Source organism: Balaenoptera acutorostrata, chromosome 7 (genome assembly GCF_949987535.1).
Source record: "Balaenoptera acutorostrata chromosome 7, mBalAcu1.1, whole genome shotgun sequence".
Classification (NCBI taxonomy): Eukaryota; Metazoa; Chordata; class Mammalia; order Artiodactyla; family Balaenopteridae; genus Balaenoptera; species Balaenoptera acutorostrata.
Window position 1 is genome coordinate 15,251,392 of NC_080070.1, and position 144,179 is coordinate 15,395,570.

General features: G+C 38.1%; 2 protein-coding genes, 1 long non-coding RNA gene and 1 pseudogene across 12 annotated transcripts in view; 2 read left to right on the plus strand and 2 right to left on the minus strand.

Moving 5' to 3' along the window:
* Positions 1 to 3,702: 3,702 nt before the first annotated feature.
* On the minus strand, positions 3,703 to 78,519 carry UBN2 (ubinuclein 2). 6 transcript variants are annotated; one of them, XM_057550163.1, is made up of 18 exons: positions 77,759 to 78,519; positions 72,108 to 72,200; positions 69,661 to 69,690; positions 52,127 to 52,228; positions 46,699 to 46,836; positions 45,897 to 46,000; positions 43,010 to 43,499; positions 36,505 to 36,575; positions 32,780 to 32,909; positions 29,695 to 29,813; positions 29,074 to 29,187; positions 28,348 to 28,491; positions 27,562 to 27,612; positions 25,521 to 25,563; positions 19,792 to 21,342; positions 13,526 to 13,757; positions 13,004 to 13,093; positions 3,703 to 10,027 (listed from the first exon to the last, which is right to left on the minus strand). In XM_057550163.1, exons 1-18 carry the CDS (start codon positions 78,236 to 78,238, stop codon positions 9,978 to 9,980), a joined length of 4,032 nt encoding a protein of 1,343 aa, XP_057406146.1. In that variant the 5' UTR covers positions 78,239 to 78,519; the 3' UTR covers positions 3,703 to 9,977. The 6 variants fall into 6 exon arrangements, with proteins under 6 accessions (XP_057406146.1, XP_057406145.1, XP_057406148.1 ...); XM_057550162.1 differs by having other exon boundaries at positions 72,108 to 72,203; XM_057550165.1 differs by lacking the exon at positions 69,661 to 69,690 and having other exon boundaries at positions 77,759 to 78,518.
* Positions 78,520 to 101,816: 23,297 nt separating this feature from the next.
* IFT56 (intraflagellar transport 56) lies at positions 101,817 to 140,327 on the minus strand. Of its 3 annotated transcripts, none has more exons than XM_007177076.2 (18): positions 140,203 to 140,327; positions 139,559 to 139,696; positions 136,837 to 136,929; positions 134,687 to 134,801; positions 133,162 to 133,211; positions 129,515 to 129,660; positions 128,424 to 128,595; positions 121,482 to 121,556; positions 117,606 to 117,708; positions 116,254 to 116,309; positions 115,073 to 115,126; positions 113,566 to 113,629; positions 111,508 to 111,596; positions 111,199 to 111,282; positions 110,178 to 110,247; positions 109,290 to 109,396; positions 105,944 to 106,077; positions 101,817 to 104,133 (listed from the first exon to the last, which is right to left on the minus strand). In XM_007177076.2, the coding sequence occupies exons 1-18, from the start codon at positions 140,203 to 140,205 to the stop codon at positions 104,022 to 104,024; spliced, it is 1,665 nt and encodes a 554-aa protein (XP_007177138.1). In that variant the 5' UTR covers positions 140,206 to 140,327; the 3' UTR covers positions 101,817 to 104,021. The 3 variants fall into 3 exon arrangements, with proteins under 3 accessions (XP_007177138.1, XP_057406461.1, XP_057406460.1); XM_057550478.1 differs by having other exon boundaries at positions 139,630 to 139,696; positions 140,203 to 140,290; XM_057550477.1 differs by lacking the exon at positions 140,203 to 140,327 and having other exon boundaries at positions 139,466 to 139,589.
* LOC102997401 (60S ribosomal protein L36-like) lies at positions 125,174 to 125,551 on the plus strand (annotated as a pseudogene).
* Positions 140,328 to 140,597: 270 nt separating the features above from the next.
* LOC130708645 (uncharacterized) overlaps positions 140,598 to 144,179 on the plus strand; it is a 5,919-nt gene continuing 2,337 nt past the window's right edge. Inside the window, exons 1-3 of one of the 3 annotated variants that reach the window (XR_009008932.1) lie at positions 140,598 to 142,191; positions 143,286 to 143,450; positions 144,100 to 144,179. The exon at positions 144,100 to 144,179 is cut by the window's right edge and continues 1,007 nt beyond it. This is a non-coding gene — a long non-coding RNA (uncharacterized LOC130708645). The remainder of the gene's footprint in view (positions 142,192 to 143,285; positions 143,451 to 144,099) is intronic. The other 2 variants (XR_009008934.1, XR_009008933.1) reach the window with 2 other exon arrangements.

Here is a 144,179-nt window from a genome sequence, read left to right on the forward strand (position 1 = left end):
ATCCACATTTAGGAATGTTCAAGTCCTCTCACATGTCCAAAATTCAACAGGATTTTATGAAATGTGATTTTTTTTTTTTTTTTTTTTGGTTAAAAAAATTTACCTGTCCTTTCTTCTTAGAAAATAGTGACAAGAGCTCTTTAAAAACTAGAGACCAGCAAACCACCCAAAGTTTGGAAAGCTTTACCATTAAAGTTCAAAAAGTGTGTAGAACTGAGAATTCAAAGGCAAGATGGCAGTGGGAAGAAGAATTTAACTTAGTCATTTCCTGGTCAATCACTAGGAAATACAATGGAAACAGCTAGGCTCAGTGCAGGGTTCAGTAGCAGCAGTTTGTCCATATTCCTGCTCTCAGCAGAGCCGGAAATTAAACAAGCACCAGTTCATCTCAAAAGAGCCTTATACAAACACACACACATACATACCCACACCCATCCACATGTCGTCACCACCCCCTTTTATTTAAATTTATTATTATTTTTTTTACTAAAATAATACAAAAAAGGGAGACAGGTATATTTACAAAAATCCATGGCTGGTACAGTACATAATTTTTAAGACACACTAAATGCTACAATCTTTCAGGTCCTGAGATTATTACAAATATCAACTCAAAGCTGTGTTCAGGTCCAGTTTTAAAGGAGGAAAAAAAAATCCCAAAATATTAAGTCACACACTTATTTAAAATACAGTATATCCCTTCAAGTTAGCAAAAACACACCTCCCTATAAACAAATGCAGTACAGTAACCAGGGCCTTTCACCCGAAGGAGCAACAATTACGTAGGCTCCTTCCTTCAAGACTCGTTGTAAAACATGTTGGCATCTATATCAAGTGTGGAGGCGGCTAAAGTGAGAACATGATGTGTAACTGGAGGGAAGCTCCTCTACAGAGTGAACGTTCACTGTATAAATAAGTCCTGTTTTTCCTTCTGTTACCAAACAAAAGTCTTTCCTTTATGAAAATTCATACCGCAAGGGTTGGAAATATGTGCTTAACCCAGACTAAAGATCAGAATCCTTATTCCCAATCATTTATAGCAAATAGGCCTGCAGTCCCACAATAATTTTTACAACTGCAAATAAATTTTCTTGCTTGTAATAAAAGAGAAAACACTCATCACTTGGTTACCGTGGTAGACTTTGATTAACATGTTATTTGGGGCACAAAATTTTCACCAGCCAGAGATTTCCTTTCCTTTTCTTTTAAGCTTTACAATGTTCAGCGAGCAACAAACAAGGGCAAGCTCCAGATTTACATACTCTTCTTAAGAACAATTAGATATTTTTGATACATTCTATAATATAGTTTTTCAATGACAGCCAACAAAAGAACAGTACAAAGCTTGAATCCTTTCTCTGGAGGCTGGCCAGGAAATTATGTATAGGTTGGAAACCTACCTCTACTGGTGAAAGGGCCCCTTGCTTATCTGAAGGTCTCAGAAGGTATATGTAATTAATTATGTAAGCATAGCCAGGATTTTAAAAGTTGGCCAAACTTGGTCAACTTTCCGACTACCTATATAAAACAGTAATACATTTATCAACTGAGAATAACTTCTCTTTTAATGCCTCTGGCCAAAATTGGGGTAATTCTTGGTAATTTCACAGGTACAGGAAAGAAAACCCAATATGCGGGCACAGGGCACACTACCCCTGCAAACAGAAGAGAGAAGCAAAAAAAGGAGGGAAGTTTATGGCCGCAAGGACAGAAAATATAATATAGCTGAGATGTGACAAATAAAGGGCAGGTGGTCACACAGAAAAACATGCCACTTGGCTGGTCTTGGTTACTGCTGACTCCTAAATGTGCTTAGAGGGTAGATGGAGCTGTTAACTTCAAAAACAGAAGTATCTCCAAGTTATCTTAGGTAATAATCGTCTTGTTTGTATTTCAATTAGGTTTCCATTAGTGCTTTATTACAAAATATTTTAAAACTAGATTAAAATAGAATTATATTATTATTGGCAAATGGGAGCAAATAACGTATAGAAAGTTTTCTGAGGAACATGAAATTGGTACTAAGGATTCACATGGCCTATCTGACTCAGACCTTTGCAAAGTAGGTTTATTCCAGGGGAAGTAATGAAAATAAGCAAGGCAGAGTGTTATGTGAAATAAGAGCCCTAACAAAGGTCTGTGTCTCTTCTGAATAATCTTGAAAAGTATTGAGGAAGCCATGCAATGTAGCTACTACTACATTATATAGTAGAGAGATCTATTTTTAACACAAAGAAGAGAAAAATAATTCAGGTCACCAGTGATGACTCTAAGTTCTAGACATATAGACCCCTTTGATTTTACTACTGAGATTTTCAGAAGTATTCTTGACCTGTTTGGGTAACAGTTCGGAAAAGTGTCCAAAATTTAAGTACTAACCCGATCTAAAATGTACATATGTAAGAAAGGCTGGAAAAAAGAAGTATTACAGTATGAGGAAATTAAATAAAGATCACAAATAGTTACTTTCAAGCAAATGGTACTTTGGGAGTATCTGAGAAAAATGTAATTTAATACTAAGTTATTCAAAGGCAGTCTGATTAAAATCTTACCAGTCCCTGTCTGAGTCTGTGCTGGGATGTAAACAGTCTCCTAGAAATGCCTACAGTCTTTACTTTTGAATTCAGTGGGAACACAGCATAGATGGCCAACGTGAGTGAGAAAAGGAGGTGAAAGACAGTTTAACCTTTCCTCCCCTGACTCTCAGCAACTTATATTCTAGTGTAGCAATTGGTTGATGGAATGGTTAACTGAAGAGCTCAGACTAGAGGAAAGAAGAATGAAGACTAAAGAAAATGAAGAAATAATAAGAATTTGACATTAATATTCAAAGCTACTTTTTAATTATAGTCTGACCATCTGTTTAGCTCCACAAACCTGAACACTGTGCCACAGAATCTAAAACTTTCTCAGAATTGAACACTGGGATGGTTTTATCTTAACAACCCAAAGACATGCCATGATTCTAACTACAGTTTGCACCAGTATCTGTACTTAGTTTTTTAATATAAAGTTCACATTTTAGGATAGATGAACACACAAAATATCTCTATTTTTATGTTTCCATTAATTTTCCCTAGAGGAACAAACACACATTCAACAAAACCCTTATGCCTTATTTCTTTGGGTAGAAGTCTTAATTAACATCTGTTATTTAAAGAATGGAAAAAAGAGAAAAAGTGTGGAAAATTTGTGTGTTTATCTGCATAGTTGATATTTAGAGGCTACTAACTAAGGCTTTATCTGGAAAAAGCAACAAAAAAACCAAAAAGTGACTTTTAAGGAAAAACATCCTATGCTAGAGATTAAATGGGCCTCAGCCAGTTCTGGGAATTAACCCAGAGGCTTTGTCTGCTTGGGCCTGGCGCTTTCTGCTGACTCACTTACACTGGATAATTTGTTCCTCATCCCCCTACATTCTCTTTCCTGACCCTAAATATGTGCTACAATTTAAATCTACATATACCCCCTAACAAATGTTGCTAAGCATTTGGCTCAGAGAGGTGGCATCCATTTTTTCCTGTTGTTGTTGTTTCCAATGATAAAAGGAAAATTCTATGTATTACTGCTTAATATACCCAGTGGAGGGTAGGATAAGATGACCTTCCTTTCCTCTTTGGAGTTGAGCAAAACATGTTTCCCTCTACCCCCGCCCTCCCCACCCCCTCCCCAGCTATAGGAAAAGAATCCTGCCTCCCCCCTCTCCCACTTTCCTACCACCTGAGCAGTTGATGGCTCCAACTCTTTCACGGTTGAAGAAGCATAAATTACAAAGGTCGACTGGCTAGAAGTACACCCAGCTGACTGTATGTAGTGCTTGCCCCTTCAGTGCAAAGCTGGATAAACCTATAGTTACAGCAAGAGTACACAATCTCAATTTACAAGAAGGAGGAGACTCCCATTCATTCTTAGAAAGTTAAAAGTTTAGCTATCCCTAACTAAACAAGTAATATAAGGAAATCAGACTGAGAATATGGCAAAGTGAGGCAGGTAAAATGTTTGGGATCATTAATCAACTCCAATAACCAATCGTCCAAGCTTTAGCTAGCTTCAGCTCCACAACCTTGGCAAAAATCACATGTGTAATAATACCATAAATGGCTAAAAAAAAAATCTACTTATAATTGAGAAACTTAGTGTTATTTACCCCCTCCCCACTTATTAACCTGAAACTAAGCATTTTATCCAACCACAAATATAATATGTTTAAATAACAAATATGTATCTAAATTAGAATTCCAGTGATTTTTTTTAAACTTAAAAATCATATGGTACTTTTTTATACCCATCATAGGGAAACATTTTTTAGCCTCTGCAGGAAAATGATAATACTTTTTTAATTATATAGGACATTTTAGAAAAACTCAAAATATTTTTGAAAAAGTCTCTGATATCCCTGGGAGGTAGGTGAATATTATTATACCCAATTTTCTAATGGGTAATCTGAGGCACAAAGGTTAAATGATATTCCCCCTAAACATAGTAATTCAAGAGTAACATGCCTGAACTGAGGCCACCTGATAACAGTCTTGCTATCAGGTAACACTACCAGGAGCCTCTGCTTTCTCCTTTTTGGCCACCAGTCTCCTCAGTTAAAATGTAGTTAAAAGGGGGCATTTATTAGATATATCTGTACTGGGCTTTGAGGATTGGTTCAATTTAGTCTCCCTTAACATGTCACATCTGTTTTCAACAAGAAACAGATGAATATTAGCTATCGAATATTATGTTATTTTGCTCAAGGGAGAAACATAAATAACCATTAAATCGTATTAAGCCAAATGTAATTATTTGGCAAATAAGAAAACTGAAGCTCTCTCAAGAATGCTATGGGTTATATGAGTGTTTTTCCTCAGAATCTGAAGTCTTTTCTACTTCTAAGTTTATTAACCTTTTGACAGATATGCAGCTATATGAATTCTTCAAAAATTATTTCCCAGAAGAATACATGATGCATTTTTAATATTGACAAAGTTGCTAACTTCCTTCAAAACTCAGAAACAATACCATGGTTCTAACTCTAGCTCTCCCATGTCTTTAGTCTTGCCTGCCGTTGTGTACCTTATCAACTTGACCCAGAAAGACTCTAAGATTCTTGTTATTCCAATGCTTTCTCTAGTATTATGCATGCCAAGTTTGAAGGGCACAGAGTAGTGGATTACATCCAGGAATAGTCAATGAGTCCACTAAATTTATTTTACTTGTAATAACTGACTTATTTTATTTATATCTATATCTATATCTATATATCTATATCTATATATATATCTATATATATATAGTTATAGTTGTTGTTGCTGTTGACTTCTACAAACAGATATTCAAAGGGGGAAAATAGTATCTTGTGAAAAGACAATTTCCCAATCTACCCATTTGAATTGACTAAAAGCAATGGAATAAACAAGGCAGTTTTGCAAGCATTAATAGGAGAGTGCTCAGAAAGGATGCAATGGTACAGCAGCTACTAGTTTTGTATATATATTACATATGTATACATATATATACAGATATATATATGTATGCATGTATGTATGTATCTTACACATATATCCATATTCATATAAGGAAAAGGAAGAATATTATAGCATGACATGATCTTGGCAAGTTTTGAGATTCTTCCTCCTGAATCCCCTGACGTATTAGCCTGTACTTTAGGATATCTGAGAACAGTTTCAAAAGAAGGGAAAAAAGAAAGAAAAAAAAGGCACTTAACAAAGACAAAGGCCTGAACTGAGTATGTTTTAGAGGAGTAATATAAGCCATTTTACCAGAGCTAAGAAACGATCTACAGAGTTAAACCTTTCCCCTTAAATTTTATAAAATAAAATTAACATGTTTGTAATCAGTCATTTACCTACTACTGCATTTTTCTTCCACATCACTATTACAAAAACAAAAGCCCCCTAAAAGCAAAAACAAAAACAAACAAACAAAAAAACAATCATACATGCACAATAGAAAGTAAAAGTGCCCTTTTGAGAACATAAGGTCAGCAGAAACTACAGTGCTGAAGCACGGGGCAAGTTCTCAAGTTTGGCCTTACAGATTACAGATTTCTCTCACTCTTCTAATTTAAAACAAGACAAAACAAACATCAACGAACAAAAAAAGCAAACAAAAATTCAAAACCTAAATGATGATAAAAAGAATACAGGGACCAGTGTGCTTTTATGGTACACCCCTAAAATAAAGTATCCTAATTCTATACATGGGCCAAATTATATGACAAAACCTCCTAGAAGTAAAGAACTGTAAATTAGATTAAAGTTGACCATTACAGGCAAAGTTCATTTTACAAATGTAGCAGCAAATCTGATAGATAACTGGAGTTCTAAGAGATGATCCCAAGGGACACAGCGTTCTCATAAGCAATGGCAGTTTGAATAACAGCAGAATTCCATTTCAGAAAATGTCTTGAACCAAGTAGAGGTGGAAAGGGGTGTGGTAGAGGGCAACGAGAGGAGAAAGATTAGAGGTGTCTGCCCTTTCCAAACCTGGGTAGTAAACAATTTAGATCTGCTTTGGGAAAAAAAAAATCCTGGGTTAAAAATCTTTTCAGATAAGTTGTTTTCAAACAGGTGTCAAACCCACAGCATTCAAACATGTGTGTGCCCAGTTCTTCCTCCTACCTGGGTGATATGATAAACCCTATTCAGCTTCTCTGATGTTAAAAATTGTAATTTGGGCTAACAGCATCCATCAAAGGGGTGGTAGGCATGAAAGAATGTACTAACACAATCCTCTGATTCCCTCAATCTCAAGATTTTGTGACTTCAGATTAACCTCACTTCTTTCCCCAAAACTTTATTTCTTCAGGCTGCTTTAAAATCATGATTTCTTTTACCCTCTGATCTCAGAAGCATATGAGAAAGAATTATAATCGACTTATAATTAAATTATTGCTTACATCTATTGTGGAGGCTCTGAATGAGCTTGACACTTTGCTCTCAGTCTCCAACTGCGGCTCAGCTCTGCTATCTCTGGAGACAGCTCTGCTGACCATTCATTATTGCTCGTGAATACTGAGGATTAACTTGTATGTACAGTAACAGCTTATACATCAGTGAAGGCAATTTAAAATACGAGACAGTTGAAAACAGCTTACTTTTCCTGAATCAAGAATCCCGCTGAATGGGACATCATTGTGTGCTGATTACTTTTACACTGGGATGTTGCTAATGCTCTTCAGAAATACACATTGCTCTATATCCTTTCCAAATTACTCACCATTTTAAAAAATAACGTAATTTGACTTTCAAGTGCAAAAATAGAATATGAGTCACAAGCCTCTGTGCTAAAAAATAACCGATTTGTATGTATGATTTTAGTAAGACAAACTGTAAAAATAAGTGACTGTACAGTATGGACACCATTTTCAATGTTATGGCCTAGAAAAGAAAGAGGTATTTACATGTAGTAACTCTTTGATCATACTTTTTAAGAAATATAAGGATGTTGGTTTCACTTGTACAACATAAAAGGGTAGTCTTGATTGGAGTGGATTAAGGTAGTGAAAATGTGGTGCAGTGACGCAGAATCAAGACCGAAGAGAAAAGAACAGAATCTCCACGTATGAGAACTCCTCAGAGCCAAGGGCCTTCAGTTATTTTTACCGGTTAGTTATAAACGATACTGGGGGAAGAACTGATAATCCTGTTCTTCTCTAATGAAGACAGAGTCATCAGGGATCTTCACATGGCGTGATTCAGAGTTGATGGATTAAAGAAATTAAAGTTGTTACTCCTCAACTGAAAGTCCTAATGAACTTATATATAGATAAATATATGTGTACAGATATACACATACAGATGAATACATGCACAACTATCCTCAGGAAGAGAGATTAACATGCATTCTGACTTCTCTCCTGGTATGGGAAGTAAAACAAAGGCAGCTTCCCAAAGGAAAATTCCTAGAGATTAGCAAAGACTTCTTTTTTCTAAATTAAATAAAAGCAAGAGGTATGCTACACTGGAACAACTCAAGAACTGGGTAAGCTTCCCTAGTTAAAAAACCAAACAAACTTTAATCAAACATACTCAATTCAAGTCAAACCTATCTGCACCATCCCAATATCCTTCCAAAATATCCACCAGGGTTGATACAACATTCTTATTTGCTTTACCGGTAAACTAAATTCTTAGAGGCAAGTAATTATATCAATGATTCCTTTGAAATAATCCTTTCCTCTTACTGTAACAAGTTCTTAGAACTAAAGTTTTCAGTTATTAACTTTTTTTTTTTTTTTTTGCTATAACCAAGCCAATGTGACTCTGAAGTCAAAATACAGGCTTACAGATCTAAAGAGATCTGTGCTCATTTATTCACAGTCCTAAAGCTATTTGGAACTTCTGCTCATGAAAGGAAAAAAAGGGCCTGGTTAATACCCTTATCTGAGTAAACGTAACAGGATGATTTGTAATGAAAACATATGCAAGGAATCTTGCTACTACCAATCTGATGCTGGTTTTTTTAGGTTAGTCTGTCATTGTTAATGGATCAAGCTTACACTATTCTTGAGTACAGTTTGAAAACATTCAGAAGCCTAAATAGGAAGAAAAAAGAGAGACTAGAACAATGATGAGGTGAATAAAAACCCAAACAAAATGCATCCAAACATAACCATAAATTTCTCCCTTAACGTCCTTTGTTGACTATGCTATTTGCATGAGGAAGCTATAATAACGGAGTCTTATTATCTGCAGGTTTACTCACATATCGATACTCTGAGTAAATATTAGTAAAGCTTTAAAATCCCAAATGCTCCAAATCAATTTCACTACACTGGATATAGGGAGTAAAAATACACTATGATTGTTATAAAAATAATCCCCTGTACACATAATGATCCTAATTTAATTCTTCCCTTTAAAATACCATCTTCAAAATTCCAAAAAAATTACATATATGCCATTTGAATGACCAATGAAGAAGCACTGTAATGCACACTTATACCTGTTTATATCAATAGTTAATAATCACCTGAAATACCACTAGCTAAAAGAACAGAAGGAGACGTTGTGAACCTGAGGTGATGTTGGGGGAAATTTACAGTTCATACTGGCAGGCCTGCAAAGGCTAAGTGGACCAAAGTCACAGCCCTCTATCAAAGATCCCCATTTCTCAAGAGGAAAATGTGAACACAGTCACGTTTTAACATCAAGAATGGAAATAAGAATCAACCAGTCAATACCAGATGCACAAATCACCTGAAGAAGAGAGTTAAGTACCTGCTTCTGAATGGAAGATGTAATTGACCCTTTTACAAAAAGGGAACATCTAAGTTTTGTCTGTTAAGAGCAACGGGCTCAATTTTTTGACTTAAAAATGTAATATATATCACTGTGCTAAAATGACTTTCCTGAAGCATCTTTAGTCCACTGATTTACATAGGAGTTGCTACACACTGGAGAAGATTCAAGTTTGTTCAGGATTTTTGAGGGTACATGATTTATACTCAGCTACTGTCTGTATCAGACATAGGGTCATTAACTTTTTTTGTGGCAAATTTGCTGCACCGTCCACCCAGACATGATCATTACTCCTGACAAACTGGCCTAATTTCAGATATATTGTCTTTTATTATGCAATTATGTCTACAAGTGTTCAGATCCAACCCCCAGGATGGATGGAGTTTACCCAAATCCTCAATTTCCTTCTTCCTCCCCCGGGAAAAATCCAATTTGTATTTCTGTGGGTTTGACAACTGAGTCTCTTTCAAGTCAGTTAATATGGTAACTTTGTCTTTCTTTAGAAAAGACCAAAAGGTCACTAACTTTGCACGAAAGCATTTCTTCCTCCTGCACCTGGCTTTACTCAAGTAATGTTTTCTTTTCTTTTTCCTCCTCACCACAGTGCTTGGGACGAGAGAATGTAAACATCGACAGAACAGCAGCCCTATGACCACATGAGTACTTTTCCATCAGGTAGATTCCATCAGCCAGCCGAGTGTGTCATCTCCTTTGCTTGCTGGGAAGTCACTGAGATTTCCGTGGTAATTTAGTGTCCCCTTTACTTTGGCCTCCATCTGAGAAAAGAGATGTTTAATTGGTATGGGTCGGCACGTAATAAAAAATAAAAACAAAGCAAAAAGAACAATTAACTTTTAATTTTCACGTGGATGATGAGATTGCTAAAAAGATAACCTTTCGTACCTTACATGTTATAGCATCATAGAGGTTGAGAACATAATGGAGATAAAAACTCAACAAGAATGATCCTCTTACCTCAAATGACTATGGTTTAATTGGTTTTCAGTGTCCTAAAAATACTATTTCAACAAGTATTTATTATCTACCTCACTGTAAATTGTGTCAAATGCTGTGAGGATTATAAAGAAACATAAAAGACATAATCCCCCTCGTTCAAGGGACCTACCACATTTTTTGATTCCTTTAGAAGACAAGGTCAATTTCATTTTCTTGCAAGCGAGATTAAATTTCCTGCCATGACACAGCATTTAATAACTCTCAATTATTTATGTAAATGATTGGACCACACTGGTAGTGAAAACTCCAGCTGAGTCTTTGTTTTAGTCCTAACCTGGCAAAAGTTGTAAAAGGTAGGAAAGCTTGCTACTGGGAACAATGGTTTCTAGTTTTACATATGGCTATGTAACTTTTACTGGGAAAATGTTCATCACTCTACTTAAACTGGATACGAGTAGGGCCCAGTGACCTCGAGAGACAATAGAATATAGAGAAAATCTCTAATAGATCATTGATTGCCTTAGCAAGGAAAATTAAGCCCCCACCAGGCCTGAGAGAAAAAGAGGGAGGCACAAAGGGCAGAAATACACAGGTGTAAAGGAACAAATTATTGCATTCAGTAACAATCTTAAGGCTGGAGGAGACCACAAAAGTCACAATGCTAAGTCCACTCGTGTGAAACCTAAATTACTCGGGTGAAACATAAGCAAAACAAAAAAACTGCCTCCACTGAAGAAAAGATGTATCAATGAAACAAGACAGTTATTTCAAAAGCTGTATAAACAGAATATTATTAAAATGAACTTGGTGACAACATCTAAGGAATTGACTTTTCTATTTTATAATGAGGTATTATACCCTTGCATTTGTAGACAGAAATGATTTGACTTGAGGCATAATTAAATTCATAAAATGGCAGAGTGGGATTTTGCTCAAAGAAGCTTTGGTTAATTACCAAAATAAAATACTTGTATTAACTGGACTGTGCAATTCTTTAGACCAGGGTTTGGCAACTATGGCCCGTGGGCCAAATATGGTCTGCCACCTCTTTTTATGAATAAAGTTTTATTGGAACCCAGCCACACTCATGCTACATATCGTCTATGACTGTTTTCCTACTGCAATGGCAGAGTGGAGTAGTTGTGATAGACTATGTGGCCTGCAAAGCCTAAATTATTTACTATTTGCAGCTTTATAGAAAAAGTTTACTGACCCCAGTCTTTAGACTAGATAAGGTCAGAAAATTAACATTAACTGAGCTCTTACTATGTACCAGGTACCATGCTAGAAGCTTTAAATAAATATTTTTGTTAAATTCTCATAAGAAGCCTATTAAAAACATCTTGTTGTCCCCAGTTTACAAGCAAGGGAAGTGCAGGTCAAACAAGTTAGACTTGCTCGAAGCGGCAGTCCTAGAATTCAAAAATCCCAGCCTGATTCTCAAATTTAGTGTCTCATACTTTAAAATGTTTTTACAATGAAAAATTATAAACTTTTTAATTTCAATTACTTGGAAAATGCCGACAGTCTTATTTCCTTTCTCCCTCTGGAACAGTGGTGCTGGCCAGAAAACAAGATAATGTACCTACACCTGGAATATTGGGGTCATGTTGAACCACAAGAATCCCGGGTGTCTAATTCCTTGCAGGTTTCTACCGGTCTGCCCTCAAACATACAGCTCTAAGCCGGACTCATCCTACCAAGCAGTGGTCAATACCCAGGGCAGAACTACCTTAAAGGGTCACAGGGCAATTTTCCATAAGCATTTAAACCTAATCAAGAAGCCCAGGAAGATCAGGACTGTTGACACTTGTGCCTACTTTGTGGTCCCCCATTTGCATGACTGTGGTTTTGTATTCATTCTCTCAAGGGGAGAGTCTGGGGCAGCTTACCACTTAGGTGTTTTAGAGGATTAATTACAACCTATTGCCTCAAGATTGCTCTAAAGCTCCCATTTCCACATTGTGGTCAACTGTAAACTTGTTCAACAATAATTTTAAATGCAGCGGCCAAAAAGAATAGTGAGGCCCCAGTCAACTTCCAAAGTTAAGAGAGCAGCCGAGCAGCCCAAAGATCCTGAAAATGGCCTTCAGAACAGTATCAGCGTTCTATGGGGGTCAAATGCTGGTGAGAGCAAGAATCTGGAGGCCAGTGTTGTGTCCAGTGTCCACTATCCAATTTCAGATTTCAGAGCGATCTAGTTGGGCTGCAAATATATAACGTGTACAGTTTAAAATCACGTTAATTTGATCACGGCTAAGAGGCAGAGAAGTTTAATAGTTAAGAATACAGGCCATGGAGTCAGACTTCCTGGGTTTGTATCTCAGATTAAACACTTACTACCCTATCATCTTGGGCAAGTTGCTTACCTCTGATTCAGTTTCCTGATCTGTAAAATGGGGATTGTTATCTCATTCACAGGTTTGTTGTAAGGATTAAATTAGCTAATACATGTAAGTAGTCACAAGACTGTCACTTAGTAAGCTTTCAATAAAGGTCAACTATGATTAATTACCGGACATGACTTTTGTACACTGTCGTATGAATCCTATTCTTTGTCATTATTTCCATATAACAAACACCTTCAAAAAGGCTCTCTACACATGTTAATAAAAGATCTCCTTTACCTATTTCCTTTCTGTAAGGTGTTTGTTGCCAATAAGGATTCAGTCACATGAAAATTAGTTTTTCCAATCTTTGTCATTCCCTCACATGGTTTTCAGAAAAGACTTAAAATATATATTTGTAAATTTGTATAAACAATAAAGAGAGGAAGAAACAGGTGGCTTTCTTACCGTTAAATGTTTGCTGTAAATGTGTAGGCAGAGGTGAGTGGGAAAGTGTTGCTGCATGCTGAGCTCCTGGCTGTAAACCCTTTAGTAAATCTGAGAGGAAAACAGACTTGTCAGTAATCTTCTTAAAACTAAGATTTGAGCCCTCTTAGATAAAAAATGAAAATAGTTTATCTAATGCAAGCACAGACCTTGACTTCTTAAACTAGAGCACATACATTAAAAAATATTTACATGTATAAATATAAATGTGTATGCAAATAACCCAGCAAATCGGACTCCCTCTTATAAATTTCATTAAGATAGAAATGTGGAATAGATAGTTCACTTAGAAACTATAAAAAAATTTCAGAGTCCAGTAATTTGACTTATTTTATATATATAGATGAAATAAACTGCATTTCTTTTTAAAACATTCTATAATTTTCACTAACTCCAACTGGACTACTCTCAATTAGTATAAATTTGTGAAGTTTCCTGTTCTATCAAACTAGGTAGCCAAGTAAATAAAAGAGCCCCACTTACTCTGAGTTAGGCTATGGTGGAAAGCGGCTGAGGTAGATCCCGAGGTGGTTGTCACTCCAGCTGTGTCCGTTCCAAAGCCAAGTAGCTCCAAGGGAAACTGGAAGGGCATGGTCACTGGAACAAGGCCACCCAGCATCCCAAAAGGAGTCACATTTTGATTTGTTACAGACAAAGGTGATGTCATGAGAGTCAGAGGTGAGGCATTAGCCAATAATGATGCTCCTGCTGTGGACTGCAGAAACCAGGGGTCAAAATACATAAGAAGTCAAGTCTTTAACCTGAATTGATTTATTTTACTTAATATCCTCATGGACATGAGACTATGTCTTACATCTGCTCTAACAGAAACTTTGGGAGACAGAAATGAAGACTGAAGCATAAATTACATTTCAAAGAGTGACCAATGTTGGCTCTGGAAATACTTCTACTCAGCTCTTCATCGCCAGTTTAGATTTCTTAACTGTTACCGCAATGCCTATATTAGCACCCATTCGCTCTCTTAATCAACTCATTTCTAACCTTAGATTTCCATTTTTGCTCTTAGCCCCTAGATCTGACACTGGTAATTAATTTCATATAATTTCAATTTGGTCTCTGAAAATGCTCTGTAATTTTACTGTTTGTCTTACAATCTTTTCCGACACAACCCCTGCAGCTGCTGTTCTAGACTATTACCCTCTCAGATCCCCCAACTTGATACCCTGTACTTTCATCATAACAGCCATCCTGTGTCCTCCTCATCATTAGCCTTACCTGCCTCTTCCTCAGAAGCTGAACACCTGACCTATGCCATGAATCCCACCCACGCAGAACTTTCTGCGACAAATGTCAAGCACTGCACCTTTTCCGTATTCCCTCTGCCTTCGCAAATACAGAGTCCTCTTACATGGTTTTACAACCACGCTGTTATTCCTGGCTCTCCCCCAACCCCTAGCAAAAACCTGACTTATGTATCTTCCTTTTATTATCAAACTTGCTGAATGACAGCCTCCTTTTTCCACATTATCTAGCCTCTCCTTAACCCCTGAAAGAGGTTTCCAATTCCACTACTTTTTTGAACTTAGACTCCTAAGGCAAAAGGTAAATTAGAGAGTGTTTTGACACTCCCCGACCTGGGCTTTGATGCCATGTTTATGTTTAGAAATATGCTAGCACTGATGAGCTTTCATTGTCAAATTACTTAAATATACTCTATTAAGCTAATTTAATTCTTTGAACACTTTTCTATAAAGCAATTAAATAATTTTTTCCCATTTTAACTTTTTTTATGTGTACTTATCAAAAAAGATAATCAAAATTTCTCGGTATCAGACGTTATCTACTATAGTTTCTGCAATTTTGTAGCCTATTTTATCAACTCAAAATTTCTGCGGTAAAAAACTTTACATTTCTAAATTTGGTCAAGAAAACTGAATTCTCTGAATATTTGTTAATCAATAATAAGCATTAGCTATGGTCAGTTTTACTTTGTATGTTGATTATTTCTACCAGTAAATATTATTAATTAAGGGCTAATCATTTTATTTCTTAATGTATGAGAACAAGGTAGGTGATTTTCCCATGCAAAAATGTCACATTACGTCATATATTTATACACTTAATGGTCCACACCACTGCTGAACAAAAAAAATGAAGAACATCCTCCAAAAGCTTTCTATTCTGGTTTTTCCACTAGTTCTCCAATAGCCTTCCCTTATCTCCTTTATTTATCTCTCAGATTTATACCTATAGTTCTGACCTCTCATCTCAGTTTCAATCCTGTTTGGCTAACGGTTTAGTGAAGAATTCCGCTTGGATATCAAACACTCGCCAACTTGGCATGTCCAGAATTGAACTCATCATCTGCTACAATCACTTCCTTCTCGTATATGTTAAACGCTAGGATCAGTAGTTTCATTCTTTCCCACCACTCTGGCTTGAAACCTTAGTTTTTAAGCATCATGAAATGAAGAACAAGATGAGCTCGCAGTCAACATGATATCTTTTTTTTTTTTTTTAATCGCAACTTCCTCCCACACTTAAGTACAAATCTTTATCACTTTACGCTTGGACTTGACTACTTTTCTTACTTGCCAGTCTTTCCCCTCTACTGTGCCCACCATGATATACAAAATGGGTGATTTAGGAAAGAATTACTAAGTTAGAAACAACAATGCTTCTGAAGCAAAAAAAAGGATCCAGCATCAATTTAAGAATTAACAAGGGTTCTTTCTTCTTTTTAATCGTAATTCTATTTTAGTCTCAGGATAATATGGGGAACACACTCCAAGGCCATGTGCCCCAAGTGGAGCCCCCCTAGTGAGGAACATGAAACACCGCTAATAAGGAGAACTCTTCTACGCTTTTCTGGAGGAGGCTAATGGAAGCATTAAAACTGACAGAAAATGCAAATTAGGGCAACTTCCACAATTAAGTAACATGTATTAGCAATAAAAAACGGCACCATGCCGTAACTATCTAACATTCTGTACTTTTAAAAACCTTCCGTAACCACTTTTGTTTATAAAGCTAAAGTGAAACACCAGATTACCTAAATGTTATATGGGCATTTATAAGTTTTTCTCTCGTAGAAGGTGGAGACCTTTCAAAAGTGGGATATCCCACTGTTGATATCATTTGGAAGCACACAGGAGAAGCTGTCAACGTGAAGTAGGCAAATAGTTCGGGATAATGCCCCATAATAAAAAATATTTTCCATGACCTCCACATTTCATTCCTAGGGGAAAATATGAACGGGCACCTTGCTCTTCCTGTGGTGGGCATTACATTCTTCTTTTAACGACGTTTTTCATTTTGGTGAGTACATCTGCCCCCTGTTCTCTACAACACCCAGAGTGATCTTTTGAAATATAAATCAGACCATACCACTCCCCTCCCACAGCTTCCCGCTGAACAGAAGTAAAAGCCCAAGCCCTGACTGTAGCCCACAAGGTCCTCCATCACATGGTTCGGAGTTGACCTTTGATCTCCTCACCTCCCCATCCTTCCCTACTGTCTAGCCATGCAGGCCTGCACGTCGTCAGGCTCTTTCCTATCTCAGTGTCTTCACATCTACCATCCCCCTCTTGCCTGGGCTGTTCGCTCTTCTCTCCAAATGGCTGGCTCCTGCTCATTCAATTCTCAGCTCTAATGTTGCCTCGTCAAAGAGGCCTTCTCCATCTCCCTTATCCATGTTAGTAGCAATCACACTTTATCATATTACTCTGTTTTATTTTATTTTTATAGCGCTTGAAGTATTTTTAAATACTTGTGTTTTGCTTATCTTCCTACGAATATACGCCCCATGAGAGGAGGAATCTTGATTCACCCCATTTCCCCAGCACCTAGAAGAGTGCCTGGCACACATTAAACACTTAGTAAACATTTGCTTAGTGAATTATTTTGGGAATTATAGAGTGGCAAAGACAGGATTCACAGAAAATCAATAAGCTGAAGGGCAAGAAAGAACAGGAAAGCCTTGAGTGGAAAGTTAATAAAAAGCAGGTAGAGATAATAATGTGAACCCAGAAAGACTTTAACTTTTGTTAACCTCAGGACCTGTCATTTTCACATCTGCAAACAGCTAGAGATGTCTTTCAGAAAGGAGTGGAATAGTTTATAGGCATAGATAGGAAATCTGTTTTTAGTGTTGGCCAGCTAGAAGGATAGGATCTAGAGGCCACAAGGTAGCTGATAAGACTTCAGGGAGATGCTATGTTAAAAAAAAAGAACCTTAGGTTGACCAAAAGTTAGAAATAACCTTATTCAATTACTGATCTTTTCCTCAGTCAAACCAATAAGAAAGACAAAAAGGATCCGACATGAAGGTAGGAACACTAAGGTCTCCAAATCATAAAGCCATTTCGGAGAGGAAGAAAACCAGGGAGGAAGTAGTTATATTTTAGAAACACAAATTTTGCCACGTAGTTTCCTTGCCAACAAACCAATTGGTAAACAACAAACCAAGTTGTTCTTCAGGGAAAAATGATCAAATATAGGAAGGTTTCCAGGAAAAAAAAAAAAAAAAAAAAGAACTGATAGATTCTGGAGATGACAAAAGATAGAGGGAGATTTAACTTTAAATTCAAAGAAAACAAAGCAAGTGGAAAAAAAGCAATTTTTAACTACAGGAAAAAAGTCCAAAATTTATAATTGAAACCACAGTTAATGACACTTAGCTCAATAGAGACAATATTTTACATAGTCACAGATTTAACCAAAAGTTGTAATTTTAGTCTTTGAAGATAATGGGAAAGGTATAAGTGAGCTAAAAGCCTTATTTATCACAATGAGAAGTTGAAAGATAATACTAAAATAAATAGTCTTCCATTCATTCTTATTTTTTAAAAAACACAAGAGAAACAGCTAAGAGAGTTAAAAGTAGTTGACACTAGGAGGAGGATCTGGGGCACGGAACTGCCATCTCAGTTATACTCCTCTCACATACTCCTGTGATCAAATTAAAGACTGATCTCAAAAACAGTCAACATTTTAATAAAGATAATAAAACAGGAATGTGGACTAACTCCTAGACCTTAGTTAAAACCTAAATTTTAACATACAATCCCTAATCGGTTTTTTTTTCTTATTTCTGATAAAAGCAAAATCATATAGATAAAACATCTATTTATCCCAGATTTCAGTTAATGAAGTATTAGTTAATTGAATTTTGTTCTATATTAGAATTCTAGAATTCATTCATTCCTAAGCCTACTTTAGTAAAGGCAGAGTGATGATTTGGGTTTTAAGTGTATATTGAATACCAACACTTAGCTTGTACTGAATAGCAGAGAACCTCTACAAACACCAAGGGGAAATGTATTTCATTAGATGTTCCTATTCCACATAAATAAGAGGCAGTATAAAGTTAGAGCACTTTCTTAGACAACAGAATTTCAGAAATCAATAAAAGTCATATTTTCAAAGAATAACTGAGAATCTAAGAAATAACATCATAAAATGTTATATTTTTTTAAAGCTTCTTATGAAACAGAGTATTATGTAAAATCCACTTTCTTGAAGAGTCTAAAAAAGTTATCAGGAAAATATCAACACTGGTGGGATGATGGGTGGCTTTTATTTTCTTCTTTTCTGAATTTTACCTACTGCGAACATGGATTATGTTTCAGGGGAAGGGAAAAAAAGTTAAAGAAACCTAATCAGTAAAGTGAAGGACAAATTTGAGAAAGCCTCAGAATACAAAGAAGTGGCAGATAGATGAAAACAATAATAGAGAAGATGATATGAAAGGCAGAGAGATGGAATATATGAGTGATAAAGAGTTCTCAAAAAACCTAGGCGAATGGATCAGAAAACATAATCAGACCCATAACAGAATAAAATATTCTTGAGCTGAAAAAATGGGCAGGTCTGAGATTGAAAGATGTTACCATTTTTCTAGGTACACAATTAATGAAAACTAGATAAACATAGCCATTATCTGGGAACACTTGATTTTCAAGAAACAAGAGAAAATGTGATTAGCATTTAAGCAGAGAAAACACATTACTTATAAGGGAACAAAAAGTCAGAATTGCCTCATACTTTTTTATAACCTTAATTAGTAAGTAAGGGTCAGTGGAGCAGTATTTACAAAACTTGGAGTGAGACAAGTTAGTGACCCAAGAAGTCTTTATCAACTCAAGTGTGGCAGCACAGAAATTATCAGGTATGCAAGAGCTAAAGTAAAACAGCTTTCACATTAGCCTTCTTGAAAAGATTCCTTGAATTAGGTACTCCTGCTAAACGAGAGATAAATTTAAATTAAAATCTCACAAATGGGGAAAGTGTGGTATAAACAGATTACTGACACTAACTTGACAGAGAATTATACATGAATAACTGCAAAATTTGTGCAAAATAAAAATTTTATTCGAAAAGACAAATGGTTAGAGGAAAAAAATAATATGAATGCATAAATTTTATTAAATAAAAAATTATGAAAGTTGGCAGGAGAAAGGGGACTAGGATGGGGAAAAGAAGAGACATGTGAAGGTATGTTAAAATCATAAGTGACTATTTTGTTCTGGACTTTGATAAGGTACAGTTTTAAATATGCATTTTAGTTGTGTTTTTTAAAAATTCTGAAAGTAAGCATGTAATAAAAAAAAATCCAGATCCCAACAAAAATTTCATTCCCAGGTGTCTCCATCACTGTGATGTCAACATCCATAAGTTATAAGTCATCATAAACAACTGATGATATTATAATAAAGTCATTAAATTGACTCACAAGAGAAATTACACCATCTTACACTTTATCACGTGAATGTATCTAACATACATACCTGCACACTGGCTGTTACCACTGACGACCCTGAGGCAGAGGATGGTCTATGTGGAGTAGACAACGGTTTAGTAGCACCCTGTGTTCCACTTCCTGTTCCCCCAGATAGACTAGTCCTACTAGCTCCGCTTGAGTTAAGGTTGCTACCTCTGCTGGCCGGTACATTCATTGCAATTCCACTCAAGCTATTCTTGCCGACAGTTCCAGTGGATGATGAGTTTGTTAGCTTTGGAGGGCCCTGAAGATTTTTTGTAGATGGAAGGCCTGAAGTGCGATTAGAGGGCAATAAATTCAAGGTGGGAGACTGTCTGCTGATGTTTATTCCACTGGGCTGTTTATGGACTGGGTTGTTACCGCTAGAGTGGCTACTCTGGGCCACTAGTGCATTTGGACTGGAAGGACTTGGGGATACAGTAGGTTTGGGAGTTGGGTTGGATTTAGAAATAAGTTTAGTTGATACTGAAGGCTTAGCTGACTGAGAGGGCTTGGGTGAGGCAGAAGGCTTAGGTGAGGGCAAGGGTTTAGGAGACGTGGCAGGTTTCGGAGATGCGGCAAGTTTTGGGGATGCAGCCATCGAGAAGGGAGATTTGAAACCCTGCGTGGGGATTTGTGACACCATCGCCTTGGCTAAATAGTTACTGGAGGTAGTGGTGCTAGGTACTGTCCTAGAAACCAGGGAGTGGGACCCTTGAGAACCATTTCCAGGTGGGGGAGCAGATAAGGGAAGGCGGTACATAAGTGGCTTATCTGAAGACTTAATAAGTGGGGATGAACAGGAAAGTTGGGGATTATTACTTAACTTCACCACTGGATTGGTCTGTGATTTACTAATAGTTGCTTGTAACGGAGACACATAGTTCTGTTGGACAGCTGAATGCTGGTGCACCTTTGTTACTTGTGTTAACGAAGAAGCATCTTGGGCCTCTGATGTTCCCAGAGCGTGAGAGGAGGCAGCAACTTGGGCTTGGGAAGAAGAGGAGACATGGGTCTGTGAAGAGGAAGCAGCATGAATCTGGCTTGACCTCTGTAGTCCTTGTTGAAGTAGCCTGGCTGGCAAAGGTTCTAAGGAAACTTTAGGGTTCTGAATTGAAGAACCAGCAATAAGGCCTGAAGAGATGCCAGTATGAGCTAAATCCTGGGGTTTCTTTGGTACTGGCCCTGTGTGGCCAGCAATAAGACTTGATGAATGTGCGGTCTGAGTAGAATCTAGTTTTTTGGGAGTAGCCAGTGGCAGTTTACTCATGATACTTGCTAATTTTTCCTCTCTCAGTCCTGGACGAGGTTTTGCAGTTGGCATACTTATCCTTGAGCCAGCTGGAGGGCCCTTGTTCCCGTTGTTGATAACAGCTAAAGCTTCAGAAACAAGATCCAGTGCAGGTGGATGAAAAGAAAGTTCTTCATCTAGTGAGTCATCAAGGCAGATCGTCTCCTGGGCTGGTGTCGAGCTAGAACTGGTGGAGGCTACAGCAGACGCGCTAGAGCTCGTTGAAGGGCCACCAACTGAAGCCACCAAGGATGCAGGAGTTTTCTGGTCCTTTTTTGGACTACACTCCTAGCATAAACAGCATTATGTTGGAAAAACAAAAACGATTAGTCAAAATTTACAAAGTATTAGAGTTTAAAGGACAAAGGAATTCTCATAACTAAAATTCTACTAGAAATCTTTAGAGACTGTAAAAACCAAAATAATTTTCCAGAGGGTAGAGCTCCTAACTGAACTGTCCTCAAAAGCCAAAGTATCGGGCTTCCCTGGTGGCGCAGTGGTTGGGAGTCTGCCTGCCAATGCAGGGGACGCGGGTTCGAGCCCTGGTCTGGGAAGATCCCGCATGCTGCGGAGCAACTGGGCCCGTGCGCCACGGCTGCTGGGCCTGCGCGTCTGGAGCCTGTGCTCCGCGACGGGAGGGGCCACGACGGTGAGAGGCCTGCGCGCCGCGATGAGGAGTGGCCCCCGCTTGCCGCGACTGGGGAAGGCCCTTGCACAGAAAACGAAGACTCAACGCAACCAAAAAAAAAAAAAAAAAAAAAAAAGCCAAAGTATCTGATGTATTGCACACAGCTGCCACATCTTAGTAAGCCATTCTAAGAAGGCTTAAAACCAAGCCAAAGGAACATTCATATACTAGGTCTATTACTAATGAAACCTCCTCTCCCCTCACCCACCTCTATCAGATCTTCAGATACTATTCCGAATCCATTTGTTCAGAGACTATTCTCTTTTTATCCTCCTTATACCTAGGAGAACTTCTGCCTTTATCTTTTTTATTTGTATTTTTTTAACCTTTTGGCCGCACCGTGCAGCATGCAGGATCTTAGTTCCCCGACCAGGGATTGATCCCGAGCCCCCTGCAGTGGAAGTGCAGAGTCTTAACCGCTGGACCGCCAGGGAAGTCCCTCTGCCTTTATCTTAAGATTCTACCCGGGGACTTCCCTGGTGACGCAGTGGTTAGGAATCCACCTGCCAATGCAGGGGACATGCGTTTGAGCCCTGGTCTGGAAGGATCCCACATGCCAGGGAGCAACTAAGTCCGTGAGCCACAACTCCTGAGCCTGCGCTCTAGAGCCCACGAGCCACAACTACTGAGCCCGTGTGCCACAGCTACTGAAGCCCGCACGCCTAGAGCCCATGCTCCGCAAAAAGAGAAGCCACCGCAGTGAGAAGCCCGCACACCGCAACAAAGAGTAGCCCCCGCTCGCCGCAACTAGAGAAAGCCCGCGCACAGCATAAAAGACCCAACGCAGCCAAAAGTTAAAAAAAAATAATAAAAATAAATTAATTATATAAAAAAAAGATTCTACCCATCTTGTATAGTATGGTTTACTACGATACTGGCCCTCACTCTCTGCTTCCTTGCATTTCGGCCTCTTTGTATGCCTGTCCTACAGCTACCCATAGGCAGTACATAGAGAAACTGGTACATCAAACTGGCAGAAGATTCAATTCAAGCACACTTAAATTACCTTTTCTATTCATTATGGTAGAAGTCATTTGTAATTTATTCCACATATATTCACTATGAGCAAGGCACTATGCTAAGAAAGCAAGAGTATTAGGAATTAAAACTTGGAATACCTAAGAGAGAATATTTTGTTTTATCAAAAAAAATTAACTTTCTTAAAATTCAAGGAAGAGATACGAGAATTAGGGCACAGTTTAAAATACTCAAAGAGCAAAAGAATTTAAAAAGTATCTTTCTCTTAAGAAAAATATAAAGTACATGACTCATTTTATATTTAAGATTAAGAAGAAATAAAACTACATAAAAATCTTTTCAAAGTTTCTTCAATTAGTTTCTTAAAAACAGACAAATCCAAATAAACCCAAACCCTTATATTATACATTAATTTACGCCATGACAGCACTTATTCTAACTACAGTGGAGAAAGCATGGAGAGAAAGGGTCTTTACCATCTACTTTCTAAGGTATTACAGTAAATAAGAATAATAAATTCTTATTTCTGTTAAGAATGCCACTATACTCTTTCTTAGCAATTTCTCTAAACTTCTATTCTAAAAAGCCATGATTGAAAACCTCAATACCTTTTAGAAGTCTGTAGCGTAACTACATTAAGGTCAAAATTGTCTGCTAAGATGAACAGGTAATGCAGATGAGACATGATTGCACTGACATGCCATCCAATTACATAATTAGTGAAAACTGCATTACTATAAAAAGTACAGAAATTGAGAGTGGGGGAGTGTGTCAAAATAATACTGGGAGTGTTACCAGTATAAGACTGCCATTTTAAGTAACTTTCTTTATTAATTTTTCTTTAATTAATATTTTTTTCTTTACAAAAATAACATTAAATCCAGCCAAGAGAGTACTGTGTAGATTTATATTGGTAAATTGTTCAGGATATATATTTGAGCCAAAAAAGGTTATTCCATTTATATAAAATGTTAATTCAATCTAGATAAATGAATGACTGGATGGGCAGATGGATAGATGGATAGATGGATGGATGAATGGATGAATGGGTGGAAGGAAAGAAGGAGGGGAGGCAGGGACAGAGAGCCAGAAGAAGGGAGGGCAGATGTGTACCAGAAAGTTAGTAGCTTTTTCTTCTGTGTGAGCAGAAATTTCTGGATACTTTTACTTTCCTCCTTCTTACTTTTCTGTATTGTTTGCATTTTCTCCTGTAAGCATTTCCTTATATTACCTTTATAACTGAAATAGGTATTTAAGGGTCAGCAGGGCAGGAAAAAACCATATCCGCAATACAGTTTTTCCATTTGGGGAAAAGGAAAGGGTAATTTAATCACAAAGAAAGGAACAAAACAGATAATTCCCCTGTACCATCCCAGCACACCCATTATTAGAATTCTGGTAAATTAATCATATGTTTAAATATATGTATCAAAATTTAACCAACGCTTTATGGTGGGTATTAGGAGTTTAAAAATAAAGTCAAATGTCAAAACAAAGCATGAACTCAATAGATTTAATGAAATACTGGCTCCATATTATTTGGATTAGAAGACAAAGCAGGTTAACTAAGAAAAAGAAGACTATTTAATCTGTATTCAAAGAGCCTCTAATACAATAAATTAAGAAGACCATGGAGTAGCAAATATTGACCTTCTGGCCCTAACCTCACAAGCAAAGAAACTCTATTCAAAGAGATGAAGGCTATGGGAAAAGTCTAAAACCTACAAGTTGTGGGCTTTCATTACAATTTTAATTTCAAATGATTATAGTTTTCACTTCTAGAGGTTATACTTGGTTCAACTCTGCTTTGTCTACTTTGATCGGATATTTTTTGTCCCCCCTTCTACTTTTTTAAATATTAAAAAACTTAAGTTACTTTATGTTCTAAATCTAATAAATCCATTCCTTGCCCTTCTCAGGGATCTAATTCTGTTGGCTGTTTCTGCTGATTCACTCATAGTAACTTATTTCCTCACGTATTCTGTATTTTCAAATTGTAAACTCATGTTTGACACAGTATATATGTGATAAGCCTTTGAGGCCTGGGATGAAGGTACATTATTAAAGAGTGAATGTGATTTGCCATTGCCCTGGGTTAATACTAATCTACCAACCTTAAGTTATTTTCTTAGCCTGAGGTTTTCCCAGATCTTGCAGGTTGTGTAAATTAAACTCCTAATCCAGAGAAAAATTTCAGGGAGGACTTTCTTCCCCTAATCCAGAACCCAGGCCAAGATACACAAATTTCTTAGTCTTTCCACTGGTGAATGGATTTCTTTTCTAGTTCTTTCTTTTACTAAAAATGTTATCCTTTGAGAGTCCCAGGTTTATGGAGAGTTTCATTCCAATTCCCAACCTATTTAAGTCTAAGAAAATCTTATCTGCTGTGCTCTGAGAAGGTGATGGAAATCAGCAAATGCACCTAAGGGCAACTAAAGTTTCAGTGACAGATTAACACTCTGGCAGCTTCTTCTTTGTTTTGAGCCTTAGGAATTTCTCTTATATATTTATATTTGCAATCTCAGCGATGCTTCTGAGACATATTTGTCATATTTTATCCAACATTTCTAAGTAGTAATAAGCCTTACAATTTAACTAATGTATATAAATTTCCCACTGCCACAAAGTCATCTCTTCTCCCAAATACAATGGTTCTAGGATTTTTACAATGTTTGAAAACACCCATCTTAAGAGTATGGTACCTAAAATATATGTGAAATACCATATAACCTTTTCATCATAAGAATGTATTTCAACAGTCACCAATTATCACTAATTAAAGATTTGGTTCAACACTTACCTTCACTTTGGGTTTAGGTGCAGGAATCACCTTTTTCTTCGCCCTAAGAGAAAAGATTAAGAAGGACGCCATTTCAGGAGCAGTTAAGTCATTCATTAGGAAATTGTAACACATAGTCTTGTAATTATATGGGTAAGTAATTTCTTCTATTTGGGAAGTTCTCTGAAGGAACTATATATAAGCTATATAAGTGCTCAGTTTATATGTGAATATACAGCAACATGTTCCCGAATTTCAATTAACTAGAATAAAGGCCAAACCATTAGTAAAATGTGAAATGTAGATGATAAAGTTTTTAAAAAAATTAAATGTAAATACTCAAAAAAAAAAATTAAGATAATTCAAAACAGGCTAACAAAGCTGCCTAAGGAGGCTTATTTCAAAGAATTGGTAAGAATTTGTAATTATTTATAGAATAAGAGCTTCAAGGAACTTTAAGCTCAAATTAAACCATGCTAAGAGGTTGTAAATGAGATACTGTTTAAAAAACAAAACCAAAAATCCTCAAGTTTTTAAAGAAAATTATTTTTAACATAATAATTTAGATAAAAAATTTCAAAATGACAGAAAAAAGGCAATAAAAAATACCATGGATCCTTGGAACCTTTGGGAACCAGTGTGGAAAATGTTTGAAGATTAAAAAAGGGTTGAAAAGCTAAAATACCTCACATGTCTGAATATTTCGATTTCACTAAGTTAAAATGCCATCAATTAAATTAACAAGTATCTTGATTAAAATTTTACTGCCAATCTACAACTTCGTTAAGGCAACAGTAATATTCATGACTTTCAGGCCCATATTATCACACAGATTCCTACTTTCTGATATAAAACGAAACACAAAGTTAGCCATAATAATGAGGCTACTAAAAAATAAAAAAATAAAAACTGAGGTAAAGGATCTATGTAAACACTAGCTTTAGAATTAAAGGAATGAATTATTTATTTATACTTGAATTGTAACGTGATTTTAGAACTATAGGGAAATTAAAGGCCTGAAATATTATTGACACAAATACATATAAAGGCATAAAAAAATATACATACCCCCCACCCTGGGATATCTAAACCACCTGCAATAAAGTAAACCTATAATGTATGAAACCAAACTACTCCAAATTTATACCCCAAACAATAAAACTAGCAAGATCTGAAAACCATACCAACTCAATACATCTCTGATGGTATACTAACAAAGTGTCCTTCCTAAAAGCTGTAAAAAATTCCACCTACTATAACTGTATACAAGGAGAGGGGGAATTTTGTAACATTACCCAGATGTTAACCAGATCTCTTAGTGGAATACTGAACTACAGTGCTCAGTAAATTCTCAGTGACTTGCTAATTTTATATTTTATTAACCCTTAATACTACACTTCTAGGCAATAGAGAAGTAGCCTTAAGTTGTAAGTAAAAATAAAATCCTTGTCAAATTAACCAGTATTCACCCAAAAATGTAACCACAGAAAAAACTTGCCTTTTCACTAGAGACCCTTCTTTAGTAATTATCAATACATCACTAATGAAAGATTCAGTTTTAGACAGAGGGAAGGACATGAAGAGCATGTTAATTTTGTGGAATAAAACACTGCAAGGCAAGGCTAGGTAGGATATACACAGAACTGTCTTGGAAAGCATGAGGCTAACAGATTACCTTTGTAGATGGTCATTAAGAGGGAAAGAAAAAGTATACAAAACAACTGGAGGAGGGCAGATGGTCCAGGAACAAAGGAAACCACCAGAGCCTTCCTGTTTACATGGCTTCTCACTACCAGATCTCAGGCCAATATGTTACATTATGGATTCAAGTTTTTAGAGACTAGCCTGAGAAGTTCTTTAATAGATAAATGTGTCCTGAGGTCTACAGAGTCAACAGTTTAAACGATTTTTAAAAACAAAAAAGCAGTGGTAAGACAGAGATTGTATAAATGTATGTTTAAGTTCTATTTTACCTAGCATTTAATAAATGATATTTCTGTTTACTAAATATCATAATGTGAATAAATATAAATGAAGAAATCTGGAGTCTGCATTTACTCACGGAGCAGAAGTAAGATGATTATGTACACTCCGACTTTCCTTAAAAAGCATTCTGGAAAAATTAAAAGGACACAATTATTTTTCTGCAGCAGATAATAACATGATAATCACTTTGTTATTTTAATCATTTAATATTCAATAGGCTACTACTTGCTTTTTTTTTACCAAGTAAAGACTTATAATGGTACAGTAAATTCAATAACCTATTTTATGGGAAATGTTATATTACCTCTTTATTTAAATCTTTTAACAGATTTCTGTTGATTTAAGATGAATACTTTAGGATGACAGGTTGAGACAGCCAAGTCTATTAATTTTAACATTCTTTACTTAACTCTTTAAACTGGGCTACACTTAGTTTTAGAGATACCACTGCTACATTGACTATTTTCAATAGCACTAAGGCTGTGCCTCTTTTTCTACACTCTAAATCTTGTACTCAGTTACTGATCTTCATGATACCCATACAAAGTTCCCCTTCCAAAGTTCAAAACCTTCTTCCCCCCTCCCCTTTTCTCTTATTAGGAAATTCACGTGCAAAAAAGAAAAAGTGGTCGGTAAAAAAAAAAAAAAAAAAATCATCTTTATGTGTATCTCTATGTCCATGTTACTAATTGTTTTGTTTTTTAAGTGAGTGAAGCTTTCAAAGCAGACATCATCTGAGATGACTGTAAAGAATGTTAAACACACTAGGTTCTTAGGAAAATGAATGTCATACGTGTGTATATATGTCTTTAATAACAGCAATAAAAAAGTAAAATAAAATCTAGGATGTCATATTTCTTACCTTGCCTGCATCCAGCCCTTAGGCCACAATGGTTTCACCTCTGTCTCCATAAAGGATTTAAGATAATCCTCAGCAGACTGGCTTTTATTTGGCTCTAACTCATAGCATCCCAATTTGATCTCAACAAGGTTACATAACAAAGTTCTAAACAGATTAAAAATATATATTTATATATAAATCTGACTGCAAAATTGTAGAAAATTAAGCTTGAAACAGATTTTTTAAAAGCACACAAATCTGACAGCAATAATAAAGAATATTATCTGAAGAATTCAGAAGATGACATGAAGATAAATAATTTCTAACATATATCATTCAGTGTACTATAGCCAAATTCCCAATATGAGATAATTTCCTTTGATACCTTTAATCCAGGCACCAAAGATGAAAAGGGATAGTCCTACAACTAAACCCTCCACTTGGAGTACAGAAATACTGGTAAGAAAGATGACTGGTTATATAAATATATTTAGTACTTCACCTCTGAAACCAGTATGACTTACTCAATAATAAGATTAGCTTATAAAAAGTACTATATGTAAATAGAAGTGATAGAACTCTAAGGATATTAGAACCAAATTAATCTTCTCTTGAATAAATTTTTCCTACACACTAACTTCTGGTTGCTTCTATCTAGTTTTCCATTTACTATCGATTCTTTTTATGAGAAACCTTACTTCTGCATCATCTATTTGGTTAAAAGTGAAGGTTTTGGTTAAATCTTACCTAATGGTGTCATCCCAGTGGAATTTCTTCCTTGGTCCTATGACACGTTTCCCTGGTTTCTCATCATCATCTTCCTCAGATCCATTTTTTTCTCGTTCTTCATCTGTTTGAAACCTAAAAGTGAAAACCATTTTATGAAGCAAAGTTTCAACCCAACACTGCCTATAATATGTTCCTTAGATACTTGTTGAATTGCTTAATTGAATGTTAACTCAAAAGCCAGGGTAAATGAGGAGTCTGCCTTTCCACATAATACTCTGAGTTTGAAGTGCATTATAAAGCGCTCTGGTAAATAAGGTCTTCAGACTCTAATATAAAGGCATGAACACTTATCTTTTGTATCCAACTTCAACCAGTCAAGTAGGTCAACATGTGAAATGTCTGACCAGTGTCAGCTCTAGCTTTGATCACATCCATACACTAAATCAAAAGACCTTTTGCCTTCCACACCAAAGCAGCTGAGTGGTAAGTCACTTGCCATTTAGAAAATATATTCAATTATACCACTTCAGTGGTTTATGTGGATTTCTACTGGGTGATGAAGTCCACTTGAGACCAATCCTTAACAGCTACAAGTATTTCTCAAATGCAAAAGCCAGTCCAAATAGAAGAGGTACGTACTTGGCACACTTAGCTTGATTACGAGCCTGGCAGTCCTCCTGGTATTTAAATAGCTGTTCAGGCATGACATTGCTAACAGCCAGTTTCAGTTTTTGCAGAGGTTCTCTTAAACGATCATCCTGAGGAAAAAAAAACACTGAAAGTTTTTTCAAACATATTTACAAAACTTATTTTGCAAGCAGATCCTCAAAAGATGAAATTTGGGTTTTAGATATTGATCACACATTTGAAATGTTAGCATATTCAAATACGGACATTTCTTCTAAAATGCTGACTTTTCATAACACACACTGTAAATAAAATTAGGATGACCCTACTTCCCAGACAGCCACGCAGAGTCCCAGTTTTTGCCTGTTGCCTCAGCATAATTATTAATAGTGCTCAATTACACTCTTAAAAATACTCCAGTAAATTATATGGACACTTTAACTGTAATAAAATGATTAAATAGAGAACAAAATCTACATTGTGCAGACTACTACCAGTTAATCCCCATTATGATGGGGAACTAGTACCACAAGAAGAGATACTGCTTTGGAGGACTGGAATGTACAATTTGGTTTGGTGACTACCAACAGAGTTTTGGCATCCTGTTTTCCTGTTTATTGTTAGTAATTGTGACTTAAGTTGTAAGCAAAAATGCAATGTCAAGGCCAAAGTGAAAGAGGAAAATGGGAGACTCTTATTCATGTCGGTTCAGGGCAAAAAGAAAAGTAGGTTTGTATCTGACAGCTTTAATCAATCAATTTATTAATTTCATTTTGCAAGTAACAAAATATATATGTAGCTATTTAGAACATACTCTTATTACTGTCATAGGTGCAGAAATATTAGACTTCGCTTTTCTTACTGACACAACTGTGTTTAAAATGTGATTTTTGTAAGGAGAAGATTTTTAGGAATGCAATTATCATTTTATGGCAGGTATGTTTTACAAATTAAAACATTTTATTTTATTAATAACATTAATTTTATTAATAAAAACAAAATACAAATATTACTAACAAGCATTTTACTTATTTCATGCATACCAATTAATAAATATTATTGCACATATGACAGTGTCTGCTATAAAATCCCATTTTAAAAAATGGAAGATCCGGGGCTCCCCTGGTGGCGCAGTGGTTGGGAGTCTGCCTGCCAATGCAGGGGACACGGGTTCGAGCCCTGGTCTGGGAAGATTCCACATGCCACGGAGCAGCTGGGCCCGTGAGCCACAACTACTGAGCCTGCACGTCTGGAGCCTGTGCTCCGCAACAAGAGAGGCCACGATAGTGAGAGGCCCGCGCACCGCGATGAGGAGTGGCCCCCACTTGCTGCAACTAGAGAAAGCCCTTGCACAGAGACGAAGACCCAACACAGCCATAAATAAATAAATAAATAAATTAAAAAAAAAAAAAAAAAAAAAGGAAGATCCAGTATCATGGTTTCTGGGTGATCTCATCTTAAGAATTACATAGCTGAGACTATCTGCCTGGGAACAATCCAAATATACATCAACAGTAAAATGAATAACTGAGATATATTCATACAACGGAACACTGTACACACAGCAGTAAAAATGGAGTTCCCCTACATGTAAAGACAGATAAATCTGAGATGCATAATGGTGACTGTAAAAAAGCAAGCTGCATAAGAAAACAGACACTATTACTCCATTTAAATGAAGCTCAAAAACATGTCAAACCAAACAATATAATGTTTAGGGATACAAAGGTACATGATTATACCATATAAAGAAAAGCAAGGGTTAGATAAATGTCTTTCTTCCATAGCCAACATTCCATAGTCAATGTCCAGGCATAGGCACAAAATCTGAGACCTCAAATAAATTTCATTTGTTCATTAACCTGCTTTGAATTGAGAAAGAACTACAGTTTCTCAATTCAAAAGGACTATTTTATTAACAGAAGTATAGCGCCTATAACAAAGAATTCTATGCCTGTCAGATCACAGCCACTGCGGAGGTCCAGAGCACCGCACTCAGTCCCCTATTTGCACCATGCTGTGCTTTGTGACTCCAACCCCCCGACCAGAAAAGTTCAGACTGACTCAAAATAATACAACCAGAGTTTTCACCCCAAGAATATGGATTGGGATGAAAAATCTGCGGTCAATCTCTGTGTGTAGCTTTTCTGTAATATAAAACCTTGGAAATAAAGAAAACTTATCTGCAGATGCACATAAAAGGATAAAAGTGAGATAAGGTGAGAGAGGTAAAGAGAAACAGAGTTAATTCAGATTATCAGTTCCCATTCCTTCCTGGTTGCATTCTTACCCTTAATTCCAGGAAATACCTTTATTCATAGAAAAGAAGTGTTCTTTTTTTTATCTTAAACTGCATCCAAGTTATTTTTTTCTATAACTTGCAAGTTGTAAATATTTTTAAAATACATAGTCAAACAAATCATTAAACGAAGAGTAATCAGGACAGTGAAGGTACTGAAGCCCATTTTATATGAAGTAAAGAAGGGGACATAATTTGTGAATAAACGCAAAAGGAGAATTAGGACCAATGGGATGGAAAGCACCTGGATTTGGCTCAACATATGCAAGAACTTCCTGATACTGTAATGAAATAAGTTTCTGATCACTGGAAGCATGCAAACTTGCACAATTACTTAGAAGCATTGTAGTCGAGAAGAATCTAGCAAAACATGGATGATTACACTAGATAATCTTTAAGTAATCTTAAGTTTACGTGCAACCCCGTGATTCTTTCCATTGGTCTTCATGTCAGTGTGAGCGTATCTGTATAGGTCCATTTCAGGAATAAGAAAATTGAATTATACGTATGTCAGATTATTTGTTGAGGGCAAAGTTGTGTCAGTTGTGGAACTGAGGTTAATTTACCTAGTCCAAGAAGCATTAGAAAACATTATGTCTCATCTAAACCTCTCAATTGATGAAAAGCAATTTTTTCCTGGGGGATCCAACATGCTATGGTTACTAAAGAACATCCTATGGTTCCTAAATATGTACAGTACAACTATAAAGCAATTAGTATGCAAAAGTAGCAAACAGAAATCAGTCTCCTTTCAGGTTATAAAACCCCAGATGCAGTTATTATTGTTCCTCCTCTTACCTGGACATTGAGATGTAACTTCTTTAGACGTTTTACCAGTGTTTCTTTATTGCATGGCACAAAAGCTTCAAGGTGGGAGTAGACACCGCTACGAATGACAGGGCCTAGTTCCTGCAGCTGTAACTCAATGCTGACCAAAAACAACAACAAATAAGTAGTACAGAATTTCTTTTAGGTAGTAACAAACAAGCAAGGAGGCAGAGGCAGTGATTCTTTTCTCCTTTTACCTTTCCATGATTTCCTAGACAGTATTTTTCAAGGAAAACAAAAAACCCCCATAAATCGTAATGCTATAAAAAATTTCAATGAATCTAGTTTAAGAGTAGAATTTACAAGCCCAAACAAGATGGCAAATAATTTTTTTTGCTTTCTTCTTTTTTTTTTTATTGAGGTATACTTGATTTACAATACTGTGTTAGTTTCACATATACAGGAAAGTGATTCAGTTATATATATATAAATACTTTTTCAGATTCTTTTCCATTATAGGTTATTATGAGATATTTAATATAGTCCCCTGTGCTATACAGTAGGTCCTTGTTGTTTATCTATTTTATATATAGTAGTGTGTATCCTAAACTCCTGGGAATTCCCTGGTGGTCCAGTGGTTAGGACTCCACGCTTCCACTGCAGGCGGCATGGGTTCGATCCTTGGTTGGGGAACTAAGATCCCGCAAGCTGCACGATGCAGCCAAAAAAAACCCCAAAAAACCTAAACTCCTAATTTATTCCCCACCCCGCCCAAATAATTTTTTGATGACAGGGGCAAAGTCTACATTTTTGGGTAAAGCACAGGAACTCCATTATTAACCAAAAGCTCACTTCCTCAAAGAGACATCATACTTCCCCTCACCACCCTGCAACTGCTATACTAGAGTCACAGTTTCAATGAATTCTTAGAGTATTTTTTCCTTAAAAGTGTTGGAAAAAATTACAGATTCAGAAGAGGTAAAGCCCTCCTGGCTACACACACAGACTGTTTTATCCTTCTTTGTTTTCCTTATTGTGCCTCCACTGAACTAGATATTTAATAGTTTGTTCAATTTATTCCAGTTCTCCAGTTCCTGCTAAAAGGGTATTTAACCAAACAGTTACTTCAAAAAAAAAAAAAGGAAGAGTTTGTAATAGCCATCATATTCTCAGCAGGACAAGCCTACTGATAAACAATTGAGGTTTCTTCCAGATGGAAGACAGTATATCTGGCAGTTGTTACTGTAGAAAGATGAGAACAGACGTTAATTTGAAGGTCAAGACCAAACTGCGGCCCTCGGCAACAAACTATGTCCAAATCATCATGTTTTACTATAGAAGAAGGTGCAAACAGACGTAAATATTTTCACAAATATAAGGTGCATCCAAAGATTCAATTAACAGCTTTTGGGGAAGGAAAGAAACCCGCCAGATCAAATGTATCCAACACTTAAGATATACACTGCAATTTCAGGAACAATGAAATGTGGAAAACTATACTCCTTAGAATTGACAGTTGAAAATTCTTGGTATTAGAGAAGCCAAATACAACAAAAGGATAAATAAAAAGAAGTTTAAGCCCTATTAGAGCCAGAGGGTCAAATCAGAGGTTCATATGGAAGGCAATCACTATGGTCATGAGTTCTGTGTACAAATACTTGGTTAAATATTGTGGTTAGATCTTTATTAAAAGTCGAGACTCTGGGTAGGAGGCATTCTAGGCTTGCCCCATTATAAAAGCTTAGTTAAAGCTGAAAATAAAATAGAAACTCCAAGTAGTAAGAGATTCCAAGTAAGAAGAGACTAGCTCAATGACCTACTTATAAAAATTAGTAGTTTCCAAACACGGGTTAACTCAGAAACAGGAAGTGCTGACTCCCTGCTCCTAAGCCCATGATATTAGGTAAAAATTAGAGAAATGTATTAACCATAGAGGTTACTGACTGTATTGGTCTATCCCAAATATATACAAATTCATATCTGAGAGCAGTTTAAGTACACAACCCTCACACATATACTTTAATATTTTTTTTCTCACTAAGAATTCTAATGTTGTAGTATATGGGGACAATAAAATATACCTGAATAAATTCATGGGAATTACTACCCCAAATAATCATGTCTCATATGCCCTTAGACAATCAACTCAGTCCAGAGAAATAAGGGATGTCTATTCAGGAAAGTGGAAAAAGAAGACAAGGGGGCATAAGAAAGTCACTAAAAGGGAAAAAATTCAACTCTGAACACTAGGGCTTGTAGAATTAGAGGCACACTCTCAGTGAAATAAAAAGCAGATGGGCTCCAAGAAAACTAGAAGATTCGTTTTAAGACAGACATGGCAGGAATTAACAGAGATGCTTCTTTGAGATGTTATATCCCAAGGATGATTTTTTGATTCTCTCAGGAGAGAAAGAGTTGTCCCCTTACAGAAGAGTAAAGTAAAAAAGGACTGTCTCAGTCACAGGAAAAAGACCTGATCTAGAAAACTTAGGGCTCTTAGGTAAAAAAAAAAAAAAAAAGGAGCTAGTCAGATCCCAGATTTTGGAATCTGGGGCAGCTCTGATGAGTAATGGTTACACTGTTTAGTGAATCTAAGGTCTAAAAGGGAGCTAGGTAAAAGGAGGTGGAACAGACAGGAAGCACCTGCAGGCAGACAGAATCAATCTGAAAACCCCTGGCTAAAATAAAGAATAGGAACAAGAAATTCCTCTGTCTCCATGCTACTAGCATACTAGGTTATGTGTTTTATGAGTCCATGGAGACCAAAATGATTTTTAAGTACTTCAGGAGAATGAGAGATTGCATTAATTAAAATAGTTATCAAAACCAATAAGCTAATCCATCCTTTATATCTCATGAGAAACTATCTCCATTATATATTTAAAAGACAGGAATCGCAGTATTGGAAACACTGCCTTGTTTCTTTGTATACGATGCTACTGAACCACCAAAAGCAGGCATACATTATTTTCATCACAGAGGAATTTGCTGCTTTTCCCAGGACCACTTCCTTTTTGCCCATTTCTGCGTGTAGCCAATTATATACTCAATTTCTGGAACCATGGTCAAAATTTATAAGCCAACAGGTTTATAAGTACAGCTTATTTGACCACAGTCTTAGAACGTGCAACTTCATTAATGTTAAACTCTAGCTAAGGGTGAAAATTATCACCAATTTAAATACAATTTATATCATAAACCAGCTTTCACCCTTTCCTTTCCAATTTAACATCTGTCTTCTCCACACTGCCTCTGTCCTACCCCACAAAAATGATTCTTCATTAAACCACACTTTCCATTTGGCTATAAATGTCTGTATGAATTATAATAAACCTCACTGGATACTAATGGAATTATTTTCCCCACGTCTGAATCAAAGTAGAAGGAAAGTACACCAAATTTAATACAAACAATCGGAACTGTCCCAGAAAGATATTTTCACATAACGTGACAAAGAATGCATTTAAATCTAGGATAATATTCAACCCATACAGCAGTCACTTGCTCTGGCAGTTATAACATTGGAAGATTTGATTATCATAAGGGGTCCTGGAGAACCAATGTATGTAGAAGCATCGTTTTGCTAAGAAACAAATGTTAATCACACATGCTGTGAGGCCAAAAGCGAAGAGCTAATGCATGAGACTAGCCAACCACTCAGCATCTGTACCTCAAAGGCCTACTATATTTTTTAATGACTTCATAAGGTTTAAATAATTTTCAAGGTTTCTTAATCAAAGAAGAAAATTACTTACTCCAGAAGAATATTATTCATATCCTGTGTAAAGAATTTTTTCCTTCCTTCTTCGTCAAAAAGTTTGGCAGCCTAGAGAAACACAAGATTGTCAATATAACTCTCAATAAACACATTACACATTATATGCTTCCATATCTATTTACTTAGAATAAGCTCCTTGAGGGTGGGGCTATGATTAACTACACTTTGTATCCCAGCTTATTACCTGGCATGAGCAGGCAATTAAACAGTGCTGAAACAAAATTTAGCATACATAACATTCTTTCCTGTTATGTCTGTATTTCATTTTTCTGAATTTTCCTAAATTTAAAAAGTTACACAGGGGCTTCCCTGATGGCGCAGTGGTTGAGAATCCGCCTGCCAATGCAGGGGACATGGGTTTGAGCCCTGGTCCGGGAAGATCCCTGGTCCGTGGAGCAACTAAGCCCGTGTGCCACAACTACCGAGCCTGCGCTCTAGAGCCCGTGAGCCACAACTACTGAGCCCATGTGCCACAACTACTGAAGCCCACGTGCCTAGAGCCCATGCTCCGCAAAAGAGAAGTCACCGCAGCCGGTTTGCAGGGCAGAAGTTGAGACACAGATGTAGAGAACGGACATATGGACACCAAGGGGGGAAAACTGCGGTGGGGTGGGGATGGTGGTGTGCTGAATTGGGCGATTGGGATTGACATGTATACACTGATGTGTATAAAATTGATGCCTAATAAGAACCTGCAGTATAAAAAAACAAACAAAACAACTAATACTAAACTTTCATTGGGTTATTTGTATGGAAATATGTTAATATAAATGTTTCAGACATTACATGAAATTTCTAAAAATCTTATATGTTCTGGTATAATGTTATAAGTAATAATCCTAGTTATTACTTTAAAATGTATATCTCAGAAATAACTAATTTTCTTGTCAACTGCATTATTATGAACTTTCATCAAATCTTTAACCGTAGTCATTTTTAAGTCTTTTGTCATTTACAGACAGTTCTGGGTGTACTCTGATGCTTTTGCAAATATGTTCCTATAAAGGATTTCATCTTCAAGAAATTCATGGAAAAGACTCTGACAAGTACAGGTTTCTGGTAACTGACTGTACTGCTGAACTGAATGAATAAGCATTTTCAGAACTCTAATGAAAAACTGATGAACTCATAAAAGTGCTAACAAAAGATCAAGATGAAAAAAAAAATTAATTACATGGGACTGAGTGAACTGATGAGGACGAGTATAATTTTTGTGACTTTCTGTCTGAATTAAAAAAAAAAAAATCCCACAAGGACTCAGAGGTAAAGAATATACAAATCAATTTTCACTGCAAAGTAAAGGAGCTGTTACAGTGGAGGATTACTGGACTGAATGTCAATATTATGACATAGTATGAGTGTGTTTCATGTTTGGTAATTGCACTCATTGTTGCTTTTGTTGTGGTCATCCATGTACAATGCTTGGTGTCAGTCCATTTATCTCTTGTAAAAATAAAATACTGTGTGTGTGTGTGTGTGTGTGTGTGTGTGTGAAAAAAAAAAAAAAAAAAAAGAAAAGGAAGTTAGTGGGCTGCCAGAGATTGTCATTAAGAAGACAGTCACTTTCCTGTATTAAATGGTATGATTAGAAAGTGAAAAAAAAACAAAAAACCAAGGACAGTCTGAGAAACTGTCTCAGCCAAGAGGGGCCTGAGGAGACAGGATGACTGAATGTAATGTGGTGTGCTGGATGGGATCCTAGAACAAAAGAAGGACATTAGGGAAAAAGTAAGAAAATCTGAATAAGTGTGGACTTTAGTTAATAAGAATCTATCAATACTGGTTCATTAATTGTAACAAATGTACCATATTAACGTGCAATGTTAATAATAAGGCAAACTGAGACTGGGGTTAAAAAAAAAAAAGAGTCTGTTGTTAAATACTGGCTAACAAGAAATAAAGAAAAATTTGCTTTTCAAAAAAAAATAAAAAGAGAAGTCACCGCAATAAGAAACCTGCGCACTGCAACGAAGAGTAGCCCCCGCTTGCAGCAACTAGAGAAAGCCCGCATGCAGCAACGAAGACCCAACGCAGCCAAAAATAAATAAACTAAATAAATTTATTTTTTAAAAAAAGTTACACATATAAGACTTTTTAGTGCTATGGGTGTCTTGTGTATTTTGAGTATCTGTAAGGTTTATCAATTCTTGCTGTGATCTCCAAGATAACAGAAAGCAGATGTTTCATTTTCTACAAGACAATACTGTCCAACAATGTGTCTGATATTCTATATATTATACTCATTACCATGTTTAATCTTCACAACAGCCAGTGACATTGGTATTATAGCTCCCATTTTACAAAGAAGGAACCTAAATCTTACAGAAGTTACATGATATGCCCCCAAATCACACTGCTAGTAAGTGGTGAATCCAGGACTCAGACCAGAAGCTTTCTGACTTCAACTGTACAACACTGTCACCCTGTACAAAGATACTCAGCTTACTGCAGCCAGTCTGGGTTCTACCTAATTACTAACAATGAAAAAATTAGCCACAGTCATTATCAAGGGATAAGCAACAATTAATTCAATGAGGATAAGAATATTTTCATCACTGTGTTTGTCACCTTAACCAGTTTACCAGAAACAAAGAGTATGTAAACCAAGACACTGTACCATAAGCAAAATTTACTGGGGAAATCACAAAAGGTAGTTTATCTTGAGATGCCCAAGATGTAAAACATCGAGAGGCCTGATCCAATAATCTGAGCAAGCCACATGCTGACTCTGTCAGTCGGTAGATTGATAATTTTACACTGTTTGACAACATCACATTCTGTAAATAGAGAGGACAATTTCTGAGATGTGCCTCAGTGCTTCTTCGAAAGGATGAAGACTGGGTATGTGTAGGGAGAAGAAATATAGGAAGAAAGCCAGAATGGAAACTAAACTTCAAGAAAGAGAATCAAAAGAAGTCAAGAGGCTGAACAGTGGAAGATATGTTACAAAGTGAGAAAAGAGCAACAAGAAGAAAGTCCTTATCAGACAGATACCAGCATTTTACGCAACAATGAATTCTCATCTCCTGAAGAAAAAAAATACCATCTCCTATTTCAAAGAAAAAAATACAGAGAATTCACAGATACTAATAAGTGAAATGAATCTTCTTATTGATAATTTCCTACTAAGAGGTTAGGAAGTAGCTGTTCTAATCCTAGCATGGCTACTACAGAAAGAGTTTTTAGTATATGAGATATAACAGCACCTTACAAGATTGAAACACGCTCATTACTAATCAGTTCTGTTTATTAAGTGAAAATGAATGGCATACAACACAGTGGACGGAGGGCAAGTTATAAAGCATGATGGTCCTGCCTTTAAATCCTGACTTTGCATCAAGCCTCACCCATTTAAAAATTATGTGGCCTTGGGAAATTCCTTTAACCTTTCTGAACCTTAGTTTCTACATCTATTAAATGGAAGAATACTACCTACCTCACAGAATTGTTGGAGGATTAGACTACACAGTATATACAGTATTCTAAGCCCAGTCAGGGCACTGTCTCCTGAACAATAAATGATGTCTTGTGAAGCTGTGGGTCCCAGGAGCACTGCACTCAAGACAAGGTACAGGTTTTTGCTAAATAAATAATAGCTGTTATTATTAATTATATATTGAAAAACCTGGATTACATCCCTAGCACTTTTTATTTAAAACATAAAAGAAACTAAAGATTTTAGGGGCAACATGGGACAGCAAAAAGCATGTACTATTGAGTCAGGTGAACCCCTGTGTTTAAATTCGGGCTCCACCAGTTACTAGGTGTGTGGACTGACCAAGCTATTTAACCTACCTCCACTTAAGTTTGTTAACCATAAAAAGGAAATAATACCTACACTTCATACATAAAGTGGTTAAGAATAGTAAATAAAAAACCTATTTGATTAATAAAATGATTGTATACTTTTCAAAAAATAAGCACAGAAAATAACAAAAGAATGAAAAACAAAGGAGGGGGAGGGAACAATAAAACAGAATATAAAAGAAAATGACAGAATAAAGATGAATTATATCATTATCATTATAACAGCAGTACGTAAGATAAAATTTTAAAGAGAAAATCTTAAAAAATACTCAGATGAGGTCGATAAACAAATTTCCATTTACATGCTGTCTGTAAGAGAAAGAGCTAAAATAAGTCAAAAAATAAAAGAATTCAAAAAAAAAGAGCTAAAATGAAGGTAAATGATGGGAAAAGCTATACCATGCAAAAATAAAGAAAAAGGAGTCTACAGTAAAATCAGACAAAACTGAATTCAAGGTGAAAAGCATTAATAGCACAGAAAGGGTCACCTTCAAATGATAAATATCACAACAGTGATCTAGCCATCAAGAATTTTATGGGCCAACAAACAATAAAGCATAGAAATAAACAAAGCAGAGGACTTCCCTGGTGGCGCAGTGGTTAAGAATCCACCTGCCAATGCAGGGGACACGGGTTCAAGCCCTGGTCCGGGAAGATCCCTCATGTCACGGAGCAACTAAGCCCGTGCACCACAACTACTGAAGCCCACGTGCCACAACTACTGAAGCCCGCGTGCCTAGAGCCCATGCTCCGCAACAAAGAGAAGCCATTGCAACGAGAAGCCCACACACTGCAATAAAGAGTAGACCCTGCTCGCTGCAACTAGAGAAAGCCCGCATGCAGCAACGAAGACCCAATGCAGCCAAAAAAAATTAAATAAATAAAATAAAAATAGCTCATGAGTAAAATAAAAGATACTTAGAAGTAAATGACAGTGAAAATCTTACCAAAAAAAGTAAAAAGAAAAGAAACAAAGCAAAAACTATGGTAAATACAAGTTATAACCTAAGAAACACTGGCAATGAGATACTTGAGCACAACTCTCTAAGTCCTGAACTAAGAAATAAAGTACCTTAAAATAAGTAAAAATGTAAGAGAATTTAATAAGCCACAACCTCAGAAGAAATGCTAAAGAACAAAAACAGAAAAAAGAATAGAACTGATAAACAGAATCCATGAGTCAGTTGTTGGAAAAATTAGATAAATCTCTCGCTTCCCTAATCAGATATTTAAAATTCAGAAAGAGTTAAGAGAAATAAATACAACATAGAGAATAAATTTAAAATGTGATTTAAATGGTTACTATAACCTTAGAAGAAAGAAACAAGTTGTAGAATAGTCCATACATTATACTTCGACTAACAATTATTTTTAATAACAACATATTTGCAAATGCATGGATTAAAATCCAGAAAAATAAGTAGTTTAATAGTGGTTATCCCTGCTGGGGGTGGGGAATGTCTGATTATGGGGTATCTTTCCCTAAGTATAAAATACAATTTAGGGACTTCCCTGGTGGTCCAGTGGTTAAGAATCTGCCTTCCAATGCAGGGGATAAGGGTTCGATCCCTGGTCAGGGAACCAAGATCCCACATGCCTCGGGGCCACTAAGCCCACACCGCAACTAGAGAAGCCCGAGAGCCACAATGAAGACCCAGTGCAGCCAAAAAAAAAAAATTTATATTGAGTGTATGGATTCTGTAATCAGGGAAAAAAAAAAAAAAGAGGACTAAAACATGGCATGGGTTCAAACAAACATGCTAAAGTAATAAAAAAGGGCATTTTAAGCAAGGTTTGAAACATTTTAAGTCAAAATTGTATTTCCCTGAGATTAAAGGGAGAAGTGTACTGACATACCTGGATTTGCAGCTAGTTAAATAAAGATTACGTACCCAAGTCAATCGGGAGAGGAATCTTCTGTGAAATGCTAAAATCTCAACTCTTAAAAGTTTGTCTAATGAGAACACAATGTTTGCTTACTAAAGCTGCTGATTAGCTGGTAAGGACTAGCTGGTAAAATCGATTGTAGAATAACTAGTTGTTAACATAGTTGGGACCAAGTTCAAGTACACTTCTGCATTGTTACTATTTGTTCCTACCTTTCTTCTATCTTCTTTACATGACTATGTATTTATGAAACCTATGCAGAAAAATATTTATAAAGTGAGATAATAAAACAACCAACTGTTATCCATGTTATAACTATATTTAAAAGAAAAAGGCGGGCTTCCCTGGTGGCGCAGTGGTTGAGAATCTGCCTGCCAATGTGGGGGACACGGGTTCGAGCCCTGGTCTGGGAAGATCCCACATGCCGCGGAGCAACTAGGCCCGTGAGCCACAATTACTGAGCCTGCGCGTCTGGAGCCTGTGCTCCGCAACAAGAGAGGCCGCGATAGTGAGAGGCCCGCGCACCGCGATGAAGAGTGGCCCCCGCTCGCCGCAACTAGAGAAAGCCCTCGCACAGAAACGAAGACCCAACACAGCCATAAATAAATAAATAAATAAATAAATAAATAAAAAAGAAAAAGGCTATGCATAGAGCCAATGCTTAAAAGGAAGTATAGAAAATAAAGTTACTTATAAGTAGTTAGGATTATAGGTTATTATTTTTGCCTGAAAGTAATTATTGTTATGTTTGTGCAGCAAACACAACACAAGAAAATGATCACACTTACTACACGGAGGTCTTCGATACGTTTTTCAAGAAGGACAGGCAGACCCTCTGGGAGTGTAGGTACCACCTTGGGCATAACTTGAGAGGCATAGGTTGGCTGGGTGGTGTTTCCATTCTCTCCTCCTGACTCAGAGAGGGGGCTACCATTAGAAGCAGCATCCAGTAATCTGTCAAAGTCGAAATCATCTAGCATCTCTAGGGCATTTTCAGCTTCCTGAAATAGTTCATGTTCATTTGTGCTAACAAAAATGGGGAGGTCCGGATCAGCACTATTCAGATTTAAGTCCGAGACATCATTTCCCAATGCCACAGCAGCAGAGGGGGTTTTATTCAGAGAGGAGGTTGAGAAGTTCACTGGGACTTTAGGGTTAGACTCCTTCCTTAATGCATCCTTCTCTTTTTGAAATTTTCTTATCATGGCAGCTAGAGAAAGAGAATCTTTATAACGTTTCTTCTTTTTTTCAGATTTGTGTGAATTTAGAGCCACAACTCTGTGAAGAAAAAAGTGATCAGTTAGGCTATGTATGATTTTAAAGGTTAAAACCCCAAGTAAATAAGCAGGCACAGAATTAAAATAATCATTTGATAGGTGAGGAAGCAAATTTGTTACTAAATTACACTTTTACAATGGCATCTTCATCATCATCTGGATTGTCACTTATGAAAGGCAGATAGGTGAATGGCCATTAGAGTGAAGAAAATGAAAGCAATAACGTCAAGAGAAATAAACAAAACTGAATAGCGCTCTGGTTTATTAAGTATACGAAGTTAGGGAATTCCCTGGCGGTCCATTGGCTAGGACTCCTTACTTTCACTGCCAAGTATGCAGGTTCAATCCCTGGTCGTGCATCTAAGATCCCGCAAGCCCCTCGGCATGGCCAAAATAAAAAAAAAAAAAGAAAATGAAAGTATACGAAGTTAAACTTACTACTCTTTTTGGAATGTTCATTCTTTAGCACATCTATAAAAGAGGCACCTAAAGAATTAACGAAGTAAAGAAATGCACTTTTGCGGAAAACAGAGTTGATTACAACCAGAGAAACCTACATAGTACACCTTCAAACTGGTACCCCAGGTGGTTTGTGCTACAAACTGCCAAAGAAATGCAAAATGTCTGTGTCAATCTGTGAGCCTTCATTCATCACCATGTCTTCTATCCAGAACCTATTTTATCTGCTACTACCTTCTGATCATTTTTCACTTTCCATTCTAGGAACAGCCTTCTGAGGCTTTCGGATAGATCCGTGTAATTTTCAATGACAACTTTCTCCCTATAGGGACTAAGAGGAAAGGGTGGTCTCAGTTTAGCTATCACCTTCTCTAAAAAATCTTTTCTAAATTTTATGGCTTATATGCTTCCACATGCACTACAGAACCTAAAAGATTATTAGTGCCTTACAGGTAGGCCAGTGTTTCATTTACTGTTATATATCCAAAACCCAGACAGTGTCTGGTACACAGTAAGCACTTAGTAAATATTTGCTGAATGAAATCAGTTACAAATTTGAGAAAATGATAAATTCAATAAAAGGCATTACTTACAGTTTTTGTTCATAAGAAGCTTACTTGTAAATAATGAACATTTAAAACAACCAGTAGTAATATTTTTTTTTCTTAATAATTTCTTAATGACTCAGGGATCACTATAATCTCATGTTTAGGAGGGGATAAATACCTCCCTACATCAACTCTGGGGATACTGACAGCCCCAAATTCAGATGTACCTTCTCTGCTAAGGAGGGAAGGAAAATCCAGCCTCTCACAAGTTTTTGTCCCTTGACTCTACAAAAAAAGCCATAGAGAAGTAGAGACAAATGGTAGCTTTATGACTGCAAGGTACAAACATTTATTCTTTTTTTTTTTTTTTTTTTTTTTTTTTAGCTACTTTATTTATTTATTTATTTATTTTTGGCTGTGTTGGGTCTTCGGTTCATGCGAGGGCTTTCTCTGGTTACGGCAAGTGGGGGCCACTCTTCATCGCGGTGCGGGGACCGCTCTTCATCGCGGTGCGCGGGCCTTTCACTATCGCGGCCCCTCCCGTTGCGGGGCACAGGCTCCAGACGCGCAGGCTCAGTAGTTGTGGCTCACGGGCCCAGCTGCTCCGTGGCATGTGGGATCTTCCCAGACCAGGGCTCGAACCCGTGTCCCCTGCATTAGCAGGCAGATTCTCAACCACTGCGCCACCAGGGAAGCCCCCAAACATTTATTCTTAAAAAAAAAGTCTTTTTTTTTCTTTTCTTTTTCTTTCTTTCTTTTTTTTCGTGGTTGTGCCTCGCGGCTTGCGGGATCTTGGTTCCCCACCAGGGATCAGGAATTTCACCCAGACCCCGGCAGTGAACGTGTTGAGTCCTAACCACTGGACCGCCAGGGAATTCCCTCTTATGACTTAATAAGGCGTTTGAGAAATTGTACTTGGTTTTTTTAGAGGCCATATCATTATCTAAAGTCACAAGCGTTAAGAATAGCTAAATAAAATCAATGACTTTTAAAAAATATTAAAACGACCACAAATCGCTTATACAAAGACTACCGCCAATTGTCAATCCCCAGGCATCTAAGCTCAGTTTTAGTACAAAAAAATTAAAATAACATGTTCAATGTTTGTACCATCTTTTCAAACTGGTTCTTGTTGATAAAATGTTGTAATGAGCAAAATATTTAACAAATTTGTAAATGTGATCTAAAACACCTTAATCTCTAAGATGACTTCTACTTATTAATAAATACAATATTATTAAAATATAAGTTAATAGGTCACTGACATTTATAAATACTGTATTAAATTAGACCCAGCTAAGCTGAACTAATTAATGCTAAATATATCTTTCTAAAAGGAGAGTCTGTCATTCTACAACACTAGTTCCCTCATTATGTCTAATTTCACATACCCCAGTTGTTTCGGTACTTTTTTCCTTGGCTTCTTCTCCTTTTCCCCTTCCTCTTTCCGCTTCCGCTTCTTCATCTCAATATCATCTTCTTTCATTTTGGGAATCTACAAAATGATTAAATGCATAACTTACCTAAGTATTACTGCTTTACTCTCTGATGTTATCAATCCAGCACCAGGGCAAGTGGTTTTTCTCAAATTTCACAGAGCATTAGAATTGCTTGTTAAAAATGCAGATTCCCTGGGTCCATGAGAACTTCCACCCCTGGTTTTGGTTCAGTTAAAGGTTTGGTAGAGCCTTTTAATCTGCATTTTTAACAAACATTTTGGTGATTCTGGTACAAATATGTCTTTGGCTCACACTTCAAGGAACGCTTATCTAAGGACATTCTATTCATTTCCCAAATACAATATATATATTCTATAAAATTTGCTTTACATCTTAGGAAGAGTAACAGCTATTAACAGTCATTTCCATACCAAGTCTTAACGTATCCTAGAACCTCAACCTTATCCAGAAACAGATTATCAGACTAGATATGGAGAGAGAAGTTTTAAAAGAAAGTATTAGAATTATATTAGAATTATAATAGAATTATAATAGAATTTTATGATATAAAAATAAATTTCCCCATATCTATATAATTTTACTTTTAAGCATGTAATTAACTATAAATTCATTAAACAATGGTTAGCATTTTACTTTTCCTTATATTCACAGCTGTAAAGTACAAGTAAAAATCAAAAAATATATCCTTTTAATTGAATGCTCTCATTACTGTTGCAACGTTGGATAAACTCACTTTGGGTGGCTTGTGCTTTTGGTTGTCTGTAATATCTTCTTCTTCAGTATCTGAAGCTTGGCGAAACTGGAGAGTGCCAGTGTTGATATAAAAGCCTCCATATTTTGTTGTTAGAGAAGCAGGAACTAATTCGTCATACTAGATTTAAAAAAAAGGCTTCAGATATATCTTATTATCTTTAATTCTATAAATATGTCAAAGAAATTCAATCACCATGTCAGAATCTTCCTTAAACCTTAACTGCAAAACTAACTGCAATGAGGATGTTTGTGAATAAATAAAGAGAAAGTTACTATCTGGAACAGAAATGAGCTCTGATCATTCAGTATTTAAGAAATGAACTTCTGGAATACTGAAGCAGATTCTAAATATATCATCTGCTGAGAAAAATTTAAGGATCACTGCTATTCTTAATGACAAATGATTCTGATGAGAAACTGAAACAAGTTAAAACAAATGACTGAATGTCCAGGCAACAAATGAACTTCATTTCTTACCATATTGGTATATAATTTTATTCATAAAGAGATTATAAAAAATAAAAGGTTATTTCTTCAGCCTTAGCTCTAAGCTTTTAAGTAGGGAATATTTTTTAAACATATAAAAGAAAAATAGCATATATATATGTTTTAAAGGGAAGTAGAAAAAGAACTGCCCTGTTCGGTAAGCATACACCGAGGGCCCATAATGAGCCAGGCACTTTGCTTCGATAAAGAGACTCAAATTGTCTAAATCAGTCTGAATGTCCTCTAAGCCTGGATTTTAAGGTTTATCATTATCTCACCTGATGAAGATGAAGAAAAGCAATCATTAAATGGAAGGCCAGTCTTAACTAAACAAAGATGTTCATGGCAGAAGAGAAAAAAAGGAACTACTTATCTAACAAAAGCAAGATACCTGCTACCTGGGTTCCCCAGAACTCTACTTAAGGGTTTTCTTCATATTACATAATTAGTCTTTAAGAAAGTCATATTTGTAAGGAAAATTCTTTGCCATAGGCAAAAAATATACAGAACATGTTAGTTACTCTAAAAATATTAAGGCTAAGTACAAAAGTTGTGATTTTAACCTGTATCATTTTAAATTACGTAGAAAATGGAAAAAGAAAGAATGTACATTTAATCATATTGAATCAAAAAGGAATGAAGTTAGAAAAAGAAAAAGAAAAAAGGAATGAACTGCTTTCTTGTTGCTCCACTTAAGGGGCTACTACTGTACAAAGACCTACAGGCAAGACCTTCAGAAAGGGCCCCGTACTATCTGCGAGTAAATGAGCAATGTGAGGAGTAAAGGATTAAAAGTGAAAAGGCTCTGTAGTCATTATTTTGAAAATGTGTAATTTTGATAAGATAAATACACCTGTACTTTCTGCTTACATATACTTGTATACTGCTTTATAATTTTCAATGCTTCTTCATATAAATTATTTCACTTGATGGCCTCCTGATACCCTTTTGAGGCAAGGAAAGTAAATATTCCCATTTTATAAGTGAAAACCAAATTCAGAGAGGTTAAGAACCTTGCCAGAGTACTTTTATTAGTTTATGGCAGAGTCACTGACTGCTTCCCAGCCCATCCACTGTACCAAGCAGCATCTCATGTGGAAAACACACTCAACACCAGGTTCCCAGGCAATGTGGATGTGTTCAATGTCTGTCTTCTTCTGCAGTATTCTGCTGAGCTTTCCCTATCAGGACACTTTTCAGGAGAACAAACTCTTTATGCATATTTGATTTAGCCTTTGTTTTTTTTTTGTTTTTTTTCAAATTTAACTGGGTAGACTGTAGTTTTATTTGCTAAATCTGGCAACCACACTAAAGTGACACAACCAGTAAGTGACAGAGCAAGGATTAATACACAGCCTCCACTGCACTGTGAATTATAAATGTGCCAAGCATTTTTTTGGTAAGGTACAGGAAATATTCTGTTTTTTTTTTGTTTGTTTGCTTTTATTGAGGTAATATTGGTTTATAACCTTACATAAGTTTCACATGTACATTATATTTCTACCTCTGTATCATTTAGCCTTTTAAGTACAATGTATTAAGAGGCAATGGATCACTGAACTTGAGAATCAGATTTACTAGATCCTTTGCCAACAACTAGCTATTGTGACCCAGAGTAAATCACTTAACATCAATACTTCAGGGTTGTAAAACAGGAACAATATTACTTACTTCACAAAGTTCTAGTGAAATTTAAAAGAGATAACCTAAATAAAAGCATTACTCATGTCTGGTATTATTATTATTATTATTTTTTTTTTTTAAAGGATTTTCTTATTTATTTATTTATTTATTTATTTTTTTGGCTGTGTTGGGTCTTCGGTTCGTGCGAGGGCTTTCTCCAGTTGCGGCAAGCGGGGGCCACTCTTCATCGCGGTGCGGGGACCGCTCTTCATCGCGGTGCGCGGGCCTTTCTCTATCGCGGCCCCTCCCATCGCGGGGCACAGGCTCCAGACGCGCAGGCTCAGCAATTGTGGCTCACGGGCCCAGCTGCTCCGTGGCATGTGGGATCTTCCCAGACCAGGGCTCGAACCCGTGTCCCCTGCATCAGCAGGCAGATTCTCAACCACTGCGCCACCAGGGAAGCCCTGGTATTATTATTATTTCTCAATAACAAAAACATTTTCTTTTGGTCTTTTAAAAATTTGGCAGCATAAGTGTTAGACTAAAAATAATCTTCAAAAGCATTTATTTTCAGATATTATAGTAGTGAGTAGTATACAATTCTGAAAGTTAATTAGAACCAGATTATTATCACTCTCTATCGAATAATATATGAACAGTGAAAGCCTACTGGTGGGAATTCCCTGGAGGTCCAGTGGTTAGGACTCCGCGCTTTCACTGCTGAGGGCCCAGGTTCAATCCCTGGTCGGGGAACTAAGATCCCACAAGGCACGTGGCACAGCAAAAAAAAAAAAAAAAGGCCAACTGGCAATACAATCATTTAAAAAAACAGAGAATCATTTGGTTGGCTCGTAAGTGTTTTATGTCTGAATTATTGAATTATAATGAGAACCAAATAATCTATTAAGGACAATGATACAAAATTATTTTGCAAGTCAATAAACAACCTGTGCTTTAGTTCAATTTCCTCGTATAAAACAGGGAACTAACTTGTCCTATAAATGTCAGTAATTGTATAACTTATACAACTTATACCTATAAAATTTATCCTTATTTATTAGAGCAGTGGCTTTCAAATTTTCTTCACCACAACCCAAGTGGAAAATATACTACACATCAAAAGCCAGTGCATGGTACAAACACACAAACATAATAAAAATCACATAATGTACCAGTGGTTTACTGTTAACAGCTCCTATTCTATTCTATTTTATTCTCTTTAAAAATGCTGGCCACAGTCTCTAAACTGATACACAGGTCCAATTATGGGTTATAAAAATCTGTTTGAAAAACACTTTATTCAAATATTTGGAATGCTACAAAGGAAAATATTAAAAATGCTATTTATGAAAGGCTACATACTATATGATTCCAACTATATGACATTCTGGAAAAGGCAAAACTATGGAGACAATAAAAAGATTAGTGGCTGCAGGTGTTAGGGAGGGATGAATAGGCAGAGCACATTTTTTTTAGGGCTGTGAAACTATCCTGTGTGACAGTATAATGGTGGGTACATGTCATTACACATTTGTTAAAACCCATAGAATGTACAACACCAAGAGTAAATCCTAAGGTAAACTATGGACTTTGGGTGATGATGCGTCAATGTAGGTTCTTCGACTGTAACTAGTATACCACTCTGGTGGGGGAACGCTGATAATGGAAGCTGTGTTGTGAGGGCAGGGAATATATGGGAAATTTCTGCACCTTCCATTCAATTTCGCTGTGAACCTAAAACTGCTCTAAAAAAATTAAGTTTACTAATTTTTAAAAAATATTTATTTATTTATTTATTTGACTGCGCAGGGTCTTAGTTGCGGCATGTGGGATCTTTTCTTTTTTTAGTTTGGCATGCGGGATCCCTAGTTCCCTGACCAGGGACTGAATACAGGCACCCTGCATTGGGAGCCCAGAGTCTTAACCACTGGATCACCAGGAAGTCCCAAGTTTATTAATTTTTTTAAAATTCTATTTATGTAAGCCTGAGTACATGGAATGGCCATTTATATATGGCTGAGTTCCCTCTTGGGTTACTTAGAATTCAAAAATCTACTTTACATATAATGTTAACAACAGTACCAATGCTTTATACTTGCATTATGCTTTTCAGCATGTCATTATCTTGAGTCTCAGAGTACAAATTCTGCTGGGCAAGCCAGTCATAACAGAGAAAACTGGGTGACGCTAAAATAAAAGACTTGCTCCTGGTCCACAGTGAATTAGAAACCAAGTGAGGTCTAGAATCTAGGACTTTTGACTTGAATGCCAAATCAAGGTCAAGACTGTTGAAAACATTCCATGCCCTAACCTACAAAAAGGCTGACAACATTTTTGGTAACAGGAAATCCTCTCTACTCCAAAGGCACTGTCAACGTTTTATTTCTACAGACTAGGCTTGTAAACCAGTTTATCTCAGGACACCAAAATAACACAGGAGTATGACAGGGTGTCCCATACGCCTCACGCTGGAAGTCCTGCCTGTCACCCTCCTACCCCTGTATGCCTTGTCATCATCTACACAACCAAGCACTGCAGTAACAGGAAAAAGAGGCACTAATTTGTGGGTAGTATAACAGCGACCTTAGTGTCACTTTCTGTATATCCTAAGTAATCACTGAACACTGCAGAGGATATAATCCAGGGATTATACACTGAGAAGAATGTAAGAACATGTACCTTACCGACCCACCTAACAAGACATGCCTTTATTTATTTGCTGTGTGATCAATGGACTGCTGTAGTCCTGAAAAGCTCTCCTGAATTCCTCTTCCTTTTATAAGAGAAAGAGGATTCCAGTGCAAAAGCTGTAGGGTTTGATCAAAACAGACAGTGGTAAGGCCTGGCATTCAATTATCGCCACTGTAGTAAGGTTTGGCAGCAATAAAAATATTAAGTACATTTTAAAGACATCTGCCAGATTAACTTCAACCCAATAGCTCCAGTCTTCAAGATCACGTGGTTCTTATCTGGAAGTCATTTCAAAATATACCTGCTGAAGTTTGGGAATATCAATAAAAATTCAAGATGTAAATAACCTTTGATCAATAAATCCCACTGCTAGAAATTTATCCTACACATATATTTGTACTCTATAATTATCTTCATACATACTCAAGTACAAAAAGAGAAATGTATACAGATGCTCAACTATTTGTAAGCGCATAGAACTGGAAACAATTTAGATGTATATTGAAAGGGGATTAGTTAGTAAAAACACTTGCTGAAACATTTACTTTTTCCTTGAATTCTACTATCCAAGTAAAGAATTGCTGCTATATTAAAGATACATTACTCACAGCCTCTGAATTATCAATAAATGGATCTGTCTCATCATAGCCAAAGCCTATATCGATTAAATCTTGTAGCCGATCCTTCCGGTGTTTACGGGGCTTCCCACCCTGTGAAGAACAGATATGTTAGACTGATTCAGTACTCATGCTGTTTCCATAAAATTAAAAAACACCTGTTAGAAAATAAACAAATCGGACCTAATGAAACTTAAAAGCTTTGGCACAGCAAAGGAAACCATAAACAAGACAAAAAGACAATCTTCAGAATGGGAGAAAATATTTGCAAATGAAGCAACTGACAAAGGATCAATCTCCAAAATATTCAAACAGCTCATGCAGCTCAATATCAAAAAAACAAACAACCCAATCCAAAAATGGGCAGAAGACCTAAACAGACATTTCTCCAAAGAAGATATACAGATTGCCAACAAACACATGAAAGGATGCTCAACATCACTAATCATTAGAGAAATGCAAATCAAAACTACAATGAGGTATCACCTCACACCAGTCAGAATGGCCATCATCAAAAAATCTACAAACAATAAATGCTGGAGAGGGTGTGGAGAAAAGGGAACCCTCTTGCACTGTTGGTGGGAATGTAAACTGATACAGCCACTATGGAGAACAGTATGGAGGTTCCTTAAAAAACTAAAAATAGAACTACCATATGACCCAGCAATCCCACTACTGGGTATATACCCTGAGAAAACCATAATTCAAAAAGAGACATGGTACCACAATGTTCACTGAAGCACTCTTTACAATAGCCAGGACATGGAAGCAACCTAAGTGTCCATCGACAGATGAATGGATAAAGAAGATGTGGCACATATATACAATGGAATATTACTCAGCCATAAAAAGAAATGAAATTGAACTATTTGTAGTGAGGTGGATGGACCTAGAGCCTGTCATACAGAGTGAAGTAAGTCAGAAAGAGAAAAACAAATACAGTATGCTAACACATATATATGGAATCTAAAAAAAAAAAAAAGGTTCTGAAGAACCTAGGGGCGGGACAGGAATAAAGACACAGACCTAGAGAACGGACTTGAGGACACGGGGAGGGGGAAGGGTAAGCTGGGACGAAGTGAGAGAGTGGCATGGGCATATATACACTACCAAATGTAAACTAGATAGCTAGTGGGAAGCAGCTGCATAGCACAGGGAGATCAGCTCGGTGCTTTCCACCTAGAGGGGTGGGATAGGGAGGGTGGGAGGGAGACGCAAGAGGGAGGTGGTGATATGGGGATATATGTATACGTATAGCTGATTCACTTTGTTATACAGCAGAAACTAACACAATGTTGTAAAGCAATTATACTCCAATAAAGATGTTAAAAATAAATAAATAAATAAAACTAAGAACAACAACAAAAAACCTGTTAGAAGAATTTCTAAATGATTTCTGTAGATTAATTCCCCTCAGGAGATTGAATTTAAGTTCCCTCACACCTTGAATGTAAGTTGTACCTAGGGACTTACTCCCAAAGAGTACAGTATGACAAGAAGGAGACAAAGTAACTTTACAGTGAAAAACCTAACATTACTCAGCCAGGCGATCAAGGTCGACATCAACAGTGATACGTCATGTTGATAGCATTACCCTTGACATGATGAGACACAAATGGCACTTTACCTTTGTGGTCTTCCTCTCAAAAGCCTATAACCTCAGTTGTAGGCTAACCACAAGATAAACATCATGACAAACTAAACCACAAGAAAAACACCAAACTAAACTGAGGGACATTCTACAAATAACTGACCAGTATTCCTCAAAGCTGTGAAGATTATCAAAAACAAAAATCTGAAAAACTGGCATAGTCTAGATAAGCCTAAGGAGACATAATAACTAAATGTCATCTGGTATCCTGGTTGGGATCCGGGGACTAAAAAAGGACATTAGGGGAAAAATAGTAAAATTTGAATAAAACACAGCGTTAATTAACAGTAATGTACCAATGTTGGTTTGTTAGTTGTAACAAATCTACTCTACAAATATAAGGTGTTACAGGGGAAAGTGGATGAGAACTATATGGAAACTCTTTGTATTTTCTTTGCAAATTTTCTGTAAATCCAAACTATTCTTAAAATTATTTTTTAATGTCCTAGATTTATTTATACACATAGACATACAAGAAAATAAAAAATGAACGCATGCAAAAACTGGTGAAATCTGCAAGACATGACTTTCCTTTGGTTTCAATTCCCATAGTGCATGTCTCTCAATGCAAAGTGTCACTGGTTCTAACTGGTGAAAGATGGCTGAGTTTTGTGCAACATGGCTCTTAAATGAAAGCAAATTGTTTCAACTTATTTCCACGTAAAGAAATGATCTTTGGGCTTCCCTGGTGGCGCAGTGGTTGAGAGTCTGCCTGCTAATGCAGGGGACATGGGTTTGAGCCCTGGTCTGGGAAGATCCCACATGCCGCGGAGCAACTGGGCCCGTGAGCCACAGCTACTGAGCCTGCGCTTCTGGAGCCTATGCTCCGCAACAAGGGAGGCCGCGATGGTGGGAGGCCCGCGCACCACGATGAAGAGTGGACCCCGCTCGCCGCAACTGGAGAGGGCCCTCGCACAGAAACGAAGACCCAACACAAGCAAAAAATAAAAATAAGTAAATAAAATAAAAATTAATTTAAAAAAACCACAAAAACACAAAAACAAATGATCTTTTCCAGTGTTCACGTGACAAAAACAAATATGATGGACTTACTGAGAAAAGTCTCCAACATGGTACCATTTACTTTCTTTTTTTTTTTTTTTTTTTAAATTATTTATTTATTTATTTATTTTTGACTGTTGGGTCTTCGTTTTTGTGCGAGGGCTTTCTCTAGCTGCGGCAAGCGGGGGCCACTCTTCATCGCGGTGCGCGGGCCTCTCACTATCGCGGCCTCTCTTGTTGTGGAGCACAGGCTCCAGACGCGCAGGCTCAGTTATTGTGGCTCACGGGCCTAGTTGCTCCGCGGCATGTGGGATCTTCCCAGACCAGGGCCCGAACCCGTGTCCCCTGCATTGGCAGGCAGATTCTCAACCACTGCGCCACCAAGGAAGCCCCCATTTACTTTCTAACTAATTTGTCAAGGTAATTCTGACTAAATGCTATGTTTGTATTGCATACTGATGTTAAAAAACCTAATCCCCATAACTATGAGTCCAGTGTTTGTTTTTCAATGAAAAAACTTTTACTATACCATCACCACCAAGAGGGTCATTTCGGTGCGAGATAAGTAACGGCTCTCATGTTTTTAGATTTTACAAGTTCCGAAAACAATTTTGGAGACCAACACAGGGTGGCAACCCTTTTATTTTGCTAAACAAGACCACTGAAGGCATAATCTCAGAATAAGAACAATTCTTCTCAAGAGACACCAACTGGCAACTTAAACATACCTACACACACATACACACATGCGCGCACACACACACAAAACGTATGTATATGCTTAAATGCAACACATAAATAAAGTGTCCTTATTTTTTCCATATGCTAGGTCTGCAAGCTGGAACTCTTACACTAGGTTACAGAATTACAGTGAGAGTAAGAAGTAAGGAAAGGAAAAAGATATTTCTATGTTAGAAGTTATTCTACCAAGAAAAAGTAACACACAAGCAGTTAAACACACGAGGGAATGTTTCGCCCAAAAAGGAGAGAGAGAGTTCTAATAATATAAAAATCCACAGACAAAAACTAATGAGGAGGACTACCCTATCACATATTAAATATATGTAAAGTTATAGGAGTTAAAATAGATATAACAGGAATACAAGAATGAATTTAATATGAAAGAGGCAACATTACAGCTCAATGGAGAGCAATTAATAAATAAATGGAATTAAAGTAAGACACCAATTTCATCTATCAAATTATAAACTTTTAAAATTCTGGCAAGATGGAGAAGAAACGGGACTGCTCAAACACTGCTGATAAGAGTATACCAATAAAACTCTTGGAAAGCGATCTGAAAGCATCTGCCAAGAAATTCTGCCATACACTTACATTTTCTTCTTTTGTCTCTACTATGTTTTCCAAAATTTCTATGAAGTATTAATGCCAAAATGGAAATATACTAAAATTAGTTTTAAAACTCTTCATCATATTTGACTCAATAATCCTACTAAGTTACATATCTTATTTTGAACTACTACTTAGATTCAAAAGTAACTGTTAAAAATGTATGCCATAGGGACTTCCATGGTGGTCCGGTGGTTAAGTCTCCATGCTCCCAATGCAGGGGGCCTGGGTTTGATCCCTGGTCAGGGAACTAGATCCTGCATGCCACAACTAACACCCAGCCAAATAAATTTAAAAAAAAAAAATGTATGCTGTAGAAAGCAATATGTGTAATCTACAGATTCAACACAATCCTTATCAAATTAGAACAAAAAATTTTACAATTTGTATGGAAGCACAAAAGACCCCAAATAGCCAAAGCAATCTTGAGAAAAACGGAGCTGGAGGAATCAGGCTCCTTGACTTCAGACTATACTACAAAGCTGCAGTCATAAAAACAGGATGGTACTGGCACAAAAACATAAATAAAGATCAATGGAACAGGACAGAAAGTCCAGAGATAAACCCATGCACCTATGGTCACCTAATCTATGACAAAGGAGGCAAGAATACACAATGGAGAAAAGACAGTCTTTTCAATAAGTGGTACTGGGAAAACTGGACAGCTACATGCAAAAGAATGAAATTAGAACATTTTCTAATACAACACACAGAAAATAAACTCAAAATGGATTAAAGACCCAAATGTAAGACTGGATACTATAAAACTCTCAGAGGAAAACACAGGCAGAACACTCTCTGACATAAATCTCAGCAAAAACTTTTTGATCCACCTCCTAATGAAAATAAAAACAAAAATAAACAAATGGGACCTAACTAAACTTAAAAGCTTTTGCACAGCAAAGGAAACCATAAACAAGATGAAACGACAACCCTCAGAATGGGAGAAAATATTTGCAAATGAAGCAACTGACAAAGGATGAATTTCCAAAATATACAAACAGCTCATGCAGCTCAATATCAAAAAAAAACAAACAACCCAATCAAAAAATTGGCAGAAGATCTAAATATTTCTCCAAAGAAGACATACAGATGGTCAAGAGGCACATGAAAAGATGCTCAACATCACTAATTATCAGAGAAATGCAAATCAAAACTACAATGAGGCATCACTTCACACCAGTCAGAATGGCCATCATCAAAAAATCTACAAACAATAAATGCTGGAGAGGGTGTGGAGAAAAGGGAACCCTCCTACACTGTTGGTGGGAATGTAAACTGGTAGAGCCACTATGGAGAACAGTATGGAGGTTCCTTAAAAAACTAAAAATAGAGCTACAATATGATCCAGCAATCCCACTCCTGGGCATATATCCGGAGAAAACCATAATCTGAAAAGATACATGCACCCCAATGTTCACTGCAGCACTATTTACAATAGCCAGGACATGGAAGCAACCTAAATGTCCACTGACAGAGGAATGGATAAAGAAGATGTGGTACATATATACAGTGGAATATTACTCAGCCATAAAAAAGAACAAAATAATGCCATTTGCAGTGACATGGGTGTACCTAGAGAGTGTCATGCTGAGTGAAGTAAGTTAGACAGAGAAAGACAAATGTCATATGATGTCACTTATATTTGGAATCTAAAAAAATGGTACAAATGAACCTATTTACAGAACAGAAATAGAGTCACAGATGTAGAAACAAACTTATGGTTATCAAGGGGGAAAAGTAGAGGGGAGGGATAAATTGGGAGACTGGGATTGACATATACAAACTATTATGTATAAAATAGATAACTAATAAGAACCTACTGTGTAATACAGGGAACTCTACTCAATAGTCTGTAATGACCTATATGGGAACAGAATCTAAAAGAGTGACAACAAAGACCCAACGCAGCCAAAAATAAATAAATAAATAAATTTATTAAAAGAGTGAATATATGTATAACTGATTCGCTTTGCTGTACAGCAGAAACTAACACAACACTGTAAATCAACTATACTCCAATAAAAATTAATTTAAAAAAAAAAGCAATATGTTAGATCAGGGGTCTCCAACCTCCAGGCCACGGACCAGTAACAGGCCGCGGCCTGTTAGGAACTGGGCCACACAGAACGAGGTGAGCAGTGGGTGAGCAAGTGAAATTTCATCTGCTGCTCACCATCGCTCATGTTAACACCTGAACCAACCCCACCCCCGTGTGTCCGTGGAAAAACAGCAGTCCCTGGTGCCAGAAAGGTTGGGGAACGCTGTGTTAGATGTCAGAAGGAACTTAGATTTAAATATGAAGTCTTTGCCCTACAGGAAGTTAAAAGAAGATAATCTGCTCAACAAATTAACTGAGCACCTACCAAGTGCCAGCCTTCATGGATTTTATATTGATAGTATTGTGGAGAAGAGAAAGATTAAATAATTATAGTAGTAATAAATGGTAAAAAGGGAATTATAGGTGGTACTGGATTTTTTAACAGAAGACTTAATCAAGCCTTTCCTGAGATATTTATGCCCAGACAAGGATGAGTGGAAGTAATCACTTGTGGAAGCCACAGAAAGTATTGGAACTGGGAAGTAGCCTGGTAAGATTAGTGCTTTAACAAAATCACTCTGGCCATTGTGGTGGGGAATGAACACAGTTGGGGAGATGAGTTAGGAAAGAAAAAAATGCAGATTTGCAAGAAAGTCACAAGTTACTGCGGGCATAAAACATATATTTAAGTACCAATCATGATAATGATGATGATAGCCACCATCCACTGAGCGCTAACTTTGCATTAGCACCTATTCTAAGTACAACCATATATTATCTCCCATTTAACAAACGGGAAAAACTAAACCTTGGAAAAAACAAATAACTTGTCTAAGCTCAGAGAGAAAGTAACAGAGCCAATTTTCAAACTCATGACCATCTGACTCCAAAGTATCATTCTATTAAAAGTTCTGTAGGAGAAGTGATAGAACTTCTGGGGTCATTTTTCCACTCGGAGACACATAAAACTCAATACCAAAACTCAAACCAGTGTTCCTGCTGTCAATCATCTCCAAATTAGCTTCCCCCACTTGACATTTCCATTTTATTAACTCTATTTTTCTGCCTTAAAACTTCATTATTAACTAAAATTACAAAGGTTGATGACAGCAAGTATTAACAAGGATGTGGAACAATTCAAACTCTCCTACATGCTGGTGCAAAATGATACACTCACTTTGGAAAACAATTTGGCAGTTTCTTATAAAGTTAAACGCACACTTATCATATGACCTAACAATCCCTCTCTTAATATTTCCTCAAGAGAAATGAAGACATATGTTCACACACACACTTGTGTTCCAATGTTAGAGCAGCTTTACTCTTACCACCCACAAACTGGAAACCACCCAGTGCCCATCACCCAGTAAGTGGATACACAGACTGTGGTACATCCATACGCTATGCAGCAATAAAAAGGAAGGAACCACTGATAACATGCAAAACATGGATGCACTTCAAAAGCATTATAATCAGTAAAAGAAGCCATGTACAAAAGACTGTAAGATTCCATTTATAGGAAACTCTAGAAAAAGAAAAAACAAAAACCAAAAATCTACAGAAACAGGAAGTAGATCAGAGGTTGCCAGGAGCCCAGGCTGGAGGGGAGAGGATTATCTGTAGAGAGATAAAAGGGAACTTTCTGGGGTGATGAAATTTTTCTATATCATAATTGTGGTAGTGGGTACAGGACTATGTATATTTACCAAAATACACCAAATCGTATACTTGAATGAACTGTATTTATTTATACTTCAATAATGATGATTTTTAAAAACGCTTATTAATTCTACTTCAACTCTCTTTCCCCACAAACCTTTGTTCATATGATTATTCACATCGACAGCTTCCTCTCTATTCTAACTGCTGTTGCTTATAATCCTGGCCATTGTTTTCAACTTAAATGTAATGAATGCCTTAATTAGCTTCTCCTTCCTCATACTGATTCTCAATTCATCCTGCCTAACATCATCTAATATTTCTCTGATTCCCTTGCTCAAAATGCTTCAGAAGCATCCTACCTATTACAAAATATATCCAAAACCCTTAATAAGGCAGTAGTTAAATGCCTTCTACATGTTGGCTCAAACCACCTTTCCAACTTTTTTCTTCGGATTTTCCGACTTGAACACTTCAATCCATTCAGTTTATAGATCCACTCTCCTCCCAAACACACTTGCTTATCTTTCCTCATGCTTCCCCCTTATTGGGAATAATCTCTTATTCCTCTCTGAATTCTCCCACCCTTTACTGCTCAGCCCAAGTTTCGGAGTTTTTTTTTTTGAAATTTATTTATTTATTTATTTATTTATATTTATTTTTGGCTGCGTTGGGTCTTTGTTGCTGCGCACGGGCTTTCTCTAGTTGCGGCGTGCAGGGGCTACTCTTTGATGCGGTGCACGGGCTTCTCACTGCAGTGGCTTCTCTTGTTGGGGAGCACGGGTTCTAGGTGGGTAGGCTTCAGTAGTTGTGGCACACGGGCTCAGTAGTTGTGGCTCATGGGCTCTAGAGCGCAGGCTCAGTAGTTGTGGCGCACGGGCTTAGTTGCTCCATGGCTTGTGGGATCTTCGCAGACCAGGGCTCGAACACGTGTCCCCTGCATTGGCAGGCGGATTCTTAACCACTGTGCCACCAAGAAAGTCCCTCAGCCCAAGTTTTAAACCTTTTCTCCTAGATGTTTTCTACACAAAATCACAATGATCTTTTTCTGCTCTCCTAACGTATTTTTTGTCTAGGCACAACTAGCTGCCTAAAAAAGATTTACCTAGGGAAAACTAGAAAAACAAATAGGTTCTGTTTTAATGGGCCTAACAAGACATATGCAGAAGTCCAAATAACTTACGCGTAAGTAGACAGATTTAGGAACATTTAAGTCTAGTCAAGGCTACCAGTAGTTACCACAGGAAAAGATAGCAGTTATTAATAGTTCTGAGTCCATATCTAATATATGCAATAAAATGGTTAAATAAGTAAATGTGACTCTTGTCAATGACAGTAACCAAAATGGCTAACGCTTTTACAACTATAACAGTATTAATCTGACTAAAATGGCTCTCAAAATAGGATCTTAGAAGTATGAGCTTTCCCAAGCATCATAGCAATTAAAACATCCTAACAATGATAAAGGTATAAATTATATATACTATGACAAATCTATGCAATATTAACAGCCATTTTAAAACAGTGTGGTAGAAGAATATTTTATAATATAGAAGGCAGCAAAAGCAGTTTACCAAATGTTATGTATAGTTCAGGCTATTCACAGAAAAGGTAATACTGATGTTCACTAAGCATCTGAAAGCATTCAACCTAACTGGTAATCATGGAGGCAACATTAAAATAACAAGATACTGCTTTTTCAACTATCATACAAATAGTAGGATCTCATTTAAGAAAAACACAACAATATACATCTATAGCTATATATTATCTATATAATGCTCAAAGAATTGTAATACGTAGATAACCATGACCATTACCAGTGTGGAAGGGATAAAACTGGAGGCCGTGATGAAGGAAGACTTTGGCTTAACATGTATATTTGAATTTGTTTTTAATAACTGGAATGTGTTCATGTAATACTCAAGTGATTAAAAAAGTGCAAGAGAGGACATACATAAGCTCATATGCATTTTTAAAAGCCCTAAAAGGGTACACATCAAACTATTAACAGTGGTTATACCTGGAAGTGGGCTTAGAGATGATTAGGTGATTTTTATTTTCCTCTCTTTGTTTATCTGTATTTATATATTCTTTTATAGTGAAAAAAATCTTTGAAATATGTAAATGCTTACATATACATAGATCTCTTGGGCAAGAAACTCAGTGATTATTTCTGAGAAGGGAGCCGATTAGCTGGGAGTCAGGGGTAGGAGGTAGATTTACTTTTCATTATATTCTTTTGTATCTTTCAAATTTTTATTAAGCGCATGTATTACCCATTCAAGGAATTTTATTTTCTTAGGTCTGGACCATCAAATGTTCAATATCATTTACTGTTTGACTCCTTACACGGTTCTGCTTCCCAGGCCCACTGCAGGGAAAGAGTTTTGGATACACTATACGCGACACACCCATGCCCACGGTGGTTCTTTCTGAAGTCCCTCTCCACTGGCCAGGGTTACGTTGTCTTTGCTCCACCAAATACTGGCTTTCCGCCAAAGCATTACTGTTGGCACACCCCAGTTCCCGCCTGCATCACAGAGGCCAACAGAGTAGTTCTTCTGGCCTCGGTTTACTTTTCTTCACCTTCTGGCCTTACTGGAAAAACTCCAAGTCCCCGGCCTGCCTTCTGCCTTACCTTCCTTTTTCTATTCTCCAGATTACAGTTCTCTAGTCCCCCAATTATGCTGAAATCCAGTGATACGCAAATGATACAAAATGGAGCCAAACTTTTGACAGTTGCCAAAAAGGCACAAACCAGTTAATCCACGAAAAAAAAAAATTTTTTTTTTTTTGGTCGCACCATGCGGCTTGCAGGGTCTCAGGTCCCCAAGCAGGGACTGAACCCGGGACCACAGCAGTGAAAGCCAGGAATCCTAACCACTAGGCAATCAGGGAACTCCTTTTTTTTTTTAAATCCACAAATATTAAAATTCACCTAAAGGAACTCAAGACAGACTGGCAAAGGACTATACTATCGTGTCTTCCCTACTGGGGCTATGTTGAGCTGCTGTCTTTTTCAGCATCTGTGGCAAAAATACACTCTGCAGTAGCATCAAAGTCTGACTTGATAAATTCTCTGGCCTCCTGCAGTTGCTGATGTTACAGTTTACACAATAAATGCATCTTATAAAAATACAAATTTTATTTTCCAAATTTAAAAAACCCTTGAATTTTGCTACATCTAAGATGAAGAAACCCCTTTAAATCTACTCCCCTAGGGCACTAGTTCACACATTATGACTCAGAAAAAAACTAGCTTACTGAGTCGTTAGTACCTGCTTAACCTGATAATCAGTGTTTCAAGCCAATGAAGTCCGATTACACTGTAACACTAAAATGGAAAACAACAAGTGTTCTTAGTACAGGACCCCCTATTGCCTTCAGGTAATAAGAAACCTAACTAATAACCAGCTTTCATTGATCACCTATGGATGACAGAAGAATCACGACACTGCTAAGACTCTCGTCTGATAACTGAGAAGAAAATATCTGCTGGTCACAAAGCTTCCTATTTGTTCCAGCCCTGTCACAACCTTATCTTCTACCTTTACTAATTTTCTTAACCTACCAATAGAAAAGGGTAGAGATTTAAGCCAGTGGAAAGACAGTCAAGAGCTGACTTAACAGCACAGAAATACTATACACAGATTTCTATAATCACCACTTATGGATACAGAACCTTCCTCCCAAATACCCTAAAACTGCTGATTCTCAACTGTTCCTAAGGGACTGAAGGAAGATGAAGAGAATTTATTTAGCTCAAAGAGGCCAAGGACTTAAAAGGGCATGTCATGGCAAGCAATTACAATTGGTAACTGCACTAAAGAAACGATTATTTGAGTGGAGAAGTCTCCCTTGCCCTTTAAAAAAATCACACCCCTCAGACTGCTTTGAAAGGTTACTATTTCACATTTTTATTGTATTTGTTGTACTACACTATTACTGGTCAACAGAACCTAAATACACTGGTATTTGTGCTTTGTAAGTAGAATTTATTTTGTGGTGGTATTAACAAGTTGGCCCAAACTGCTTTACCCAAAGCCCTACCAAGTTGATCCTTAGAGACCAGACCTAACATCATGCTCAAACAAAGAGAGGAAAACCAGCCCAGGAAGTTCCCAAGGAAGCTCTACTGCCTCAGCAAGTGTGGATGATCATCTAATAATATGAATAACAGACAGAATTCTTAAAATTCCCAGATAGGGTACATAAATGCTTTCTAACATCCACTTATATCAGTCTCATATTTGAGGACACTTTTCAAACAATTCATAATTATTTTAAGTATAAAAATATTTTTCCTTTCCACTCAGTTGAGCAGTATATATCGTGAAGAAGCCAATTTCATTGGAAATTATACAGTTATTCCAAGATATTGCCATCCTTTAAAACATAACTGGACAAAATCAGTTTTAAAAGCCATACCAAAAGAAAATCAAGACTTTTTATAAATATACATTGTTTTTGATTAAAAACAGTGTTAACTCTATTTCATCAAATGCCTTATTTGTAAAACTGCTCAAAATGACTTTTTTTTTTTTTTTTTTTTTCTCAATTAACTTTATTTATTTATTTATGGCTGCGCCGGGTCCCAGTCTCTGTGCGAGGGCTTCCTCCAGCTGTGGCAAGCGGGGGCCACTCTTCATCGCGGTGCGCGGGCCCCTCACCGCCGTGGCCTCTCTTGCTGCGGAGCACAGGCTCCAGACGCGCAGGCTCAGCAACTATGGCCCACGGGCCCAGCCGCTCTGCGGCATGTGGGATCCTCCCAGACCAGGGCTCGAACCCGCGTCCCCTGCATCGGCAGGCAGACCCTCAACCACTGCGCCACCAGGGAAGCCCTCAAAATGACTTTTAAACCATCAAATCTACCCTTATCCTCCCTTTTATTTATTTATTACTATTAGTTTTTTGGCTGGGTTGGGTCTTCGATGCTGCGCGCAGGCTTTCTCTAGTTGCGGCGAGCGGGGGCTACTCTTCGTTGTGGTGCGTGGACTTCTCATTGCGGTGGCTTCTCTTGTTGCAGAGCACGGGCTCTAGGCACACGGGCTTCAGTAATTGCGGCACGCGGGCTCAGTAGTTGTGGCTCACAGGCTCTAGAGCACAGGCTCCGTAGTTGTGGCGCACAGGCTTAGCTGCTCCACAGCATGTGGGATCTTCCCGGACCAGGGATGAAACCCGTGTCGCCTGCATTCTTAACCACTGTGCCACCAGGGAAGTTCCTATCCTCCCTTTTAAAATAAATATGAAGCTACTTAGGGCTCTGAGAGTCCAAAATCACAAAGAATTAAGCATCAAAGGTGGTACTATCAAAGGTGGTATTCAAAGTCTATGTGGTATAGTAAGCAGATTTTAAAGTCATAATGTGATTTTTAAAATGCTAATAAATGCCTGGCAGAAATACATGTCTTCCTGTTTAGAGAGTCATTCAGATTCAAACAGTATTAACTGCGATGTATCAGGTATTGTGTTAAGCACTTTCATTTATATTACTGAATTTATATCCAATTCTAGGATAGCATGATCTTTCAAGATGGCTGGGGTAACAGAGTGCGAAAAATCACTAAAAGAAATCTGCCAACCACCATAGGTTATCCTATGCCCTAGAAGGCTTAGAGAACAAGTCTACACCCATCAAACCAAACCTCATTTCCTGATCTACAGTATACATGGCCTCAGAAAAACATACACAACCTAGAAACCATCTAAAAACTGAACTGGAAAGTAGGATATTTAGTCTCCACGTTTGGAGCCTTAAAACTGGGAATGAGGAAAGTCACGGGGGCCTCTTTAAACTGTATCCTGCTTCCTTCCTACAGTAACCAACAAGACAAATGTCAAATGTCAAAACTCGGACTTAGCTATTTATTAAGATTTATGTACAACAACCAATTTAATATACTCTAGGTAAAAGTAAGTGCTGAATACTTATACTGCTCTGTTCCCAAAAGAACATTTAGCAATTGATGCTGAATACACAGTGTCACATTACCTGAAGAGTAACATAACAGGAAATATGACATAGACAATAAAAATAGGACAGAATGGGGGAAAAAGCACAAACCAACCGTTCAATACAGGGTTCTATACTCCCCATACTCTCTGCTATCACCAAAGCTGTCTCAATCCTTCTTCCACAAGCAACTGCTGCAGGATAAGGCACATCCTATACTCCACAAGTAGCCTTCCCTTCTCCCTCAGGTGGCCGCTTGCTCCCCCCCACTCAACTCCTCTCCAGCACAGGCAACAGCCAGATATACTAAAGACCACAAAAAGCCCGTAAACTTGCCTCTCAGGCCTTCCAGCAAAACACAGAATTTATCACTAACATCGCTCTTGGACGCAGCCACATCTCAATGCACCCTATTTTTTTTTTGAAAACCACACATATAAGATTTATTTTATACTTTCCACCTCCTTGGTCATTGGACCTGTTATTACATTTGTCAATTTTCTGAGATCAAGTTGCATCCCATTTTTCTCCATATCTGGAAACCCCCAATTGAGTTTAACTTGCTCCATTCTCTGAAACTTTGTACAAATGCGTGCTCCTCCACAATGGAAATGGTACACGCTCCCACATGTACCACCAACCACTCTGCTCGCAGAAGAGAAAGGGCAGAATGTAAAAGTAGATGAACTGATGAGTTAAATATTTTAGGAAAAAAATAGTGAAGCAAGTACACAAAGGTCTCAAACAAAAGCCTGAGAGCCGAATCTGACCCATAGATGGATATTTTGTTTGGCCCAGTAGGTGTTTTAGTTAGAAGCCCACATTTAAAAGTAAGAGATAATCAGATTTCCCTGGTGGTGCAGTGGTTAAGAATCCACCTGCCAATGCAGGGGACACGGGTTCGAGCCCTGGTCTGGGAAGATCCCACATGCCACAGAGCAACTAAGCCCGTGCACCACAACTACTGAGCCTGTGCTCTAGAGCCCATGTGCCACAACTACTGAAGCCCGTGCGCCTAGAGCCCATGCTCCGCAACTAGAGAAAGCCCGCGCGCAGCAACAAAGACCCAATGCAGCCAAAAATAAATAAATAAATTTATTTTTTAAAAAATGTAAGAGATAACAGAGTAAAATCCAGATTTCAGCCTTCTTTTGAGAAATGGAAAGATCTGGCAACCCTAAGCCCAAATTCCTACAAAGTAACAAAGGCTGGAACTGAGTAGCAATGTCCCCTTTAGATAGAGCACGTGCTGTCCCCTGTTTGGAACAATCCCCCACCTTTATTGTCCATCTGGCTTGCTTCACTGATTAATCAGGGGAAACTGGGGACATCTGAATTTGCTACTCCTGAATTTCAGGCACTAAAGTAACTAAAGGACAGTAAACAGTAGGTCAGTAAATATCTTCATTTGTTGCTTAACAGTGATCTTTTGTGAGAGCCTAGGATTGGACAAGGTATCTTCTCCCAGGTGACTTCTGGCTGATGATTTTTTTTTTTTTTTTTTGGCTGCGTTGGGTCTTCACTGCTGCGCACAGGCTTCCTCTAGTTGCGGCGAGCAGGGGCTACTCTTCATTGTGGTGCACAGGCTTCTCATTGCAGTGGCTTCTCTTGTTGTGGAGCACGGGCTCTAGGCGCGTGGGCTTCAGTAGTTGTGGCATGCGGGCTTAGTTGCTCCACAGCATGCGGGATCTTCCCAGACCAGGGCTCGAACCCGTGTCCCCTGCATTGGCAGGTGGATTCCTAACCACTGCGCCACAAGGGAAGCCCCGGCTGATGATTTTCTTAAAGGGCTCAATAATCTGTTGTAGTCTTTAAGAAGACAACAATAGTTAAGAAGAATACGTAAAAAGTGACTGGAGGACGAAAAATAAAGGCCACTTGGAATAGAATGCCTGAACTAAAAGATCAAAATCAGTGGGGTCATCAATTAAAAGAGGTTAAAACCACATAGATGTTTACGTAAAAAGAATTTATGACAGGTACAGAATAAGAGCAATTCTCTACAAGAATGATATGTTTTAATTTCTGTTTTATGCAATGAAGTAATTCACTGCATTGGTCTAGCCCTCGGGGTAATCAAGAGGCCAGGTTAATATATCTGCCTGGGCTTTGCTGGTGGCGCAGTGGTTAAGAATCCGCCTGCCAATGCAGGGGACACGGGTTCGAGTCCTGGTCCAGGAAGATCCCACGTGCCGCAGAGCAACAAAGCCCGTGAGCCACAACTACTGAGCCTGCGCTCTAGAGCCCATGAGCCACAACTACTGAGCCCGCGTGCCACAACTACTGAAGCCCACACGCCTACAGCCCATGCTCCACAACAAGAGAAACCAGGGCAACGAGAAGCCCCTGCACCACAATGAAGACTAGCCCCCGCTCACCACAACTAGAGAAAGCCCATGCACAGCAACGAAGACCCAACGCAGCTAAAAAATACACACACACACACACACACACACACATCTGGCTGCCTGGAAGGGAGAGAAAAATATTAGGTGTTTTAATGTCTATTCTTTTGCAAAATTAATCAGTTACTTGCTACTTCCTTAAATAAATTATTTTTCAGAAAAGAAAAAAAAGAATGATATGCTTAAGTGACTGAACAGCATTTCACATTTAGATAGCACTTTAAATATTTCAAACACTAATAATCTATTTTTCATCTTATTCTGACAAAACCCTTGTGCTATAAAGTTGACTAAGCAGACCTTATTTTCCCCTCACACATACTAAAGCATAAAAAAGCCAAGAGCCTTCACTAAGGTCACCTAGCTAGTTATGGCAAAGAGAGGATCAGAATCTAGCTGCATTAACTCATAATCCCGGGCTCTTTCCACTACAATATATTGCTGCTGCTGCGTCTCATCTATTGTTAGCCTACAAAGGGTAGAAAGGAGGTTGAAAGTATCCATTCAAGTCTCCAAAATTCCTTCCAATTTCAAGAATGGGACTCCTACTCACTTTCAGGTCCCCAAAGGAGAGTCATTCATTTCCATAGGCCACTGTTTGGCCCTGAATTTGTGTGTCATATGTATGTTTTGTCTTCCCAATGATTTTGAAAGTTTCTCCAGGAGGCAGCAAATACCATGTCTCTTTGTATGTCCAACAAAAATGCTCAAATATTTTATTATTTATATACAAAATTTAACAAATAATTCCATCTCTCATTCCAAGAGACAAAGGGCTAGAAGTAACCTTAAGTGATTTTCAGAAATAATGACAAGGACATCTAAGTTATATTATGAAGGGAAAAAAAGTAAGAAGAAAAGGTAGCTAGGGATACAAGTTTTATCTGTGTTTTATAAACCTCAAAGAACTAAGTCATCTTTTTGTCATCTGCAAAAAAAGGAAATCTAACTTTGGTGGGTTAATATTTTGCAAATATCTAAAAGATTTTCTTTCACTTAAAATATAAATATATATATAGTGTTTGTATAAATAAATATACAACATATATGTATAAATATACATATAGACGTCTGCATATGATATGCCTGAACAGCAATAAAAATCTTTGTTGTTTAAGAGTGATCTTTTTGGGTTTCCCTGGTGGCGCAGTGGTTGGGAATCTGCCTGCCAATGCAGGGGACACGGGTTCGAGCCCTAGTCTGGGAAGATCCCACATGCCGCGGAGCAACTGGGCCCGTGAGCCACAATTACTGAGCCTGCGCGTCTGGAGCCTGTGCTCCGCAACAAGAGAGGCCGCGATAGTGAGAGGCCCGCGCACCGCGATGAAGAGTGGCCCCCACTTGGCACAACTAGAGAAAGCCCTCGCACAGAAACGAAGACCCAACACAGCCAAAAATAAAATAAATAAATAAATAAATAAAATTAAAAAAAAAAAAACAAAAACAAACAAAAAAACCCACCGCATCACTGGTCTTGAAATTCTCATCCTCCTTTAAAAAAAAAAAAAAAAAAAGAGTGATCTTTTGTGAAGCCTAGAGCCTAGAGCTGGCAAGATATCTTCTCCCAGGTCACTTTTAGCCTGATGATTTTCTTAAAACGTTCCAAATAATTTGTTATAATATGCATACTTAACATTCACAGATATAATATTCATGGCATGCTTTTAGGTTTATGCACATAAAGCCTTCATGAGGTAGGACATTTTAAATCTCTACTTAGAATGGAAATAAGAGAGTCAGTAGCCAAAATAAAAATCTAGAGAAGAAATACAGCCCATTAATTTGGATTATAACAAGAGTAACATTTTATCCCTGCACAATGACAGTGCTTGGATATATCCCAGTTATTTTAAACAGTTTTACACATCAACCAACTTCTTCAGAACACTGGTTTTTCTATGCCAAGAACTATCCAAAAGCTTCCCAATAAGATTCAATGCTAACTGTGAGGTACATTACTTACAGGATATGCTAGGAATTTTCCGCTTGCAAAGGGCAATCTAATCCTTGGTGTTATAACCCATGGGGAAAAAAGGCACTCTAATATAGTGTTGGAGGGAGAAGAAACTGGTAATTTGATAATACTGTATATACCAAAATTATAAATGCATAAATCTTTTGACCTAAAAATTCCCCTTCTAGGAATTTGTTCTGAAGATAAACTGGAAAATGTGTGAAATGGCATGCTACTAAGTAATTTACTGCAGCACTATTAGAAGGGTAAATTTTTGGAAACAACTGAAATTATGTGGGGACTAGTTAAATAAACGGTGATATGTCCATACCATGGAATACCATGTAGCCTTAAAAATGAGAGAGAGAAAGCTCTCTTTGTCCTGATATGAAAAAAATCTCCAAGATATAGTAAATGAAAAAAGCAAAGAGCAGAACCATGTAATGCATTCTGTAACATGTGTAAAAAGGGGTGTGGGGTAGGGGGAGGAATAATGTATATAGAGAAATACACATAAAATATCTCTGGAAGGACACCCAAGAATATTACTTGCCTCTAGGAAGTGAAATTAGGTGGGTGGACAGTAGAATAAAAGGAAGATTTTTTACTCTATATTTTTTTTCATTTTTGAATTTGAACCATGTAAATGTACTACCTGGTTAAAACATTAAATTTAACCAATGTATTAATCTGTATAAAAAGTATAGACAGTTATTTCAGGATTTATAATCTGAGAACACTGTATGATAATTAACACTACAAATGTAACAACTTTGGCTATTCCTTCCATGGAAACACCTATTAGTCCACCCCTAAAGATATTATACAGCCACAGAATACAGAGCCAGAAGGGGCTGTGAAAAACCTGAACATCTCAATTTACAGATAAGAAAACTACGGCCCAAAGAGGTTAAATAACCTCACCAATGGACACAACTAGTAGCTGGCAAAGTATGGCCTAGAACCTGACCCACGTTTCAAAATATTCTCATGTATTTTCTCCATCCCCAAACTGTTTCTTCATTCCCGCAAAGAGCCAACAAGTGTCCACCAAGACTGTAGCTGCATTTTGAAGATAACATGAATGACAGAGCTAGTGTGAGCTGATATCCTATCTCTGTGAGATACTTTTCAATGCTCACAAGGGAACCACAAAGGGTAAGGTCTTGCTTCTCCTGGGTCATGTTTTAGCAAAGAGACAAAGGGTAGTTAAAGCCATAAGGTAAAAATGGGGAGGGGATGGGGGGATCTTCCAACAAAGTCAATTATACTAGAAAAACTGAGAATAACATTAAGCAACTTTACAATCAGGTAATTCAAATTTATTTTTATATTAAAACAAACACCAATCTACTGTGGCAAAGAATATAAAATGCACATGAATTTTAAGGTAGACAAGATACTTATAAAGAAATCTCATGCTGCTTCTGATTGATCCTGAACCCAGTGGCCTAGAAGTACACACATGCATTCTCTTAAACTCTTAAGAGGCAGGAAGGCTTGAGAACTAGTACACCAAAGGAATTAAAATAGTGTTCTCAATGGCAGTGGAAAGAGCAAAGGATTAGCGCTAGACAGACCTGGACATGCAGCCTCATTCTTGCCACTGGGTGACCTTGGATCAGTTATTCAACCTCAAGCTCAGAGCCTGTTTCTTCATCTGTAAAATGTGGTCCATATTACTTACCTTGGAGTGTTGTTATAGGATTGGAGATAATGATGATAAACAAACTGCCTGAACTCTAGAAGGAGTACAATAAATGATAGCTACTATTACAGCCATCACAAACCTATCAGAATCTTTATAGGACCATCTAACCATTTATTGCAGTTCAATCTGTTAGAACAAGATAATGTGAGCAATGGATGCTATCAGCCTTCCCAACCTGTCACAGAAAAAAAAAAATAGGCCAACAGGATAAAATTACCTATGTGAAAAGTTTATTGTACTCACATATTTCATTTCAAACTTCTTAGCCAACATTTCCACTTCTTGCCTCTCTTGATGATCATCATTGAACGGGTCTTCCGTGTAAACGGGCTTCTTCTGCTTCAAAGTGAATGGTAAAAGAAATAGAAGTATTAGTATTACTTCAACCAGAGTTGAATATATCTAAATTTAAAAAATGAATCAATTTTTCCAAATATTAACAAATAAGTTAGAAGCATTAAAAAGTAACTAAAAAGGGACTTCCCTGGTGGCAGAGTGGTTAAGAATCCACCTGCCAATGCAGGCGACATGGGTTCGAGCCCTGGTCCAGGAAGATTCCACATGCTGCGGAGCAACTAAGCCCGTGCGCCACAACTACTGAGCCTGTGCTCTAGAGTCCGTGAACCACAACTACTGAGCCTGCGTGCCACAGCTACTGAAGCCCCTGTGCCTAGATCCCATGCTCTGCAACAAGAGAAGCCACTGCAATGAGAAGCCCGCGCACCGCAACAAAGAGCAGTCCCCGCTCGCCGCAAGCAGAGAAAGACCGCGCGCAGCAACAAAGACCCAATACAGCCAAAAATAAATAAATTAATTAAAAAAATTTTTTTAATAAAAAAGTCACTAAAAAGGAAACTAATATAACACTGTAAATCAACTACACGTCATTTAAAAAATTAAAATCTTTTAAAATTAGAAAACAAAAAATTCAAAAGTAACAACAAAGGAACTAGAATGAAATGTTGGTTTATAGCAAAAATATTTGCAGTTTTAATGAACTCTTACACATTCTAAAGTTTTTTGGTGGTTAAGAACTCAACATTTCAAACTGTCTTCACCCACAAAATGATCTATGGTTACCCCATCCAGAATAAAAAGGCCAAAGAAACCCAAGAAAATTAGGTAAACATGAAAATCCCACCTATAACTCTAGTTTGAGATCTTCTCAACAAAGATTAACCACTTTGGTCAGACAATGCTTCTAAAAGGTTATTGGAATCTAGGTTATAACAATCAACACTTAATCATCTGCCCTGAGTTAGCACTGGAGTATCTGTAGCTGCTACAGCTTTTTGTTGAGGCCTAGCATTGACAACCTCTGTATCACCTACATCCTGTCAATGAATATCCATTCAGAAAATACATACAACTTGTAAACAAAGCACAAAAGTTCAATAGCTACAAACAGATTATATTATCACAGCTTCTTTCTAGCAAGGAGAGTGAAAATCTACTATAATGCATGGTTTAAAACACACACACAAGGGCTCCCCTGGTGGCAAAGTGGTTAAGAATCCACCTGCCAATGCAGGGGACACGGGTTCAAGCCCTGGTCTGGGAAGATCCCACATGCCACGGAGCACCTAAGTCCGTGTGCCACAACTCCTGAGCCTGTGCTCTAGAGCCCGCGAGCCACAACTACTGAGCCTGCGTGCCACAACTACTGAAGCCCGTGCACCTAGAGCCCGTGCTCTGCAACAAGAGAAGCCACCGCAATGAGAAGCCCACGCACCACAATGAGGAGTAGCCCATGCTCGCCGCAACTAGCGAAAGACCGCGCACTGCAACGAAGACCCAACGCAGTCAAAAATAAATAAATAAAATAAATACATTTATAAAAAATAAATTAAAAAAAAACATACCCCCCCCCACACACAGAGCTAGGATCCCACATTTACCATCTATTGACCAAAACAAACAAAAAGATACATCACATCCTTTACTATTTTCACAGACACATTTCATAGATATATATATATACACACACACATATATATATTTCAATATACAAAAAACCCAAAACTAGGAGCTACATGTGGATAAAAATGCTATTTTTATCTAATTATGAACAACTAAGAAGTTCATTAAAAAAAAAGGCTAGATGCTATTACTGATGTAGCATATTCAAGCAGTAATTAAAAATGAAAATATATTACAGCTGAAATATTAGATACAGATTTGCCCTGAAGGGCAAGAAAAAATGCAGAAGGGATGAAGATTCGCACAGTTTGAAACTGAGATACATGATCCTGGCTATTAAGGCTGAGACATGATTAATCTAAAAATATGACAGAAAAATATGGACATAATGAATACAAAACAATTCATACCTAGGACATTAGAATTAAAGGATACATCTTAAAGCTTAAAGGAATTTTTGAATCAATTTTTAAAATTATCTATTATAATAAGTAATATATTTATAGAATCCTTTATCCCAATAGGAGTTACCAATGGAAAATATAAATATGACCTGAAAGGAAACAAACTAGCAGAAATAGACTGGTGATGAAATAAGAAGTACTAGGCATATTCAGGGCATAGCCTTAACTTGAGACTAAAGTTAAGGAGAGTAAACAACCACCATGACTTGCTTGCCATTATAAACAGTTTCCTTCATGTCACTATGAAGTCCAAATACTAGGTCTTACTACTGGTCTGACCCATTTTATATGTGCAAATATAAACACATGAATATATATTTTTAATAAGAATCACCTTATACACCATTCTGAACTATCTTATGTAGACTTTATATAGGCAGCAAAAGTAAATCTCTTATTTACCCTTGCTAGTCTATAAAAATAAACTTAAGAAAACTGAGTCACCTTTCTTTCACAGTTAAGAAATAATGCCTACCCACAATCAAGTAAGCTTTACGTTTTTCAGGTGAAAAGATCTGACAATTAGTAAATACCAAAATTACCAACCACCCACAGGCAAAATTGACCCAATGATTCTGTCTCTTGACGTTAACTCATTAACATCATTTTCAGGAGAGCTTTCATATACGTTATCCTAAATATGCAGTATGACAAGCAATGGAATATCATAGAATTCTCTGGTAACAGTATCATCACATTAACACTATAATCATTTATTTTTCTTTTTATACTAAATGTTTATAGGAAGATGTTTTCTGGTTAAGTGATTTTCTGGTTTACTAAGTGTTAAAAAAGAATTTCTTGTGTATCAATTCCCCTTAGCCAGAAATGGTGAACAAATTAATCTTTCAGGATAGAGATGACTGCAATGTCTCAGCCTCAATCAAGGATCAATACTCTACAGATAACAAGGTTAAGGGTTTAGCTAACCTGTGTCCTGACAACCTAGATGAGGTTTTGTTTTCCATATTTTGCCAACACATGCTCATTTAATCGTGTTTTTCCGTATTAATAAGAAGTAAGTTTAGAAAAATTTCTGACTGCATTCGGTTAATTGGGGTTTTACTGTTCATTTCGTATTTACGAAGGGGGATGATTTAAACTCACCCTAGTACAGATGGTAGTCACATGTAACCGATTTTTTTATACTTACACCTATCAAGTAAAATCTTATTGGGTGATAGATGGCTATTTCAAAATTTTAGAAACTTTTCTTCTTTTAAATTTTATTTATTTATTTTTGGCTGTGTTGGGTCTTCGTCTCTGTGCGAGGGCCTTCTCTAGTCGTGGCAAGCGGGGGTCACTCTTCATCGCGGTGCGCGGGCCTCTCACCATCGCGGCCTCTCCTGTTGCAGAGCACAGGCTCCAGACGCGCAGGCTCAGTAGTTGTGGCCCACGGGCCCAGCCGCTGTGCAGCATGTGGGATCTTCCCAGACCAGGGCTCGAACCCGCGTCCCCTGCATTGGCAGGCAGACTCTCAACCACTGCGCCACCAGGGAAGCCCCTCTTCTTTTAATTTTACAAGATCTCTTTTCCTCCCCTTTCTACTCTTATCCTCCTACGTAGTATGTCGTTCAATTACAATAACTTAAAATTAAAACTATTTTGAAAATATTACAACATCACTAAAAATAAACTGGACTCCTCCTGAGGGGAAGAAAAACCAAATTTGGGAATCACCACTTTGCAGATCAATTCTATTGCTTACATTTTGCTTTTTGATGGTTTCTCTTCCTAGGATTTCCTTTCATGGAAATGTGACAACTTCATTTAGAAAGGTGTTTTCTACACTTTCTTATGTAATAAATATGTTCACTGGGAGTAATCATAGGAAAATCTGGCAAATCTTTGTTGCAAAGGTACACTGTATAAGCAATGGATTTTTTGGTTCAGTGGAATATGACAAATGATATATGGCTGAATGTACAAGAAATCTGGACTAAAATACCCCAAACTGATAGTGTAAACAGAAAAATTAAACTGAATTATTCAACTATCTCCTATTACATGAAACTATTAATTCTGATATTATCAAGTTAATACGATAGGGTATCAAAATTAACTTTATACTTATAATTAAAAGATACATATCTATTATTAGTTTATCATAGCATCAATATTACGGCATAGAGGGTCATTAACAGAGGTCTATTTTTTTGAAAAATGCTCCAATCCAGTATTCGCAAAAATCTTTGGGGGAAAAAAATGGCATCATTTTATAAACGACAGGGGCACTAAAGTGATTCTAAAGCACAAAATGTTATGTGGAAATGACCAAAATGATCTCTATCCTTAACAATTCATTTTGGTTTGACCACACAGCAGTATTTGTAAATAATGATCAAAAGATTAGTTGGCCTTACAATAAACAAAATCTAGTGACGTTGTTTAGTATGATATTTTTAAACTAAGTTATTCATTTCAACTATAAAGATAACTGAGGATGAAAATAAAACAAGTGACTTCTGGAGTCCATTAGACCTGCGCTAAAGCAAAACCTAATAAAGAGCACAGTCTCTAAACAACAGAGGAAACTGTTCTCTTATTATCGTTACTCTACCATTTCCCTTTCTAGTTTACTTCTGAACATCACCAACCAACAACAATAAAAATTAGTTACCAACGAACCTCTCTCCTATCTCCATTGTTCACCAGTTCCACCAAAGGCATACCTATATATTTTAAATAAAGTTTTTAGAAATTCAAATCTAAGTTTTTTTTTCATCACTCTCCAAAAATTACAATGGCCAAGTGCAATATCCTCCAAGTAGGACCAATAAACTAATGATATGTACTCAAATAAGGATATGATGGTAGGCACCAAATACAACAAGAGACACCCTCCCATTCAATTATTGTATGAACACTAGAGAAAACAAAGCTAAAAAGGTTTACCAATATCAACGAGAGAGAGAAAAATAAGGAACCACGTAACTAACCCACGTAACCTCCATTCCTAAAGTGGAATCCTTACTCTGAAAATGTTTAGATTACTTTTAAATCCCCTTTCAATTAAGACAAATACCCCACGCTCAGAAGCACATCTCAGCGCCCAGCACAACAGCGATGAAGGTAAGGATGATACTGGAGGGGTTACACAATCTCTCTGCTTCAGACTGGGGGGCGTGTCCCCCAACTGGAGCTCCGCAAGCAAAACCCAACAACGCAACGTGCAGGGCCCCCAGATTTTTTTGTGGGAAGCCGAGAGGAAACCTGAGGTTTCGAAAGGTGCAGAGGGAAGCCGGCTTGGAACCGCGTTTGGAGCGGGCGTACGATGGGGGGGGGGGGGGGCGGGTTGGTGGAGCCGGGTGGGAGCCTCGGCCAACCCTGGGGACCAGAGGAAAGCAGCACCAACCGCCCGTCCACCCGCTCGGCCCCTGCCCCCTCCAGCCACCCTCAGGGGCGACCCGAGACACGCAAGGTGGGCTTCGGAAGGTGCAAACCACTGGGGGAGGCGGACGGGTCCTGAGACTCCTGGGGTCTGGGGGATGAGGGAGGGATCTTCTGTACCCGTTGTTCTCCGCACAGCAACAGCTCCGGGTAGCTGAACTCCACGCAGCTCTCGTCGGTGGGATCCTTGAGCACCAGCTCCAGGCGCACTGTCTCCTTCGGCGGCCTCTGCTGCGGCTCGGCCCGGGAAGCCGACTCCCGCGGCGGAGGCGGCTGCAAGTGCAACTGCGGGAGCGGCGGCGGCGGCGGCGGCGGCGGCTCGGGCCTAGGGGGCTCGCGCTGCAGCGACATGGGCGGCTCGGCGCGGCTGACCTCGCGCTGGGGGAGCGGCTTCTCCCGCGGCGGGGGCTGCGCGTCCGACCGGGGGGCAACCTCCCGCGGGGCCGACTGCTCCGCCCGGACCGGCTCGCGGTACGGCTGCGGCTCCAGTCGGGGGGGCTCGCGAGGGTAGTCGGGCTCGCGTTCGGCCCCCGGGAACTCGGCCTCGCGCCGCCTCACCGGTGACAGGCTAATAAACGCTACTCTGCGTGGCTCCGCCATCCCCACTGTTCTGGCCCTCTGCCTTCGCTCGAGCCGGCGCTCGGTTCTACGCCGAGTTGTTTGCCTGCCTGCCCTTCCTTTTGCTCTCCGTCGCTTTTCTTCCCTCCACCACCCTCAGCCGTCGCCGCCGACGCCACCGTGAGTGCGGACTGTGCCCCCTTCCCCGCCACTATGTTCTGATGGGCTCCACCGCCATCGCCAGGGTCGCCGCGGCCGCCATGTTGGATCCCCCACATAAATAGAAGCAGGCCGCTGAGCGGGCGCATGCGCAGACAGGAGACGCTCACATCCACCGTCGTGGCTGTGGCTCAGTTTTCCTCTTTTCCTCCCAACAGCCTGGAGTCCAGACAGGTCAGCGGAAGTGACGTCATGGCAAGACCGGTTTCCTTGGAAACAGAGACGCCGTCTGCGCCCTTCCTAAAGGGGAGGGGTCTGGGGTTTCCGGAGAAGCTTCCTATTCGCACCTGGAAACCAGAGGCGCGTTTGGGGCTCGTCCAAAGGCGAGCGTCGAGATGTGCCTGGGACGGATCTGGCTATGGCGCCGGTCGCCTCCCGCTCTCGCTTTCAGAGAGTTGGGGTTGTCAGCTGCTCAGTCAAGGCGGATGCGGGGAAAGGGTAGAGGGACGCAGGGACCAGCCTCGGTGTATGCCGGGCCAGCACCCCCGCAGCCCGAAGTATCGGGGGAAGAAAGGAAATGGCTAACTCCAGCCGAACTCGCCCTGTGGCTTCCTTGCGCAAAGCGCGGCGTTGAATCCCACAGGCCTCCCTAGGATTCCTAAACCGACTCCTGTTTTTCTCGCCCGGCTTCAGGGGGGATTGTGTGACACGGTCTAAAATGCTCAGTGATGTTTTGCAGTTGGGAAATTGAACACGCAAATGAACATGGGCTCGTTCATAAAGTCTAAACTGTTTAAATTAATTTTTTTAAAAAGACCCTTCTCAACAGAGTTTGTTGGTATTTTATGGGACGTACTCTCTTGAAAGTAGAATGCGAAATGACCCATTTCGGGTAGGAGAGGAGCCTTAATTGGAAACGCCTCATAGTCACACCTGTAATTAATTGAAATTCACCTTTAAAAGAATGAGGATTACCATCCGTTTTAATCCATTTAATGGAAAACAAATCTAAGGGCTCGCCTTCCACACCTTCTGTTAATTCCATTAACCGGATTAACAATGTTAACACCTACTGATGACTCTTTGAGTCAGTGTGATGTCATAGATGAATTCTGAATAGGTTCCGGTTTTTTGCCCTCCTATTACTTTCCCTATTTGTATAAAGATGGTGTTGGAATCGACGGTATGATGTTCCCTCCCAGTTCTGAATTGCTCATACGAAAATCCTAAATACTTTTTTGGAGTAGTGAGGGCATTCGAAGAGGCTGGGAAGAAGTCAAAGTCAATTCTTGTTCAATGCAAAGTCAGAATATCTTTGTCTAAAATATTAGATTACCTAAAATGTGTAAGATATTCGTGCTATCTAACTGTAATGCTGTAAGATCAGTCATTCTGTTTCTGTTATATATAAAATATCCTGTGAGATCAAGCTACTCATACCTTTTTATGAAAAGTTAGTATCTAACACATCTTCATAGCAATTTTGATAATTTTACAAACTCTCAAATCTCATGTTGAAGATTAATGTTCAATCCAGGGTGTGGTAATCTTGCACCTATGGAGAAGTGTACTTATAGAAAAAGGGCAAATCAATCTGATCCTTTAATGCCTTTCCATTAATGTTCTATCCTAGAGGCAAAGCCTCAGGATTGTCCCCAAATCCCTGTCTCCCATCTTCCCCAAAATGAATTTAGCAATAAGCTTAAAATGGCTGCCTTGTGGAGTTAAACAATAGGAAAAACTTAACTGACAATAGCAGGGACAAAAAGAATTAACATAAATAGGTAGATTTCAAGACAGTTCAATGTCATGGTAGTACTTTTTATGTTATTCCTCTCTGAGGAAGACACGTTTAAGACTAGAATGTCTGGGGAAGATCCAAAGGCAGAATATCACAAAGAAAGAAAAGCAACTGCAAAAAGACTGTGTAGGGAGTGAACTTGGTGAATTGGCCAAAAGGTCAGAGTGGCTGGAGCACAGTGAGCAAGATGGGGAAAGATGTAGGAGACAAATCTGAGACAAGAATAAAATTGTATTTCACACCTTACAGAAGGATAAATATCTAATGAATCAAAGTTTTAAATGTAAAAAGTGAAATCAGGCATGGCGCCAACGTGTCCGCCGTCTTGGGGCAGCCTTTCCTGCCTTCTTCCAGCAGCAGAGGGGGAAGCTGGATTCCACGACGGCAGCAGCAGGGTTCGTGGCAAGAATCATGGGTTGCAGGCTGCCCCGGGTGGTCTCGTCTTCCTGCAGCTTGTAGACCCTCAGGCTTAGGAGCTGTTTCAAGCACACAGCCTTGCGAGAGTAAGGTGTTCTTGAGATGATCTGTACCGAATCCATGACTGAACCCAGTGAAGACTGCTATACAAACGTTTAACATTCTGGCAGCACATGCGGAGACCTACTCTTTTAGCCACCGGCTGCTGGAGACAACCTCGTAGACAAATTGCTACCAAGTCAGCCTGTTCTCGCTGAATGGCTATTGTAGACCCTCATAATCTGACTTCATAATGGAGATTGCCACATTCACTGCTGTGTGGCTAACAGGGTCTTGGTGCTCTGGCCGGGGGTCAGGCCTGAGCCTTTGAGGTGGCAGAGCCAAGTTCAGGACTTTGGATCACCAGAGACCTCCCGGCCCCACGTAATGTCCATCGGCGAGAGCTCTCCCAGAGACCTCCATCTCAATGCTAAGACCCAGCTCCACCCAATGGCTAGCAATCTCCAGTGCTGGTTGCCCCATGCCAATCAACTAGCAAGACAGGAACACAACCCCACCCATTAGCAGAGAGAATGCCTAAAATCATACTAAGTTCACAGACACCCCAAAACACACCACCGGACGCAGCCCTGCCCACCAGAAAGACAAGATCCAGCCCCACCCACCAGAACACAGGCACCACTCCCGTCCACCAGGAAGCCTACACAAGCCAGTGAACCAGCCTCACACACTGGGGGCAGACACCAAAAACAATGGGAACTGTGAACCTGCAGCCTGCGAAAAAGAGACCCCAAATACAGTAAGTTAAACAAAATGAGAGGACAGAGAAATGTGCAGCAGATGAAGGAGCAAAGTAAAAACCCACCAGACCAAATAAATGAAGAGGAAATGGGCAGTCTGCCTGAAAAAGAATTCAGAGTAATGATAGAAAAGATGATCCAAAATCTTGGAAATAGAATGGAGGAAATACAAGAAACATTTAACGAGGACATAGAAGAATTAAAGTGCAAACGAACAGTGATGAAAAACACAATAACTGAAATTAAAAATTCTCTAGAAGGGATCAATAGCAGAATAACTGAGGCAGAAGCATGGATAAGTGACCTGGAAGATAAAATAGTGGAAGTAACTACTGCAGAGCAGAATAAAGAAAAAAGCATGAAAAGAATTGAGGACAGTCTCAGAGACCTCTGAGACAACATTAAACACACCAACATTCGAATTTAGGTGTCCCAGAAGAAGAAGAGAAAAAGAAAGGGACTGAGAAAATATTTCAAGAGATTATAGTTGAAAACTTCCCTTCCCTAACTTGGGAAAGGAAATGGTCAATCAAGTCCAGGAAGCACAGAGAGCCCCATACAGGATAAATCCAAGGAGAAACATGCCAAGACACATATTAATCAAACTATCAAAAATTAAATACAAAGAAAAAATATTAAAAGCAGCAAGGGAAAAGCAACAAATAACATACAAGGGGATCCCCATAAGGTTAAGAGCTGATCTTTCAGCAGAAACTCTACAAGCCAGAAGGGAGTGGCAGGACATATTTAAAGTGATGAAAGGGAAAAACCTACTCTACCCAGCAAGGATCTCACTCAGATTCAATGGAGAAATTAAAACCTTTACAGACAAGCACAAGTTAAGACAATTCAGCACCACCAAACCAGCTTTACAACAAATGCTAAAGGAACTTCTCTAGACAACAAACACAATAGAAGAAAAAGGAACATACATGTCGATAATTACCTTAAAAGTAAATGAATTAAATGCTCCAATCAAAAGACATAGACTGGCTGAATGGATACAGAAACAAGACCCATATATATGCTGTCTACAAGAGACCCACTTCAGACCTAGGGACACATACAGACTGAAAGTGAGGGGATGGAAAAAGATATTCCATGCAAATGGAAATCAAAAGAAAGCAGGAATAGCAATTCTCATATCAGACAAAATAGACTTTAAAATAAAGACTATTACAAGAGACAAAGAAGGACACTACATAATGATCAAGGGATCAGTCCAAGATGAAGATATAACAATTGTAAATATTTATGCATCCAACCTAGGAGCACGTCAATACATAAGGCAAATGCTAACAGCCATAAAAGGGGAAATCGACAGTAACACAATCATAGTAGGGGACTTTAACACCCCACTTTCACCAATGATCATCCAAAATGAAAATATATAAGGAAACACAAGCTTTAAATGACACATTAAACAAGATGGACTTAATTGATATTTATAAGACATTTAATCCAAAAACAACAGAATACATTTTCTTCTCAAGTGCTCGTGGAACATTCTCCAGGATAGATCATATCTTGGGTCACAAATCAAGCCTTGGTAAATTTAAGAAAATTGAAATTGTATCAAGTATCTTTTCTGACCACAGCACTATGAGACTAGATATCAATTACAGGAAAAAAAAACTGTAAAAAATACAAACACATGGAGGGTAAACAATATGCTACTAAATAACCAAGAGATTACTGAAGAAATCAAAGAGGAAGTCAAAAATACCTAGGAACAAATGACAATGAAAACACAATGACCCCAAACCTATGGGATGCAGCAAAAGCAGTTCTAAGAGGGAAGTTTATAGCAATACAATCCTACCTCAAGAAACAAGAAAAATCTCAAATAACCCAACCTTACACCTAAAGCAATCAGAGATAGAAGAACAGAAAAAAACCAAAGTTAGCAGAGAGAAAGATATCGTAAAGATCAAATCAGAAATAAATGAAAAAGAAATGAAGGAAATAATAGCAAAGATCAAGAAAACTAAAAGCTGGTTCTTTGAGATCATAAACAAAATTGATAAACCATTAACCAGACTCATCAAGAAAAAAGGGAGAAGCCTCAAATCAATAGAATTAGAAATGAAAAAGGAGAAGTAACAACTGACACTGCAGAAATACAAAGGATCATGAGAGATTACTACAAGCAACTATATGCCAATAAAATGGATAACCTGAAAGAAATGGACAAATTCTTAGAAAAGCACAACGTTCTGAGAATGAACCAGTAAGAAATAGAAAATATAAGCAGATCAATCACAAACACTGTGATTAAAAATCTTCCAACAAACAAAAGCCCAGGACCAGATGGCTTCACAGGAGAATTCTATCAAACATTTAGAGAAGAGCTAACGCCTATCCTTCTCAAACTCTTCCAAAATATAGCAGAGGGAGGAACACTCCCAAACTCATTCTATGAGGCCACCATCACCCTGATACCAAAACCAGACAAAGATGTCACAAAGAAAGAAAACTACAGGCCAACATCACTGAAGAACATAGATGCAAAAATCCTGAACAAAATACTAGCAAACAGAATCCAACAGCACATTAAAAGGGTCATACACCATGATCAAGTGGGGTTTATCCTGGGAATGCAAGGATTTTCCAATTTATGCAAGTCAATCAATGTGATACACCATATTAACAAATTGAAGGAGAAAAACCATATGATAATCTCAATAGATGCAGAAAAAGCTTTTGACAAAATTCAACACCTATTTATGATTAAAAAACTCTCCAGAAAGGAGGCATATAGGGAACCTACCTCAAAATAATACAGGCCATATATGACAAACTCACAGCCAACATCGTTCTCAATGGTGAAAAACTGAAACCATTTCCTCTAAGATCAGGTACAAGATAGGTTGCCCACTCTCACTGCTATTATTCAACATAGTTTTGGAAGTTTTAGCCACAGCAATCAGAGAAGAAAAAGAAATAAAAGGAATCCAAATTGGAAAAGAAGAAGTAAAACTGTCACTGTTTGCCGATGACATGATACTATACACAGAGAATCCTAAAGATGCTACCAGAAAACTACTAGAGCTAATCAATGAATTTGGTAAAGTAACAGGATACAAAATTAATGCACAGAAATCTCTTGCTTTCCTATACAGTAATGATGAAAAATCTGAAAGAGAAATTAAGGAAACCCTCCCATTTACCATTGCAACAAAAAGAATAAAATACCTAGGAATAAACTTACCTAAGGAGACAAAAGTCCTGTATGCAGAAAACTATAAGACACTGATGAAAGAAATTAAAGATGACACAAACAGATCGAGAGATATACCATGTTCTTGGATTGAAGAATAAACATTGTGGGACTTCCCTGGTGGTGCAGTGGTTAAGAATCCGCCTGCCAGTGCACAGGACACCGGTTCAAGCCCTGGCCCGGGGAGATCCCATATGCCGCGGAGCAACTAAGCCCATGTGCCACAACTACTGAGCCTGCGCTCTACAGCCTGCGTGCTGCAACTACTGAGCCCATGTGCCTAGAACCTGTGCTCCGCAACAAGAGAAGCCACCGCAATGAGAAGCCTGCGCACTGCAACGAACAGTAGCCCCCCCTCGCCACAACCAGAGAAAGCCTGCATGCAGCAACAGAGACCCAACGCAGCCAAAAATAATAAATAAATAAATTAAAAAAAAAAAAAGAATAAACATTGTGAAAATTACTATACTACCCAAAACAATCTACAGATTCAATGCAATCCCTATGAAATTACCAATGGCATTTTTCATAGAACTAGAACAAAAAATGTCACAATTTGTATGGAAACACAAAAGACCCCAAATAGCCAAAGGAATCTTGAGAAAGAAAAACGGAGCTGGAGGAATCAGGCTCCCTAACTTCAGACTATACTACAAAGCTACATTAATCAAGACAGTATGGTACTGGCACAAAAACAGAAATAAAAATCAGTGGAACAGGATAGAAAGCCCAGAGATAAACCCACACACATATGGTCATCTTATCTTTGATAAAAGAGGCAAGAATATATAATGGAGAAAAGACAGCCTCTTCAATAAGTGGTGCTGGGAAAACTGGACAGCTACATGTAAAAGAATGAAATTAGAACACTCCCTAACACTGTATACAACAAAAAACTCAAAATGGATTAAAGACCTAAGTGTAAGGCCAGACACTATCAAACTCTTAGAGGAAAACATAGGCAGAACACTCTATGATGTAAATCACAGCAAGATCCTTTTTGACCCACCTCCTAGAGGAATGGAAATAAAACAAAAATAAACAAATGGGACCTAATGAAAGTTAAAAGCTTTTGCACAACAAAGGAAACCATAAACAAGATGAAAAGACAACCCTCAGAATGGAAGAAAATATTTGCAAGTGAAGCAACTGACAAAGGATTAATCTCCAAAATTTACAAGCAGCTCATGAAGCTCAATATCAAAAAAACAAACAACCCAATCCAAAAATGGGCAGAAGACCTAAATAGACATTTGTCTAAAGAAGATATACAGATTGCCAACAAACACATGAAAGGATGCTCAACGTCACTAATCACTAGAGAAATGCAAATCAAAACTACAATGAGGTATCACCTCACACCAGTCAGAATGGCCACCAACAAGAAATCTACAAACAATAAATGCTGCAGAGGGTGTGGAGAAAAGGGAACCCTCTTGCACTGTTGGTGGGAATGTAAACTGATACAGCCACTATGGAGAAGAGTATGGAGGTTCCTTAAAAAACTAAAAATAGAACTACCATATGACCCAGCAATCCTACTACTGGGCATATACCCTGAGAAAACCATAATTGAAGAAGAGACATGAACCACAATGTTCATTGCAGCTCTATTTACAATAGCCAGGACATGGACGCAACCTCAGTGTTCATTGACAGATGAATGGATAAAGAAGATGTGGCACATATATACAAGGGAATATTACTCAGCCATAAAAAGAAACGAAATTGAGTTATTTGTAGTGAGGTGGATGGACCTAGAGTCTGTCATACAGAGTGAAGTAAGTCAGAAAGAGAAAAACAAATACCGTATGCTAACACATATATATGGAATCTAAAAAAAAAAAAAAGGTCCTGATGAACCTAGGGGCAGGACAGGAATAAAGATACAGACATAGAGAATGGACTTGAGGACACGGGGAAGGGGAAGGGTCAGCTGGGACGAAGTGAGAGAGTAGCACTGACATATATACACTACCAAATGTAAAATAGATAGCTAGTGGGAAGAAGCTGCATAGCACAGGGAGATCAGTACGGTGCTTTGTGTCCCCCTAGAGGGGTGGGATAGGGAGGTTGGGAGGCAGAAGCAAGAGGGAAGGGATATGGTGATATATGTTTACATATAGCTGATTCACTTTGTTATACAGCAGAAACTAACACACCATTGTAAAGCAATTATACTCCATAAAGATGTTTAAAAAATAATGAAATAAATATAATATTTCACTTCCAGATTTTTCAATAAAAATAATTGTAGTTTCTTCCCTTAAAAAAAATGAAATCATAAAAACTTTAGAAGAAATCAGCTGAGATTTTTTAAAAAACTCACACTACGAAAGGCCTTTCCAAGTATGATTGATAATTGCATCTATTTAAAATAAATTTCATGGGGCTTCCCTGGTGGTGCAGTGGTTAAGAATCCACCTGCAAATGCAGGGGACACAGGTTCGAGCCCTGGTCTGGGAAGATCCCACATGCCACGGAGCAACTAAGCCCCTGCACCACAACTACTGAGCCTGTGCTCTAGAGCCAGTGAGCCACAACTACTGAGCCTAAGTGCCACAACTACTGAAGCCCGAGAGCCTAGAGCCCGTGCTCTGCAACAAGAAAAGCCACTGCAAAGAGAAGTCTGCACACCGCAACGAAAAATAGGCCCCACTTGCCGCAGCTAGAGAAAGCCCGCGCACAGCAACAAAGACCCAACACAGCCAATAAATAAATAAATACAATTTTTAAAAATAATAAAATAAAATAAGATAAATTTCATGAAAGAAAAACAGCAACGGTCAAAAGGCAAATGACAAACTGGAATAAAATTGCAACACCTTTCACAAAGGGTGAATTTCCCTAATCTATAAAGATCAAGGGAAACAACAATAATAACCTAATAGAAAAATGGGGAAAGACATGAACAGATAGTTCACAGGGAAGGAAATACAAAGGGCTCTCAAGTGAATGAAATATGCTTAACCTGACTCAATTGCTGAATGAAGAAATATGTGCATTTCTAATTTGATAAATTACCCTCCATAGAATGTATCAATTTATATTCTACCACCAGTGCATGAGGGTTTCTATTTCCTAATATACTTGAAAATATATTACGTTATCAGCCTTTTTTTTTTTTTATTTTTTTTTTTACGTTATCAGCCTTTTTAAAATATTTATTTATTTGGCTGCGCCAGGTCTTAGTTGCAGCATGTGGGAATCTTCGTTGCCACGTGCGGGATCTAGTTCCCTGACCAGGGAGCAAACCCAGGCCCCTTGCATTGGGAGCGGGGAGTCTTAACCACTGGACCACCAGGGAAGTCCCTATTAGCTTCTTTGATCTTTGCCAAACTGATATATTTATTTAAATGATTTTAGTGTACATGTATTCATTGGAATTCTATGCAATCTTCAAAAAAATTTTCATCACTAAGATCTATACTTAAGTGAAAAAGACAACACGCAGAACAATATTTAGTATACTACTATTTATGCAAAAAGAGAAAACATTGTGCTAAAGGGGGGAAATAATGTATTATTTTTTTCCCTTTAGAAAACTTTATTCAGAAGTGATAAAAAAGCACAGCATATGTTTCTTTTATGAAAATCCATAGGTGGATATATTTTTAAAATATAGCATAGTTGTACAAGGGGAAATACGTTTTGTTAGTATAATCTTACCAAGAACGTAAGAAAGGAAAGGCTGATACATTGAAATACGTTTGGCTTCTGGCAAAAAGGTACCGTCTGAAGAAATGAGAAAAATAGCGCCAGGGCCGATTAACAATCCCTCCCCCCTATTATTTATATATACATAAAATATCTGGATGTAGATACATGCAACTGAAAAGTGATCTGTGGAGGGACACGGTGTGGCTTGAAACAGAAGAGGTTTAACTATCAGCTGGAGACAGTCGAGGTGTGCTTGTTTTGAGCTGAAGCCAACTCTGGTAGCTGAACATTGGCATCTTTTTAAATTTTTTTTAAAATAATTAATTTATTTATTTTTGGCTGTGTTGGGTCTTCGTTTCTGTGCGAGGGCTTTCTCCAGTTGTGGCAAGTAGGGGCCACTCTTCATCGCGGTGCGCGGGCCTCTCACTATCGCGGCCTCTCTTGTTGCGGAGCACAGGCTCCAGACGCGCAGGCTCAGTAGTTGTGTCTCACGGGCCCAGTTGCCCCGCGGCATGTGGGATCTTCCCAGACCAGGGCTCGAACCCGTGTCCCCTGCATTGGCAGGCGGATTCTCAACCACTGCACCACCAGGGAAGCCCTCTTTTTTAATTTTTAAATTAAGGAATTCTTTTTTTTTTTCATGGTTATGATTTTTTTCTTTTGAATTTTTGAATTTTATTTTATTTTTTATACAAATTAAGGAATTCTTAACATATAGGAAAATGCATATGACAATGAATTTTTCTTCTTGTATGCTACCCTTTAACCACTACCTACTTCAAGATACATAAGATTTCTTTAACCCCAGAAAGTTCTTTCATGTCCCTTTCCACTCAGAACTCTCACAGAAGTTACCCCCATTCTGACTGCTTTCACCATAGATTAGTTTTGCCTGTTCTTGAAACTTACATACACAGACTGTTATGGTATGTACTCATTATGTACTATTACATCTGGCTTCTTTCAATCAACATAATGGGGTTTTCTTGTTTGTTTTGTGTGTGTGTGTGTGTGTTTCCTTTTTTGGCTGCATTGCACAGCACATGGGATCTTAGTCCCCCATGGGGGATTGAACCTACGCCCCTTGCATTTGAAGTGCAGAGTCTTAACCACTGGACTGCCAGGGAAGTCCCATGTGTGTGTTTATTTATTTATTTATTTATTTATTTATTTATCTTTTTTAATGGGTTTATTTTTTAAAACATTATTTTTAGTGGGAATTCTCTGGCGGTCCACTGGTTAGAACTCTGGGCTTCCACTGCCAAGGACCAGGGTTCAATCCCTGGTCAGGGAACTAAGATCCTGTAAGCCGTGTGGCACAGCCAAAAAAAAAAAAAAAAGTTAAACATTTTTATTCATGGTGAAATACACATAGCATGAAATTTACCATCTTAACCATTTTAATGTGTACAGATTAGCAGCATTAAGTATATTCACATTGTTTTGCAATCAGCATCACCAACGTCTATCTCTAGAAGTCTTATTTTTTTCTTCCAGTTTTATTGAGATGTAATTGACATACAGCACTGTATAAGTTTAAGGCGTTCAGCATAATGATTTGATGTACATCGTGAAATGATTATCACAATAAGTTTAGTGAACATCCATCATCTCACATAGATTCAAAATTAAAGAAAGAAAAAAATTTTTCCTTGTGATGAGAATTCTTAGGATTTACACTCTTAACTTTCATATATAACAAACAGCAGTGTTAATTATTTATCATGTTGTACACTACATTCCTAGTACTTATTTATCTTATAACTGGAAATTCGTACATTTTGACTGCCTTCAACCAATTCCCCCTGCCCACCCCCCCACCTCTGGTACAAAAATCTGATCTTTTTTTGAGTTTGTTTGTTTTTGAAGTATAATTGACCTACAACATTATGTTAGTTCCTGATACTCAACATAGTGATTCAATATTTCTATACATTTAATCAACATGATGGTTTTGAAATTCATCCATGTGGTTGCATATTATCAGTAGTTTATTCTTTTTCCTTGCTGTGTAGTATTCCACTTACAAATATACCACAATTTGTTCATACAGTGATGTTATTAATGGACATTCTACATACTATTCAGCTTTTATTCTTATAAGTATAATTTTCTGTTTTCCAATTTCAAGGGAAATGTCATGGAATTCATGTTGAATAGTTCCCTTGAGCAGAAACTGTTTTGTTGCAAATTGTGCTGTAAGTAATGAAATACTAATTGTTTAGTCTTGAACAGTTCCATGAGATTGTAACCATGGGGCAAGGCTATGGGAATTTCACACAGCAGAAGCTAGAAGACTAAAAGATTCTGTGTGAAAGTCAGATGCTTGAGATGGAAAAAGCTTTGAGTGTTATTTGGCATAGCTGGGCAAACATTTTTCAACTCTTCTCCTAATATACAAATATTACATGGACATTTGGGACAGAGGAGGGCGAAATCAAAGAGGTTTGGAATAGTTAAGAAAACTTTATGGAGGAAAGAGGGACTTGCTTCTTAAGGATGCTGAGGATACAGATAAAGAGAACAAGTGAAGGCATGACCATAGAGTTAGAGATGGAGTATGGTGGCCTGGCAGGATGGAATGAACTGCCATGCCCCAGCAGGGCTGAGAGAAGGGCAGTGGGATTAGAATTGAATAATACTAGAACTTTGGGTTTCAAGTATCTTAAAAGAAATCAACATAAGCTAGTTGGATACTCAGAGAAGTTTGTAAAGCAGATGCAGGAGTATTTCCTGCATTCCTATCCCAGGGAAAGGAATGCAATCGGGCCCCAAGAAGATGGAACCAGAATTAGGGACTAGAAAAGCTACACAGACCCCCGGCAATATTCTCTCTGTCTCATTTCTGCTTCTCCCTCAAATCTGTTTCATTCTGCTCCCCTCTCTCTGTGGACTAGCTTTCTTTGCTCCCCAAGTTACATGATTAAAAATATGGCCTTGTTATACTTTCCCAAAAATTTTTAAACATTTTTGTTGGAGAGACCAGCTCAGACTAAGACAAGAAACTTTTACACCCAATTCCAAAATCATAGAAAAGTTTCTCTGATTGACCTATTTGGGTCAGGTGCTCACCCCCAGATCAAACAATTGTGATGAATGTATGGCTACCAGGAACTTGTGATGAGGTGGATGGGGCTGGGAGCGGAGGGCAGGATGCTGCTCCAAGAAAGGGTAAGGGGTCCACCAGGCAATCCACCAGATAGATGTCCACTAGCTGAGATGGCAGAGCGGAAGTATGGATGTTGGGACTTCCCTGGTGGCGCAGTGGTTAAGAATCCGCCTGCCAACGCAGGGGACGCGGGTTCGAGCCCTGGTCCAGGAAGATCCCACAAGCCATGGAGCAACTAAGCCCGTGCGCCACAACTACTGAGCCTGCACTCTAGAGCCCGCGAGCCACAAATACTGAAGCCCACGTGCCACAACTACTGAAGCCTGCGCACCTAGAGACCATGCTCCACAACAAGAGAAGCCACCGCAATGAGAAGCCCGCGCACCACAATGAAGAGTAGCCCCTGCTCGCAGCAACTAGAGAAAGCCCTCGTGCAGCAACGAAGACCCAATGCGGCCATAAATAAATAAATAAATATATAATTTTAAAAAATAAATAAAATAAATTAATTAATTAAAAAAAAAGAAATATGGATGTTGCTTTGTGGTGAAATCACTGATTTACTGCTATCCTGTGACTTTGTTGTTTGATTATTGATGCCATTTTCTTTGTTGTCTCTTCATCACTGTTACATCTTCATTGAGAAATGGACCCTTTATCGTTCAAAGTGTGTTTCTTTCACTTGCTTAATGATTTTGACCAGAATTCAACCCTATTTGATTGTGACACCTGCTCTCTTTATTTATTTGTTTGTTTGTTTGTTTATTTTTGGCTGCATTGGGTCTTCTTTGCTGTCTGCCAGCTTTCTCTAGTTGCAGCTGGCGGGGGCTACTCTCCCTTGTGGTGCGTGGGGTTCTCACTGTGGTGGCTTCTTTTGTCACAGAGCACGGGCTCTAGGCACGTGGACTTCAGTAGTTGTCACACGCTGTGGCACGTGGGCTCAGTAGTTGTGGCGCACGGGCTTAGTTGCTCCGCGGCATGTGGGATCTTCACGGACCAGGGCTCAAACCCGTGTCCCCTGCATTGGCAGGCAGATGTTTCTTCTTTTTTTTTTTTTTTAACATCTTTATTGGAGTATAATTGCTTTACAATGGTGTGTTAGTTTCTGTTTTCTAACAAAGAGAATCAGCTATACATATACATACATCCCCATATCTCCTCCCTCTTGAGTCTCCCTCCCACCCTCCCTATCCCACCCCTCTAGGTGGTCACAAAGCACTGAGCTGATCTCCCTGTGCTATGCAGCTGCTTCCCACTAGCTATCTATTTTACATTTGGTAGTATATATAAGTCCATGCCACTCTCTCACTTCGTCCCAGCTTACCCTTCCCCCTCCCTGTGTCCTCAAGACCATTCTCTACGTCAGAGTCTTTATTCCTGTCCTGGCAGGCGGATTCATAGCCACTGTGCCACTAGGGAAGTCCCACCTGCTCTCTTTTTATTTGCATTTGCCTAATTGTACTATTGCCCATCTTTTTATTGTCAGCATTTATGTGTAAACACCACAGAGTTATGTTTTGCTTTGTGATCCAATCTGTTCATCTTTTTTCTTTTAATAGGTGAGTTAAGCCCATTTACATTTTGATATGAAAGGTATGTTCGAGCCCAGATCTCTCACGTTATTTTATATCACGCTTTCTCCTTTAAACCTTTTAAAAAATCCTCCATGAGCTTTGTTTTGTAGATGTTACTTCTGATAAATTGGAAGCTTTATATTTTTGTTCTAATGGGATACTTTTATTTTTTTTTCATTTATTTATTTTAAAAATATTTATTTATGGGCTTCCCTGGTGGCGCAGTGGTTGAGAATCCGCCTGCCAATGCAGGGGACACGGGTTCGTGCCCCAGTCTGGGAGGATCCCACATGCCACGGAGCAACTAGGCCCATGAGCCACAACTACTGAGCCTGCGCGTCTGGAGCCTGTGCTCCGCAACGGGAGAGGCCGCGACAGTGAGAGGCCCGCGCACCGCGATGAAGAGTGGCCCCCGCTCGCCGCAACTGGAGAAAGCCCTTGCACAGAAACGAAGACCCAACACAGCCAAAAATAAATAAATAAATAAATAAATTTATTTTAAAAAAAAAATTTATTTATTTATTTGTCTGTGCCGGGTCTTATTTGCGGCACGCGGGATATTTTAGTTGAGGCATGCGAACTCTTAGTTGTGGCATGTGGGATCTAGTTCCCTGACCAGGGATTGAACCCGGGCCCACTGCATTGGGAGTCTTAGCCACTGGGCCACCAGGGAAGTCCCTAATGGGATAATTTTATAATGAACTTAATCCTCAATTTATTTGGATATTGTCATAATTCCATACTATGATTGATGATGAAATTCATCTATTTTTCTCTTTTTGTATACTTTATGTTTAACCTACTATTATAAAATACAGCTTACATACTACTTGATTTGTCACCTTTAATGATACCTTAAAGATGAAATATCAGTGAACTACTACTATTTTCTACTTTTCTGTCAGTAAAATATTTGGTTACAGCTTTCATATACACATCACCAATATTCTAGTGATATTTTTTGTCCAGCATTTGATTTTCTTCTTTCCTCCCTCCCTCCTTTCCTCCCCTCCTTCGTTTTTTTTCGCTTGTATTAATTGTCTATAGACCCTTAACAGTGTTGTCTGTTTGGGTTATGCATCTTTGAAGAAAATGAGTTTTCCTGGACTAGCTATCTTGGTGGGTATGCATGTCGGGGGACCCCAGGGCCATGTGCCCACTGGCAGGTATTTACCTAAGACTTGAGGTTTTGCATTTACTCTTCCCCACCTTCTTTTTAAAATTTATATATTTTGGGCTGCACTGGGTCTTCGTTGCTGTGCGCGGGCTTTCTCTATTTGCCATGAGCGCAGGCTTCTCATTGCGGTGGCTTCTTTTGTTGCGGAGCATGGGCTCTAGGTGCCCGGGCTTAGTAGTTGTGGCTCTCGGGCTCTAGAGCACAGGCTCAGTAGTTGTGGCGCACGGGCTTAGTTGTTCTGCGGCATGTGGGATCTTCCCAGACCAGGGATCAAACCCGTGTCCCCTGCATTGGCAGGCAGATTCTTAGCCACTGTGCCACCAGGGAAGTCCCCTCCCCGCCTCCTTTGATAAGGAGCTGTTCACAATGATGTCATAACTACTACAGGCAAAGTGCTTCCTGCAAATATGGTTTGTCCAATCCTTTGGTTTGCTTGGCCTCCTCTGCTTCTCAGAACTAAACTGTAGACTTTTTCGTTTTTTTTCATTTATCATTTTGCAATGAAATATGATGATTTAGCTTTTTCTCACACATACCCTGCACATGGACACTTCTCACCCGCACACCCCCTCCCCATACTATTGGATCAATTTTTGGTTGAATCAGTGTTCAGTGCTTACAGTTTTCTGACCGTATAAACTCTTTTTACAGCTGAGCCGTGAAGTATGTTATGATTACTTTTCTTTCCTGCACACCTTATTATTTGCTTTGTTTTCTAGAGGCTTATCTCCAAACTCTCACCCAAACTCTCTTCTCAATATGTTAACAAATGAGGTGTTCAATTTAGCCTTCAGTGAGTCCATCCTGGAGCTTTCTGAGCTGCTCTTGTCTGGATTGGTTGATCTCTGAGACTGTAGCAGAGCTGCATTGAAATACGTCCCCACTCGTACTGCGGGCATTCCCTCCACCCCCTCTCTTAATGTGGAGCCCCCTTTCTTTTATGCTACGTTTTCTTTTCTCCTTAGTTTGTTCCCATATTTTTGGTGGAGCACAAAGTTCAGGAGCTAATTTTATGAAATTAAATACATGTCTGAAAAGATATTTGTTCTACTACATACTTGAATGACAGTTTCTAGTTGGAAATAATTTTTCCTCAGAATTCTTAAGGCATTGCAACATTGTTTTAAAGCTTCCAGAGTTGCTATTGAGAAGTCCAAGGCTACTTATCGATCTGATTTTTGAATGTTTGTGTGCAACCTGTGCCCACCTTCCCCAGCAGAAGCTTTAGTTCTCTTTGTCACCAATGTTCCTATAATTATCTTTTTTAGTTCCACTGACACGCTGGACAGATGCCCAGGTCTCATTCCAGTTTCCAAATGGTGGTTGCGACCATAGAGAGTGAGCATGAACTTAAACCTGGGATTCTTTTTTAAAAATAGCTTTTTATATACAAAAAAAATCATATGTATTAATAGATCTATATATATAGCATATGTATGTTGTTACATGACTGTATACATTTGCCAAAACTTATAGAACTATAAAAAACATAAATACATATTTCACGATTTCCCCAGTCCTTGTCCCAAAGGACCTATGGCCGTTTACTCAGATGACAGCACACTGAGGAATACCCAGCTCTTCTGAGGACTGGGAGACGCAAGGTCCTAGTTGACATTGATACACAGAGACCCAGCATGTATTGGGTTGGCCAAAAAGTTCATTCGAGTTTTTCTGTAACATCTTACCAATACCATGGCCTGCTTTTGGAGTGGGGGGACCAGGTAGTAAGTGCAGTCCTGGCCCAAGTCCATCTCGCTGAGGGTCCGCTGATCGGCAGACCTGCCTGGTGGTTATTTCCCCTTCCTTTAACATACAATCAGGATCTACACACTTGATAGTTAAAGGAACCCCAACAATGAGTCCTCACCCCATGGTAATAGAGCCTTTAAGGCACAGTGGAGTATGAATTATTTTGTGTCAGATTAGATGTCAAAGCTTCATGCTTGGGACTTCCCTGGTGCTCCAGTGGCTAAGACTCTGTGCTCCCAATGCAGGGGGCCCGGGTTTGATCCGGGGTCAGGGAACTAGATACCACATACCACAACTAAAGATCCTGCATGCCGCAACTAAAAGATACTGCAGGCCTCAGTGAAGATCCCACGTGCCGCAACTAAGACCCGGTGCAGCCAAATAAATAAATAAATATTAAAAAAAAAAAAAAGCTTCATGCTTATGATGTAATGACACTGTAACAGAGCTAAAAGAACACAGTATGTCACATTACCAGATTAAGCAGTCACTGCTGTATTTCCAACTCATAGGAAAGCAAACTTCAAAAACATTAGAAAATTTAAAATATTTCATCACAGCAGAATTTCTTCACAAAAATAAAAAATGAAAACAAGGCTGCAACCAAAGTAAGTTCCTGAGTGGTTCATTTGTAAGCCAAGCAAGGAAAGCCATTTACCAATGGAGAGTTAATTGTGTTTGCTTGTAGCAGTGGATGAAAAATGTATCCAAAGAAAATCAATTAGCCTTTTGGCAAGAACAGTTGTTCGAAGAGTTGAGGATACTGGGAGCAACATTAACAGTCAGTTCAAAAACAAGGCAAATGATTCCAGTGGTTTCCCTGGGCTCTTTCCTCTGAAGTCTACTTTGGTTACTAACATAGCCACTCCAGCTTGCTTTTGATTAGTATTTGTATGGCATATCTTTTTACATCCCTTTACTTTTTTTATAATGGTAAAGAAAAACCATTGCATAACATTTACCATCTTAATCATTTTTAAGTGTACAGTTCAGTAGTAAGTGTCTTCACGTTGTTTTGGAACAGATCTCCAGAACGTTTTCATTTTTATGTTTTATTTATTTTTTATTCTAGTTTTATTGAGACGTAACTGATGTACAGCACTGTATAAGTTTCAGGTGTACAGCATAATGACCTGACTTCATCATGAAGTGATGACCACAAATTTAGTGAACATCCATCATTTCACATAGATACAAAATTAAAGAAATAGAAAAAAAAACCTTTTCCTTGTGATGCGCACTCTTAGGATTTACTCTTTTAACAACTTTTATATGTAATATACACTCCAGAACTTTTTCATCTTGGAGAACTTGAAACTCTGTACCCATTAAACAATACCCCCCCCGCCCCGCCCCACCAGCCCCTGGTAACCATCATTCTACCTTCTGCTTCTATGAACTTGACTGCTTTGGATACTTCATGTAAGTGCAGTTGTGTAGTATGGAAGCTCAGAGAAGTCCCAACTACTTTTCCTTTAAGTGTTCCAAGCACACCTTGCATGAAAGTTTCTCTTGAGGCAGGTAATGCAATATTCTAGAGCAGGAGTCAACAAACTCTCTGTAAAGGACCAGATAGTAAATATTTTAGGCTCTGCAGGTTAAGAGGCAAATTGAGAATATTACGTAGCTCTTTAAGTGGTAAGAGAGAAAACAGATTTCCCCAAATTTCTTACTGATGAAATTAAAAATATAATAATAACTGACTATAATTTTTTTTGGTAATACAAGTCTACTGATGAGAAGAACAGAATTCTTCTAAAGTGGGAGAGCCAGACACCATGAGTCTCCTGACATGACACAGTAGGAAGTACACAAACCCACCTACATCAGTCTTTAGATCTATCAGTTTAAAGGCATATGAATGATATAGGAACAAGTACTACAGTGTTATGAGCAAGCAATTAACCAAACTCAGAATGTGAGACATTCTACGACGCAGATGACCCAAGTTTCTCCCAAATCAATGGCTTAGGAAAAAAGCAGGGAGGCGATGTCTATTAAAAAAATAAGGGTAGTGGATATAACAGCTACTTGCAATGCTTGACTTAGTTTGGATCCTAATTCTAGCAAACCACTTTGGGGACAATTGGGGAAATTTGAATAAGGACTGGGTGTTAGATGATATGAAGAAATTATTAATTTTGTTCGATGTGAAAAGATTTCTTCTTTGGTTTTAAAAAGTATTTTAAAATTATTTCAGTGGTCTTCTGATAAACAAGTAACATGTACTCATTGTGGAAAATTTGGAAAATACAAAAAGGAAATAAGAGTATGAAGTACAGTTAACTAATTCCACTATTTGAAGACAATCATTGCTTACATTTAGGAGTATTTCCTTCTGGTTATATATTTATATGTTTTGTTTTGTTTTACTTCAGGTACACAGGATTGGGTTGGTCATAATTTTTAGTTCAAAACATATATTCATCATTGTTCCTCTTTTATTTAACTATAATTTATTTTTAAAAGCATGTTTATTTATTTTAAATTTTAATTTATTTATTTTTGGCTGCATTGGGTCTTCGTTGCTGCACACGGGCTTTCTCTAGTTGTGGCGAGCGGGGGCTACTCTTTGTTGCGGTGCGCGGGCTTCTCATGGCGGTGGCTTCTCTTGTTGTGGAGCACGGGCTCTAGGCACGCGGGCTTCATTAGTTGTGGCTTGTGGGCTCCGTAGTCGTGGCTTGCAGGCTCTAGAGCGCAGGCTCAGTAGTTGTGGTGCATGGGCTTAGTTGCTCCGCGGCATGTGGGATCTTCCCGGACCAGGGCTCGAACCCCTGTCCCTTGCATTGGCAGGTGGATTCTTAACCTCTGCACCACCAGGGAAGGCCCAGCATGTTTATTTATAGTTTATCTTTATTAAGGCATAAATTCCTGTGGCTCACCACCAACATGAAAACAGAACCTTGATGATGGTGTGCCTCTCTGTGTGGCCTCCTGGGCCCCAGCCTGCCTCCCCCATTCCTGGTCACCACCATCTTGACTTCCCTGTTCTGCTTCTCTTTTGATTACATATTTATATTTGAGTTGTCTTTACCTTATAAAAAGTTATTGCTGTAAGCACTATATTGCTAAGCTTCATTCGTGTTGTTGTAAGAGGCTGTAGTTCATTTATTTTGTATAACATTCCACGTGACTTTACCACAGTCTATCCACTCTCCTGTCAATGGGTATTTGGGCTGTTTCCAGGTTTTCCCTGGGCACAGTGCTGTGAGGATCATTCTTGTACATATCTTCTGGTGTACATGGACAAGAGTCCATATCTCATGGTATACATGGATATGAGTATCTCTTGAACATATACTGAAGAGTGGAATTGCTGGGTCATGGCATGAAACTACAAGTTTACAAAAAGGGCCATACTGTTTCTCAAAGAACAAATGAAAGTAGATAAATAGGAACAATTAAAGTTAAGATTAAACATCTGTAAATATTACTCAAGGCTTCATTTATGTTATCTTCATCTGACATAATCGTTGACTTATTCTCTATATAGTTTAATTCTATACTCCAAGTTTCATTTAAGATTCACTTCCCCCATGTAGCCTTTTCTATGTGACCTATTCTACAATGTTTTTCCCTGTTGAATTTTCTCAGTAAATGTATAAGCTATTCTATCCCATAATTTCATTGCTTTTACAGTACCTTGCAATTAGTCTCTAGGTCACTGTTATATACATTTTCATCCTAACATGAGCTGTAATTTTAAAAACTTGAATAACATGTCTCAGCTTCACCATATTAATAGCTACTCCTCAGTTAAAAACTGGCAAAGGAGAGTATAATTTTATATATACAGAGGAAATTAAAAATAGAAGGACATGTGTAATTATTTAACTGTACATAGTAGGAAAGACCTGTACATACTTAGAGATGCAATAAGATTCCCTTGAAATTTTTATTAAGCATTTGGTTATGTCTAAGTTATGGTGCAGAAACCTAATTCAGAACCCTGCCAACAATCAGAGATCCCTGAAAATACAGTTTGTTTGTTTTTTTCCCATAAGGCAGTTCATTTACACAGATGGACTGAATTTTCCATCTGGTTGTGTTTCCCCCTTTGCTTTGGTTGGTGGGAAGCTTGCAAGTGAATTTCTGGCCCATCTTTGGTAATGCTGGTATGTACTTTTGTGTATGAACTTTACTCTTGGCTTCCTCCTATCTGTTAAGTTTTGTTGTATATATACTTGGTAACTCATCTCAAACTGTTTCTGGAACACAGTGAAATACAAGTAACTGACCAAATAAATACATGAATACATGAATCAATATACAAAAACATGGTGACTTGAATGAGATCAAATGCACCCGTAGTTTACGGTATGGATGCCCACGTCCGCGCTTCCCACCGTCCTCTTCCCTGATGTTCACCTAGCCCGGTACTTCTTCCCTATATCTGAGGTTTGTAAACTGTGTTGCCTCGAGGGGCAGCCTGAGTGGTGGACCTGCTGCATCTGCTTCCCTTTGCCCTGACCACCAGGACAGTCCCTATTGTACTTGGCATCTCGACTGTATTTAAAGAAAGGGTTTTGATGCAAAAGAGTGCAAACTTGTCTATACACTATACATTCAATACGCGCACATCAGCTGATTGTATTCACCTATTGTGTGCGTCTCATATCTTCACATATTCCTGCAGTCCAGAGTTGAGGTATGTTATGGGCAATCATCAGGTCTCTAGCTCTGCTTCTCTGAGAGCATCTCTGAATAGAAGACTGTTTGAACGTTATCATAAAATACATTTAAACCTGAGAAGTATTTTATAGGATGAAGAAGAGAGATGACTATTTTACCTAAGTCATATTGAGGAAGTCATAAATACAGGAACTAGTAAATCACTAATTCATTTTGCCATTAGAAAGTAAATATAACTGTTGTGATTTAATGCCCAGTTGCTTGCAACTTTTTAAGTGTATCAAGCCACAAAGAAGGAAACCAGTGGGGGCTTCCCTGGTGGCACAGTGGTTGAGAATCTGCCTGCCAACGCAGGGCACACGGGTTCGAGCCCTGGTCTGGGAAGATCCCACATGCCGCGGAGCAACTAGGCCCGTGAACCACAACTACTGAGCCTGCGCGTCTGGAGCCTGTGCTCCACAACAAGAGAGGCCGCGATAGCGAGAGGCCTGCGCACCGCGATGAAGAGTGGTCCCCACTTGCCGCAACTAGAGAAAGCCCTCGCACAGAAACGAAGACCCAACACAGCCAAAAATAAATAAATAAATAATTAAATAATTTAAAAAAAAAAAAAAGAAGGAAAACAGTCCTTTGGCTTCTGTGTACTTGGATATATGTTGCATGTGCTACACACATGGCAGAAGCCTGGACATCTTGCTAGCTGTTGAGTTCCAGGATCCATTCTGGTTGCTTCTCCAAAATGAGGTAGAGGGTGTCCCATATATATGGATACAAACATTCCCATTGCCTTAGTTTATCTCTCAATAGCTTCTTCCTATTGAGAAAACAGTCACACATTACTGTGTTTAGTTGTGTATACTTCTGTTAGACTGGGTTATCTATCAGGACTGTGCGTTATTTCTCTTTGCATCCCTAGAGCCTAGGATATGCTTGGCACACCATAAAACAACAATTAGATGGGAACCAGAATACATGAGGTCAGGTCTCACAAGTCCCCTGCTCTACCAGTTACTGTATGTTTAATTATACAGTCAACAAGTATTTGGGAGCTTTCTACATGTGAGGCGTTATACCATGCACTGGTCAAACAACTTCTGGAATGGGCTGTAACACAGTAAAGAGCCAGACCTAATATGATTGAGCAGGAACCACAGGCCTTAGCGGACAAGGCTTCTTAGGGGATACCTACTTTCCTCTCAAAAAGAATAACTTGTGGAGCCCAAAACTTTGTGCTCCCCCTTTACTCTGGGGTCAGGAAAGAAAGGAGAGAAGGCACATGACACACCCAGGGCCCACACTCACACTCAACAGAATACTATAAATAACCAAATAATAAGCTTTAATTTGAATATGTTACAGTGGAATATAATAATTCTTTTGAAGTACAAAAATAATTTAAAAAATTTTTTCCATTTGCAAGTAATATCTGCTACAGATTATAAAAGAGTACACTGATGCTATGAACTGCACACATTACACTACATCCTAAGCCTGGACCTCCCCGTCTCCATGCAACACTACTCTGCAATCTTGAGGCCCGCCAAGATGTTTCAGAAGTAGCTATCCTTAGTAACAGAATTGGATAGTATCTCTCTTACACTAGTCTTTATGGGTTTTGGTTTGTTTTTTTTTTTTGGTCTCAATTCTACAGATTAAAAACTTTTTAAAAAGTTTATCTAAAATTCTGGGAATAGCTCTTTTTGGAATATCTTTTTTTCCCCAAAAGACAGGAAAATGGCAGGGAGAAGCCAGAGTGTTAAGCTCAACAAGAGCTCATTTAAAAGTAAATCACCATCAGTGGAAAGTTTTCCAAGTATAGGAAATTTGAAAATAATAGCAATTAACTGGAAGACAAATTTCATTGCAAAGAACCACTGAAAAGTTTCATGTGTCTTTTTCTACTATTATGTTTCCTAATATTTTAAGTGAGGTAAGTAAGAATCACAAGGATTCTAAAGATTATAGCAGGTTCTGTCCAGATCTGACCCACCTTGTAACTTAGATACTGAGAACCGATTATTGAAAAAACAGAAACAACAACATAAGGAACAGAAGCTTTGGCATATGAAAAATGATATAATCTTTGTTTTCTAAAATTCAGTTTTTCAGGTCAGTTTATTTTGATTTGTGCTCTGAACTGATTAGATTTGGGTCTAAATAAAAGACTGGAAAACTGGTCATCTTCCTGAGCAGAGCTGGAAGAACCCCTTGCAACTGTCCAGAAGGCAAAGGCTCTCTGCCATCACAGACCTTCTTTCCTTAGCTGCTCTGACTCCTGCCATGTTCCCATCTCCATTCTATATAAATTCTTCATCCACAGTGGATGCTGGGGGTATAGGTGGAAAAACTGACACTATTCTTCTTTAGTGCTTCAAGGAATTATGACTTTCAGTTCCCATGCTGGATAGGGATGGCTCTGCACTTTCTATACCTGTAACACTGGTACCTTAAACTAACAGGAAAAAGTTACGTAATATAGAAACAAAGGTAATCTGGTACATAAAACATGTAGGTCTATCTTCTGAAAATAGGTCGTGAGCCTAAAAATGCTCAGTTGTATAATGGGTTTATATTGCGAGAGCTCAGAAACATTGGGCTAGGATACGACTTAGGACAAAGAGTCCAGCCATTAGGAAATCCCTCAAAGGGCTCTACGTGATCCATATTCTATTAACATTACATTAATAAATAAAATAATCTTTGTAGCCCTACTTTCAAAAATTGATGTTTATTCAGCAGGATATATGAAGAAAAAAACCTAACCTGTTATGTTACCTAAATTACAATGGGGAAGTGCCTGATGAGATTTGTATACTGTTTCCTGAATATCTTCAAATGTACCACACAGATTTTTTTCATAGTACTCACCTTTAAAAAAACTGCAATATTCAGGTTACTCCACTGCAACTGTGTTATTATCATCAAAGAATTCAACTACTGAAAGAGTAATCCCCACAAGCCTATTATCTATTAATGACTGGACAGTCTGATAAAGGATCTTACTGCCATTCTTAGAATCATGTAGCTATTTATAACCTCTGCTCTCCCAAGATTCAGAGATGCACTATTAAACTTTTTATGGTATTCCCCAGTAAAACAGGACAATGTACATAGATGGCTAAAATTAAGATGACAGAATGATGGTGACCTTTGAGCATTAAAGGCATTTGTTATTGCAGCTTGGAGAAAATGCCATGGAATGCTAATATGTAAAAAAAGTTACGCCATTCTCCTTGAAGTCAGTAAATCACATAAGAGGACGCTGAGTATTTCTAGAAGAAAGGCACCAGACAAGCCCAAAGTCTTATTGCTCGTCGGGTCGTACAGAAGCCGCAGCACAAATTATGGTTCTTAGTTCAGCCAGGAGGCTCGGTCTAAGCAAGCCAGTCACTGATCTTGAGGCTCGCAGAGCAAGGAAGGAAGTGTCAACAAAACAGAGCCCCGCATCTTACATAAACTTGCGGAAAATGACTTCCAATTTCATGTCAATGTGGTGACTGGTTCCTTAGGACTCTGGAGCTATTTTAGACAGGCACTCTGTTTTCTTTGGCCCATTTCTTCATGATCCGGATGATGTACTCTACTTGGGTGTTACCCGTGCTTCTCAGTAAATGGAGCACTTCTCGAAGGGTCTCTCTGAGGAAAAGATTTGAAAGGACAAAGTGTTTCAATAAAGAATGCAAATTAACAAGTAAAATAAACTTGTGACTGTTCTTCATATCCTTCTGTATACGGTGTATTCAAAAACCAATTACAAACTTCCTAGCCTTCTATTCTTTTGATGCCATAGTAAAATGGAAATTCTGTGAAATCCTTCTCACCAATCCAAGTTTTCCTTGCTTACTTCTACTATCTATATATATGGTATTTTTTGTCTTAATATGACATAAATATTTCCATTTCTATGCTTATTCTGCATGACAGAGTAGAAAGTGTCTATCAAGGAGCTGGGTTCAAAGAGTTGGGTTCAAATTCTAGCTCTGTGCTAACAAGTGACTTAACTTGTCTGAGCCCCAGATTTCTCCTTTGTTTAAGGTGGTAATCACCTCAAACTGGGTGTCATTGCCATATCTGTAAAATTTTACAAAGCCAGGCATAGATTATTTCTTCAAGAAAAATAATATATTAATAAATATGGAAGAGAGGAAAGTTAGTGACCAAGATTTGGCAAATGTCAGTATTTATATTTTAAGTAATTTAAATTTAATTAAAATTTAAACTCATGTTTTAAGTAATGCAGACTAAAACTTCCCTATTACCTCATCAAATCTATAGATGACTGTCTATTGATCCTCTTCCCTAAGAGTTCTCTCATATTTTCTACGTTTTCCCTCAAGTATCTTCTTTCAACTACCCAAATTCTTTTCAACTTTTATTTAGGAGTGGAAGTAGATACAAGGCAGGAAGTAATTTTTGATAGATTATTTACTTATAAAATAGTCATGGGAATCCCCTGATGGTCCAGTGGTTGGGACTTAGCACTTTCACTGCTGGGGCCCGGGTTCAATCCCTGGTTGGGGGAACTAAGATGCCACAAGTTGCGTGGAGTGGCCAAAAAAAAAAAAAAGTCATATCTTCTATTTATACATCAGTAACAAATACATTCCACAAAATTATTTTCAGAAAACTGAATTTAGTTTTAAGCAGTTTAACTTTTATTACAAATGGAGCTACATGCCACTTAATTTTATGTAGTCTTAATGTCTCAGTGTTTCCTGGAATATGAGAAGGCAAAAGAAAAAAAGGAATTATTAACTACACTCACTCCATTTCTAATTCTTTGAGGACTAAACTAAGAGACACAAGAAAAAAGCCAAAAGGCAAAGAAAAGAGAAGAAGAGATTGAAAAAGACATTGTATGGGCTTCCCTGGTGGCGCAGTGGTTGAGAATCTGCCTGCTAATGCGGGGGACACGGGTTCAAGCCCTGGTCCGGGAAGATCCCACATGCCGTGGAGCAACTGGGGCCGTGAGCCACAATTACTGAGCCTGCGCGTCTGGAGCCTGTGCTCCGCAACAAGAGAGGCTGCGATAGTGAGAGGCCCGCGCACCGTGATGAAGAGTGGCCCCCGCTTGCCACAACTGGAGAAAGCCCTCGCACAGAAACGAAGACCCAACACAGCCAAAAATAAATAAATAAAATTAAAAAAAAAAAAAAAAAAAAAGACATTGTATGAAAATGACAATTCATTTGGAGCCGAATATATATCTTGCTCTTATACTTGAGAGCTGTAGTATACTCAATGTCCCCAATATACATAGTTTAGAATGATCTGATTCTATAAAATAAAAATTCTGGAGGAAAAAGGTCAGATAGAAATATAAAACTTAACCTTTTATTCATCAAAATAATTTTTAGTTTTCAGAAGACATGATCCAAGAAAGCAATTCTCATCCCCCAGGAACCAGCAAATGCATAGAGGTAGTATCTATTGTCTGTCTACTTACTTGGGTTCTCTCCCAGCTAAGATCATCTGGAATATGCCTACACAGGCACCCCTCTTGCCTTCCCAATATTCAGGGTTGGGATCCAGCCTCTCTAAGACATCAAATGCTTTGGCTGAATAGTAAAACTGGCCCATCTGAATAAAAGAAAGTACTGTGGTAATACTTGTAGTCAAAAGATCACACAGAATGAAACTAAATGTAAAGATACCATGAAACATAATTTCATAAAACAAGTGCAAGGGTAATGACAACATTTGCAATTAGCAAATTAGATAAATTTCAATTCCTTATTAAAACAAGAAGGAAAATCACAGTTTGTGTACATGGGTTCAATTTAAACCCCCTTCCCTTCATTAAGTTTTCAACAATATAACATTTCTTCTACATATAGTCAAGTTACACTGTAATCAACATATTTGTCGTTTCTTCTAATTATATTCTAATCTTGAGGATAAACTCTGATGACTGTGATTTGAACTGGTTATTTTTCAAGTTTCCTCAATACATTCTGTAGATGACTACTATCATTCATTTTATGCTAATTTGATCCTATTCAACCCAAGAGGATGGTCTTTCCCTGACCTTGTCCCTAAAGTCTCAGAATGCCCAGATGTATACTGACTCCTACTCTAAACAGCAAGTCTTTTAAACATTTAATTCATTTTGACAAACTTCTTTCCCAAATATACTACACATTTCCTTGGCCTTTTAGAGTATGCTGGCTATCATTAAATTTTGCTTAGATGAGGTTTCCTGATTGGCAATCATAAATGTATAGTGTTTGCTGAAGTCTTCAAATTGCTTGGCAATCATAAATGTATAGTGTTTGCTGAAGTCTTCAAATTGCTTGGCAATCCTCCTTACTCAGTGTGGTTTCGTTACCTTTCCTTTCCTGTGAACTGCTGTTTTACACCTTTGCCAATTTCCTTAAGATCTCTACTGCATCTTAGCTTAGCTTTTTTCTATACTTCATAGGGAAGACACAACTCTCCTTCCTTCAGTTCGAATTATACTTGTACCTTCATTACTCCTTCCCTCTTTTCTGCATATCTCACAGAAAGAAGTGTTCTTATTCCTTTTCAAGGTTAATCCTTCTTCCTATGTTCTCCTAAAAAATCTTTTTTTTTGGTAAAGAAACACACCAAATGGTGTGGGAAACATACATATACAGTTTAATGACTATAATGTCAATATAAGTGTAACTACCACCCAGGTCAAGAAATGAAACATTGACAGCAAAACAGAAGCTCTGTGTGTCACTTCCACACCACAACCCTCTCTTTCCCTATTTTCAGTAACTAGTAGTCTGACTTTTATGGTCATCAGTTCTTTGACCTTCTTTATAGTTTTATCAGCTATGTAAACATCTTTAGACAATATAATTGAGTGTTGCCTCTTAGTATGTTAGCTATATGAAATAAAGCTGTAAATATTCTTTTGTGTCTTGTATATGTTTTTACAATTCATTTATATTGCTGGATAGAGGTCTAGTTGGTTCATTTTTTAAAGCCTTTTTATTTTAAAATAATTATAAATTTACAGGAAGTCACAAAGATAGTACAGAGTGGTCCCATGTCCTTTCAACCAATTTCCCCCATTATAGCTTATACAACTATAGTACAATATCACAATATCAAACCCAGGAAACTGACATCACTACAATGTGTATGTACAGTTCTGTCATTTAATCAAATGTGTAGGTTCATGTAACCACCACCCCTATCAAGATACAGATCTATTCCATCACCACAAAGCTGTACTCTCCTCCCAGCTGACCATCCCTAACCGCTGGCAATCACCAATTTTTTCTACATCTCTATAATTTTGTCATTTCAAGAATGTTATATATATGAAATCATACATCAGTTTTTTTAAGATTGTGGTCTACGTTATTCTCATTGAATCTGCTTCCTAATCTAATTCTCTTCTGTACCTAGCAGTGTTTTCTCAGGCCTCTTGCAATTCTATCTAGCTGCAGATTTGACATTTTCCTTCCTTGGCATTTGATAAAATAGGAACAAGAAAAAGAGTAATGAAAAACACTTTTTTTTTCTCTCTCCTGGTTCTTTTCTTTTCCTCTGTTCATCTTCATCCTCTGTCTCTTTCACTGACTCTTCTTTCTATTTCTATCCCTTAAATACTGGTGTTCCATGTGGTTCCTCACCCCGTTCACTGGTTAATCTCATTCTCTCCCATACTCCACTGCTACTACTGCTACTGCTACTGCTACTACCACCACCACCATTAACTACTGTTAACTTCTAAAGCTACATCTCTAGTCCAAGCCTCTCACATGAATACCTGAGCTCCAGGCTCACCCTGATAATTTCACACACGTAATATCTCTACCTGGGAGCCCCAAACACACTTCAGATTTAATACATCTAAAATTGAACTAAATTCCTGTCTTTTAGTGGTTTCTTTCCCTCTGCCTTCCCTAACTCAATATCACTGCCATCCACCAAGTTCTATTAAACATTTTCAAGTTTCCTATGTTTTAAATCCTTTTCCACTGATGGTGATTCACTTTATAATGTAATGATTCACTTTGAAATGAGCTATTATTGATTAATTTGATACTAGACTCTCTTTACCTGACGTTTTCCTGTCTTTTGGACAGGAAGAAATATTCCCAAAATAGGAGTTTCCAGAATTTGAGGCTAATTTTTTAAAAAGCTTTTAATCTATAGGATAGGGTCCCAAACTCCTCCCTCCTCCCTGCCTTTCCAACTCCCTACACACACACACACACACACACACACACACACAGTTCGTCCTTTACTAAATCTGACTGCTTTTTTACTCTCTTTTTCTTTCTGGTTCCTTTGTCTTTCCTGTCTATTATTTACACCATGGTTTTCCCAAAGGTTTGGTCTGCCACTCTCTTACTCTTCTTACTTTACTCCCTTATCGGTAATCTCACTTTTTTCAGGGCTTCAATTACTATTGAAGCGGTGATGATTTCTCCAGATCTGTCTCTCGATGTCAGAGGACATCATTCTTGAGCTTCAGAACCAAACTTCCAATTATCAGATGAATACCTCTATCTGTACGGTACCTAAAGATTCACAGCCTTTAGAAGTCTAAAACCTCCTCTCTAAACCACTATTTCATACACATTATTTCATATTTCATTTATATGTATACATGTTTTATGTACATATAAAACCCTGAAATGCTATCTCTGAGTTCAGTTCATTCATAAAAGGGATGACATTTCTGATATCACTATGCGAATCCTCTCACCTATAGCCATTTAATCTCTAGGACACTTTCCCCAATATTTAGTCAATGCAGCAACGTGATACTGATCTTCACTTTCCCCTTAGGTCTCACTCAGACGCACCTTGTAGCAGTCATTAGCAATGAGCTGTAAGAGGCTAAAGGACTCGCCAGAGGTTTCCATCTTGAGATAAAGTTCCCAGGCTAGTCTTGGTTTCTTATTCATAATGTCTACAAAGAGAAACAAAGAGTTATGCTTTTTAAATGTACAAGAAATACACTTCTGCATCTTGCTAGTCTACGGATTTGGTTCTATGTTACAAATATACAAAGTAATGGTAAGCAGCTCTTACATGGGAAAGCTTACAGTGTTGGCATTAAGCTGGTTTCCCCATCAGAACTCTACCATACTTAAAATACTTAAGTTAGGCTTTACATAGTTATATCTTTTTAGATTGGGTTGACTTCCAGTAGTTCCTACTTTGCACATCTGCTGAAAAGTCATCTATCATTCATTCAATCCCACTCACACAGTTCCAGCCTCACTTAGAATATCTAATTGCTAAAATTTTCCCATGACTTCAAAAACTCAGTGAACATTTTAAAACCAAGTGAAAGAAAAGGAGCAAGAGAGAGACAGACAGACAGAGACGATAGGCTATATAGTACACACAAATTATGTTTTTGACATTTTATCACTTTTCAGGCCTGCACCAAAGTGAAAAGGTAAAATTAGCATAACAATATCATTTAACAAAAAACAATGTAAACTCAGACTCTGGAAGCTTTAATAGGCTAAAAGAAGAACTTGGCATCTTTTAGGACCGTTCATGCTAGGTCAATGTCATATGGTAGAACTAATCACAGGGTAAACTTATATAACACATGTACGTGGCCATCCTTACTGAGTAGCATTAACAACACTTAATCTCAGAGTTTACTCATTCTACAAAACAAAATTAGAAAACACTCAATAAAAGGATTCCTCTATAACATTTAAAACAAGACTCACAGCACCGAGCTAACCAACTGAGGTAAATGTAGTCGTTTTTCATCTTCTCACTTTGGATTAAAAGGAAAATCTGTAAGAGGAGGAAAAAGGGAATAAACATGAAGATGCTTTTACAATAAAAATATCCATAGCAGCTTGCCTTAGATTAATGAGCATTATAAATGGCCAAATTCTATATAGGCCACTGAGAAAAGTAAAGGACAATTTTTGTGCTGATTTTAAAACACTTCTCTCAGTTATTGATATCACAAGGTAACATGAGGTTAGTGAGGATACAGAAGATCTGAACAGAATAATTAACAACTGCACACGCTACTGGGCAATAAAGCAAGTCTCAACAGATTTTAAAGGACTGGTGTTATACAGACCACACTCTATGACCACAATACAATTAAGTTAGAAATCAAAATAAAATAACCTGGAAAGGATAACATACACACTTGAAAATCATGAAACATGTTTTAGAATAACTCACCATCAAAGATAATAAAAAGATCATTTCTAAACATAATGGAAATTAGAAAATACTTAGAATTTGAATAATAATGAGTTGAGTAATTTGTTGAATAATAACAAAATTGAATTAAATAATTCAATTGAATTATTTTGAATCATTCAGATAACCTATGGAGTTAGAAGTCAAGATAGTGGTTAGCCTTGTGGGGGAGAGATTGACTCAAAAAGGAGCTGGGTGCGTTCCCAGGGTTATGATAATATTCTATTTCATGATCTGGGTACTGACTATTTGGGTATGTTCACTTTAAAAATTCATCAAGCTGTGTACTTTGATTTGTATACTTTTCTCCATGTATGTTATGTTTTTATAAAATTTATCCAAAAAAGGAAAACACAAATGTGGTTATAAAATCTATATATCTATTTATATTGTACTTTTTAATGTAACCTAAGAACAGTAGAACTTTTAATAATCCTTTATCCTTAAACTTTTTATTTGAGTGAGAAAAAGATAACAATGTTTTTAGATAGAATTATTCAAACACCTTCAAAAGCAGGTACCCACCTCTTCACCCTCACTGGTATTGCCAGTTGCAGCTTTGGCTTGGGCATAATTAAAGTTAAAGATGTCATCATTATAGAAGTAACTCTGAAAAACATCCCAAGAACAGGTCACACTGAGCATTAACATATAAAATATAAAAACATCAGTCATACCAGGTAAACACAAAAATAATCTTAAGGAGTTAGCTGATGCCACTACTACCACCACAGTAAAAGGGTGGTAGTAAAAGATACTCTAAAAGTATCTTATCTGTGACATACTATATACAGTATTTTGTATACAAAGTCATCTAGAAAATTCTACACTGACCTTAAATGAGTTGAGGTAAATCAAGACATCATCAAATTGCTTAAGCAGGAAGAAACAGGAAGCCATGCACTGCCTGCCTGGTATTGTATCTGAAATGGAATGGGAAAAGAAACCAGGTGTATCCATGAAACTAAAAGTTCTCTTTAGGGGCTTCCCTGGTGGTGCAGTGGTTAAGAATCCATGTGCCAATGCAGGGGACACGGGTTCGAGCCCTGGTCCGGGAAGATCCCACATGCCGCAGAGCAACCCATGCGCCACAACTACTGAGCCCATGCTCTACAGCTCATGCTCCACAACGAGAGAAGCCACTGCAATGAGAAGCCCACGCACCACAACAAAGAGGAGCCCCCGCTCGCTGCAACTAGAAAGCCCGTGTGCAGCAACAGAGACCTAACGCAGCCAAAAATAAATAAATAAATAAATTAATTAAAAATAATAGTTTAATAATATTAAAAAAAAAAGTTCTCTTTAACTGAACTTTGAGTTATTTTATAATTTAGAGACAGGAATGTATTCCAAGACATCTTTCTAGATTCTGAAATTACAGATTCTGTCCAGTGGACAAAACCTCTGCATGATGGAGGTCACAGTACTCAAGAATGACCGATAATCTCTCTTGCGGTCAACTCTCAGAGTTCCACATGAGCACATGTCCTACAGGCTACAGTTTTCCCCAGATCTTTTCCAGGCCTTTGATTCTCTCACCCAACTCCAACACCTGCACACTCAACTATCGTGACTTAGTATCCATCATTACTCATCTAAGACACCTAACACTCCTGATCTCAAATGGAGAAATACTTTGCCATGGAACCATCTGTTCCTGATCCTGACCAACTTTTTGTCTGATAACAGATTCGTATTTGAAGTGGCAGAGGATTAGAAGAATACCTGACCCTCACCACTCTCACTTCCAATCCTCCTTCCTCTTTTCAATTGTTTTCCCCCAAAACACTTAGCACAGTCAGATATACTATATAATCTATTTTTAAAAAGATATTTATTTATTTATTTGGCTGCGCGGGGTCTTAGTTGCACCATGCAGGCTCTTTTAGTTGCGGCACGCGGGATCTAGTTCCCTGACCAGGGATCGAACCCAGGCCCCCTGCATTGGGAGCGCGGAGTCTTAACCACTGGACCACCAGGGAAGTCCCCTATGATCTACTTATTATGTTTATAGTCTGTTCTCTCTAGACTGTACACTGCACAAGCGTAGGGGGATTGGTTTGTTTTGTTTACTGCTGCATCCCCAACACCACAATACATTTTTGTTGCACAAATGAATTGAAATGGGGAAAGAAAATATTATCCAACAAATAGTTTTGGTGAAACATTTGAAAGAAAATGAATATCCAGGGGTGATTAGAATATTTAACAATCAGTTCAGCATGAACACTGTTCATCAGAATAGATGCCGGCCACGGACAACTGGTACAGACAGCCATCTTGGTTCACACTGGCTAACTATCAGCCCTTTTTAGATCCCTTTCTCAAATCTTACACTGAATCTTCAGTGATGAGATTGATAGTTTAATAATAAAAATGAAGCCACAAAACTACTGCTGGGAAATATAGATGAATATTATATAACTTCAGGGATAAAAAAGCATTTTCTAAGCTTGATACCCATGGTAAGAGATCATTATAGAAAAGATAAATAAGATGTAAATGTTTTTATATGGGAAAAAAATACTATAGGCAAAGTTAAAAGCAAATGACCTACTGGAAAAATATCTACAGCATGACAAAAGTTTTATACATAAAGAGCTCTTGAGAAATCAATAAAAGTTAACATTTCAAATAAAAAACAGAATCAAATTTTTAAAACTCTTATGAACTAGAGAATATACTTATTCTCCTCTACTTATATATACTCTCATCCCATTTTAGCTGAGATGTTAAGAAGGGCTAATTCAATATTCTCTCCTGTGTCTGAGTTCCTACTTTATAATGGGAAGCCTAACAGATATATCCCTGGACAGAGAATCAAACTTCACCAGTCAGTATATGACCAACTCCAGTTATAAATCATGCTCACAAGTACAGATTCAGACATACCACATTCACTAGCTGATCCTCCCACCAACTGGAAGAACTGCTGGGCAATTTTCATATGATCCTTCTAAAAAACAAAGCAGAGCTGATACAGAAGAATAAGCTGAAAATATATTATTTGTATTACTTTGTGGTTTTAACATATTTGTCAGGAGTTAACATATACCCTTGTTTTAAATCCTCCCCAAATCAATAGTACTAATTCTTATTAGCATAAGCAACTAGAAAATGATAATCTGCAATTGAATTAAAACCTATTTAGGGTCAGATAGAAAAGAAGAAAAAAATTCAATCCCCAAACTCTATCTTAAAAGTATCTTCATTAAATGAACTCATTCATTTAACAAATATTTATTGCTCTTTTATCATATATCAGACCTTGTGGTAGGAGCTATGGCTATAACAAGGAGTATTTATTAAATAAAATCATTAATTTATTCAATAGCTATTTATTGCCTATCTACTACATGAAGCACTTTGGAGTGAGCTGGAGATAAAAAGATTTATTTATATTCCACTTTTTTCCAAAAAGAACTTACTATGCCATATTCAGAGGAATAAGAGCTTAATTTTAGTCAGCATTTTGGTACTTATAAAAAGCTTTTCCAGAGAAACAATTATTCCCATTTTACAGATGTCAAAATTATAGCTCAGAGGTATGCAAGGTTAAAAAAAAGTCAGTGAAGGGACTTCCCTGGTGGTGCAGTGGTTAAGAATCCGTCTGCCAATGCAGGGGACATGGGTTCAATCCCTGGTCTGGGAAGGGATCCGCAGAGCAGCTGAGCCTGTGAGCCACAACTACTGAGCCTGTGCTCTAGAGCCCACACACCGCAACTACTCAGCCTGCGAGCTGCAACTACTGAGCCCATGCACCGCAACTACTGAAGCCCACCCACCTAGAGCCTGTGCTCTGCAACAAGAGAAGGCACCGCAATGAGAAGCCCGCACATGCCACAAAGAGTAGCCCCTGCTCGCTGCAACTAGAGAAAGCCGGCACACAGCAGCAAAGACCCAATGCAGCCAAACAAATAAAATTTTAAAAAGTCAGTGAAAATAAGAATGAATTTTTGCAATGATTTGCTGTTGTTATTAGATATACACACTGTTTAACAATTGGGCTTTTTTTTTTAAACCAAAGCAGCAATTCTTAGGGTTGTAGCTTTCTTTTTTTTCTTTATTTTTTTATTTCATTTTATTTTGTTCTATTTTTTTGGCCATGCTGTGCGGCTTGCAGGACCTTAGTTCCCCAACCAGGGCTTGAACCCGGGTCCCTGGCAGTGAGAGCGCCAAGTCCTAACCACTGGACCACCAGGGAATTCCCCTTTTTTGTCTTTAAATAACACAGGATTCTTTTCACAATGGAATCTGGACTGGGGGATATGGAGAAATAAAAGGAACTACAGAAGAGCCTATTTGTAAGTTTATTGCTGGTTGAAATTTGATGTTCATTTTGATCTTTTCCACACACATAACTTTGCAAGCTACAGATTACCAGTGGTTTTATACTCACCGAACCCATTTCCTGGCCAAGGGCTGCATTGACCACACCTTTGAGGATATACTCCTGGACACATGGAATATCACTAATTAATTTAAAAGGAACGTGGAACTATAAGATATCTTTCAAATAGATCATTTGCATCAACTTAATGCTTTATATATATTATCAAAAGTTACCCAAAGTCACTTTTCTCTGTTCTATCCCTGGTTTGAATGAAAGAATTAGCAGACTTTCCTTTGTTTCCCAGGAAAGTATTCATATAACAGAATTCATCATATTTGCAAATTCTCAATCTTAAGCAGAAAAACTCAGTGGACACTCACAGGAGTTAAGTTTTGTTTTTATTTCAATTCAGTGGAAAAAATTAACAATAAAACGTTTATGTAATAATTTTTACACCTTATCAGTCACTGCCATTCTCTGTGATGACATCACATATATATTATCAATATTTTTCCCTTTCCAATGATATAATAACCTTCCTTTGCTAGTGATCCCTTACCTCAAAAAAAAAAAAGTATCCTCTGAGTCTCCTTTGTAAGGTATTCTTGCTTTTGGAGTCCTGAGGCCTCACCTGTATCCCCTTCAGACTTGGTTCTGTTCTTTAAATAGATACTCTCCTTAGCTTTATCAATTTTTATGTGGGTACTATTTTTATTTAAGAGGGCTCATAAAAAGAACAGAACAAAAGATGCTGAAGCCTTTAATACACTGGAGAAATATACCTGTTTAGATCTAGAAACAGTTTTCAGTCAGTCTTTCATTCAATGAGTGGAATGCCTACTATGTGCTTAGTGTACATAGTGTTGGAGATACAATACAGACACAATCCCTGACCGCAAGGAGCTAACAACCTAGCAGGGGACAGAGACATAGTACAGACAACCATACTGCTGATGTAAGTTTCTATATCTAGTTTCATCAGGATTCTAGATCTCAGTATTTTCAAACATCAACCCTTCTGAGGAGAGGACCACATATACGGGAATTTACAAATATCAAAAAGTCCAGGATATTCATTCTCATATCAAAAGTCTCACATAAAAAAAAAAAGTCTCACATAACATTCCTAGATCAATATATACGATCTCTCCTGAGATTCTATAAGCAAGAATCTTCTCTAAGATGCCTTCTGAAATTCCGCTTCCAACAGAACTTGGTTAGTAAAAATGCAACACATTCGCAATTACCTGAGGAGTAGTAGGTTCCAGATCCTTAATTAAGTTATAAGCTTCTTGTACATCATCTGAAATATAAGAAATAAGTAGCTATACTAATCTGTATCCTAGCAAACTCTTCTGAAACAGTCTCCCAAACGATAAGGTCCTTCAAACATTCATGGGAAGTATGATTTGTTTTTTTTGTCTCTTAACTCTCCATCAAGTTCAATGTTGAGTAGTAGATAACCAAATATCTGTAGGAAACCCATATTAAGCTATGAAGCACCTAAAAGTTCAAGCTAAAAATAAGGAATGGGGAAGTATATGCCAATGGCATTGTAATTATATAAGAAAAACAACCATTTTTTTAAAAGATATATAAAGTATGTAGGAGTGAAATGACATGAAGTCTGGGATTCGCTTTAAAATATTTCAGCAACAAAAATGGGAGAGGGAGGATAAATGAAAAAAGACTGGCAATATCTAGAAGACTGTTGAATCTGGGATGCATATTTGGGTGTTCATTTTGGATGTTCATACTATTAACTTGTCTTGTTTATGTTTGAAAATTTTTAGAATAAAAATTAATTTATAAAATATATAAGGTGTTTCTTTAATTCTCGTCCAAAAGCATATTTCTTTGTGCTTATATATCAAATTAGAGAGAACTATTTGCAAGTTCATGTTCTTATGCTAATAAACACTGACATTTTCCTCGATGCGGAATATGTTGTCTGGCTGGTTTCTACCATGCACCTAAAAAGGCCCACACTGGTAGTCTGAGGTCCAGGACAGAGTGCCAGCACCACTGCATGGTAACTCCTGCCCTGTACTCACAACTGTTAGATAAAAGCCTGCTTTCGGCACGTGTCTAACAATTTCATCCTTACTCAGGGGAAACAAATATCACGTTCTCTTTGCATCATACTATTTCTCATGAGAAGCTGGGGGTACAAATAAACAGAAAGGCAGACAATTAGAGCAAATAAAAAACAATTAATGATGAAAAAGAAAAGACTCAAGAAAATGTAGATGTACATTACACATAGGGGAACACAAGAAAAAGAAGAAACAAGGGAGGGGAAGGAAAAAAAACAGAAAAACTGAAATAGAATGAATAGAGAACAAAGGGCAGAAAAATAAGAGGAAAAGAAGAGAACAGAATGAGTGAGAGATTGGAAGCAACAGAAGAGGAAAGAGAGAATAAAGAGAAAAGGCACAACAAATAAATACCAATAAGTTTGTTCTGTCCTACGAACCTGTTGCAAACATATTTTTGGAAGTGTTATGAATTGATTTTAAAGATTAAGCAAGTAGTTCAGTTAGAGATTAAATTTTCTAAAATATCTTAAATAGGCAAGACCAAGACACAGTTTTCTTACCTTGACGAAGGTAGTAAATCACTAAGTTTAGCCTAGCTTCAGGAATGACATCAACCAGGGGAGGCAAAACCTGCAAAGCCCCTTCACCTCCTCGGAAAACAACCTAAAGACAGAGAAACTCTGTATTATGGCAATAACTATGAGTTCACTTATTGGTGGAAATGTGTAAGCAGCTGACACAACAGTTATTCTTTGAAAGCATGAATATATTTTTGAAGCTCTCTCTATAAACACATGACCTTGACCTAATTAAAAGAAAACCATCCTAAATTATAAGAAATAGAATAAAGGCATAACCCTATTGCATACATTTCCTTTTCTCCTCATAAGAACTGTAGAAAACTCTTAAAGTACCCAATAATTAATGAAACTTTTTTTCTAGACAGATATTCTCTATCAAAAACTCCATGAAGGAATTTACATAATCTTTCTGAGACTGTTGCCTCATCTCTAAATGGCATTAGTAATGTCTACCTTTCAGGGTTATCATGAGGATTAAATGAGTTAAAGTGGGCTAAATGTGTGGCACATAGTAGGTAATATTTCATTTAGTTTTTCAGTAAATATTCATTAGCACTTACTATATGCTTGGTATTGTAATAGCAGGGTTACACCAGGAACAAGTCACTCCCCTGTCACTATATAGGCTGTACTCAGGTGGGGAGAGACCTTCAAAGAGCAAACTTAAGTATGTTGTCGTATGATAATAAATGCTACAGAGAATAGCTAAAACAAAAGCACCATTCATGAAAGGACAGCTTTGCATACTGTTCTGTACTCAGAGCCTAGCACAGTATCTGGTACACAGTTATGTCACAAATAAACATACAGAAATCAAGGCAATCAGGCATAAACGACCTAATCTCTTTTTTCTATATCAAAATATCCATATGGTCATCTTATTTGCTTCCTCCTTGTCTGAGATGCTCCCTTCTCTTGCCAAGATTAATTCCTTCATCTATCTTCTTTGATGCCATAACTTCTGACTCCATCTAGATCTTGTTTCTGTATTAAGCAATCATTCTATTTCATTAATCCTGGTCCCATTTCTCAACTTCAAACATGCACAAAGGTTCCTGCTCTCTGGAAAAATCTTCCACTTGGTGCCACTGTTGCCTCTGGATAGCACCTTATTTTTCTCCTTTCTTTCAACGCCACACCTTAAAAGTATGTGGTTCCCTGCTTCAACTTTCTTCTCATCCTCTCACTCCTTAAGTTCCCAGAAAACTTGCTTCTGCTCTCTGCACACTAGTAAACTCACTCTACAAGTCACAAATTAACCCCTTTGGCCAAATTCGATGGACTATTCTGTCCTCTTGCTCCATGACATACCTGCAGTTTTGACACCGATGGAATAGCATGACAACAAAAGCACTGTTTACTATATGCTTACTATATGCTGCATACTGCTTGAGGTACCTTATACACATTACCTCATTTCATCTTCACAAGGAAATAAGGTAGGTACTGTAATTTCCCCTATTCTACCTATGAGAACAGGGAGACTCATCAATGGTTTGTGACTTACCCAATGTTACAAAGCTAGTACATGGTATAACTTGATTTTGACCTCAGATCTGACTCCAAAAGTCGATGTTAACAACAATTTATATTGCTTAATATTTTTCAGGTTTTGTTTTAAACATTAAGGTAATCTGTATTCATTGGAAAAAACTTACATATACTATTACAACAGGAAAAAGGAAAATTTCCATTTTTTCACTTTTCTCTTTAATCCCACCCTCCAAGAATAATTCCTATTACTAGCTAATATGCATCTTCCAGTTATACGTACATATAACAGTTCTTTATTCTGGCTGTATATTATGTCCACTTGGGAAACTTTTAAGAAAAGTACTCATGGCCGAACCCTAGCCAACCATTCAGTAAAAATCTCACCCATCATTATTTTAAAAAATCTCCCAGGTGACTAAAATGTGTACTTGTAATGACATTACAGTTAGAAGCAACCTAAGTGTCCATCAGCAGATGAATGGGCAAAGAAGATGTGGTCTATATATACAATGGAATATTACTCAGCCATAAAAAAGAACGAAACTTTGCCATTGGCAGCAACATGGATGGACTTGGAGGGCATTACGCTAAGTGAAATAAGTCAGACAAAGAAAGACAAATACTGTATGATAACACCTATATGTGGAACCTAAAAAATGCAGCACACTAGTGAATATAACAAAAAAAGAAGCAGACTCACAGATATTGAGAACAAACTAGTGGTTACCAGTGGAGGGTGGGGCAATATAGGGGTGGGAGAATAGGAGGTACAAACTACTGGGTGTAAGATAGGATACAGAGATGTATTTGTACAACGCAGAGAACATAGCCAACATTTTGTAATAATTGTAAATGGAGTGCAACCTTTAAAAATTGTATAAAAATTGAAAAAAAATTAAAAAATGACATTACTGTTGACCCTCGAACAACAGTAGAGTGGGTGGCGTAGAGGCACTGACCCTCCACACGGCTGAAAATCCGAGTACGATTTATAGTCAGCCACCCACATCCATGGCTCCTCCACATCCGAGGATTCAACCAACCTCAGACCGTGCTGTATGTACGACTGAAAAAAATCTGTGTATAAGTGGACTCATGCAGTTCAAACCCGTGTTGTAGAAGGGTCAACTGTACATTATCTAGGTGCTTTTTCTCGCCTGCCCTTTCTTGAGATATTTTCTTATTCTCCTTCTTCCAGCCACTTAAGTACAAATGCTCTCTTGGAACCATATTTTTCTCTGTTTTTAACCCTTTCTTCAACTATCACTACTCTTAAGAAAACTCCTAAACCTGTTCTCTGGTCTTAATCTCTTTCCAAGTTTAATTTCCAGACTACTACCTCTAACACATCATTCTCCACAAAAATTAATCTGTCTTTAATTTATAAACTAGACTAGAAGTGAAAAGATTAGCGGCAGAAGCTCATAATAAAAAATAACCACAGAAAACGCTATCTGTGATGGAGGCCTGAATTAGAGGAGGAATGCAATGAATATAAGACAATACCAACAAAGAATTAATAGGATTAAGTGACTGAGTAGCTATCAGAGATAAAGGGGAAGAGAGAGTCTAAAACAGCTATGGTTTTTGGCATTCATACTCAGAGACTTGGTGCCAAAGAAGGTACAGAGAAATCAGAAGGAAAAGGAGTAGTTATTTATTGCCATTTTCAGATGAGGAATCTGAAACTCAACAATATTAAATAATTTTCTCAATGTCCCGGGTGTCTGCGTTGAATGCAGCTGCTTTGCACCCACTCTACTGCATAGTCAATGGAATCAAACTTGAAACTTCATCTGGATGTTTTTTTTTTTAGCAATGGCCATCATAATCCAGCCCTAAACCTAACCCCCTTTTTACTTTTTCACTAAGTAAAACTTTAATTTTTCACTGTGCCCCAGTGCAAACTTTCTGTTCTAGTAAATTCAAACTGTTCACAACCTATCACATATGTCTTCTTCATTCATTCATCCATGTCCCTGCCACAAATGAAGCCTATAAATCCCAGCCATCTTCCAAAGACCAGCTCAAGTTTTACTTTCATCAGAATATCCTTCCCATTTATTATAACCCAAAAGGATATGTTCCTTTTTCTCTGCCAACAAAATGAACACGTGGATCTCACTGCCTTACACTTCTTTCTAAATGTTAAGTATGTATTACTGCCCTCCCAATAAGGATTTGCTTGAGGAAAGAACCTGATATCTTAAACTCATTCTCTCTCCTCCACAGCAAGAAAGAGTTTACTTAAAGTAGAGAAATACTTGTTGAGATGACTCCCTTCATTCATCTTTCTAACCACTGTGATGTACCACAATAGGGTAGGCCTCAAGTCAGTCAAGACTGCAAACTATTATTCACCAGATTGTGCCTGATGAGCTCTTTAGCAAATTCAAAGGAAGAAGAAGCGTTGTCCATCAAGCTTTTGAGTTCTGCCTGAAATTAAAAAAGGAAAGCCTTATGAAAATGAGAAGTGTATAGTTCTTATATCACATATAAAATGTTACAACATTTTATAGTTTACAAAGAATTTAACATGCTGTTCCATTTGTTCTGTAGGACTCTAAGAAATAATCAATGTAATTAGTATTATCCTCATTTTACAGATGAGAACATTGAGGCTTATAAACATTAAGTGATTGAACCTTACACCAATCAGCAAGTTTGAAACTGGTGAACCCAAGTTTGTAGACTCCTAGAGTTAGTCTTTTCTTTCAGGTGACAAACTTTTAACAACTAAGGTTGATTCTTCAATCTGACCATTCCACCTATGTCCTGAATTTTCATACTATCTCCTTCCTGCTGAATTGGCCTTAATTTACATGATGCAATTAACATAACTTCTCCCCTCTATGTTATTATTTATTAGACCTATCAGATCTCTTCCATATTATCCTGCACCCTTAACTTCCCTTAGAAGAAAGGGTCAGCCATTTCCACAGTGTCTTCACTAATGTCCTAGACTCACTTACCCCCTTCCTCAGCTTTCTGCTATTCTCATCTTGCCACTCTATAATTTTATTAAGCCTCCTCACCTCCTTTTTCTACTTCCATCAGTGGGTACCTAAGCTTTTCTGGATAAAATAATTAAATCCTTGATTATTCTCACTAAGCACTACAAACTTTTTCTACCCGATGTCACATAGGAATGCACACCTATTCAGCAATCCATTTACTAATCTCCTCTCTTGTCCACAGCAGTAATTCCAAAGCCTTGGGTCAGTGGTCCCCAACCTTTTTGGCACTGGGGACCAGTTTCACGGAAGACAATTTTTCCACAGATGGGGGGGGGGGCGGGGGGGGGGCAGGGGGATGGTTCAGGCAGTAATGGGAGCGATGGGGAGCGCAGATGAAGCTTCGCTCGCTTGCCTGCCACTCACTTCCTGCTGTGCGGCCCCGTTCCTAGCAGGCAGCGGACCGATACCGGACTGTGGCCCGGGGCTTGGGGACCCCTGCCTTGGGTAATATTAGGCTAGTTCAGCAGTTTTCAAGCTTTTGGATCTCAAGATCTTTTTTAAATCTTAAAAATTATTAAGGATCCCAAAGAGTTTTTGTTTATGTGGGTTATAGCCATTCATATTTATTGTATTAGAAATTAAAACAGAAATTTTAAGTAATCAATCAAAAGTAATAATAAACCCACTACACATTAATACAAATAACATATTTTTCATTAAAAAAACTGTATTTACCAAAACAAAAATTTAGTGAGAAGAGTGCTGTTTTAAATTTTTGCAAATCTCTTTAATGTCTGGCTTAACAGACGACAGCTGGATTGACATATCTGTGTCTGCAATCAATCTATGTTGAAATCATGTTGTCTCTGGAAAACTTCACTGCACACTTGAGTGAATGAAAGTGAAAATACAAAATCTTTTAGTATTATGAGGATAGCTTTGATCTCAGGCAGGGCCAGCCAGGACTAAAGGTGAGGCAAGTGAGCTACCTAGGGTGCCAGATTTAAAGCAGCACTCACTGCACATGAAAAGATGTTCAACTTCATTAGTTATCAGGGAAATACAAGTCAAAATTACAATGAGCTTGCACTTCACATCCACTGGGATAGCTAGAATGAAAAAGTCAGGTAACAACAACTGTTGGCAAGGATGTAGAAAAATTGAAACTCTTATACATTGCTAGTGGGAATATAAACTGGTGCAGCCACTCTGGAAAACAGTATGACCCAACAATTCCACTCCTAGGTATATACCCAAGAGAAATGAAAACATGTTCAAAACATGCCAAAAAACATGTATACAAATGTTTACAGCAGCATTATTCATGATAGGAAGAAGGTAGAAACAATCCAAATAACCATCCCCTGACAACTGGAAAAATAAAATGTGGTATATCCATACAATGGAATATTATTTGGTCATAAAAATGAATGAAGTACTAAAACATGCTATAACATGATGAACTTTATAAACATTATGCTGAAGTAAAAGAAGCCAGTCATAAAAGATCACATATTATATGATTCCTTTTACAGGAAATATCCCAAACAGGCAAATCTATAGAGACAGAAAGTAGATTAAGTAGTTGTTTAGAGCTTGGTGAATGGGGGTTGATACCTATGGGGTATGGAGTTTCTTTTTGAGGTAATGGAAATGTTCTAAAATTGACTGTGGTGTGAATTCCCTGGTGGTCCGGTGGATAGGACTCCGTGATTTCACTGCCGAGGCTGAGGGTTCGATCCCCCATCAGGGAACTAAGATCCCGCAAGCCTCATGGCACAGCCAAAAATAGAGGAAAAAAAAAAAAAGTGTTTAAAAATAAATAAATAAAATTGTCCATGATGAAGATTGCACATAGTGGTGAATATACTAAAAACCACCGAATTGTATACTTTAAAAGGGTGAACTGTATGGTATGTTACATATATCTCAACAAAGCTGTTAAAACCTAAAATTATAAATAGAAGATGTAGGTCATCTTATAATATGTTAGAGTGAAAATGACCTTTCTAAAAGCACGACAACATGATAGAAATCATGTAAGAAATAGTCCTCATGAAACATCAATACGTGATTTTACGTTCAAATTTTCTGTGTCCTATATTAGGGTTTTGTCTTTTCAATCTAATTCATCAATCTTTGTCTTTCATTGAGAAGTCAAACCTTTTAAATGTAATTACAGATAAGCTGGATTTGAAAAAGGCAAAACAATAGGCCTTTAGAAGATAATATCAGAGAATATAATTTGGGCTAGGAAATCATTTCTTAAAATACAGAAGCACTAAACATAAAGAAGAAGATAAATTTGACTATGTTTCAGCCTATCAAATCTTTGATAATTGCTCAGTTCACTGAGAGTTTACTATGTATATGAAGGTAAGGACTTTGCATACATCACAGAAACCTACAATAATTCAGCACTATTATTTTGCATATTTTGCAGATAATGCTTAAGGAGGTTAAGTAGTTCACTGAAAGCCACATAGCTAGTAAGCTAGGACTGGAATATGGTCCATCTGATTTCAAAGCTCCTGCTCTTAATCACTACTGGAGTCCTCCCAGTTTGGGGGGATAAAAGTTCTTTATCCTCTGAAACCAGTGTTCTTCTTCCTTTTACCAGCATCCTATATTCACTGCTTCTATTTCTTCATCATCTACTTGTCATTCCTCTGCCATATCCTTTAGGACAATTCTCAATCCAAGTGATTACTCAGTCCCTCTTTATCTCCTTGCCACCTAGCTTCAACACCCAATAATAATGATACCCTAATCAGAGTAGGAAACCCCAGTCAGGAAACCCAATGGCTTTTTCTCAATCTGCATCTTTACTGACCTCTTTTGAACCTCCTCCTTCTTCTAATGTGATTCTCCCTTAATTTGTTAGTCATATTTTAAATTTCTCATTCAACCATTACTTAGCTGGCATCAACTTTGTGTGTGCATTGTGCCAGGTCCTGGGATACAACTGTCAAAGGACAGTCTCAACCCTCGATGAGCTTGTCTAGATTAAAGATAATCAAAGCAGGTTAATGAGGCCTTGCTCGGGTAGGATCCGCCACCATCCGGACCCTCAGGGCCCCAGTGCAGCTCAGGGCCATGGCTCTGTGCTGGCCCATGTCCATTGGCCTCAACAAGGGCCACAAGGTGACTAATAACGTGAGCAAGCCGAGGCACAGCCACCGCCACCGGCGCCTCACCAAGTATACCAAGTGCGTGCGAGACATGATCCAAGAGGTATGCAGCTTTGCCCCTTAAGAACGGCGGGCCACGGAGCTGCTCAAGGTCTCCAAGGACACGCGGACCCTCAAGTTCATCAAGAAAAGGGTGGGGACACACTTCCATGCCAAAAGGAAGAGACAGGAGCTGAGTAATGTCCTGGCAGCCAGGAGGAAAGCAGCAGCCAAGAAGAACAGAGCTCCCTCCCCTCAGTGCATAATAAAACCTTTTCAGAAAAAAAAAAAAAAAGAAAATTAGGCAACTACCAAATAACAAGTATGATTTTATATATAGATATAAAATCATATATAATAGCTATATTATTACCAATTATTTATTGGTAAGATATAATAACCACATTATTTGATTATATTTAAATAATCATGCTTATTATTTGGTAGCTATATTATTATGTATATATATAAATTAAGAGCAAGAGGAATGTACAACTAAGTCTACAGTAAATTTTAGTGGTTAAGTCTACAGGCTTTAGAGTCAGGGTTTGAGACCTGAATTTCTCACTTGTTAGTTGTATAACCTTCGGTAAGGTGTTCAAAGTACTTTAATAATTGAGTGAATCATTACAGATTATTTCATGTTTACTATAGAAGAGCAGAATGCTTTGGTGTCTGGGGAGAGAATGAACTGTACAATATAGAGCCCATTATAAAAATTACTAGAGGAATTACTAGAGGCTTTTAAATGGTTTAATAAAATTATCATAAGTAAACACAAACTATATCCTCTCACTTCCAAAAAAAAAAGCTTCTTAGGGTACCTGTGACATAGTCATCTACTGCTGCAGAACACTATAAAATCAACATGTAATCTACATGGACACAATTTCAAATGAAAAAGCATGCCTTTAGTGAATGGGAAGTGCAGTTTGGTATCCTGACTTGGATACCGTTAGACCTACAGCATATTGGTTAGCCATGCCACCCATACCAGACTCTGGAAAGAACATGTGCAGACAAAATGTAAACATTTAATAGGTTGGACCTTATACTAAAATTGGCAAAGTCCCCAAGACTGACTCAAGGTAGAAAGGCAAGAATACACTTCTCTTCTTTCACTTATTCTAAACAAAACTCTAATGAGATCAAATTGCAAATCCAGTTTACTATTAAACTGCTGATGCTGGGAACCAGCCAATTAGGCAGACTCCAGGGACTCTAGTTGAAATGATTATTCCAAGAATGTATTTTATATAATATCGATATATAAAGGGACCACTCCATTGCATACTAAGCAATTTAACTGATAGGCATTTCTTTTGCCACAACTGACCACCTTTATCGACATAAACCATGAAAAGTGAATCTGGGCGTACGTTAAGGACGTGTTCTCCAACTGCCAGCTGCTAAACACTGTTTCACTCAGCAGCTGAATCTGCTCTTAGTGTAAAGTATGTTAATAGTGTTCCTTGCTATTACACAATAAATTTTGCTTTGATATACTAATTAATTTTCTGGTTTCAGTTTCTTTCCTTCCTCCCCCCTACTCTAGGGTGGTATGATGCCACTTACACTACTTTTTGGGCAAGGTGAGATTTTAAAATTTCGACACATGCAGAAATTTTACATTTAAATTTTGGTGTCTTCTGACGTCAACTAAAGTAATGTCCAAGGAAGCAATTTCTAAGCATGGCCCCCTCATAGGGTTAATCTAAAAATATCTGTACATAAAGTATATACAAATACATATACCTGAACCTGTATATAGATATAATATAGAACATGCTATCTATATATCTATTTATAGATCTATTTATGTCTATATGTATTGGGTTGGCCAAAAAGCTCGTTCGGAGTTTTCCATAAGATCTTACAGAAAAACCCAAATGAACTTTTTGGCCAACCCAATATATATATGTGTGTATGCATATGTGTGTGTGTGTGTGTGTGTGTATAGTTAAATAAAATGAGATCATAATGTATGGCCTCCTGTATACTCTGAGTTTCCTATAAAAAGAGAGCTATAACAACAAGGAAAAAAAATCACAAAAGAAAAGAAAAGAGAGCTATAACAGAATTTATCCACAGGATTGTCAGGGAAACTAAATAATGGATATAAAGTATTCTGCACAGTGCCTATAAGTTAACCAATTTCTAAGTATTTATAAAATGTCTACCACTATTGCCTCTTGGGTAACCTTAAAGGAGACATTGAAGTATACCAAGCAGAGAAAGGCACTCCAGGAAATGAGAATGCTGTATGCAAAGCTATGGTAGTAGGAGAGTATGGGTGTGTGAAACAAACTCAATGGCTGGACTGGAGAGAACAAGACTAGAGGCAGGGAAATTATTTAAAGAATTACAATGAGAGATGAGGAATGCCTGAACTAGAGCAGTGGCAAAGGAGAAGAAGGGACAGATAAAAGAGATGTTCAGGACATAGAAGTGATAGGAACTGGTGGATAATAGATTGTGGATGAAGGAGAAGAGAGTGATGGATATCCTAGGTTTCTGATTACATGTTGATGACTTTGAGCCACAAACATATTTTAGAGAAAGAAGCAGAAGTGTTTGGCTTTAACATATTTAAGTTAACGTAAGGCATAGATAAAGATCATCTACAGTATATCAGATACACATAGAGAATTCAGAAGTCAACATTCTTTTTAGAATATCTGGTAAATATAAATATTTATACAGTTGGGTTCTTGTAGAATCACATTGGCAATAACAAAGGGATATTAATCAAGAGTAACAGATAATAGTTTCATGAATAACCCAGGAAGTACAGGGTAATTCAAACTGGAATTAAGTAAATTAAGAACAAATTTCGGGACTTCCCTGGGGGTGCAGTGGTTAAGAATCCGCCTGCCAATGTGGGGGAAACGTGTTTGATCCCTGGTCCGGGAAGATCCCACATGCTGCGGAGCAACTAAGCCCGTGTGCCACAACTACTGAGCCCGCATGCCACAACTACTGAAGCCTGCGCACCTAGAGCCCGTGCTCCACAACAAGAGAAGCCACCGCCATGAGAAGCCCGCGCACCGCAACGAAGAGTAGCCCCCACTCGCCGCAACTAGAGAGAGCCCGCGCGCAGCAACGAAGACCCAATACAGCCAAAATAGAAATTAAAAAAAAAAAAAAAAAAAAAAAAGAACAAATTTCATCACTACCTCAGCAGCTTTGCCATTGTAAAGGCGAAAATGATTACAGGCCTTAAGATTGAGTGCGATGGTACTATCAGGAATTTGCTGAAGGTAAACAGCCAGAACTTCTTGAGACACATCGTAGTAATCCAGCTTGTAGTAACACAGGGCCACATAAACATTGAGGGCAAGGTACTCCCTATTAGATGAAAGAATTAAGGATTAACAATTTAAGTCTACTTCACAGAAATGTTGTCAAACTACAGACCTTTTTAATGGCTCAAGTGGATAGCAAGGCAAAGAGGACATTTCTTCTTTTAAAGAAAAAAGAAGAATATAATCAGTGTAGCATCTTTCTTTTTGTATTATAATATTTAAGTGTTTTGACATAAGCAGAGTAAAAGATGACAACTAGAGGAGAAAGGGAAAAGTTCAACTACTACCTATTCATGTTTAAAAAAACTAACAATCAGTAATCGAGTATAAACTCAAATAAGCAGAGAAGGCAAGTAGATTTGACGACTGAGAATGGGAATGGGTGGGAGACTGTGACACTAAAGCAAAAGAAGGGAGAAGGGAAGTGGATGAGATATTTTTGGGATGCGGGAGAGAAGCCAAGTGGTCAGTGATAAAGTTGGAACATTAATCCTTCAGAATGATTTGTTTCTAATTTTGTCAGCAAGTTACCTACAGTGTAACTATAACACTGAAATTGATACACCTAGACCATGCATTTTCAACAGGTGTGATATCACCCCCAAAGGGGCAAAAATTGGTTCTTATGGAGAGGTGGAAAATCATACTCATTTTATATATAAAGCATAGATATACATACAGTACATAAACAGATATACAATATATCTATGGTATTGAAACTTCATGGGAGGGCAATTAAGGGGGGAAAAGTCTAAAAAGCCTCCTTGGAAGGTCAATAATGAAATAAAGGTGGAGAAACCCTGATCTAGACAATAAGGAGTTCTTAATCTCACCAGATTATTAGCTAAATAGATTTGAACACATGGTGATATTAGATCCAAAGGACACTAGGTCCTCAGCCAAACTAGGTACAGAAGAAAGTAACAAAATGAGATTTCAAGGAGGCATAAATGGACACAGACCTGTTATCTAGCAGTATTCGCTTATAAATATCAATAGCTTCTTGGTAGTGAGATCGCATATAGTGGATTGAGGCCAAACTGAGTTGATCTTCTGTGATATCCTGAAGATTCTGATGAAAGTTCATCAATTTCTTCTCATCATTAAACTAAAATTGTAAGAGAGCAAAAGACGTGTAAAGATTAACATTAGAGTATGGTTAGAGAAATCAACACCTACGTAATGGATATTTTAACTTCCCCTTCTCCTTCAGCCATTTGTCTCTGTTCTATTTCCCTTCAGCTCCTGGTGTTCTTTACCTCTCTTTCAGAGAAAGAATAAAAATAGTCTCTGGGGACTTCCCTGGCGGCGCAGTGGTTAAGAATCTGCCTGCCAATGCAGGGGACACGGGTTTGAGCCCTGGTCTGGGAAGATCCCACATGCCGCGGAGCAACTAAGCCTGTGCGCCATGTATGTGGAACCTAGAAAAATGGTACAGATGAGCCGGTTTGCAGGGCAGAAGTTGAGACACAGACGTAGAGAACAGACATACGGACACCAAGGGGGGAAAACTGCGGTGGGGTGGGGATGGTGGTGTGTTGAATTGGGCGATTGGGATTGACATGTATACACTGATGTGTATGAAGTTGATGACTAATAAGAACCTGCAGTATAAAAAAACAAACAAAACAACTAATACTAAACTTTCATTGGGTTATTTGTATGGAAATATGTTAATATAAATGTTTCAGACATTACATGAAATTTCTAAAAATCTTATATGTTCTGGTATAATGTTATAAGTCATAATCCTAGTTATTACTTTAAAATGTATATCTCAGAAATAACTAATTTTCTTGTCAACTGCATTATTATGAACTTTCATCAGATCTTTAACCGTGGTCATTTTTAAGTCTTTTGTCATTTACAGACAGTTCTGGGTGTACTCTGATGCTTTTGCAAATATGTTCCTATAAAAGGCTTTCATCTTCAAGAAATTCATGGAAAAGACTCTGACAAGTACAGGTTTCTGGTAACTGACTGTACTGCTGAACTGAATGAATAAGCATTTTCAGAACTCTAATGAAAAACTGATGAACTCATAAAAGTGCTAACAAAAGATCAAGATAAAAAAAAATTAATTACATGGGACTGAGTGAACTGATGAGGATGAGTATAATTTTTGTGACTTTCTGTTTGAATTAAAAAAAAAAATCCCACAAGGACTCAGAGGCAAAGAATATACAAATCAAATTTCACTGCAAAGTAAAGGAGCTGTTACAGTGGAGGATTACTGGACTGAATGTCAATATTATGACATAGTATGAGTGTGTTTCATGTTTGGTAATTGCAATCATTGTTGCTTTTGTTGTGGTCATCCATGTACAATGCTTGGTGTCAGTCTATTTATCTCTTGTAAAAATAAAATACAGTGTGTGTGTTTGGAAAAAAAAAAAAAAAGCCTGTGTGCCACAACAACTGAGCCTGCGCTCTAGAGTCCGCGAGCCACAACTACTGAAGCCCGCATGCCACAACTACTGAGCCCGCACGCCACAACTACTGAAGCCCGTGCACCTAGAGTCTGTGCTCCGCAACAAGAGAAGCCACCGTAATGAGAAGCCCACGCACCACAACGAAGAGTAGCGACTGCTCACTGCAACTAGAGAAAGCCCGCGTGCAGCAACGGGAGACCCAACGCAGCCAAATAAACAAATAAATAAACATTTTAAAAAATTAAAAAAAAAGTAGTCTCTGGAGGCAGAGCCTTAACAATGGAAAGCCTTTAAGTTACAGCTCATATTAATTACTTGACACCCCTCTTCTTACCGTCTTTTTTTTCTATTTCTTTCTTTATATCTTCTCCCTTTCCTTTTTTTCTCTGTCTCTATCATTTTTACATGCTGTTTATAAGAGAGACATTTAAAATAGGACACAGAAAGATAGAGAATGAAAGGATGTGAAAAGATACAATAAGCAAACACTAACCAAAAGAGAGCTGGTGGAGCTACACAAATATGACAAAGTAGTCTTTACGTGAAGAGAGATTTTTGGAGATAAAGAGAGACATTTCATAATGATAAATGTTTCAATCCACTAGATGGACATAACAATTCTAAATCTGTACACACTTAATGATAGTCTGCAAAACATGTAAAGCAAAAATCGAAAGAACTAAACAGAGAGACAGATAATTATAGCATGAATTTCCCCCCCCCCCCGCACTGCCCGGCTTGCAGGATCTAGCTCCCCCGCCAGGGACTGAACCCGTGCCCTTGGCAGCGAAAGAGCAGAGTCCCAACCACTGGACCAATAAGGAATTCCCAAAATTTTTAAATGCACCGAAAATAATTATTTTCAAATACTGCCTTTGGACAATTAGATAAACTTCCTGTAAAATAATTTAGCACTATCAATTAAAAGCTTTAAATTTTTATTGTTCATACTCAGTAACTCAATAAGTCCATTTTAGGATGTTAGAATCATATTTTTATAATTAAAATTAAAACCAATCTGGAAGTTAAATAACTAGAAGTGTTGAATGAATTGTGGCACATGCATATGATGGATTGTTATTTAAAAAAAGCCTGGTTGGGCTTCCCTGGTGGCGCAGTGGTTGAGAATCCGTCTGCCAATGCAGGGGACACGGGTTCGAGCCCTGGTCTGGGAAGATCCCACATGCCGCGGAGCAACTAGGCCCGTGAGCCACAACTACTGAGCCTGCGCGTCTGGAGCCTGTGCTCCGCAACAAGAGAGGCCGCGATAGTGAGAGGCCCGTGCACCGCGATGAAGAGTGGTTCCCGCTTGCCGCAACTAGAGAAAGCCCTCGCACAGAAACGAAGACCCAACACAGCCATAAATAATAAATAAGTAAATTAAAAAAAAAAAAAAACCTCAGAAGTAACTATAATACAATAGGTTTCTAGTTAAAAAAAAAAAGAAAAGCCTGGTTTTTAAGACGAGTGACTCAGGGGTACACTTGTACTATAAAGATAAGTTTAAAACAAAAGCAGAATACAAAAATATATATTTAACATGAATCTCATTCTGCAAAACAAACAAAAATACAGATATGCATATAAAAATAATTATCCCAAAAGGAGATACGCCAAAAGGTTGAAATGCAGTTAGCTTTAAATATGGTAGATGTTATATCCTTTTATTGCATATTTATATTTTGCTTAATAGAATGTGTAATTTTATAATATGAAAAATGATTTTTAAAATCATTTTATGACATGATCAAAATTACTGCTATAAGGCAATTCTGAAAGGTATGTATTTATTTTCAGGAGTCAGGACAAGGTGTCTTTGAGTCTGTTTCCTAAGAGACAATAAGATGGTGGAAACAAACTAATCTTAAATGACTACTGCTTAAGAAGAACTAAAACCTAACATTTCTGAATAAACAGAGTAAAAAAAACATTAATGGGGGAGAAAGTCCTATAAAATTAACACCTGTATTCTACTTGTTCTAGAAATACCATTAACGAGACTTTCTACTTAATTCTCTTTCACCCTTGTTGGTAACAAGAAGAAAGAAAGAGAAAGATATTTAAAAATCAAAAAGTGTGAAGTCAATTATACGCCAATTAAAAAAAAGATATACTTAAAAAAATTTTTTTAATCTTAAAACATTAAAACAAAAAGTGTGAAACAGGAACGTAAATACCTTGTGAGCCAAGTGGAAGAGCAGGCGGTTTTGAAGTCGGCTTTTTGGAGCTGTGAAAACAATCCAAGATACTTATTAGAGAACTCAATTGTCTATGGCACTTAGTCCCTTGCAGGAGTGACATGAGACAGATAAATCTTCCCAAATCCTTACCTATTGGATCCTGCTATGTCTCTGCTATAATATATTAACGTGTTATTTTAGTCTAGTCCTACTGCAGTAGCAGCAACATCGCCAAGAACCAGAAGGAAAATGCTCTAAGGTCCTGCTCTGGCCCACACTTCTTCTTCCTTACTCTATGGTGGTAAAGCATAGCACGGCACTCCTCACAGGTCCAGTAGCAGCCCACCCTGTGTAGTTCACACACTGAACCAAACACTGGAAGCAAATGGTTATGGTCATCTCAATACATGTAGGAATCCACTCTCATTCAGCTGGTCTTCCAGAGTTCTTTGTCGATTCCTTCTGAAATCCCCTTTTCATAATTACAGTGCCATATTTTCCTAAATACTAGCCCAGTCTCCATTTCGTAGATCTTCTGGCACGATAATCTACCATCTAAAACAGGGAGCCAAGCAAAAAGGTGAACACCTCTTAAGTTCCAGATCCCCTTTGTGCTCTTGGAGAATTTTCCTAATTCTAGACACTCAATCTTATATCTCTTTACAGCAAAAAGTCATACTTCAATGTATAAAAAAGAAAAATATATGTGGAAAGAGAGATAGCTACCTTGATCACCTTACATGTGTCTAACTGTTCTAGGCACAGATAAAGTCTAGAAACATGAGATAAATAACTCAAAGGCCTTTATAACTAAATTAGGAAAATTAGAATTCCATGACTCTGAACTGGAATTCTACCTAAATATGTATATATCAGTTAATTCTCTAAGATTTCTACCCTGAAATACATTCTTCCCTAACATATTTCCTAACAAACATTCTTTTGCCCACTTTCTCTACTTTTCTTTGAATTTAATTTGATTCATACTCTAATTATTCTTAATCTTTCCTCCCATAGTTCCCTTTTGCCCTACTCTATTTGCAAATTTGAGTCCAGTTCTCCTAAGATGACTGTCCTGGTAAGTAAAGCAAAAGGGAAGAAATCTGGATTCTTCAAGTTGGAATTACTTGGCTTCTCATTCAGAAGCAGGAAAAGAAGCTATAAAATGCACATTCCTAACAGCTTGAACAACTATACCCAACTCCTACCAACAGCATGAACTTCCTACCACAGTGGAGCCTAAGAAAGGCACCTTGCCCTTTTTCTTCTCTCATCCTTCTACTTTTTGGCTTTAGCTTCTGAGGAGGTGGGAGGGTAAGCAGCACACAGATTAACTCTCTTTTTAAACATAAAGTTGCTAAGATCCAACATTCTTTGAAGAGTAAAGCTTTTTTTTTTTTTTTAGCTTTCTAATGTCACTTGATTTTTCCTCAATAGAAAAAGGAATTAAATAGGTTTTAAAATCTTCAAAATGACTCTTACTATTAGTGATGAATACCAGATATTAAAAGGGCCCATTTACCTTTAAATCCAGCTGCTTCAGCTTGTTTATACATTCCAAGAAAAAAGTAGGTACAGGCTAGGTTCACCCAGACTTCAGGATTGCAATTTTCCTCTTTTGTTGCATTTTCATATTCCTGAAACATACATTAAGCAGTGATCCCTTTCAGCAGTAATCAATGGGCCATTCCTTTATGTATAATGGAATAGGAGTTCTTACTGTGATTGGACAACTTCACATTTAGGGACTTCTATATGCTCCTTACATATTCTATACCTGTAATATTAAATACTGAAGCTAAGGCTCAGTCCTACCCATGCAGGGCTGTTGTCCACATAACCTGACACTTGTTTTCTTTTTCCCCTTTTAATATTGATATGGGCTAACAAACTGCAGAAATGAAAAGCAACTATTTTCTTTTTGCTAACTTAAAAAGACATAAAAAAGATGCCTTATTAAAAATGCATAGGTTCAGTTAACTTAAAATCTGATAACCTTAATACTCTACAAATTTCATTTCATTCTATTTGTTCTCTGGCTTTGTTTATTTGGCTTTACACTTTTAAAATTTGGTGTGTTCTTCTGTTTTTTTCCCCTGTTAAGGACAGTTTCTGAGATTCATTTTATTTTTAAAATAAAAATAAAATTTTATTTTATTTCATTTTATTTTTGGCTGCATTGGGCCTTCGTTGCTGCGCGCAGGCTTTCTTTAGTTGCGGTGAGCGGGGGCTACTCTTCGTTGCAGTGTGCAGGCTTCTCATTGTGATGGCTTCTCTTGTTGCGGAGCACGGGCTCTAGGCGCACAGGCTTCAGTAGTTGTGGCACACGGGCTCTAGAGCGCAGGCTCAGTAGTTGTGGCACACGGGCTTAGCTGCTCCGCGGCATGTGGGATCTTCCCGGACCAGGGATCGAACCCATGACCCCTGCATTGGCAGGCAGACTCTTAACAACTGTGCCACCAGGGAAGTCCCTCCATAAACTCTTTTACTATTTATCAGTCTTCCCCAGATGCTTTTTTTCTTTCTTACTCTGTTTGGGCTACTCTCTTTTCTCCTATATCTTTCACATATACTACCAGCTCCTATTCTGCCCTTTTCACATCTTAACTTTTCCTTCACTGATTTTGTTGCTTTTGTTCATATCACTTCCTCATTACCTGATCTTGGATACTTTTCATTTTAGTAGTGCTTCTTTTAATATCCTTAGATTACACTTTGAGAGTAAGAATATGTGGGAAATTTCCAAACAATTTCATTTATTTTTATTTTTATTTTTTTAAAATGTATTTATTTATTTATTAAACTAATTAATTTATTTATTTTTGGCTGTGTTGGGTCTTCGTTTATGTGTGAGGGCTTTCTCTAGTTGCGGCAAGCGGCGGCCACTCTTCATCGCGGTGCGCGGGCCTCTCACCATCGTGGCCTCTCTTGTTGCGGAGCACAGGCTCCAGCCGCGCAGGCTCAGCAATTGCGGCTCACGGGCCCAGTTGCTCCGCGGAACGTGGGATCCTTCCAGACCAGGGCTCGAACCCGTGTCCCCTGCACCAGCAGGCAGACTCCCAACCACTGCGCCACCAGGGAAGCCCATAATTTCATTTATGAATTAAAAATTATTTGACATAAGGCATCTACAATTTTATCTAGATCCATAATTCCATAGATTGTTAACTACATTGCAGGGTTAACAATGACCAAGAAAAAAAACTTTCAGAGCTATACTTAAAAAATATAAAGATAATATAATCTTTCCTATGTCTAAAATTAACCACACAAAATAACAATGAACTTCTTTTTGAGAAAAGAATCGTGAAATTTTTTATCAAAAGGGCTTATTTTTCTTCTCCTGAAGACTTCCTTATGAAAGACTAATATTAACATATTGAACAATCTCATTAGTATATATTTAAAAGGAAAAAGTAAACAGACATAGATAAATACGCTTGAACATATATAGAAGATTTCTAAGGCAACACATCAAAAAAGAGCCAATGGTTACTTCTTTTAACAAGGAAATAGGATTGAGGAAAGCATACAGGGTGACTTTTTTTCCTTTTTCCTTTCTTCCCTTCTATATTGTTTGAATTTTACCATGAGCGTGTATTATTATAATACAAAGCTTAATAACTTTTCAAAACCCTTCTGTTATAAAAAAAAAAGTTTCTTTAAACTAACCTCCAAAGCTCTCTTGTAGTCACCCAGATGAAAAGCACAATATCCAATCCACAAATTAGTGTCCTCTTCTTGTTCCCCAACATGACGTTTGAACTTTACGTTAAAATTTCATGAAAAAAAAAAATCATGAATACTTTGAATAGTACACTCCCTGTTAAACACTGCTATGTTAAGTTATTAATGAACAATAGGAAAAACACTGCTATGTTAAGTTATTAATGAACAATAGGAAATCACAAATTATAGAAGATAATCTCAGTTTAATTAAACTGATACCTACAGAACTCAGCACAAGTACCTTTACCTCAAATATTTCACAACTGTTTTTCTGTGTTTACTGACACCCTACTCCAGAAAGTATTTAAGAGTTATCCTCATAACAATTCTGGGTGATATATAAGGAACATAAGAATTATGTGAAATATTTAATGCCAAATAACTGAAAGTCAGTGAAATTAAGTGATGGACTCAAGGCCACACACAGCCAGTAGGTGTGGTGGCAGGGACCACCGTAGCCCGTGGACTCCAAAGCCCATGTTTTCACCCCTCCATGCTCTACCCCGCATTCATCTTCACCCTTCAAACCTGTCCCGTCAGCACACACGTATATTTATTCATAGGTTATAACCCTTCACTGAGGACAAGCCATTAAATCATTCTATTACCCTTGAACAGGCTTACCAGCGCCCGCAAGAATTTGAACAGGCTTACCAGGGCCTGCAAGAATTAAAGATGTTTAGAAGACCACCTAATCATTTATGTCCATTGTGAAAAAATATTCATGAATTCATCAGCCAGTGAAAGAAAAGTCCTGTTTTGGAGGAAAGGAATGAGACCTTGAAGGAGGAGTCTGAAAAACCATGGCAAGGTGAGATTTTTTTTTTTTTCACTCTATATGGTGGTAAGTCAAAAACATGGGTAAAAAAGTAAAAATTAAACAGATCATCATTAATCTGTGGTGACCTAAATAGGAAGGAAATCTAAAAAAGAGTGGATATATATATACGTATAACTGATTCACTTTGCTATACAGCAGAAACTAACACAACACTGTAAAGCAACTATACTCCAATAAAAATTAATTAAAAAATAAAATTAAATTAAAAATTAAAAAAACATAGCACAGGGAGATCAGCTCGGTGCTTTGTGACCACCTAGAGGGGTGGGATAGGGAGGGTGGGAGGGAGGGAGATGCAAGAGGGAAGAGATATGGGAACATATGTATATGTATAACTGATTCACTTTGTTATAAAGCAGAAACTAACACACCATTGTAAAGCAATTATACTCCAATAAAGATGTTTAAAAAAAAAATTTAAAAAAAAATTTAAAAAAAACAGATCATTGTTACAAAACCTCAGGCGCCTCGACCATTACAAGATGAAGACATCTGTTGATACTTTCTTGTCTGAATAAGAACTTACTCCTGTAGCTAACTCCATAATATTAGAAATTCTCCTCTCACCAAATACTGTGAATTTGAGTACAGTGCCTTAAGTCTGAAGAAATTCTTATTTGAGGTCTCCCTGAATTTGCCCAGGAATTCCCTAGAGCCACAGGAGAGCTCACGAGACTTCCTCATCCTAAACCGCGGCAGTTCCCACTCCCATCCATCAAGGCACTTTGGCTACCTAAGAATGAAAGCGTAGCGCAGAACCTCCCTGACAACTTACAGGCAGCATGGGATTACACAATAAGGAAAGTGTGGTCACTGCCTTAAAGAAAAGAGAGAAGAGAAAAAGAGACTGACATAAATTACACATGTATCTACCACTCAGTCCACTGATTTACAGAGCTAGATGGTCCTTCCAAGTCAACTACCCCACTTTAAAGATGAGAAAGCTGATGCCAGAAAAGTTAAGCAATGTGCTCAATACCAGAGCACTAGCAAGAGACACAGGACTATACGTGAAAGACTGAGAAAGATATATAAAGCTAATTAAAACACTTATTGCTGATAGAGTAATATGGATGTTGTAGTGCTTTAGAGAAATGATTATGGAACAACACAACCAGGCTTGCTGTCAAAACTCTTCATCTCTTCATTCTTTGGTGTACCCCTTCATTCTTCTATAACATATGCTTCCCAGAAAGCCGTTTCCCAAAGTGCAGCATCTTTGGAACATCTACATCAGAAGCACTTAGGCTACTTGTCCAAAATACAGGTTCCTGGGAACCACTGTAAGCTGATTCTGTAAAGAATCAGAATCCCTAGGGCAGGAGTCCAGGAATGTACATTTTAATAAGTATCCTAATTCTGATGCATAGTAAAAGTCGAGAACTACTGCCACAGAGATTTGAAATATCTTCTGAAGATACAGTATTTTTAGACAATAAGCATGAAACATGGTAGAATTATTTAAATTTGATCAGAATGTTATAACATACAATAGGAACAAACCATAAATTGGCCTGGGGGTGGAATGAACAATATGTGAACTGACACTATATTAAATGTCCCCCTACATTTTTAGGCTGGATTCATCATCAGTGGGACTAGATATAATTAAAAGTGCCCCTCGAGAAATAAGTCTATCGTTTTAGTTCACCTTTAATCAGGTTTATAGTTAACTTGGAATCTGGAATCTGTGCCTGACAAGATTTACAGAAAGTCCCAGAATGCACCCACCTGTTCCAACAGCATAGCAACCAGCATTCACCCATGCATTCCTCTATATTCTGGTTATTCACCTCCTAAGAAGCAACCTTCTTTGGACATTACCTCCAACAGGGTAATAGCTCCAGTGAAATCTCTTTGTGAAAGTAGCTCCTCTAGTTTTGGAATCTTCCTACCTTTCTTCTTTCTTTTGTCAGTATGCGGTAGGTCCCTGCCTACAGCAGGTTTGGCCCTTGAAAGCATCTGTGAAAGAAACAAGAAAGATAGCTGTATGATCCCATTCCGATGGTCAATATTAAACTGAGAGTGACGGCTCCAGGATTTATAAGTCAAATCCTTAACAACGAACCCCAGGTAAGCGTATTCAAATTCTTTCTGTAACCTGTTATTTTACTAAAAGGGCCATCACCCTGTGTTTGAGCTAATGAAACTGCTACTCCCTTGTTCTTTATCTCCCCCAGTTAGAGTGAGGTAAGAGATGCTTTCGCGCAGCTGCTGTCATCTCAGCCTTCCCTTGGTCCGCTTTCCATCCCACGCGCAGCTCAGGAGCGGGGAAATGGAGAAGCAGGAGGGAAGGAAGCAACCATGTATTTACAACTGCATCCCTGTCCCCCGTGGGAACACGGGGAGGGCACAGACATCATCCTCTGCTGACAATCCTCGACTTAACCCAGAAGTATGTCTGGAACCTCTAATCTCCAGTCCCAGGACCTACTCAAAGTTCTCCCTCACTGTTCAAAGCCACTAACCATCTTGGCGTCAGTCCTATGAATCCCCTCTGCAGACAAACAGCAGAAGGCCCGGCCTCAGCGCGCCTCGGCATCCACAAAGCTCGCTCGGTCTCCACGGCAACCCCGCCGGGGGACTGGTCCGTGCCCGAATAGCGCTCGCCGGAGAACCGGTGCCCTCCACGTCTTGGTTCCCTTAGGCTTTCACTGCTGCAGGAGTGAAAGTTTCTCCGGAGGCGAGCGTTGTTCTCTGTGCTGAGAGCGAGAGTTTGACTCTATCTCTGTGAGTTTACTTTAGGAAAAAGCGAATTAGAATGGCATTGTTTTTCAAATACAAGTTTCCCGGGAAAGTAATTTTCAAGGACCACTTCCGATTTGGACGGCGTTGGGCTCCTGAGCAACACGGGGCGCTGACTGGCACGTGATCGCCGTCTCCTGTGCCGTGCCGGAAAGCTTAGAAAAAAATGTCTGCCAAACCGAGGAAGCCGATGTTTGGAGGCGGGAGTTCACCAGAATACGGTTTCTTATTTCCATAGATAAAGCTACCCATGTGATGTGACGTTATATTGTGATTCCTGCTCATAGAATTTAGAATAGAACCTCTGATTTGTTAGAAATAGGGAAACCCAAGATGGAGTCACAGTGGCCAGTGTGGCACCCATCTTGATTGTTTCTAAAGATCTGATGTAAGATTTGGAATATGTAAATTAAGATAACTGGAGTGTGAAGTCAAATAAGTAAATTGATTTTTTTTTTTTTGGGTTGGGGGAGTTGGCTGTGTCAAAGGGCTTGTGGGATCTTAGTTACCCAACCAGGGATCAAATTCGGGCCCTCGTCAGTGAAAGCCTGGAGTTCTAACGGCTGGACCACCAGGGTCCAGTAATTGTTTTTAAAGGTGTGTGGAAAGACTTAAAGAAAGATGCATAGCATGAGTTGTGCGTTTAAGTTTTATTTGGGATCTTTCTGAGGACTAAAGCCCGGGAGACAGCCACTCAGTAAACTGTGGCAACTACTCGGTAGAGGTAGGGGAGAAGCCAGTTTATACATGGTTTTTGGCCAGGGAATACCTGAAGTCAAGCATATATCTTGGTAAGATTACTACTAATCATAAAGAACAGATGTCTCCAGTTAATCTTTTCAGCTTCTCTATGTATGGGAACATGCAAGAATCTAGGGTCATTAAAATTCTTCCTGAGATATACATCTAACTATCTGTGGGACCTGCGTATTTGTGTGCGTCCAAAGCACAGATGCCTCATTCTGTTTTCGCCTTAAATTCCCCTAAAAATCCTACTGTCAGTCAGCAACTGCGGTGGGTTACAACTGAACTCTTGTGGAAATGGGTGGTGAACAATGCTCTTTGTCTTAGTGATCCTAATTTTTCGGGGTCCACACCTCTATGTTGACTTTAAAAAATGCACAACCTAAAGTTGACAGTTATATTTTATTTGGGGAACCTTACTAAGGACTATAGCCCGGGAATTAGCTTCTCAGATCGCTCTGAAGAACTGTTCCAAAGAGGTAAGTGAGGAGCCAGGATATGTAGGAGTTTTTGCTGGGGAAAGAAAAAAAATGTAGTCAAACTTCAAAAGATTACTGCTAATTACAAAAAACAGACATCTCAAGTAAAAGGTTTTAATGCTTTTCTATGTATGGGAAGGTGCAAGTGTCTGGGCTCATTGAAATTATTCCTTTGATATGCATCTTAACTATCTAGGGCCAGTATCCTCTTTTTCTCCACCTTGAATTCCCCTCAGGATGCACTCTCAGGGCAGCTGCAGTGACTGTTGGCTTGATGGCAGACAGCATTTTTTGTTTACTGAAATGGCAGGCAACATTTTTTTGTCCACAGGTAAGGCTCCTTGCTGCTGGGGTTGTAACTGTTGCACCCTAGGGATTGTACCTCACAAAAGACAGGGTCTGAGTGCGGTTGCTGGAGAAGGGTCTCGACAGACTGCATGCGCTATGCTCACTGGAGACTGTCCGTGTCAGAAGCTGCCGGAGTAGAAGGTGATTGCTGAGAAAAGCCAGCGCCACACTGGTTGCCGCTGCCTACATCTAGAACCCGTGCCTGCCATTTGCGTTGAGGATGCCTCCCTTCCCCTGTCTCTCTTCAGAGTGGTTCCTTAAACCCTTTCTTTTCTTTACTATTGGGTGTGACTAATTTGAGTGTCTTGAGTGCAATAAGCCAAGTGATTTGAGCCTCTTATACAATTGGCTCATGACATGTTTTACAACTTCTCAATCCCACCATTCTTCCCTGGCCTTGTTGCTTTGGCTTGTGGCCAACACCCACACACAGTAAGGAACTATAATATGTGCTGGGTGGACGACTTAGTTTATCTATCTTAATCCTGAACCCAGTTAACACAGATGCAAGGGTAGTCTAAAATCACCGAATCATGGAATATTAGAGCTGGAAGGGACCTTTAAAGGACATCTAGTCCAACCCTCAGAATTAACAGACTAAGGAACTAACATCTGGAGAAGTGAAGTAATTCTCCCAAGTGTATAGATAGTTGTGTTATAGTCGAATTACATTACATACCCCCTGAATAACTAGCCCTGTAGAGACTCAGGTGTACCATAAGCTCATAGAAGGCAGGTATGACTTCTTAGATTCTTTTTCATCCTCCTTGCACTCTAGCTCCTTTCCCCGCCCCTCACCCTCACCCCCAATCACTTGGAGAGTAAATGAGTGACTGCATATCTTCATTGCCTGATAGATACACTTTTGTATACATACAAACATGGATAAAGACACATACCACAGGCACATGCATAGTTTCCCCTCCATCCCCCACCCTCTGGGAACCACTAACCCATCTTCTCTCTGTATGGATTTGCCTATTCTGGATATTTCATATAAATGAAACCATACAAAGAGAGGTCCACATACCGTATGTCTAAATACTGAAAAATTTAAAATCAGCCTAGCAAACTGTTAAAATGTTTTATCCTCTTGCCTTGACAAATACACCATCACGAAGAGGGTCACGTTCCAATTTAGAATTCTCAGACTTCTTGGAATTCTGTTGGGGGAGGTGGCAGTGTGGAGGGAGCTACCCTCAGTGTTCACTCAGCCCACGCACTTCTCTTCTCAGCCCATCTCTTCTCTTCTCTTCTCCTCTCCATCCTGCACCCTGATGGGCTCTGCATGTGCGTGGCCACCCAGCCCCCAAGTGCCAGGGTAGTCACCCGCTCTCCTGTGAGCAGTCACCCCCAATAGCCCTAAAGGGAGGACACACGCTGGGAAGAGACGGGCTCAGGTATGGAAACAGGCTGGGGTGGTATGGGCAGGGAATTCCGAGTCCTAGGCACCATAGTGCGGTGTGGAGGGCTGCAGGAACCCCTCAGCTCCATTGCCTCTTCACACCTGGCGCAGGGTGCAGTCAGGGCACAGAGCCCAGGGCAGGGACCCCTCTCGCCAAGGTCTAAGGTCATTGTTGCTTATTATGCTGTAAACAACCTGTTGATCTTGCTAAATCCATTGAAATGATCTCCGATTTCCAGCAGTTTGTGATATTGCTTTAAACCTCTAAATCCCTGTAGAAGCTGTTTGAACTATAGCTGTAATTATGAAGGGCAGAATATGGCATTGAGTGTTCTTGAGAAGAAGCTATTATTCCCAGCTATAGCTCTAAGAATCTAATGTGTTATGAAACATGTAATAACATAGACACACAAAAGCTGGTTGCGTGGGTAAGAGACAAAGTTGGAATTTGTAACTTTATTGCAGTTGCAATAGAACAGCAGTTTCTGAAGAATTGTAAAAATGACCCAGGTTGTGATGATGGTTGTATGCCTATGTAAATTTACTGAAAAACATTGAATTGTATACTTAAAACAGCTGAATTTTATGATATGTGAATTGCATCTTGCTAAATCTGTGTTTTTTTGGGGGGGTTGTTTTTTAAGGTGGTCCCCATCTGAGCTTGGAGTGATGTTCTGGAGTCCCCGTTGCTCCAATTTAGCCCTGATGCACAGTGATACTGACT

Excerpts from the sequence above, each read along its gene's own strand:
- IFT56 (XM_007177076.2), bottom strand. Across the intron at positions 136,930-139,558 it reads GAGCTATTACCCTGTTGGAG|TTCAAACGTCATGTTGGGGA; the intron begins GTAATGTCCAAA and ends TTTAACGTAAAG. Across the intron at positions 113,630-115,072 it reads TTGGCCAGGAAATGGGTTCG|AAGGATCATATGAAAATTGC; the intron begins GTGAGTATAAAA and ends TTTGTTTTTTAG.
- UBN2 (XM_057550162.1), bottom strand. The coding sequence starts at position 78,238 with ATGGCGGAGCCACGCAGAGTAGCGTTTATTAGCCTGTCACCGGTGAGG. Across the intron at positions 36,576-43,009 it reads GTATCGAAGACCTCCGTGTA|GCTGCCAAACTTTTTGACGA; the intron begins GTAAGTGTGATC and ends GTGTTTCTCTAG. Across the intron at positions 25,564-27,561 it reads AATCATCTTACTTCTGCTCC|GGCGAAGAAAAAGGTGATTC; the intron begins GTGAGTAAATGC and ends CTTTTCTCTTAG.